The sequence below is a fragment of the Bubalus bubalis genome, chromosome 7 (genome assembly GCF_019923935.1).
Source record: "Bubalus bubalis isolate 160015118507 breed Murrah chromosome 7, NDDB_SH_1, whole genome shotgun sequence".
NCBI lineage: Eukaryota > Metazoa > Chordata > Mammalia > Artiodactyla > Bovidae > Bubalus > Bubalus bubalis.
Genome location: NC_059163.1, coordinates 94,930,557 through 95,066,736, shown reverse-complemented (window position 1 = coordinate 95,066,736; position 136,180 = coordinate 94,930,557). Strand labels below are relative to the sequence as shown.

At 39.1% G+C, this 136,180-nt stretch overlaps 1 protein-coding gene and 1 pseudogene across 2 annotated transcripts; one reads left to right on the top strand and one right to left on the bottom strand.

Moving 5' to 3' along the window:
• Positions 1 to 39,502: 39,502 nt before the first annotated feature.
• PPA2 (inorganic pyrophosphatase 2) lies at positions 39,503 to 135,702 on the bottom strand. 2 transcript variants are annotated; one of them, XM_006076383.4, is made up of 12 exons: positions 135,486 to 135,702; positions 117,151 to 117,215; positions 113,196 to 113,240; positions 107,882 to 107,935; positions 106,390 to 106,509; positions 97,450 to 97,536; positions 87,772 to 87,898; positions 71,208 to 71,335; positions 68,828 to 68,913; positions 56,489 to 56,558; positions 40,965 to 41,001; positions 39,503 to 39,708 (listed from the first exon to the last, which is right to left on the bottom strand). In XM_006076383.4, exons 1-12 carry the CDS (start codon positions 135,655 to 135,657, stop codon positions 39,680 to 39,682), a joined length of 1,020 nt encoding a protein of 339 aa, XP_006076445.1. In that variant the 5' UTR covers positions 135,658 to 135,702; the 3' UTR covers positions 39,503 to 39,679. The 2 variants fall into 2 exon arrangements, with proteins under 2 accessions (XP_006076445.1, XP_006076446.1); XM_006076384.4 differs by lacking the exon at positions 113,196 to 113,240.
• On the top strand, positions 72,413 to 72,688 carry LOC102411369 (annotated as a pseudogene).
• Positions 135,703 to 136,180: the final 478 nt, after the last annotated feature.

The following is a 136,180-nucleotide window of genomic DNA, read 5'->3' as shown; positions in this document are numbered from 1 at the left end:
TGACTGAAGCGACTTAGCATGCACGCATGCATTGGAGAAGGAAATGGCAGCCCACTCCAGTGTTCTTGCCTGGATAATACTGTGGACGGAGGAGTTTGGTGGGCTGCTGTCCATGGGGTTGCACAGAGTCGGACAAGACTGAAGCAACTCAGCAGCAGCAGCAGTGAGGAGTCTGTCACCAAACAGTCACGTTGGGAGTTGGGTTTCAACATAGGAATTTTGGGAGAGACAATTCCATCCATAATATCCCCCATAAAAGCTTTAATTCACACTACTAAACATAAACCTATATGATCATTTTATGGTTTACCTAATATTCCCTTTTATGGATGTACTATCATTTAAACAATCACATATTTATAGTTTCTAACTTTTATGAGCCTATTAAAAATGCTGCGATGAAAAGACAGGTATATGTCTGTGCATGTACATTTGCACTCTTTTCCAATAATCTCCCTGGGATGAATTCCAGGTAAGAGTCACTCTGTAGGAAATAAGGCTTAGAGAATTGGCAGTAAAGATGCTGCTGTTCTAGATGCTGCTATTGCTGTGAGTAATAATGTCTTTTTGTCTCTGACCTGGGCATCCGAGAACTGTGACAGCCTAGCTTGTTGGTTTTGCCAGTAAGGTAGAATCTCAGGTGCTCCCCAACTCGTGACACATTTCCTCCACTATTTAGGATAGTGTTCATTACCTTTTGCCAATTATCCACCTCAAACCTCATCAGGCTCAGAGGTTTTAAAACATAGAAACTTAAAAACTATTTGTAATTTTTATAGGTTTATTGATCTTTACTATGGCTTTTTTGGGGGGTAAATACCCATTTTCTATTACGTGTCTTTTTTTTGTATAAAATTGAAAGCATTACTTGTATATTAAGAATATTGGCATTTTCCTTTTTGCCCCTTTTCCAGCATTCAGCACGTCAAAATGAGGATGTGGTGGGTCATCTTTTGGTGCAAAATTCCAGATTTCTTTGGGTCTTCCAGTTGAAGCCATCCATGATCAACTGTGCTGACAACACAGAAGCCAAAAGTCTGTGTATCATCTCTGTGAAGGGGATCAAGGGACGACAGAATAGACTTCCTGCTGCTGGTGTGGGTGACATGGTGGTGGCCACAGTCAAGAAATGCAAACCAGAGCTCAGAAAGAAGGTACCTCCAGCAGTGGTAATTCGACAATGAAAATCATACTGCAGGAAAGATGGTGTGTTTCTTTATTTTGAAGATAATACAGATAAAAGCAAGATGGAAGGTTCTGCCATCATGGGGCCAGTTAAAGGAATGTGAAACAGGACTGCATCCAATGCTGACATCATTGCATGATTCTTTGGTGTATTTACAAAAAAAATAAAAATTATTTGCTCCCACCACCAAAAAAAAGAATGTTGACATTTTGTTAGGTTCAAAGATACTATTTTATAATATCTAAGTGTAAGTTGTATTTTTTTGTGAAGTCCAATCTAAAAATCTTTTTGCATTATGGGTTTTTGTCTTGGCTTCAAAATAAGTTTACATTAACTTGTGCCTTTGCAGAAAGTCAGGTGGACCACAGATTAGCAGGAAGAGTATGACACACACGCACATACACACACTTTCGGATTTCTTTACCCAATTTGCTAAAACGAGGTGGCTGCACAAAGCTCAGGCAAATGCTTCAAACCTCAATGTGGCTTCCTCTGCCCACATCCCAGAATGTTAGTGGCAGGGGGCATAGAGCCAAGTGACACTGTCCTGTACATGGTGGGGCTTCACCGTGCTATTCCACAAACCTTTTATACTTGGAACTTACATCCCTTTTTCATCATAGGAGTTACACAAACAATTCCTGGGCTTAATTCCATTTAGGAGACTGTTTATCAAACCAGCTCTCTTGCAAAAATATTTGTCTATACCTCTGTCCCTTTCAACCCCCACCCCCTTTTTCTTTTGCAGAATTAAGCTATTTATACACTTTTATCTCTTCAGAAAAATTTAGATTCATTTTTCAAACTCCCTCATCTCACTTTTTGCCCCTCATGCCACTAGTATTTTATCTATGATTGCATTAAATACACTATTCAGGGAGAAATGACATCTGAACATATTACACATGGCTATACATTGTCTTCAAAAATTTTCATTCCCCTTATATTTTTCCTTCATGTTATCTCATATTTTTTGGTAACTTTGATCTTTTTAATGTTGATTATTTTATTAGAGCAAGAAAAATAGATAAAAGGTACCCAAATTGGAAACAAGAAGTAAAATTGTCATTACTTGAAGATGACAAGATACTACGTATAGGAATACCTAAAGACTCCACCAAGAAACTGTTGGTGAAGTGAAGTGAAGTCGCTCAGTCGTGTCCAACTCTTTTCAACCCCACGGACTGTAGCCTGCCAGGCTCCTCTGTCCATGGGATTTTCCAGGCAATAGTACTGGAGTGGGTTGCCATTTCCTTCTCCAGGGGATCTTCTCGACCCAGGGATCAAACCCGGGTCTCCCACATTGTAGGCATTTACTTTCTTTACTGTCTTTCTTTACTGCCTGAGCCACCAGGGAAGTCCTCAAGAAGACTCCACCAAGAAACTGTTGGTACTAATATATAAATTCAATAAACTTGCAGAATACAAAAATTAATATATATGTAATATTAACATTGTTGTTAATATTAATTATTAGAATAATAATAATATTATCAATCCATATCAAAATTCCAATGGAATTTTTCACAGAAATAGAATAAATAACCGTTAAATGTGCATGAAACCACAAAAGACTCAAAGAGTCAAGGCAATCTTGAGAAAGAGGATAAAGCTGCAGGCATTACATTGCCTGATTTCAATGTATGTTACAAACTTAGAGTAATCGAAACTGTGGTATTGGCATACAGACAGACACGTAGATCAATAGAAAAGAATAGAAATCCCAGAAACAAACCCACATATATGGTCAATAAATTTACAACAAAGGAACTAAGAATAGACAATGGGGAAAGGCTGTGTATGTCACTTCACTTGTGCCCCAGTCTTCATGATCCTCTGGATTGTAGCCCACCAGGATCCTCTGTCCTTGGGTTTCTCAGGCAAAATACTGGAATGGGCTGCCATGCCCTCTTACACAGGATATTCCTGCCCCAGAGATTGAACCCAAGTCTCCTGCATCTCCTGCATTGCAGGTGGATTCTTTCCCTGCTGAGTCCCCGGGGAAGCCCCTTCTCAAAAAATGGTGCTAGGAAAACTGGACAGCCACAAGCAAAAGAATGAAACTGTACTACTAACTTACACCATATACAAAAATCAACTGAGAATGGGTTAAAACTTCAACATAAGACCTAAATCCACAAAACTCCTAGAAGAAAACATAGGCAATAAACCCCTGGACATCAGTCTTGTTTGTGGTTTTTGGCACCAAAGCTGTTTAAGGTAGCCAGATAAAATAAGAGATCAAAAACATTGTTATTAATTTAAGGAACAGGTAACTCTTTAAGTATTTTCCATACAGTATTTTAAACATACCAATACTAAAAAAATTTTTTTTTTCCTGAAATTCATGTGTAACTGGGCATCCTACATTTTTATTTGCTAAATTTGGCAAGGCTAGATGCACTGCATGGATCATGCCAAATAATATTGATAACAGCATTATTGTATTATTTCTGGTTTTACTAGGAATGATGCTATAGTGTTTCTCTAAGTACCCCAGGGGTACTGATCGTAATATCGTAAGTTCAACAGGGACAGAAATCACTTGTAAGTTTGTAAACTCAATCCCAACCCAGTGCTTCGCATATGTGTTTAATACATACTGACTGGATAAATGATATAGATAGATTTCGTTATGCTAGTTAGCCAAGTTTAATAAAGACAAAAGCATACAGCTTAGGTTTTTATTATTTTGTAAAACTATGTAGGGATGCTTCACTCAAGTTGCAAACTAGATGTGCATACATAAGCAGATGTGAAATAACACAAAAGAACTCAACAGCAATGAAGAGATTAGGTTCTAGAGTCATACCGTCTGGGTTCATACATCACCCCCAATTTTTACTGACTGCCTGATTCTGGGCAAGATTCCTCCTAGCCTTAGATAGCACATTGATAAATGAGAACAATGATAACATCTACCTGAGAGTTAATAAGGATAAACCTGGTAAAGTCATAGTAAATAATTAGCACAGTGCCTGGCATGGAGATTTTAATAAATGCTACCCACTAATAAAAGTTATTATAGCTACTCTCTTTGAACACTCAGCAAGGGCTAAGTACTCTCCTAAACATTTAAAAAGTTATTTTCAGTTTAAACAATAAAATAGCAGCCTTCCCCTTTGAATCCATTCTCTGAAGTAAGAAAAACAAAGGAAGTGATTTAAGTTTTTCAGATGTCTCTAAACCGGTAATAAGAGAAGACTTACATGACGGAAAACAATGATTCTCAAATTGTGTTCCTGGGACCAGCAGCACCAGTATTACCACATGTATTAGATTTCAATTGCCTCTGTTAACAAGCACCATAAATTTAATAATTAAAATAACACAAATGAGGGACTTTCCTGGTGGTCCAGTCAGGACTTCCCACTCCCCATGCAGGGGGGCCCCGGTTCCATCCCTGGTCAGGGAACTAGACCCCACATGCTGCAACTAAGGGTTTCATGCCAAATAAAGATCTAGCAGGCTGCAACTAAAAAAAAAGAAAAAAGGAAAAATTCCACATGCCACAACTAAGACCCAGTGCAGCCAAAGAAGTAAATAAATGTTTAAAAAATAAATAATACAAAGTATTATCTGTATGTCAGATACCTGGACCCGGCGTGGCTCAGCTGGTTCTCTGCTTGGAGTCTTCGTGAGGCCAGAATCAAGCTGTCATCAGGGCTGCACTTCTTCTAGAAGCTCTAAGGATGAATCCACTTTTAGATTTATTCAGGTTGTATGGAGAAGGAAATGGCAACCCACTCCAGTACTCTTGTCTCCGGGAATTCCAAGGACAGAGAACATGGCGGGCTACAGTCCATGGGATTGCAGAGTCGGACACGATTCTGCGACTAACTTTTCACTTTTCAATCAGTTCAGTTCCTTGTCGGACTAAGGCCCCTGTTTTCTTGAGCTGTCTGGGCTTTCTGTTTCTAGAAGCCAACATCGACCTTGCCTTATAGCCTCCTCCTCCATCTTTGAAACTAGCAAGGGCATGGTGAAGGTTTCTCTGCACGGGCCTCGCCTTCCACTTTTAAGAGCTCATGTGATTACACTGGACCCACTCAGAAACTACAGGACAACCTGCAGTCAGTTGATTAGTAACACCTGAATTCTCTCAGCAAAATCCCTTCACAGAGGTTCCTAGTCTGGAATTTGATTGAGTCATGAGAGTATGGGATTGAGTGAGACAGCTTTAGAATTCTTCTTTATACCTTGAAACTTTCTGAAATTCAAAAATTCTCTGGCCTCAGCCAATGGTTTGCTGAATCAGGAACTCAGAATGGGGCCCAGCAATCTGTGTTTTAACAAGTCTGTCTGCTGATTCTAATTCATGCACACCTACGTTCAAGAACAACCGTGACAAGTATTAGGGTTAAAGTACATGGTTTGATTTCAAAACTTAAAGCAAACCAGTTCTCAGTTTTAAAGTGAATCTCTAGAAGGAACTTATTTTAATAAATTTTTTATAATGTCAATACAGTGACTACATTAATTACATCAGCTATTACTGATTCCAGTTATTTTCAATGTTGATAAGGCAATTTATTTTAACTTCTTAAAGTTGAAATATAGTTGATTGACAATGTTGTGTTAAGTTTAGATGTATAGCAAAGTGATTCAGTTTTACATATATATGTGTCAACTTCATTTTTAATGGATACAAATGAAATTTTTATTTCCCTAAGCAAGTTTTTTGAATGTATCTTCATGAAAAAGAATCGAGTTTGAGAGGAAAAGTTCTCAATTACGGAGGATAATGTGGAATTTCGAACAACTGAGGAATTCCATACAGGAACTTGGAAACCCCTTCAACTTTGGATAGTCAGGGGGATCTAAGAAGTATGTTGCAGGCCTCATTCATCTCTTACTAATTATCTGCCTCCTTGATTTGCAATTTTTTCATTTCTTTTGACTTCTTCTGAAGTCTCAACTCTAACTCTCAAATGAAATGAGATTGGTGCAGGGAAGTGGGGTAGTAGGGAGAGGAGAGGAGAGAAGACAGGAGCTGGCTCCAGAAGATGAGTTTCTGAGTTTCTCAATGGGCCAAATTGTGTGTACCTAGGAGCAGTAGTGTGAGTCGCTCAGTCATGTCCGACTCTGTGACCCCACGGACTGCAGCCCACCAGGCTCCTCTGTCCGTGGGATTCTCCAGGCCAGAATATGGAGTGGATTGCCATTCACTTCTCCAGAGGATCTTCCTGACCCAGGGATCAAACCCGGGCCCCCTGCATTACAGGCACATTCTTTATCTTTTGAGCTACAGGGAAGAACTATGTGTGTAAATACAGTTGGAAAATATAGGTTGGAGGGGAATTATTTCCTCACTAAAATATGCTAAACAAACCCTTATATCTTATATAACTATATTATTAATAAATGCTCTAGCCTGTCATATAATACACGTTGGTTCAGTGGTTTAGTCATGTCTGACTCTTTGCAAGCCCATGGACTGGAGCATACCAGATTTTCCTGTCCTTCACTATCTCCTGGAGTTTGCTCAAACTCTGGTCCATTGAGTCGGTGATGCTATCTAACCATCTCATCCTCTGTCCCACTCCAGTACTCTTGCCTGGAAAATCCCATGGACCGAGGAGCCTGGTGGGCTGTGGTGCATGGGGTTGCTACCAGTCCGGCATGACTGAGCAACTTCACTTTCACTTTTCACTTTCCTGCATTGGAGAAGGAAATGGCAACCCACTCCAGTGTTCTTGCCTGGAGAATCCCAGGGACAGGGGAGCCTGGTGGGCTGCTGTCTATGGGGTCGCAGAGAGTTGGACATGACCAAAAGCTAGTGGAGGTGATGGAATTCCAGTTGAGCTATTTCTAATCCTGAAAGATGATGCTGTGAAAGTGCTGCACTCAATATGCCAGCAAATTTGGAAAACTCAGCAGTGGCCACAGGACTGGAAAAGGTCAGTTTCATTCCAGTCCCAAAGAAAGGCAATGCCAAAGAATGCTCAAACTACCGCACAATTGCACTCATCTCACACGCTAGTAAAGTAATGCTCAAAATTCTCCAAGCCAGTCTTCAGCAAGATGTGAACCATGAACTTCCTGATGTTCAAGCTGGTTTTAGAAAAGGCAGAGGAACCAGAGATCAAATTGCCAACATCCGCTGGATCATCAAAAAAGCAAGAGAGTTCCAGAAAAACATCTATTTCTGCTTTATTGACTATGCCAAAGCCTTTGATTGTGTGGAGCACAATAAACTGTGGAAAATTCTGAAAGAGATGGGAATACCAGACCACCTGACCTGCCTCTTGAGAAATCTGTATGCAGGTCAGGAAGCAACAGTTAGAACTGGACATGGAACAACAGACTGGTTCCAAATAGGAAAAGGAGTACGTCAAGGCTATATATTGTCACCCTGCTTATTTAACTTATATGCAGAGTACATCATGAGAAACGCTAGGCTGGAAGAAGCACAAGCTGGAATCAAGATTGCCAGGAGAAATATTAATAACCTCAGATATGCAGATGACACCACCCTTATGGCAGAAAGTGAAGAGGAACTCAAAAGCCTCTTGATGAAAGTGAAAGTGGAGAGTGAAAAAGTTGGCTTAAAGCTCAACATTCAGAAAACGAAGATCACGGCATCTGGTGCCATCACTTCATGGGAAATAGATGGAGAAACAGTGGAAACAGTGTCAGACTTTATTTTTTTGGGCTCCAAAATCACTGCAGATGGTGACTGTAGCCATGAAATTAAAAGACGCTTACTCCTTGGAAGGAAAGTTATGACCAACCTAGATAGCATATTCAAAAGCAGAGACATTACTTTGCCAGCAAAGGTCCATCTAGTCAAGGCTATGGTTTTTCCTGTGGTCATGTATGGATGTGAGAGTTGGACTGTGAAGAAGGCTGAATGCCAAAGAATTGATGCTTTTGAACTGTGGTGTTGGAGAAGACTCTTGAGAGTCCCTTGGACTGCAAGGAGATCCAAGCAGTCCATTCTGAAGGAGATCAGCCCTGGATTTCTTTGGAAGGACTGATACTAAACCTGAAACTCCAATACTTTGGCCACCTCATGTGAAGAGTTGACTCATTGGAAAAAACTCTGATGCTGGGAGGGGTTGGGGGCAGGAGGAGAAGGGGACGACAGAGGATGAGATGGCTGGATGGCATCACTGACTTGATGGATGTGAGTCTGAGTGAACTCCAGGAGTTGGTGATGGGCAGGGAGGCCTGGCGTGCTGCGATTCATGGGGTCGCAAAGAGTCGGACACAACTGAGCAACTGAACCGAACTGAAAGAGACTTAGCAGCAGCAGCAGCAGCAGCATCCTCTGTCACTCCCTTCTCCTCCTGCCCTCAATCTTTCCCAGCATCAGGGTTTTTCCCAGTGAGTTGACTCTTTGCATCAGGTGACCAATACTTGCTGTCCATGAAATTCCGGGGTGTGCAATCACAGTTACCTGCAAACACAGCTACCCACATGGCTCAGTGGTAAAGAATCTGTCTGTCAATGCAGGAGCCACAGGTTCAATCCCTGGATTTGGAAGACCCCTGGGGAATGAAATGGCAACCTACTCTGGTATTCTTGCCTGGGAAATCTCAAGGACAGAGGAGCCTGGCGAGCTATAGCCCATAGGGGTCACAAGAATCGGACACAACTTAGTGACTAAATAACAACAACAACAAATCACAGCTATATATTAAACTTGACAGACGAATCATTAGAGAATGTTTCCCTGAATTTCACTTTATACACTTTGAAAAACTCAACCAAAGTCTCAGGGGACTTAGGTCATATAATTGATTTCTTTTATCATATCACACACCATAGGATCCAGGTTCTGGATCAAATTCAAAAGTTATCACATTACTAGCCTTTTATGTCTACAAATGTCGTTGAACTAGTTTTTCACAATGGCTAGAGACTAGTTGAATTAATCTATCATAATTGCTAGAGTACTGGAGGTTTTTGTCCCCTTATATTCATATATTAGCTCCTAATGTCCAACTGATGGGTTTGGGAGGCAGGGCCTTTGGGATGTGATTAGGTCAGGAGGTTGGAGCCCTCTTGAATGGGATTAGTGCCCTTATAAAAGAGACATTATGCATACATTGGAGAAGGCAATGGCACCCCACTCCAGTACTTTTGCCTGGAAAATCCCATGGATGGAGAAGCCTGGTAGGCTGCAGTCCATGGGGTCGCTAGAGTCAGACACGACTGAGCAACTTCACTTTCACTTTTCACTTTCATACATTGGAGAAGGAAATGGCAACCCACTCCAGTGTTCTTGCCTGGAGAATCCCAGGAATGGGGGAGCCTGGTGGGCTGCCGTCTATGGGGTCTCACAGAGTCGGACACGACTGAAGCTACTTAGCAGCAGCAGCAGGATGCATACATTAAGAAGATAGTCATCTATAAACCAGGGATAAAGCTCTCAACAGTCACTGAATCTGTAGGCGCCTTGATCTTTGACTTCCCAAGACTCCAGAACTCGGAAATATATGTCTATTGTTCATAAGCCACCCAGCCTGTGGTATTCTGTTACAGCAGCCTGAATGGACTAAGACAATAATGTTTGTTTTGTTGTATTTTAAGTTTCTTAAATGCCTCAAACCACTCTCTACCACCAGCCTCAAAAGCTCAAGAAAGCATTCCTGTGAAACTCTCAGCAGAATCCACTCTAACTCAGGCATACATAGTGAGGACTATGGGAATGAGGGGCCAGATATACAATGAAAATTGTTGAAAGACATGATCGAGGAGTGGAGTCCATTCAACGTTTTAAAAAACATTCTCACTAAAGCAATCTCACAGCTAAACTTGCCATTTGAAGGGGGTGGGGGGGTGGTTTGCTTAAAATGATACAAAATGGTCTTTGGTGTTTTCCTCTCCCTTGTGCATTCCTGAGGCAGACACAGTTATAGTTCTATTTCAAGCTTAAAAAAAAAAAATAGGCAGATCAACCTCATCCCCTGGTAATAGACCTGGTTTATCACTCCCCCCACTCAGGCATTTACACAGGAGCATGGCCGTTAATGCAGCATGTCAGTAAATGGAGACTCTCAGAGTTAAGGGTTAATCAAAATAATTTAGGTTTTGGGGGTAGATGCTCGAGAATTTCCAGGGGGACTCCTGAGGCTCGATCCCGCCTTTGCGTATGCCGAGCCTCCTTCCTCATGACCTTTGTCATGGGCGGAGTGCCTCACGCTGGCTCCCGGACTTTCTGCTTTGTGCTTTCACCTACACCTCTGACTTTACGGGGGGCTGTCCCCCACTACCTCTCTCTGAAAAAAGAGTTAGCTCACAGCTCCAGTTAATAATTCCTGGGTGTGACAGTGTTTAACCTACAAACTCCTTTGGAAATCCTCTAGCCTGCCTAAATGGGTTTTTCCGGCCACATGTGATTGTTCAGAGCCTCCCAACTGTGAGAGGCAGGAGATGTTCTAAACTGCCTAAACACAGATTCCTTTGAGTAGTTAAAAGATTGATTAGAAAATGTATTGGTGAAGGGTTTTTCACTTGTTGGGCCAATGTTTGCTGCTAAGCCTCCATACTCCTACTGTGTCCTTGGCAGTGTATTGATTGATATAATGGGTGTATAGAAATGTAAAATGCAGCTTTGTTCAATGCTTTTTGGAAGGCTGGCGCCTGACTTTGGAATAATCACCTTTAGAGAAAGATAAGTTTCTTAAAATGTTAACAGGCCTCCGGGCCAGAAGATGATGTCTATCACCTGAACTTTTGCATATGATAAGTTTACAGGAAAAAAGCCTGGCTTGCTACATGACTCTACCCCTTCCCCCATTATCCTCTATGCATAACTTAAGGTATAAAAACTGCTTTGGAAAATAAAGTGCGGGCCTTGTTCACTGAAAAAAAAAAAAAATAATAATTTAGGTGATAGCAGTTGACTCCCGGGAGAATCGGAGTCCTCATCAGAAGCTGGCTGCATGTGAGAGGGAAAGAAGAAAAAAATCGTGAAAGCCGTGGCTCTCTCAGCAGAAACCTCCAGGTCTCAGCTGGCACACAGGCTCAATTACTGGCTTTTAGCTTAGTGGAAAGTCAAGCCTCCCCAAGCCCACTGGTGCTCCAGGCATTTTATTGGCTCATTAAATATAGGATTTTGCTTTTCAGCTCCAGCCAAATGTGATGCGCTGTCCACACAGAAAGTATGATGAGGACTGGAATAGCTGGCACGTGCTTCCTTTGCCCCTTCCCGGCGCGCCTCCCTTCCCACCGCCTCCTGAAGGCTTTATGACCATCGCAGGATTCATGTGGAAATAAGCAGTGAGAGGCTCTGCTCATAAAGACTCCCACCTCAATTCGCTTCTTAAAAGGTGCGTTTTCAGCGTGTGTGGGTGAGCTTATATCACTCAGACATATTTCCTACCCCAAAAGTAGATGACAAATGAGGAAAACAGACCCAGAGGACTTAAATATTACTGAAAAAGCTTCAATTAAACAAACTAAAAAGGCTTAGCATCAGAAATCATTCATGAACAAGAGAAAACACTGAGAAGCTGCTTGAGACAGGGGAAAGTAGAGGAGAGTTTTTGCCTCAATTGTTTATCCTAATGAAGGATGTGCGTGCATAGGGTTGGATTATTAGTTAAAATAAGTCAGTACAATGGAAGTGGGGGAGAGTGAAGAGAGATGTCCTGGAGTCCCTGGTTTCCATCCCAGCAGACCCTGGAGGCCCCCGCCTCTCATACTTCCAGATTTTTCTTTTCTCTTTTCAAAGTAAGCAGCTTAGAAAAACTGAAGAAATATATCTAAAAACAATCTGCAGCACCATTTGTCACACACATAAGCCTACTACATTATTTTTGAAATAGTAAGTATTAAAACAATAAACTGATACAGATGAAGTTTCGGTAAAACAGAACACATTATTAATATGGCACTGCTGTTATTTAAAGTGGTGAAACACTTAGCAGAGGAAACCATAGAGCAGCTGGTAATAGGCAATAACAACCAAAAATAAGTTTATACCTTCTGACTAAGTGCACAGAAGAAAAAGTCATATACTGGAATTTATGTAAAAAAGGAAATTAGTGAGCCCTGTTAGACCTCATGCTAAATAGTTATCCCTAACAGAGATGAATAAGAAATTGTCTTCAGTTACAAACTTCAACCCCTTCCTCTCTAGTAGCGGAAGACACATTTCCTGAGACACGTGCTGGGTATGGCAGTAACACACAGAGGAGGGAAAAGAAATGAAGGGGCCTCAATCCCATACACACTGGAAATCTGTGTCGGTTTCTGAGAGTGAGAGAGATAGTCCCAGTGATTCCAGGCAAAAGTGGTGGTGTAGGCAATGACCCCAAAGGATGAAGTAGCCTCATGTATTTGGAGAGCCAACAGCACCCCACTCCAGTACTCTCGCCTGGAAAATCCCATGGATGAGGAGCCTGGTGGGCTACAGTCCATGGGGTCGCTAAGAGTCGGACACGACTGAGCGACTTCACTTTCACTTTTCACTTTCATGCATTGGAGAAGGAAATGGCAACCCACTCCAGTGTTCTTGCCTGGAGGATCCCAGGGACAGGGCAGCCTGCTGGGCTGCCGTCTATGGGGTCGCACAGAGTCAGACACGACTGAAGCGACTTAGCAGCAGCAGCAAATGTAGCATGGTATTTCTGGAGGTAGATGGAGCAAGGCAAGAAGAGAGGCAGGGCTGTGGGGGGAACTTGTATACCAAAAAGGCTGCTGAGACTTCAGCCTGTCCTTGATGGAGGCTCACTGAAGGATTTGGAGAGGAATGACCGAGTTAGGTATGCATTTTACAAAGGTGATTCTGTTGCCAGTGTGGAAAATGAGATGGGTTGGGGTTGGAGGAGCAGCTAGATTGGAGGCAGTGAGACCAAATAGGAGACTACTGCAATAGCCCAGATGAGGAATCACCAAGGTTTGAACTAGGTGAGCACCAGAGGGGACAGGGAGAAGAAGACGAATTCAAAAGATCTGCTCCAGCAGGTCATTGCCATTCACAAGGGAATTATCCCTGCAAACTCCCAGTGAATGAATATGGTGGTGTCTATAGAAGTTCTTGACTTTCTCCCCACAAATTTGTTTCAAGTTTCCTGTGCTGTGCTCAACAAAACACCATAATGACTTCTAATTATTTTGTTAAATCTTTCTCTTCCATTGGAGTAGTTTTTGCACTCAAACTGGAATGTCCACAGCACTCCTTTCACTTCACTTCTGCACATTAGCTTTACAATACCTTACATTAAATTTTGCCTCAGGATATAATGAAATAACACTTGTAAAGCAGTTAGTACAGTATCTGGGACAGAGGAAGCATATAGAAAGTATTTAGCAACACAATGTAATTTAAGTCATGCAACTACTTTTTTTTCTTTCAGTTAATGGATATGAACCTCTACCTCAGGTCAGATGGATTTTAAATGAAATTTCAGGATGTGTACAAATATACAAAAATAAGGATTTTGATACAGAGGCATCAAATAGCTTATGTTAAAAACAATATAGTGTACTAGTAAATAAGGATGCCCAATTGTTAAGTGGAGACAGTTGAATATATAGCATGATTTATTTGCATAAGGAAATAGAAAAATTTTGTCTTAAGAAAATATTAAATTTTGCCACTCAAAGTATCTCCTTTTATTTTCAGGAAAAAAAAGGGATAAAAAAATTCAAAATTGTTTCAGGGAAAGTCCTCGTGCGTTATTTTCGGGATACCATGGTTTATATTGCCCTACAACATTTTTGGAGACTTTTGTTGGCAACACCACTTCTCATGCTGAGAGTGGTTGAGGATGATGTGAGGTGATTTCTCAGTTGCTGCTGAGGTGTTTTTAGGTCCCTGCTCTGTAAACACATGTGTCTGCCAAATGTCATTTAATGTCACTGTGGTTCATGCGAACTGCAGATTCTACACCTGCTCTACAAACAGAGGTTATCACCCACAGTGAAACAAAGTGAAAGGGTCACTTCCCTGAGGAGCTGCTTCGCCAGAGGAAAAGCAGCAGCGCAGAGTTGTTAACATGTAAGAGCCAAGTCTGAAACGTCCCTCAGTGAGACAGATGATATGAAGCAAGAATTCCTTGAGATGCAAATGAACATAAGTGAGAGCAGTACAGTTAAGGTCTTGTTACTGAAAGTACAGTTTTCTAATCAGCACCATCAGCCTCACCTTGGAGCCTCTAAGAGATACAGAATCTCAGTCCCTACCCCACAGCAACTGGATCAGAATCTGCATTTCAACAAGATCACCAGGTGATTTGTGCTCATTTCACATGTAAGCAAGGTCATGCTCAAAATCCTTCAAGCTAGGGTTCTACAGTGTATGAACCGAGGACTTTCAGATGTACTAGCTGGATTTAGAAAAGACATCCGTTGGATCATAGAAACAGCAAGGGAATTAAAAAAAAAAATCTACTTCTGCTCCATTAACTACACTAAAGCCTTTGACTGTGTGGATCACAACAAACTGTGGATAATTCTTAAAGAAATGGGAATACCAGAGCATTTTTCCTATCTCCTGAGAAACCTGTATGCGGGCCAAGAATCAACACTTAGAATCAGGCATGGGACAACTGACTGGTTCAAAATTGGGAAAGGAGTATGTCAAAGCTATACATTGTCACATTGCTAATTTAACCTATATGCAGAGTACATCATGTGAAATGTCAGGCTGGATGAATCACAAGCAGTAATCGATTGCTGGGAGAAATATCAACAACCTCAGATAAGCAGAAGATACTACTCTAATGGAAGAAAGTGAAGAGGAACTAGAGTCTCTTGAAGAGCATGAAAGAGGGGAGTGAAAAAGCTGGCTTAAAACTCAAAATTCAAAAAATGAAGGTTATGGCATCCAGTCCCATCACTTCATGGCAAATAGGTGGGGAAAAAGTGCAAACAGTGACAGGCTTTATTTTCTTGGGCTCCAAAATCACTGCAGAGAGTGACTGCAGCCATGAAATTAAGGTGCTTGCTCCTTGGAAGAAAAGCTATGACAAACCGACACAACCTATTAGAAAACACACACATCACTTTGCTGACAAAGGCCCATAGTCATAGTTATGGCTTTTCCAGTAGTCAGGTAGAGATGTGAGAGTTAGACCATAAAGAAGGCTGAGCACTGAATAACTGATGCTTTCAAATCGTGGTGCTGGAGAAGACTCTTGAGAGTCCTTTGGACTGCAAGGAGATCAAACCAGTCCGTCCTAAAGGAAATCAACCCTGAATATTCATTGGAAGGACTGATACTAAAGCGGAAGCTCCAATACTTTGGCCACCTGATGCAAAGAGCTGGCTAATTGGAAAAGACCATGACACTGGGAAAGACTGAGGACAGGAAGAGAAGGGGACAACAGAGGATGAGATGGTTGGATGGCATCACTGACTCAATGGATAAGTTTGCACAAACTCCAAGAGATAGTGAAGGACAGGGAAGCCTGGTATGCTGCAGTCCATGGGGTCACAAAGAGTCGGATATGACATAGTAACTGAGCAACAACAACCAGATGATTTGTGAGCACATTAGCACTTGAGGAAGCATGAGTTTAAATCAGTGGCTTATTTGGTCATCGTCATTAACATTTTTTTTTTCATGGAAAAAGATTTTATATATTCTTTTTTTTTTTTTTTAAGCTCACATTACTCCAGCATGACTATTCTATCCACTTGAACGTATACCTCTAATGCTGCTGTTTTTCTTATGGAAAATTCATTTGTATTTTTTTTAAATGGCCCACTTTTAGGAAACTAATCATCACTTCCATTGAAAGAAGAAAATATTATAAGGGATGGACTTTAAAAGGAACCCAAGAGGGCTGCAAACCACAAAGTCAAAGATTTACTGGGATGCAGAATTGACTTGACTAAGTGAAATTGGATATGGAGGCAAATGCAAGAGGAATTGTGAAGAGCAGCACCTTGATTTCTGGCTGAGGCAAGAGGATGGAGGCTGGAACCCATTCACCAATGAAATATGTAAGGTTTTGGAAGGAAAAACCATATGTTCAATTTTTGGACATGGTGAGGGTTTGTACATTTTCCAGATGGAGATGTAAAAAGGCTGCTGGATATAACAGGTCAGACTCAGCAAAGAACTTTGAGTTGATAAGAGGGTAGGGCCCTTATGATAGTCCCAGAGCAGTGTCCTACAGCATCAGGATTAAGGTCCGGTACCTTCACTTTATCTCTATCCAGTACCATCCATTTAATAACCAGGGTCCTTCCCCAACGTTCATGCAATCCAGGACATGTTAGGACTGATATGATGTATCCAGAACCATATCATCTCTACTCCCCAGCAGTGAAGGGATCGTCAAGTCCTTCTTAAGAAGGTTGTGAAAGTCCCTCAGTCATGTCTGACTCTTTTGACCCCATGGACTATATAGCCCATCAAGTTCCTCTGTCCATGGGATTCTCCAGGCAAGAATACTGGAGTGGGTTGCCATTCCCTTCTCCAGGGGATCTTCCTGACCCAGGGATCGAACCTGAGTCTCCCACCTTGCAGGCAGATTATTTCACTGTCTGAACCACCAGGGAAGCCCTCTTATGAAGGCTATCTGGGGGCAACTTTAGGAAATTTGCACCAAAGTGGATTGGATCCATTGAGGAAAAATGCAGGTTTCTTATGTGATCCTAAGCCAGGTGACGACTGGACTTCTTCCCCAAAGCCTTCAGCCTAAAACCAGAGGTAGCTATAGCCACTTCACAGATATGCGCAAGATGTGCATCTCATAGCTTGTGCACATCATGGTTTTTGAGACATTTCCTGATAACTGCACTGATGCCCTTCCTTCTGAAATAAATACTGACCTTAGACCAAAGCAGAATTTAGCCCTGAAAGGTAAAGTCTGAAAGCTGCAAGTAAGAAAAGAAGGTAATGTATTAGATAGTGCTTTCCTAAAGTATGGAATCGTTAAAAAATCTTCAGAGAAAAGTTAACTTTTTGTGTGTATTTACTTATAATTTTTGGTTTTTTAAAACCTGACAGTGTAGCAAGGAACAACATTGCTTTAAATTGGTACAATAAATTCGAATCATCTCAAAGAGGAACTATTCAGTGCATTTGGGTTTTTAAATTTTTCAAAAATTTCTCTAGTATACAATATCAAGTACAGAACTCAAGTTTATTGGGATAATTTTTCTTCTATAAATAGCACCACCTCTGGACAACAGGACTGCTGCAGGTGCAGAAGAAAAAGCACATTCATCCTCATTTCCTAATGTTTCTTTAATTAAAGGGGATATTTAAATTCTAAAAATAGACAACCTGATTTAAGCAGGAATGAAATAGCACATTTCGGGGAGGAGCTTGTGTTTCAGCTGAGCTTGGCTATCTGGGGGACTGACTGCTTCTTTCTGTGTGGAGGCTATTTTCCCAGAATCAGAGAAGAAGTTCCTGTGAAAGGTAAGTACCATTTCAGTGGTAAAGCAGGATCTTTCATTTGGGCCCAGTGTCTTGCCTCTGATGCTCTCTAATCTCATCAAAACCAACACAGGAGGAGAAAGCAATTTAACAACAAAAAAAAAAATTTAGTGGCCACATGTCTTTTACATAAACTCAGGGAAAGTATCCAAGTAACTTAATCATTTTGCTAGGTAGCTTTTCAAGTTACCATCCACTTTCAGTAAACATACATAGGAAACGCAAATGAGACCACAGAGATGGGAACGGGGATGTGACCATTCACTGGCTTGGAAGAACCTGATCACAATAAAATCAGCTGCCCAGGCAGCTTCTTCTCATATTGGCCACTTTGACCACAAAAGAAACTTCTCATGGATTTCACATAATTAATGATTCCGTGAGCTTCCTTCTTTAATGGCAGGCACGGCAAAATATGACTTCAAAGATTCGGTGGAAGAGATTTTATGGCCCTTGCCAATCAGCTGTGCTTACTTCAGACTCCATTTATAGAGCTGCTTGTCAGGAGCTGCTCTGTATCCTTCACATACAGTATTTCATTTGACCCTCATACTGTCCCTAGGAAGTCAAGTTTCATTTCTAGAGATGCCTATCATTTTCTCTTTACTCTCACCTGCTTATCATCATATTTCAGGGAGGGGTTGGCTTTCATATGACAAAATCCTGATCCACCACTCACAATGGACTTGACCAGAGCCAAACATTTGACAACAGGTAGACTGTGCCAATCAAATTCATGTTGTTAGGAATTCTCAGTTGGATATAGATAAACCAGGTTAGTCTCTGTTGAACATCAGAACCGATAAATGTCTGATGGAGAGGCCATGTTGGATCCATTTGCAAGTCTTTGGGGAGAATGAGAAATGAGGCAGATGGAGACTGCTTGGCCTTAGAAGAGACTGACTGACTCAGAAGTCACATTGGTGCCTGGCTGTATTTCAGTTCCTGGATTCACTTGCTTATGAGGTCTGCCACACTTCCTGTTCTTGGAGGTTCAAGAGACAGCCTGAATCCTTACAATCATTTCTCCTTTCTTCTTAAATTACCTTGAGCAAGTTTCATTCAATATAACACTATGGTCTCTAAGAGAGTATTATTCTCATTTTGTTGTGACTCAGAGAGTCTAAGCAAGACGTTGCTCAAGATCAAGCAGATAGTAAAAAGTGGAATTCAACCCCAAGTTTGAGCTTTCACCACAGATTAAATTTATATCTAAACATTTCAACATACATTGTGTATCGTTAAAGTTATCTGAATCTACTAAGCTAGAGCCTCTGTGATTTCAGGGGTTATTACCGTGTATTCTTAAGTTTAATATGCAAAAACAAATGCTCACTGGAGGCAGACAGGCATAGAGTTTCTGTACTTTCATCTCCAACGTTAAGTTGAGGGAAGTGAAACTTCCTGCTTTCTAGCTGAGTTGGCCGTCTCTCAAGGACTCTAATTCTAATTGCTTTTGCAGTACACATAGATCTCAGTAAGCTAGATGCATCTCCTCTCAAGAAAAAATTCTGTTTTCCTCTGGTCAATTTTCTATGCACAATTTATCATCACTAGACCATCCTTATTGTTTAGCTTCATGGACTGTTTCCCAGAAGAAATTGACATTTTTTTTTTTTTCTCTTAACTAGCCATGAACTCAGAGTGACTGGTGTAACTTCTGGACAGCCCAGCTTTAGAGCTGAGCTATAGGCCTTCCTTTATGGAGAATGAAAGCACACTTAAATGATCTTATTACCCTTTCTGAGCTCCTTTCCTGGGACGGGAGGCCTCCCTCTCTATCACCCCATATAACTACTTGGCTCACAAGAATCTGGACTCCGGCCACTCTGATTCAGTGATTATGTGCATGGGTTAGGCTAAGATGTTTTTATTGTTGTTCAAGGTGTTTTTATTGTTGTTCAAGCGAAAAACCATCACTTGCTACAAATCCGTTAATTTTCATTACTTTAAATTCATTACACTCCAAGTATTATAACGTCAACAAGAATTTTAAAAGAATCATCCAGATTCCCACCACTCTAATACATTACCGCCCTCAGTTTGTCTACATAAAAAATATACAAAGAAATGAGCTCTGTTTGGATACATGTATAGTTTTTACCTAGTTGTACTCAAACAGATGCTACTTTATATTGAGTTTCCCTTCAGCTAACTAGTCAGGAAGCACTTTTCTCCACTGCTAATTTTTTAAATTATCATTTGAGAGGCCACATCACCTATCAGTTCAGTTCAGTTCAGTCGCTCAGTCGTGTCCAACTCTTTGCGACCTCATGAATCGCAGCACGCCAGGCCTCCCTGCCCATCACCAACTCCCGGAGTTCACTCAGACTCACGTCCATCGAGTCGGTGATGCCATCCAGCCATCTCATCCTCTGTCGTCCCCTTCTCCTCCTGCCCCCAACCCCTCCCAGCACTAGAATCTTTTCCAATGAGTTAACTCTTCGCATGAGGTGGCCAAAGTACTGGAGTTTCAGCTTTAGCATCATTCCTTCCAAAGAAATCCCAGGGCTGATCTCCTTCAGAATGGACTGGTTGGATCTCCTTGCAGTCCAAGGGACTCTCAAGAGTCCTCTCCAACACCACAGTTCAAAAGCATCAATTCTTTGGCGCTCAGCCTTCTTCACAGTCCAACTCTCACATCCATACATGACCACAGGAAAAACCATAGCCTTGACTAGACAGATCTTTGTTGACAAAGTAATGTCTCTGCTTTTCAATATGCTATCTAGGTTGGTCATAACTTTCCTTCCAAGGAGTAAGTGTCTTTTAATTTCATGGCTGCAATCACCATCTGCAGTGATTTTGGAGCCCCAAAAAATAAAGTCTGACACTGTTTCCACTGTGTCCCCACCTATTTCCCATGAAGGAATGGGACCGGATGCCATGATCTTTGTTTTCTGAATGTTGAGGTTTAAGCCAACTTTTTCACTCTCCACTTTCACTTTCATCAAGAGGCTTTTGAGTTCCTCTTCACTTTCTGCCATAAGGGTGGTGTCATCTGCATATCTGAGGTTATTGATATTTTTCCCATCAATCTTGATTCCAGCTTGTGTTTCTTCCAGCCCAGCGTTTCTCATGATGTACTCTGCATAGAAGTTAAATAAGCAGGGTGACAATATACAGCCTTGACGTACTCCTTTTCCTATTTGGAACCAGTCTGTTGTTCCATGTCCAGTTCTAACTGTTGCTTCCTGACCTGCATACAGATTTCTCAAGAGGCAGGTCAGGTGGTCTGGTATTCCCATCTCTTTCAGGATTTTCCAAAGTTTATTGTGATCCACACAGTCAAAGGCTTTGGCATAGTCAATAAAGCAGAAATAGATGTTTTTCTGGAACTCTCTTGCTTTTTTGATGATCCAGCGGATGTTGGCAATTTGATCTCTGGTTCCTCTGCCTTTTCTAAAACCAGCTTGAACATCAGGAAGTTCACCTATGTCAGATGCTAAAAACTTTCAGTGCTTCCAGTTACTTCTTTAAACAATTCTCAATCTGGTAACTACTTAGCTTTTTAGGTGACAAGCTCATGGTTACATCCTTAGCACGAGTGTTGACAAGCACAGGCCATATGCAATCAAAAACCCAGATGATAACAGGAGGGCCAATGCCAGGATAGGATCAGCTTTTCATCTGCCTGGAAGTGGGTAAATACACAGCCATTACTTCTTTGGCAGAAGATTTTGGGAGTTTTTTTCATACCTAATTTAGGGACCCAAAGCAAGAGATAAAGAAGCTGGGGATGAAGGCAACGAGGTCGTTTGTCCTGAGAGTGATGCCAGTCAGTAGGAGACATGCAGTTCCGACAGTAACTCGTATCTTCCACAAGCACGTAAATGTTGTGTGCCTCTGTCTTCTGTGCAAATAGGTCCCAGATGTGTGACATGGAAGTCCAAGACTGCATTTTCTCCCTTCTGACCAGGGCTAAGACTCAAAGGCACCTGAGATACCTCTGGAACTATCAGTGGAGATCTTTGAATTTTTTTCCCTCTAGACCATCACTCAGTGATTCTACAAGGCTTGTGTGCCTTTTTGGCTAGTGGAAAAGGCAGTGATTTAGGCCTGTAGGAATGTAAATCTGGGCAAGCAAAAAGCTACTAATTATCCTAACACACACACACTTCAAAACAAATCAATTTCCTTGTCAAACACAAAGACATGGAACCACGCAGTAACACAAAAAGCAAAAGGAGTTAAAAGAGAGGTATTGTATGTTTCTCAGGTATTGTATGTGTTTATGCTGACCTTTGCTCAGCCTTACCTTTATAAAGGGGATTCACTCTTCTTTCTAAGTCAAGTTTCAATGTTTAAAAAAGTAGACTCTCTGCTACTATGTTACTCAGGTGCCAAAAGCTCTGATATATTCAATGGGCCTATTCTGGGTCTTTCTTGATTCTCAGAGAAGCCTGTCTCTGGTCACCATCGTTCTTCCAGATCACAAGTACTTCTCATCAGGAGCTGCTCTGTTTTGTGATGGTCTCCATTCTATTCCTCCTGAAGCTGCCTGAAATACCCTGTCTTCTCCTGCCTGTTATAGTGGCCACAATGATGTCACTCTCAGTAAGACTAAGACTAAGTAACTCAGCCATAATCAGTAACCTTGTTAAAGATCAGATCATTTTAAACCATAACCAACATAGAGGTAATGCAGTCAATCCATTTTCCCAACAATTCTAAATTAAATATGTATATATTCAACATGTGTGCTAGGGAAGCTTCTAAAGAAGGAAATAGTATCTGCTGAGTCTCAAAATAGTTTTAACCTAGAGGTTTCATTACAGGTAATCTGTTGAGAGGGCTTCCCTGGTGGCTCAGTGGTAAAGAACCTGCCTACCAACGCAGGAAACTCAGGTTCAATGCCTGGGTTGGGAAGATCCCCTGGAGGAGGAATGGCAACTCACTCCAGAATTCTTGTCTGGGAAATCCTGTGGCCAGAGGAGCCTGGCGGGCCACAGTCCACGGGGTCACAAAACAGTCAGACGTGACTTAGAGACAAAACAACAACAATAATCTGTCGAGAATGATAGACAGCTTTAAAGTTACCCACCCGTGGTAACTTGAAAAACTTGAATTTTAATTAAAAACCTTAATTAAAATGAAAAACTAAGGTGAACGGACTTTCCTCCTCTCTTATTCTCCTTGACCGCTCTGTGGCATTTGGCGTTTTTGTCCACCTACCCCTCCATCCCTACCCTGGCTCCGTGGCACCCACAACTATGTTAGCTTTGCTCTTGCCACTGCACCTTTACTGCTCCCTGCATGGTTTCTTCCTGTTTCCTTAGGGGGTTCATTCACTCCTAATACCTGCAATTATCATCTGCATGTGGCTTCTTAGGATTAGGTGGGCTGCCGTCTATGGGGTCCGCACAGAGTTGGACATGACTAAAGCAACTTAGCAGCAGCAGCAGCAAGTAATAGAAACCTAAACTGAATCAGTATAAAAGGGTAAAAGATATTGAAGGATCCCAGGCAAGAATGAAGCTGTGCCTTAGGAAGCCCTGAGAATAGGGACTCAAAAGATGTGACCTTTTCTTCTTTTGCCTATTTTGTTTTCTTTTTGTGTCTGTTTCATTTTCCTTTGTGCAAACCGAATTTACATCTCTTTCATCATGGAGACCACGGAGACTAGGCTCCAGTGTCTGGGTCTCAATTCCAAGTCTCTAAGAAAGGATCTGGATTGGCTCAGCTTAGGCTTGGGTCTTGAATGAATCAATTTTGACTGTGGGTCCAGTCAAGGGAAAGAGTAAGGTGCTCACCTAGGATTGACCACCTATGACTAAGTGGTCATTAGAACACAGCAGCTCTGGTCACCTCCAGACTTAACCTTTTACCTGGGAACAGAAAAATGAGTTCAATATTGTCACATGCTGCCACCTCAAATTCAACACTCATCCCTGACAGGGCTTCCCTGGTAGCTCAGTTGGTAAAGAATCCGCCTGCAATGCAGGAGACCACAGTTTAATTCCCAGGTCGTGAAGATCTGCTGAAAATGGGATAGGCTACCCACTCCCAGTATTCTTGGGCTTTCCTTGTGGCTCAGCTGGTAAAGAATCTGCCTGCAATGTGGGATACCTGGGTTTGATCCCTGGGTTGGAAAGATCCCCTGGAGAAGAGAACAGCTACCCACTCCAGTATTCTGGCCTGGAGAATTTCAGGCCTGAGAAACCCAAACTATCGGCACTTCCAGGATTATGTTCCTTGACAGCTGTAGGTTAAAATCTCTACAGTTCTCCATAGTTGGTGTTTTTTAGGCAGTTAAGTATATTAGTTTATGTTCCCTTTAAATCATGCATTCCTTTGTATCTCCTATGCTTTTCATGACTCCAATATAAAATAAAAATTGAAAAAAGCAAATACTAGAACTGAAAAAATTAATAAATGAATTTCAAAATGTAAAAATATAACATATCAGTTCATAAGATTAATGAGAATAGTAGGGGAAAGTCTCTTTATGATCTGAAATTAACTAATTAATCCCAAGTGAAATGCAAAGCAGGTTGCCAGATAGTCTATTAATTATCAATTGTAATAAAGTAATTATCTCTTTTTATGAAGCGTTCACAATTTTGGTGTTAATGACCATATTCTCGGTGACAGTAAAAAGCCAAAGTGGCACCCACCACCTGATGATAACCTTATTTCTTTGTATGTGAAGTTGTTGTACTCCTATTTTCACAAATTACAGAAAGAGAATTGTTTCTGTGAACTATTTTCTTGGGAACATAATTTTTAGACTGATCCTGTCATCGAAGATTTATGTCCTATGTAAAGTATTTGCCATATTTCAGTTTGTGAAGAAAATAAACAAAGACTCATTGTTTCACCCTTTTTTCTTCAAAAGGCATCACCCTAACCATACTCACAGATGGGCATGCATAGTCAAGTATAATCATGTTTGCCAGTTAGATCATTCCTCCTAGGGGAGAAACAAAGGTAGAAAGCCAAATGCCATCTGAGTATAAAATGTATCTCCTTTTCCAAAGAAATAAGCACTAATCTAACTCAAAATTACATTATAAAGTGGATAATTTTTCATGTACATGTAGGTATCAGCAAATAATCCTTTCTCACAGTCCTCCCAAAGTGTCCAACCATGAGGTCAACTCTCAACACTCATCATATGTCATGTTCCTTGTAATCAGTTGCAAAAAGCTTTCATGGGACAGACAGTTGCTTAGAGAGAGTGAATCTGTGCCACAGAGGATCTGGCCAACATCAAGTCCAGCTCTCACACCACCTGTTTTCTTTGGAATTCCGTCTCTGTTTTAAATCTTTCATTCAATGCACACTGGAAAAAAGCACTAAGGAGTGGCAAGCCTAATTTGTTGCACTTTTTGTTTTATACCATGGGAAAACAGCTACCCAAACAGATGTGAGCAAAAAGATGTATTTTTAATAGCATGGTTGGTTTGTGTTCCTCCCACTTGCTCAACATAGTAACACATCATGAAAAACTTAAGACTGATCCACACTTTCACTGTCTAATGCAAGCATTAAGGGGAGAACAGCCACAGATTTTCGTTCATCTTTCTCCTGTTCCCAGCACAGGATGCTGGGAGTCACAAGAGGGAAACACATCAAAGATGAACAAAAAGCATATTGTCAGATGCGCATACAAAAATTAGACATAATTTTGCCCCCCACCCATGTAAAGTTGCTATAAGTCAATCAGAAGTACTATTTTTCGATTTAAAATGTTAAGCCACGTTACAAGAAATATTATCAGACTGGGCAGTGGAAAAAAATCAAACTATGGTTTGAGAGTCTACCAAAAAGTTCAATTGCAAAAAAGAAATCTGCATATAAAGAATACTGTTTTGTATTATAAGCATAAACATTTTTAAGAGCTATTAATTGGGAAACAATTTACACTAAAGAAGTGCAAATTGATGTATACTGCCAATTACAAATTGCACTTGCCATCGACCTCTATAAGGATTAAATCGTGAGCGGCTGCAGCTGCTGACCTTCAACACCCCATGAAAGGAGTGCAGGATGGAGATCAAGAATGAGGCATTTGGAAGCAAGGCCATTTGCTGCAACACGGATGGACCTAGAGTGTCATACTGAGTGAAATAAGCCAGATGAAGAAGGAGAAATATCATATGACATCCCTTATATGTGGAATCTAAAAAGAAATGCTACAAATGAATGTACAAAACAGAGACTCACAGACTTAGAAAACAAACTCATGGTTGCTGGGGGGAAGGGATAGTTCAGGACTTTGGGAAGGTCATGTACACACTGCTATATTTAAAATGGATGACCAGCAAAAACCTATTGTATATAGCACAGGGAACTCTGCTCAATGTTATGTGCCAGCCTGGATGGGAGAGGGGCTTGGGGAAGAATGGAAACATGTATATGTATGGCTGAGTTCCTTCACTGTTCACCTGAAACTATCACATTGTTAATTGGCTATACCCCAATACAAAATGTATTTGCTATTAAAAATAATAATAAAATTAAAATAAAAAACGAATGAGACCTTCTGTGCTCTGGGGAGAAAAAATGGCAGAATAGGTCTTCAGATAGGTATTTTCAGGAGATGATTTCTTTTTTCTTTTAGCTTTCAACTCAAACAGCAACCAGGTTTTATTTTTTATATTTTTTGAATTTTTTTTTTGAAAAAATTTTTTTTTTTTGAACGTTTTATTTTGTGTTGGGGTATAGCCAATGAACAATGTTGGGATAGTTTCAGGTGAATAGCGAAGGGACTGAGCCAGACACATACGTGTATCCCTTCTCTCCCAAACCCCTCTCCCATCCAGACTGGCACGTAACACTGAGCAGAGTTCCATATGCTATACAATAGATCTCTGTTGGTTATCCATTTTAAATCTAGCAGTATGTACGTGTTCACCCCAAACTTCCTAACTACCCCTTCTCACCCTGTCCCAGTCCCCCAACTCCGGCAACCATAGTTCACTTTCTAACTCTGTTGAGCCCAGGAGGAGATTTCTTGAGCCGAACCCTTGTATCCCCTCATATCCAGAAAAACACTGAAAGCATCAGTTGTGACATTTGCTCCTTGTGATTACCAGCAAAGCTCTAATGTGTGCCCGACTGCACGTACCCGCCTCCACTAAGAGCATATATAATGCTGACCTTCCCCATCCCTCTGGAGGAGTTTCTCAGAGATATTTGAGATGCTGTCTCTGGGATACAGTCCTCATTTGGCGTCCAGTAAAACTTAACTCACAACTCTCTCATTGTGCTTTTTTTTTTTTCAGTTGACAATATTTTCATTTCCATAGTCACACATTATTTTTCAATGCATACCACAGGAAAGGGTCAACAATTACCTTTCAACTCTAAAGTCTGCAAAGTACACAGAAAAGCATGACAAAAACCAGAAGCAAAACTACAACAGGCGCGGCTTCAGAAGATCTAGTTTCAGGTCCGTCTTCTCTTCTCCATGGCCGGGTGGCTTTAGCAAGTAACCTCTCTGGGCCCACCTTGTCTCAACTCACAGGCAAGACTTTTTCCAGTTCAAAATATTCTGTATTCTAAATCCTTCATCAGATTCATAAAAGCAACCTACAGTCTATAGCTATTGTGCTTTCGGCACATTTCTGAATTACAGAAAATCTGTTCATAAGCAGTTAGGTATATTCTACAGATAATATTAACACTACTGTAAATTGCATTTATCAGACTTGTTTTGAGGGGCAGAAGAATCGAGGTTGGGATGGATGTTGGTAAAAATCAAATTATGGTTTGAAAGCCTACCAAGAACTTCTAAAGTATTCATGAATAAATTGAATTTTAAATTGTTTTCAAAAATGAAAGAAAGGGAGAAATCAGAGGAGGGAAATCTGATATTGTGGGAAAAGTAGGAACAGCTAACTTTTCTGTGAGAAAATAGTCCCTGAAATACAGTAGTTTAGAGTTAAATGGAGTTTTAAGTTTGTTTTTTTTTAATAAGAAGTTATCCACTGAAGTATTTATATTAGATTCACTGAACTATTTATATTAGATCCGCATTCCTTTTTCTCATTTCTCTCTGCATATTAATCTTATTTGCTCTACCACTCTTTCAAGATTATTCAGGTTTTCCATCACGGTGCTTCTTATGGTATTCTTATGGTATTCCTAATCTGAAAATAAAAATACATTACGTCTGCTTTTAAGCTCGGAAAGTCAAGTTTCAAATATGAAAATTATTATCAATAATTAAACCAAAACTCATGTAAGAAGCCACTCTGGGACAAGAATTTTGGCCTTTGAGCCCTGAGCCTATTTTTATTTTGATGTATTTCATGTTTATTTTTGCCTCATACTCCATTAAAAAAAAAAAAAAAAGGCAGCAGTAAACATGTGATGATCAGCCTTTGCATTTTCACAATTAAGGTACTGTTTTTATGTAAGTTGAACTTTTTTCCCTGGGGCATTAGAGAAATCTCATGTAAGAACTCTCAAGATGCCTTAAATACTAATAATAGATAAGATCATGCCCAGAAAATCTTACTTTCTCTATATCATTTAGATTCACTTGGGAACATGAAGATGAATAATGCCAATCATTGTTTCAGAAAGCACAAAATATTCTAGGCTGTGGTAAAAAGTATATGGAATGCATAAAAAGTGAATTTTTTTTTTTTAAACACTAGAGAGATGTTTACTGTTTTCACTTGAGGGCTCTATAGCAAGCAAACAAAAAACCCCCAATAAAATAGAAGGATTTTCGAGAAAAATATTACTGATGAATAGAATTTTAGGAAGCAAGAATTATTCGGCTTGAAGAAAAAAATAAAATTTAATACTTAAGTTTATGCCTTAAGATTTATGAGGAGTTTTCTGAGTATAGTTGATCAGGTTCATACACATTAAAAATAAAGTTCAATTAAAAGCACTGGTATGTAGGGGGGCAGGAGGGATAAACTGGGAGACTGGGATTGACATATACACATTACTATATATAAAATAGATAGCTAATAAGGACCTACTGTATACCACAAGCAACTTAAGACTCTGTAATGGTCTATGTGGGAAAATCTAAAAAGGAGTGGATATATGCATAGCTGATTCATTACACTGTACAAAAGAAACTAACACAACATTGTAAATCAAATATACTCCAATATAAAGTAACAACAACAACAACAAAAGCACTGGTATGTAGGCTGCTGCTGCTGCTGCTGCTGCTGAGTCGCTTCAGTCGTGTCCGACTCTGTGCGACCCCATAGACGGCAGCCCACCAGGCTCCCCCGTCCCTGGGATTCTCCAGGCAAGAACACTGGAGTAGATATGTTAAATTTCCTCTTTAAGAGATCCCTAAAAGGAACAGATTCTTACATGTCAAAAATCCTACCTGGCTTTGGAATAGAGCCGAAAGACACCCTCAAAATGCTTTCTATGCAATAATAGGACACCGAGTTCAGATGATTTCCAGGAACCTCTAAACTTCAGTTAATGTAATAAGTAAAAGACAAAAAAAAAAAAGAGAGAGAGAGACAGAGTATCTGTCTTCCTCACAGGATGCTTTATCAGTTTAATACAACCAACATGAATTGTTAATGTATGAAAAAAATGCTGAAATTGTCATGACACAGTCTCCGCTCTTGGTGAGTATAATGCAGCAATAGAGGCAGTACGAGTGATTCTAATATTAATATAAGCCAGACTGACTGAACTCCTGTAATGGAGGAATGAATCAATACTGCTATACTCTTCTTCCTGAGGAGAAAATGATTGATTGCAATGGCAAGGGTGGGAAAGGTTTCACAGGAAAAGCAACATCTGAGCTGAACTTGGAGGATAAGAAAGAGCTCAAGAAAGGAGATATAGGGGAAAGGGCATTAGTCTTGGTGTTAACATCCTGGGTTCTGCTCCACATTTGCCCGCACCATTCACTCGCCTAGAGGCATATCCGGCACAGGAAGGGCCCTGAACATGGGCCTTTGTCCGCCTTGTTGTTGGCTTAGACAGGGAAGAACAGCAAAGGCTACTTACAGATTTTATGTGGGCTGAGCTGTTTTGGCCTACTTGTTCACAGCAATGAGACCAACCCATGAGATTCTGGCCTGAATCCTAGTCTTCATGTTCTACTCCCCAAGTGGGGAGAACCCATGCTTTAGGATAGTAATCCCCGACCTTGCCAACTGCCAAATTCTTCTGGTGGAGGGCCACAGATGGACACCTGCCATCCAGTTTTAGCTGTTTTAATTGGGTAAACTCATTGTTTGTCCTTCTTCCAATGTTTCTTTTAAAACTGTACTGGTTGTACTATTTTATCTGTTTTTCATTTAAGGTATTAACTTTAAAAAATTTAACTTTCCATTTTTACTCTCCATTCCTTCCCTCATTTTTTACTTTTAACAGAGAACAAAAAGCAGTAATAAGGGAGCATAATAAGGATAGTCCTACAGCTAGTTCTGCCTCAAACCAGGAAAATTAGTACAACTAACCCATGCATTCCACATTAGCTCAGGATAAATATTTTCAGGGCCCAGGTTTAGATTTCTGAATGGGAGTAAATCTATTTACACACGAATCCAGGCTTCAGGATCCAAATTTTGCATCTGAAAATATGGATATCATACAAATTGTTAAAAACATTAAGATCCAGTAAATAAACAGGCAAAGTAAAAAAAGACAACATTCACAAAAGACACTATGGTAAAATGTAGGAAAAAAGTAATTAACTACTATATATATATATATATATATATATATATATATATATATATATGACTATGCCAAAGGCTCTGACTCTGTGGATCACAATAAACTGTGGAAAATTCTGAAAGAGATGGGAATACCAAACCACCTGATCTGCCTCTTGAGAAACCTATATGCAGGTCAGGAAGCAACAGTTACAACTGGACATGGAACAACAGACTGGTTCCAAAGAGGAAAAGGAGTACGTCAAGGCTGTATATTGTCACCCTGCTTATTTAACTTCTATGCAGAGTACATCATGAGAAACGCTGGGCTGGAAGAAGCACAAGCTGGAACCAAGATTGCTGGGAGAAATATCAATAACCTCAGATATGCAGATGACACCACCCTTATGCCAGAAAGTGAAGAGGAACTAAAAAGCCTCTTGATGAAAGTGAAAGTGGAGAGTGAAAAAGTTGGCTTAAAGCTCAACATTTAGAAAACGAAGATCATGGCATCTGGTCCCATCACTTTATGGCAAATAGATGGGGAAACAGTGGAAACAGTGTCAGACTTTATTTTCTGGGGCTCCAAAATCATTGCAGATGGTGACTGCAGCCATGAAATTAAAAGATGCTTACTCCTTGGAAGGAAAGTTATGACCAACCTAGACAGCATATTCAAAAGCAGAGACATTACTTTGCCAGCAAAGGTCCAGCTAGTCAAGGCTATGGTTTTTCCAGTGGTCATGTATGGATGTGAGAGTTGGACTGTGAAGAAGGCTGAGCGCCAAAGAATCGATGCTTTTGAACTGTGGTGTTGGAGAAGACTCTTGAGAGTCCCTTGGACTGCAAGGAGATCCAACCAGTCCATTCTGAAGGAGATCAGCCCTGGGATTTCTTTGGAAGGACTGATGCTAAAGCTGAAACTCCAGTACTTTGGCCACCTCATGCGAAGAGCTGATTAATTGGAAAAGACCCTGATGCTGGGAGGGATGGGGGCAGGAGGAGAAGGGGATGGCAGAGGATGAGATGGCTGGATGGCATCACCGACTCGATGCACATGAGTTCAAGTAAACTCCGGGAGTAGGTGATGGACAGGGAGGCCTGGTGTGCTGCAATTCATGGGGTTGCAAAGAGTCAGACACAACTGAGCAACTGAACTGAACTGAAATACATATATTTATATAAAACTATCATAGCAGCAACAACAACAATATATCCTATCCTAGAAAGGATAGTAAAGAAGAAACTAAAAATCTCAAATACAGCTGCTGGCAATGTAAGTGGAAAAACTTTCATGAGAATATATTTTTGCAAAAAATGTTTCTTATTCTATGATGCCATCTAATAGAATTTATACTAAGAAAATGAGCTCAAAGAAGGAAAACCTGGCAATTGACTGGACTACTGTAGAAATCTCATAAGGGGTCTTCCTGTTTTCATCCTTGTGCTACATGAACCCCCGACCCTCTCCACCATCCAGCACAATCTATTTTCAACTTAGCAGTGGCAGCGACCCAGTCCTCCGCTCAGGACTCTCCTGTGGCTCCTCATTCATAACCAGAGGCCAAGTCTTGTGTTGGCTGACAGGCCATGCAAGGCCCTCCCTTCTGCCTTTTCTGTTACTCTGCTCTCACTCTCCCCTCCAGCCACACAGCCTGCTTGCTGTCCCTCCAAGTTGGTCACACTCCTACCTTAGGGCTTTTGTCCTGAGGGTCTCCTTTGCCTCAGTTCTGTTCCTGCAGAGACCCACATGGGCCGATTTTGCTTCTCAACCCTTTTCCTGGCTGTCATCTTCCTAAGATGCCTGTCTTTGACTTCCTCAGTTCAAAACTCTAATTCACATTCCTAGCCCTGAATAAATGGCAACCCACTCCAGTACTCTTGCCTGGAGAATCCCATGGACAGAGGAGCCTGGTAGACTACAGTCCATGGGGTTGCTAAGAGTTGGACACGACTGAGCGACTTCACTTTCACTTTTCACTTTCATGCAATGGAGAAGGAAATGGCAACCACTCCCGTATTCTTGCCTGGAGAATCCCAGGGACAGAGGAGCCTGTTGGGCTGCCATCTATGGGGTCTCACAGAGTCAGATATGACTGACACGACTTAGCAGCAGCAGCAGCCCTGAATAAAAGCTGGATTTCTGATTCTCCCTTCCCTCATTCTCTTCTATATACTATAGAATTACTTACAATATTTATGCTCTTTCTTTCCCACACAAAATACAAGATCCACAAGGGCAGAGATTTTTGTCAGTTTTGCACTGATATATCCTAAAAACTTGGGCTAGTACATGGCCCTTACACATAGAGAGTCAATAAATAACTGTTGAATGAGTGAAGTTTAAAATAGCAAAAAGGAGGAAGCATGCCTGAAAACAGAGGGTTGGCTAATCAAAATCACAGTAATGGGATGCCTTCTGGATGGATGTCATCAAATCCCTGAATCTTTCTGCATTGATTGGACCCATTCAAACCAGGTACTTTAAAAAGACGACAGAGCCCTTTCTGTGTCAGGGATTCTGAATAGAGAAGAGGAAGCACTGGCGGCTTCCCTCGCGGGCTATGAGGACACCTGGAGAGTCTCGGTGCTCAGGAAAAGGACAGCTGCGCTGTTGGACCTGACAAGAGAGAGCTCAATATTTTTTGACTGAAGGAAAGAACAGCTTATGCCTTCTGTCCGGGCTGCACTGGGCTCCTGGCTCCTTTTAAGGTGGGGAATAACCTGAGAAGTGGAGTTTGTTTCCCACAAATAGGGCAAATGTCAGCTCAGTCACAGAAACCCTGGCCCCTGACTGACAAGGACTCCCATGTTTCACGGAGCTCTCCTGTCTCCTGCTCCCACCACTGTCTTCTCTCCTCCCATCAGAGCAGAGCCACCTCTTTGCTGACTCCTACAGGTTGTAGCATTAGAAAGCCCCTTCACTCTCACTGTGTCTTAGGAAGCCAGAAGCCAGGTGTGGGGCTGTGGGCCAATTATTATGGACTCTAGTAACTTTCAATTCAGTTCAGTCGCTCAGTTGTGTCCGACTCTTTGCAACCTCATGAATCGCAGCACGCCAGGCCTCCCTGTCCATCACCAACTCCCAGAGTTCACTCAGACTCATGTCCATCGAGTCAGTGATGCCATCCAGCCATCTCATCCTCTGTCGTCCCCTTCTCCTCCTGCCCCCAATCCCTCACAGCATCAGTCTTTTCCAATGAGTCAACTCTTCGCATGAGGTGGCCAAAGTACTGGAGTTTCAGCTTTAGCATCAGTCCTTCCAAAGAAATCCCAGGGCTGATCTCCTTCACAATGGACTGGTTGGATCTCCTTGCAGTCCAAGGGACTCTCAAGAGTCTTCTCCAACACCACACTTCAAAAGCATCAATTCTTTGGTGCTCAGCTTTCTTCACAGTCCAACTCTCACATCCATACATGACCACAGGAAAAACCATAGCCTTGACTAGACGGACCTTTGTTGGCAAAGTAATGTCCCTGCTTTTCAATATGCTATCTAAGTTGGTCATAACTTTTCTTCCAAGGAGTAAGTGTCTTTTAATTTCATGGCTGCAGTCACCATCTGCAGTGATTTTGGAGCCCCCCCAAATAAAGTCTGACACTGTTTCCACTGTTTCCCATGAAGTGATGGGACCAGATGCCATGATCTTCGTTTTCTGAATGTTGAGCTTTAAGCCAACTTTTTCACTCTCCACTTTCACTTTCATCAAGAGGCTTTTGAGTTCCTCTTCACTTTCTGCCATAAGGGTGGTGTCATCTGCATATCTGAGGTTATTGATATTTCTCCCAGCAATTTTGATTCCAGCTTGTGCTTCCTCCAGCCCAGCGTTTCTCATGATGTACTCTGCATAGAAGTTAAATAAGCAGGGTGACAATATACAGCTTTGACGTACTCCTTTTCCTATTTGGAACCAGTCTGTTGTTCCATGTCCAGTTCTAACTGTTGCTTCCTAACCTGCATACAGGTTTCTCAAGAGGCAGGTCAGGTGGTTTGGTATTCCCATCTCTTTCAGAATTTTCCACAGTTGATTGTGATCCACACAGTCAAAGGCTTTGGCATGGTCAATAAAGCAGAAATAGATATTTTTCTGGAACTCTCTTGCTTTTTCGAACATCCAGATGTTGGCAATTGGATCTGTGGTTCCTCTGTCTTTTGTAAAACCAGCTTGAGCATCTGGAAGTTCACAGTTCACATATTGCTGAAGCCTGGCTTGGAGAATTTTGAGCATTACTTTACTAGCGTGTGAGATGAGTGCAATTGTGCGGTAGTTTGAGCATTCTTTGGCATTGCCTTTCTTTGGGATTGGAATGAAAACTGATCTTTTCCAGTCCTGTGGCCACTGCTGAGTTTCCCAAATTTGCTGGCATATTGAGGGCAGAACTTTCACAGCATCATCTTTCAGGATTAGAAATAGCTCAACTGGAATTCCATCACCTCCACTAGCTTTATTCATAGTGATGCTTTGTAAGGCCCACTTGACTTCACATTCCAGGATGTCTGGCTCTAGGTGAGTGATCACACCATTGTGATTATCTTGGTTGTGAAGATCTTTTTGTACAGTTCTTCTGTTTATTCCTGCCATCTCTTCTTAATATCTACTGCTTCTGTTAGGTCCATACCATTTCTGTCCTTTATCGAGCCCATCTTTGTATGAAATGTTCCCTTGGTATCTCTAATTTTCTTGAAGAGATCTCTAGTCTTTCCCATCCTGTTGTTTTCCTCTATTTCTTTGCATTGGTCGCTGAGGAAGGCTTTCTTACCTCTTCTTGCTATTCTTTGGAACTCTGCATTCAGATGCTTATATCTTTCCTCTTCTCCTTTGCTTTTCGCTTCTCTTCTTTTCACGGCTATTTGTAAGGCCTCCTCAGACAGCCATTTTGCTTTTTTGCATTTCTTTTCCATGGGGATGGTCTTGATCCCGGTCTCCTGTACCATGTCACGAACCTCCGTCCATAGTTCATCAGGCACTCTATCTATCAGATCTAGTCCCTTAAATCTATTTCTCACTTCTACTGTATAATCATAAGGGATTTGATTTAGGTCATACATGACTGGTCTAGGGGTTTTCCCTATTTTCTTCAATTTAAGTCTGAATTTGGCAATAAGGAACTAGTAACTTTGGTAACTTATAAATCAGAAGTGATTCTCATCAGGTCTAGATATTTCTGATTTGAAATGGAAAATATTTTCATATATTTAATACTAATATTAAACATTACTATATTTAGTATTTAATACTAAACTTCATATAACTTTTATTCCCTTTCATTTTTTTCCTAACAGGAGGTTGTGATAATATTATACATGAGTCCACTATGAAGGCAGACACCTAGTTTTCTTTCTGCTCTTTTTTAGGGTTAAGATAACCTCAAACAGAACATTAATATGAAGAAATTCCCAGTATGATCTATCCCTGTATCATCTAAACCAATGGGCTTAAAATTTTAGAAGACTGATGGGAGTAGGGAAAACAAGGTTATGGCCTCACCCCCAGAAATTCTGATTTAACAGATTTTAGGGAAAGTCAGAAATCTGTACTTTAAGAAGTATTCTAAGTGATTCCAGAGCAAGTGTTTCACAGACCCCAGTGGCAAACACCAATATACACCTTGGACAGAATATAGTAAGGAGGCTGAAAAGAGCATACCTGACCCAAGAATTTAAAGATGTGATCCACCGTATAATAAGATGGCAACAATAAGTCATAAAAATAAGTCAGCAGTCACAAAAGACATCTTTACCTATGACAAGGCAGTGATTTATTCCCAGAAGCAAATCATCAAATGCTGCTATTGGTGAGCAAACACAGTGCTAAAAATGCATGTCGTCCTTGATGGAGAACTGGAGTCTACGAAATTCAGTGAGTTTCCTCTGCAGAATAATGGAGCAATACTAAATGTATCATATATAAAATGATTCAGTCTGTAAGTGAAAAAAAGCTCATAAAAAGTTTCAGATATTTGCAATAATAGGTAGTTTGAGAAAAACAAATCTTGGACAGTTCATCCCTTTTTTTCATATCCATGGAGCTGGCTGTGGGTGTTACCTAAAATCCCATCCATGGGTCACTTTGGGTTTCCTAATTTGTTTTAGGCACTTTTAAAAATGAATCATTCTTTTTCTACCCCTTCATATCCCCGCAGGAGTTTTCCTTTATAATTATATAGTGTAAAATCTATTCAGGTTACAGTTAGTTCCTTGAGAATGGGCTGGCAAAAACCAGATATGCCTGGAAGATACTCTCAAACAGCATGAAGCAGATTTCACTGAAATGTGATTGTCACTGTATTAACAATGACTATGTGGCAATGTAGATTCTTATAAGAAAAGATAAAATTCAAAATGATGCATTTAAGATTATAACTGCATAAAACCCTACACTATGAAGCAACTGTGACTGACCGTGCTGTGGTGAGCACGACTCACTGAGCGGGTAGCATCCAAGCACCACTGAGCACCAGGAGAAAGGGGGCCGAACGCACGGTGTGGGTTACTCTCCAAGACGCCCACCAGACATGGATTCTTCTCCAGCTCTTAGGAGATTAATATGCTACATGGTACAAGCCAATCATCTATTCTCTGATAATTCAGCTTATTCATTAGCACAGACCCTCTTCACAATTGAAAATTTGTATTTAACTTATAGTTCGCTCTCTGTATATGTGGTTCCTCTGTATCTGCAGTTCACACCCAATGGATTAAACCAAGTATCAGAGCAGATCATGTAGTATTTACTACTTAAAAAGGGTGCATAAAACTGGATCCACACAATTCAAACTCATGCTGTTCAAGGGACTGTATCAATGGTTATACCCTGTATCTCTCTGTATGTATTATTATTTCCTTAACTTAAATCAAGTTGTTATAATATACAAAATTAAAAACAATAGATTCTCGCTTTACATTCTTTGATGTCCATCAGAGGTTTACACATTTCCAAAGACATCTCAAGTGAACTATTTCACTTGGGCTCATCACTTAAACTCATCTATAAAACAGGCATGCTCTGGGTTTTGCCCATATCACAAGGTGGCTGTAGGTAGGAAGCAACATGCACAGCAGGATGGAAAAGCCATAGCATTCAGAGCCATGCATGAATTCTACTTCTGGCTCTGAAACTTACTAGCTGTGCAACCTCGGTCAAGTCATTGAACTTCTCGGAGCCACAATGTGAAGTGGGCTGTCTCTACCTTATAGGGCATATGCATGCACAACATACAGCAGATGCTCAAGAAAAGCTACCTATTATCATAGTGGTGCCATGTAAACCATAAAACATATTATGTAAATGCAATGTGTTCATAGTGATAGTAGAAAGAAAGAGCAGAAAAATATAAAAACAGAACTGGCAATAGAAGCACAGTACTGGGAGTGTGAAAAGTACAAGATGTGCTTGGAGAGGGGTAACATGACTTAGCTGAAAGATAGCGCTCCGGAGTTTTATTCTCAAGAATGCAAAAGGCCACTAAAGGCATTTTGAGAAAAGTCTAACATTAAGGCAGTATCTATGCTTTAGGAAAATACTTTTTGGGAATGTGGAAAATGATATGGAGGAAGAAAAGCCAGGGGCAGGACAACAACTTGGTTAGGAGACAAGAGGGCATGAAATTGGGCTGGAACAAGGGGAATGAGGCAGGGCACTGGGTCTGGAGGTGAAGAGCTAGATGGCTGATATAACGGTCCAAGTGAAATGAAGGGGTAATGGGTATGTTAAGGGTATAAAGTAATAAAGAGGATAAAGAAACATTTAGATGGTCTTCTTGAGTAAAGAAAGGAGAAAAGTGAAAGTGTGAGGGTGTTAGCTGCTCAGCTGTGTTCGACTCTCTATGACTCCATGCACTGTAGCCATTGGACTCCTCTGTCCATGGAATTCTCCAGGAAAGAATACTGAAGTGGGTTGCCATTCCCTTTTCCAGTGGGTCTTCCCAAACCAGGGATCAAACTCAGGTCTCCTGCACTGCAGGCAGATTCTTTAGATTCTTCACCGTCTGAGCCACCAGGGAAGCCCATTCAATATGGTTTCAAGGGCCTGCATGGGTGACTAGGAGAATGTTAATTCAAGAACAAGGGAGGATGAGTTTAGTTTCGTTCAAGAGGAATCAAAGGCATTTAAAGAGATGCCCAATAGACCCCAGGAGAAAGACCTGAGTTTCTTATGTAGACTTGGGAGTCATCACCATAGAGATGAGAAGTAAATCTGATAGGACTCAATGAGAATCAAAGTTTAGAATTTACAAAGTAATTATAGGAAAGAGTCTTAATAAATGTAAACACATTTACACAGGACTAAGAGGACAGTGGTTGGCTAAATAAGTCTCTACCAGCAGTGGACTCTGAGAACCATTGTATCTACAAAAATCTTATTAGTTTACTACATTTATCCTTTTTACATTAACCCTTATAAATAAAAGCTAATAAAACCATTGGGTTCCTTCATGCATATAAATTAGGATTGGCCAAAACTCAGGGCTTCTCTGTTTATAATAGCTGGGACATGGAAGCAACATAGATGTCTATCAGCAGACGAATGGATAAGGACATTGTGGTACATATATGCTGCTACTGCTAAGTCGCTTCAGTTGTGTCCGACTCTGTGCGACCCCATAGAAGGCGGCCCACCAGGCTACCCCGTCCCTGGGATTCTCCAGGCAAGAACACTGGAGTGGGTTGCCATTTCCTTCTCCAATGCATGAAAGGGAAAAGTGAAAGTGAAGTCACTCAGTCCTGTCCGACTCTTCGCGACCCCATGGTCTGCAGCCCACCAGGCTCCTCTGTCCATGGGATTTTCCAGGCAAGAGTACTGGAGTGGGGTGCCATTGCCTTCTGGAATATTACTGAGCTATAAAAAAGAAGGCATCTTAGTCAGTTCTAATGAGGTGGATGAAACTACAGCCTATTTTTTACAGAGTGAAGTAAGTCAGAAAGAGAAACACCAATATGGAATTTAGAAAGATGGTAACGATGACCCTATATGCAAGACAGCAAAAGAGACACAGATGTAAAGAACAGACTTTTGGACGATGTGGGAGAAGACAAAGGCGGGATGATATGAGAGAATAGCATTGAAACATGTATATTACCATATGTAAAACAGATGACCAGTGCAAGTTTGATGCATGAAGCAGGGCACTCAAAGCTGGTGCACTGGGACAACCCAGTGGGAGAGGGGTTCAGGAAGGGGGGACACCTGTACACCCGAGGCTGATTCACATTGATATATGGCAAAACCACCACAGTATTGTAAAGTAATTAGCCTCCAATTAAAATAAACTAATTTAAAAAAACCTCAGTGCCTCTAAACTTCTGCTATGAAATTCAACAAAATCTTTTCATATCAATAAATATTCAAAGGCGACTAATTCAAAAATGTCAATGTTTATTTACACATTGCATATTGCAAAAAGCTTGAAGAAAAAAAAAGAAGTTTCAACAGGAAGTTAATTAGCAAATTCTGCCTGTTTCTAGCACTTGGGAGAGGTTGAATCTTGGCGTTCTTAGAGACTGGAATCCTGATGGCAGGTCTTCAGATGTTCTAATCACTTGCCAAGGAAGTGCCATACTTGATCTGTATTTAAAATGGGGAAGCAGGGTGTGAGGGAAGGGGTGAAGAGGGAGAGAGAAGGGAAGAAAGGAGAAGACAAATTAAATTTAGACTTTTCAGAAGTATTCAGACAGATAAAAACAATCAGAACTTAGGGTGACACAGTTCTATACTTAAAGTCACTCATCTTTAAACTCTTGTTCTAAGTTCTCTCATTTGGCTCAGGTCTGATATTCTAGAGACTCCCACTTTATTTCATACATCTTGCTGGGTTCTTTAGTCTTTACTGATTAATACTGAGGTTAAGTATCCTAACTACAGCATGAAAGGTCTAGGCAAACCCTGTACTGTAAAATGTGACTGCCTGTCAAATAGCCCAAATGGGATAGTATTGCAAAGAAACAATGTTACTTTCCCCTATAAGGAATAGAGCTTGCCTCCCCATGAAATTATTATCTATAGATTTGCTCCTTTCTAGACATCTTAGAACTTGGACCCACAGTAAATAGTTCTAATTTTTCTTCCAAACTTGCAAGTTGAGTATTCTAATATTTTATATTAAAACAAAAAGACAAAAAACCTTGCAATATTTTAAAAGACAGATGATACATACATATTTTGAAATTTTTACTACGGAACATTTTTATTTCTTTCTCACAACAGCTTTGAATAATGGTAATTTAAAAATTCTATTTTTAATTCTACTTTAAATTTTGATTTTAACATCTTCAGTTAAAATGAGTGGGGACTTCCCTGGTGGTGCAGTGGTTAAGTATTCGCCTTCCCAGTGCAGGCGACACAGGTTCTATCCCTGGTCGGGACCAGGGGAGCTAAGATCCCACATGCCACAGGGCAACCAAGCCCACACGCTGCCCACGCACCACAGCAAAAATCCTGCATGCCGCAACTAAGCCCCGATGCAGCCAAATAAATAAACAGTAAGAATATAAAATGAGTGATTTATTAAAATAATGATAGATAATAAATAAAATTTCACCAATGCAGACATTAAAAGTCTTAAAATTTATCCGAACTAGCTGGAAACTTGGTACTTCACCAACAAAGTCACTGCACAAACTACTTTCCAGACTAAAAGTAATAAATGTGCATTGTCTGAAATTAGAAAATAACTGATTTCATCTGAAAGTTTTAATGGCTATTTTAAAATGTACTTTACTTAGTTTATATCATTTTTAATCTATTGTATTTTTTTGGGTCTCCACTACTGTAAACAAATAAATTTACATATCTAGCTCCTTGAGAACCAACATATATCATACCTTCTTCATTACTTCCTTTATTCAATGAAAATGACACCTGAAAGACAAGAACAGAGTCTCTGTTATAACAAATATTTAGATGTGCAAGTTATACTCAGAATGTTTTTTTAAAAAAAAAAACAACATAAAATTATAGAAAAAAGTTTACACACAATGGTTCTCTAACCTAAAAAAAGTGAATACTCCTCTTTACCTTTTTATTATTATTGCCCATTCTTTTAAATAAACAAACCATAGGCTTAAGAGTCAAATAAGATAAAAAGCATTCTTAAAAATATTTTCTCTCATTAACCCATGGGGACTACTGAGAATATGAAGAGACATTTTCTTTCAGTTGCTTCCTTGGCTGGGGCTTTAGAATAAAAATCCGACACACACGTTCATAGACATGCATGCACAGGTACAAAGAAGCACACACACTATTTAGCTGTCTCCTAGAGTATTTAAATTAATTTTTCTACTTTGATGACCGTGCCAAGATTCTTAGAATATATATAATCTGTGGTAGACAAGATTGAAAGAAAAGTTTTTCTGAGATATAAGATTTTTTCCTAATTATGAATATATTTTTAAAGGTTTTTTCCTCAAACTTTATTGGGAGATCTATTACTCACAGAAAAGAATGCAGAAAGCTGCAAAATATTAGAATAAAATCTGTGTAACCATCACCCGAGTCAAGAAATGGAACATGCCAGGCACTTCCCCAATCATAGGCTCTTCTCCCTGAGGAATAACCACCACTCTGATTTTATAACACACTTTTCAGATTTCAAATTTAATCATCAAGTTCTAATTCTCTCAATCTGCTCAGCCTCGGGGGGAAAGAGGCTGATATATGAGGTCAGTGGCAAATGTACCAAAGGAATCATGTACCACACACCTGAGTATTCAACCTAAAAAGCATTACAGAAAAGAAATGAACAAACTATTCTAACTAAAACATTTATCATTACATTTAAAAAATAATTCTAATAACTTTTTATTTATTTACTCTTAAAATAAATTTCTTGGTTGGTAGAATATATTCAAAATGTATAAAGCCCCATTTTGTAAAAGAAAATGAACCATAACACTCAGAGACAATAACGATGAAAGTCTGGGAATAAAGTTTTTTCACATTTTTCTATAATAATATTAATATATGCCAAAAGAGAGACCAACATTAAATTGATTCTTAAACATAACACTTACAGAAAATGGAAGAACAAAAAAAAACGCACAGAGCTACAGTGTAAAGTGACCTAATCCCAACCCTCACTCCCAGGAGTCACCATCACATTTTCCTTGTAATTAATAAAGGGAGGATTTTCAGTTACTTCCTTCTCCTAATTTCTCTATCGGAGATGAATGTGGGCACCCTCTACTCACTGAAGATAAATTCTCCAGGAAAATGAATTGCTTTATGAGTGAGTGACTGAAAGGTGCTTAGTCGTGTCCAGCTCTTTGCGACCCCATGGACTATACAGTCCATGGAATTCTCCAGGCCAGAACACGGGATTGGGTAGCTTTTCCCTTCTCCAGGGTACCTTCCCAACCCAGGGATTGAACCCAGGTCTCCCGCATTGCAGGCAGATTCTTTACCAACTGAGCCACAATATACACCCATTCTAAACATGCGATCTCCTCTCCTTTCCTGCTCCAAAAATATTTCTCACGAATAATCATTTCTTTAATTTCTCTCAAACAAATCTAGTGTTTTCATTACCGAAATATTACTCTTTTAATCAACCAAAGAAGGCTTACTCTGGCCTCTGTCCCTATTCATGTATAAACTTTATGTTAAATTAATATAACTTTAATACAACTGCTTTTTACTCCTTCAGATAATCCCACTGGATCCCTGTGAAAGCATTTTCACCTGTAGGTTACATTTGTTCAAATTAATAAACAAACATGATACACTCAACCAACATAAAATCTTGCTTTACCACATGATATGAGAATTGATATTCTTTTACTTTATTATAAGGATTTAAAATTAAAGAGAAAAAAGTTTCTGATTTTTCATTCAAGTGCAGTAGGGTTTCAGTTGAATTACATTATCTTGGGTATTCTCTCCAGGCATTATGTTTCCATGGTTCATAAAGCAATTACTCTATATTCATGTTTTTCTTCTTACAGTTTTATTGAGATATAACTGACATGCAGCATCGTGTAAGTTTAAGGAGTACAGCATAATGATTTAATTTACATCATGAAATGATTACCACAATGTGTTTAGTGAACATCCATCATTATCATATAGATACAAAATTAATTTTTTCTCAGGATTTACTTTTGTTAAATATTTTTTTATACAGACCATTTTTACAGTCTTTATTGAATTTATTACAATATTGCTTCTATTTTATGGTTTTGTTCCCTTTGGCCATGAGGCATGTGGGATCTTAGCCCCTCAACCAGGGATCAAACCCATACGCCCTGCAATGGAAGAAGTCCTAACCACTGAACTCCCAGGGGAGTTCCAGGAGTTACCCTCTTAACAACTTTCACACATAGCATATAGCACTACTAACTATATTTATCATGCTCTACATTACATCTCTAGTACTTCTAACTGGAGGTTTGTACCTTTTGCTGCCTTCATTTAATTCTTCCTCCTCTCACTTTCCACCTCTGGCAACCACAAATCTGGTCTCTTTTTCTATGAGTGTATGAATGACCTACCACACTATGTTACTTCCTGGCACACAATATAGTGATTTGGTATTTCTATACATTACAAAGTAGTCACCATGATTAATCTAGTTACCATTTTTTATCACACAAAGATATTACAATGATACTGACCATATTCCCCTTGCTGTACACTTCATCCCATGAGTCACCTATTTGGTAACTGGAAGTATATTCACTTTGTTTTCACAATTTCTTTTCTGATTTATGAGTCAATAAAACATGACCAGTTCTTAGTTATCCATAAACATAATGTAAGAGTATTTTAAGTTTGTCTAAGTTTAATAAACGTTCTCTTCCTTTCATGAACATATACAATTGGCTAAAATTCTATTTTACTTTCACCTTTCTTTGAGTGGTAATGCAGTGAAGCTTTTAAGCAAAAAAGGAAAACGAAGGAGGAGATATAAGGTGACTAGAATCAGATCTGGATTTATCAAGAAAACGCCTTATTTAAAGTTTTTTTAATAGTGAATTGCCACAAAGATGCTTATTTTCAGAATCACAAATTAGAGAGATCTGTATGGCATGAATATTGTAGTGTGACCTCATTAGAAAAATCACACCCACAGAAAGTCTCCCCTCTAAAGGGAAACACAGTCCTCTTTGACAGAGATGTAAAGTGAGTGCCCACAGAGGGACGGTCTCCTGCAGTGGCAGTCCAAGCAGTCCAGATAAGAGAACCTCCCAGTCAGACTGACTTCAGAACTTAGTTCTGAGTTGGCTTGATTTCAACAACCAGACTCCAAGGATGGTATCTTGTTCTGAGATGTGCAAGGAAACTGTGGCTGCCGTCCTCAGTAGCTCTAAGCAGAGATGAAGGGCATGCCCAAAGGAAATCATCTGAGAAGCATGCAGCTAAAAGTCCTATCCAACAACTCTAATGAACTGCAACATCATTCTGCTGGTTATTACTTCTCATATTTGAAACTATTTAACAATATTCACTCACTGGTAATTTCCTATTAGGGCACAGAACCCCAAAATACACACTTCTAAACTACCTGGTCTATCGATCATCTTTGTTGTGGACCTCTAGAAAAACCTAAATATGGCTTTGATGTGAATTTTTTTTTAAAAAAGACTCAGACTCACATGAGACACTGTTGATGATGGATTTATAAAGTCCTTCATCTGGATTCATCTTTGATTTAGTATGTAAATACAAACATGCAATTTATAAGACTGCTGGTAAACTTTAGTGATGAGCGACAGCTAGAGTATATATTGATGGCGTTAAATGCCACTGGAACTCCTTCTAAGGCCCTGGTCTCCTGAATGCACTGCTCTTTACAATTCAGCTAAGAAGTCTTGACATCAAATATAAAATGACCATCCAAAATTTCACACAGCACTGTGGACGTACTGATTTACTGAATAAATAAGATCTACCCAAGGTAGTCAGAATAATACTTTTAATTAAACTTGAAATTTCCCCTCACTTTTTTCCTTCAAGGCTCCTCTCCATGCCTCCATGCACCATCAGCATTGTCATCTAGCTTGCTGTGCTCCAGATTTGCACTCCGGAGACTGCTTGCAGTGGAAGTCTGGTCAGGCGAAGGTGAAAACAAGTCAGACTGAGACAGCCAAGACTTCACTGGGAGGCGTTCTATTCTCCCAGTTTTAGACGTCTTTCCCCTTTTGGGAAGTTTTCCATCACTGCTGTGATCTAAAGGTCCACAGTGTCACAGGACTGGGTCCCTGCAGCTAAGCAGGAGTGTGGTTACTTATTCTCCTTGGTCTGAATTGCAGCTTCTAACAGCTTTAAATCTCTGCGGCTACCGGGCTGTGCAGGGTCTGAGGCTAGGCTAGGATTCCACCGCAATGGGTCTGGTTCTCTCTCTCAGTCCTATGTGCACTGAGATTGTGTGCAGAATCTCACAAAGTTCAAACTTTGTTTTGTTTTTTTTTTCTTCCAATAAAATGACTATAACCAGCACATACTCAGTTCTTACCACATAACCTAATTCAAACTTCTCCCAACTTTGCATGCTGCCCAGAGGGTGTCCATTTCCAGAGAGAGCAAAATACAAGGAAAGTACTTGAACAGAAAGAAATGTGTGGGAGAATTTTAGGGCAAGAAATTCCCAGACAGGATAAATGGTTAAGTACTACACTGAGTTATTATGTTGTGGACACTAACTCACTCTTTCTCCTAATCTTTTCTGCTAAGTCTCTGAAAAAGGACTACTTTTCATACAATAATGTAAACTAGGTTGACTCACTGCTCATGCATTAATGGAACGGGATACCTCATGAAGAGCTCTCTTCATCACTGGAAGTAGTCAAGAGGCTGGAATACTCAAAAAAATATTCAAGAAGGGGCTTCTCTCTGTGGTCAAATTAGTTCAACAATACTATTAATACAATAGGGACAATAAACCCCAATATTTAATTAATACTTTCTAGCTGCTCTCCATTTTACCTGGACTACCTAATTCAGTTCTCCACAATAGCCCTCAGTACAAGGAAAATACTATTATTAGTTCCTTATTTTATAAATTAGGAAACCAAGGCATAAATAATTTAAGCAATTTGCTTCCAACTGTGAATAAGAGTTGGGATTTGGATGCAGACAGTCTGATTTCAGAAAACAATTTTTTTTTTCCTTGAAGTTTTGCTGAACCAAAACTGACATGGGATAAACTGCACACATTTATAGTGTACGGTTTGATAAGTTTTGATATGTACACACACACACATACTCATGAAACCATTAACACTATTAAGATAATAATCATAGTCACTATCAATCCCAAGTTCCTTCCATCCCTGTAAGTGATTGTAATCCCTCCAACCAATCACCTGTTCTGTGTCAGTATAGTGTCTGCATATTCTAAAATTATAAATGGTATAATACATGTATATCTGCCTTTTTCTATTCCATATAATTTTTCTTTAATTCAGCCATGTCATAGCATGTATCAATAATTCATTTCTTTTTATGGCTGAGTATTTCCTCATACAAATATACCACAATTTATTTCTATTGATAGAAATATGGTTTGTTTCCAATTTTTGTCTATTACAAATAAAGCCACCATAAATAAGTCTCTGTATGAACAAAGGCTTCCATTTCTATTGGGGAAATATCTAATTAAGAGTTAAGTGGCTAGATCATATGGTAGGTATATGTTTAACTTTCTAAGAAAATGCCAAACTGTTTCCCAAAGTAGTTTTACCATTTTGCATTCCAACAAGCAGGGTGTGGGAGCTCCAGTTTGGTTTTCAATTTGCAGATACACATCCTCCTAATGACTGGTAAAGTTGAGCATCATCTCCTGTTTTCAGCATACCTTCTTTGGCAAAGTAGCCATTCGTATGTTTTGCAGTTTTTGTGGTGCGAGGGTGATGTTTTGTTTTCTTATTATTCAATTATGAGGATTCTTTAAGTTCTAGATACAAGTCCCTTTATCAGGCATACAATTTTCAAACATTTTCTTGCAGCACATAGCTTATTTTCATTCTCCTAAGAGTGTCATTTACAGAAAAAAAATTAATTTTGATGAAGTTCAACTCAACATTTAAACAAAACAGATTGTACTTGGAGTGCAAGGAGATCCAACCAGTCCATTCTAAAGGAAATCAACCCTGAATATTCACTGGAAGGACTGATGCTGAAGCTGAAACTTCAACACTTTGGCCACCTCATGCAAAGAACTGACTCATTTGAAAAGACCCTGACGCTGGGAAAGACTGAGGGCAGGAGAAGGGCACGACAGAGGGTGAAATAGGTGGACGGCATCACCGACTCAATGGACATGGGTTGGGGTGGACTCTGGGAGTTGGTGATGGACAGGGAGGCCTGGTGTGCTGCGATTCATGGGGTTGCAAAGAGTCGGACACAACTGAGCAACTGAACTGAACTGAACTGAACTGAACTGAAGTTAGTGTTATATCTAAGAAATCTTGCCTAACTAACCCAAGGTCAAAATTGGTTTAGTTTTCCATTTTAAATTTTGTCCTAGGATACACTTTAGAGAATTATAATACATAGTTCAAGGTATGGATTAAAGTGTTTTTTTCCCCCATATGGAATAATCAACTGTTCACGAACTATTTGTTGAAAAGATTATTACTTCAAAAACCAGTTGTCTACATATATGTAGGTCTATCTGTGGATTTGTTTTCACTGATCTCTTCTCTAGTTTTACACCATTACTACACTCTTTTCATTACTGTAGTTGTGTAAAATGACTGTAAGTCAGGTAGAATTAGTATTCTAACCTTGTTCTCCACAAAGTTATTGAGTCTAATTCTAGGTCCTTAGTATTTACATACATGGGTTTGCTGATTTCTACAAAAAAAGTGTAATGAAATCTGATTGATACTGCATTAAACCTGCAGATCAATTAGAGAATTGACATCATAACAATATTGAGTCTTCCAAATCATGAACATGAAATATTTTCCCATTTATTTAGTTCTACATCTATGGGCTATATGTGATAGTTTTCAGGGTTCAGGATCTTCACATATTTTTTTTTTCCAGATTTATTCTGAAGTGTTTCACATTTTTGAAGCCATTATAAATAATGTATTTATTTTTAGTTTCTAATTTTTGTTGCTAATACATAAAAACACAACTGTTTACTGTATACTGAGCCTGTATCCTGCAACCTTGCTAAAACCACTTATTATAATAGCTTTTAGGTTCATTTTATTGAATATTCAATATAGACATTCATGCATCTCCCTTTACAACCTGTATGCCTTTCCTTCTTTTTAATGCCTTACTGTACTGGCTAGAACCTTTGGTAAACGCTGAATAAAAGTAGTAGGAGTCAAGGCCCAGAGTTGTGTTTATAGAAAGATATTTTAAGTGCAGATTTAATTTGTTTGTACCTACCTCTTCTTCCGTGAACTTTGGTATTTTATGTATTTCAAGGAATCTGTCCAGTTTCATCCAAATTCTGAAATTAACTGATGCAAAGTTTTTCACAATATTTCTCTATCGTTCTATTATCTCCCAAATCAGTAGTGATGTCACTTGTCTCATTCCTGACATTAAAGATTTGTCTTCTCTTTTCTTTCCTGATCATTCTGGCTAAAGTTTTATCAATTTTGTCTTCACAAAGAATAAAGTTTTGGTTTCATTAATTTTATTTTTTTTTTCTGGGTATTCAAATACTGTTAATTATGAAATACTACAAAAACACAGAAAAGGTAAAGACCATTGTAACAAATATCTATTCTCTGGAATTTTTTTTTTAGAGTTAACATTTGGTTATTTCAGAAACTTTATAACTGAAGTCTCTTTCTCCCTATTCATCAAAAATAAAAACCTTATTTATTTTTATTCCTTCTCAGAAGTAACTTCTAACCACTAGGAGAAACACTGGCTGAAATCAGTGTTTATTGTTCTTATTTATGTTTCAAAAATGTGAAAAACATGTCTGTTTATATTCACTAAAAATCTATGGTGGCTACTTGGAGCGTTTTAAAATTTATTTCAACAATACACACAATGTTGCAAACATTTTTTTCACCCAACCCTGCACTTTCAGATTTTATCCATGTACAGTTATATAGTTTTAATTCACATATTTTACCTATGGTATAGTATTCCACTGTATAAGTATACTACAGTTTGTCTACCCAGTTTTCTATTGACAGGCATTTGTTCAGTTTCCAACTTGCCCATGTCTGATTATAAAAAGACAGGTATTAGTGTCTCTATAGATTGTATATCTAGAAAGGTAACTTCAGAGTAGTGGGTTATAAGCACCTTCAACCATACTAGAAATTACTTAACTGCTTTTCAAGGTAGTTATACTAATTTATACTCCCGCAAGCACATCAACTAGTAAGAGAGGTCTCCTTTCCACATGTTTAAAAACACTTAATAAATGCTGGCCAATCTGATAACCATGAAATTGCACTGTGTCTCAAGTTTGATTTCACTGATCACTGCAGAAATACAGCAAATTTTCACATGTTTTCTGGTAACATAAATACCCTCTCTCGTGAGTTGCCCATTTATACTGCTTGCCCATTTTCCCCCCTACTGGGTTATTTTCCTCCTGTTGATTTGAATAAACTGTTAATCCTTTTATCACTTCATGCAAAGATCTCCCAATCAGTGGCATATCTTTAAACTTATTCTGTGGTATCTTTAATTGTTTACAGATTAAAAAACTTTGGTTAAATTTATCAGTCTTCTTTAGGTTATCCCTGGCCCTTTAATATTCCATATAAACTTTAGGATTATCTTACCAAGTTCAATGAAAATCCTATTGGAATTCTTATAAAAACAGATTGACTTCTTTAATTAACATGGGAGATACTGCCATTTTCATAACTAAGTATTCTCTTGAACTGCTGATAAGTCTATTTGGGTTGTCTGTTTGTTCTTGATTTAACATAGTTATTTATATTTTAAACAAGACTGGCAATTCATCTATGTTTAGAAAGGTATAGAGTATTCCTTTCTGATCACCTATAAACCTCCTATGTCTGTAATGTCTTCATTTTAATTTTGGATATTGTTATTTATGTCTTCTTTCTTTCACGGTCCTTCCTGTAATGGCGGTTTAGTCGCTAAGTTGTGTTCGCCTCTTGTGACTCAGTGGCCTGTAGCCCCCCAGGCTCCTCTGTCCATGAGATTCTCCAGGTAAGAATACTGAAGTGGGTTGCCATCTCCTTCTCCAGGGGCTCTTCCCCACCCAGGGATTGAACCCGGGTCTCCTGCACTGCAGGCGGACTCCTGACCGACTAAGCCACCAGGGAATTAAGTTTGTCCATGTTGTCAGCTCTATATGAAGAAAACCCAGCTGCTGTTTTAACAGATCCTTTCCATATCTCCTTGTTTTCTATTTCATTAAATATTTGCTCTACCCTATATAATTTTCTTTCCTATAATGTGAAAAGACAGGAAAAAAACAGAAATTGTTGAGTTGAACATTTAGCCTCTCAACTTTCTTTCTTCATTTCTGCTCTATATTTAATTCCTCTCAAAAACTGTTTTTGCAGCATTATGCAAGTTTTGACACAGAGTGATTTCATTATTCATTTTAAGTATTTTATAATTTGTTATAATTCACTTTTTTGGCATGACATATAGTAGTGTTTTTAGTTTCCAAACAACAAGGATTTGGGATTTTTTCTTTTAATATTTTTTAACTGATTGGTAACTTTGTTATACTACTGACAGAGAACGTGTTTGCATTACCTCAACTCCTTGGCATTTTTTTTCCAGCTCTCTTTGTGGCTAATGTATACTTAATTTCTGGAAGTGTCCACATGTACTAAAAAAACAATGTATTCTTTAATTCTATATGTCTATTAGACAAAGCTTATAAATACTGTTCCTATCTTCTCAACATATTTCCCAAATACTTTAAATATAGTAAAGGACCCTAAAAGTAGCATCTTAGTTCCCAGTCATCAAATCAACTGTCATTCAATATTAATATTAGATCTGAAAGGAAAACTGCATGTGTATGCACAAATGCACACTCATGTGTGCACACGCATACACAAAGACACATTCTTTCTTCCCTATAAAGGCTCTGAACCTTGTTCCCTGAAATAAAGCTCCAATTTCTAGTCACATAGTATTTAAAAATTGGGAAAGAGTTCTACACTTTTAGCTATTAAAAAAAAATGACACTATCCCCAAAAAATATAATTGGGTGGTTCAGTTGGTAGCCAGTGGTCACACACAGGAACCTGGACACACAGAGTAACAATCTGTCTCTGTGGATCCTGAGTGTGTTCAGGTCTAGGTAAAAAACCTTGTTTTGGACACAGCCATGCCTTGCATGACTGTATATAATTCAAGCATCTATATTTATAAACAAAATTCACTAACCTTCCTGACTACTTCAACTCTCCTTATCGTCCTCAGATCAACTATCTTCCTTAAGATCTCTAATTTAAGTATGACAAATTACTTCTGTAGGCATTTTCTGTTTTGTTTCTAAGATGCTTCCAAATTAGAGTCATCAGGTTGTCGGCCTTTATTTTTCTAGGTTATGGTAACACTATTTTTCCTACTTGATCTGTACATATTTTTGGGTGACTACTTAATGATTTTGGGGGGGTCTCAATGCTACTGCACTTAACTGTGTTTTGATCGATACATGTTCAAAAGTATATGCTTTCTGTAACGGTTCTATTAATCACTCAAAAGCTTAGTCCGTTTCTTTTCTTTTGGTGCTTTAAGAGTATCTGATCATCAAAGCAATTACTTTATCCTAAAATCTCACCTAATCAATAGACATGACTGAGCACAAATACAGATACCTCTAGAAAGTGAAAACTTACTGCTACCTGGCTTCGTTTTAACCATTACTTCAGACTCATTTAACATCTTCACATCTATCTTAAGATAATATTACCTAAGTTGATTAGCTTGTAAGAATGAGTTCGCTTATTCTAAGCCCACTAATAAACCTTGGGGTTATAGTTTGTTTCCACATAGGCCCAGGATTGATGTGGTGTGAATATGATCAAATTTGATGGATGACTGTGATGTCTTAATTTATTCTGAGCAAGCAAAGGACAAACAAAAGTCGACATTACTTTGAAGTCAGTGCAACATTCAGTATATAGCAATAGAGAGATATGGGAATCTATACCTAAGCAATGCTGATTCAAACATCTCAGTGTGGTTTTGAAGATATAAAGTGAAAGTCGCTCAGTCATGTCTGACTCTTTACGACCCCATGGACTACACAGTCCATGGAATTCTCCAGGCCAGAATACAGGAGTGGGTAGCCGTTCCCTTCTCCAGGGGATCTTCCCAACCCAGGGATCGAACTCTGATCTCCTGCATTGAAGGCCAATTCTTTACCAGCTGAGCTGGATTCTTTACCAGCTGAGCCACCATGGAAGCCCAAGAATACTGGAGTGGGTACCTTATCCCTTTTCCAGGGATCTTTCCAACCCAGGAATCAAACTGGGGTCTCCTGCATTGCAGGCGGATTCTTTACCAGCTGAGATACCAGGGAAGAAATAAAATGCCAAGTCAAAATGCTCTGACTATAAAAAATTTCATTATTACAAGCTGATAAAATCCTCTTGACTAAGTGTTACCTAATCTGAGCTCCAAAATCACTAATGAGGCTGCTAAAAGAGCACTTCTTTGACTTACAAATTTTTAGTGGTGAAATCCCATATACAGTAATTTCCACTAGAGCTGATGAAGGACTGCTTTCTCTGCATTTTTATTTTCTACTACAGCTTTCTCAGTGAAAAATCAGCATAGCACCTTCTTCATCATTATGAAACAGAGCAAAGCTACCAAACCATATAATTAAATCCGGATGTTAATGTTTCTGAATTCTAATCTTATCCCCCATATCTAACTACCTAGATCATATCCATGTTCTCCAATTATTTTAAGAGAACTTTTCCTACTAAAATGTTAGGAATTTTTTTTTTTTAAGATGTAAGACAGAAACTTTCATCTTGAAGCTAACTTTAAAACAAAAGTCTGTTATACCTATCATTTATAAATTCAAAACTAAAAAGGAATAGTCTTTTTTTTTTTTTTTTTTTTTGGCTGCATGTGGGATCTAGTTTCCTGACCAGGGATCGAACTCCGGTCTCCTGCGTTGGGAGTGTGGAGTTTTAGCCACTGGACCACCAGTGAAGTCCCATAAAGTGGAATGGTCTTAATCTGAGATTAATGGGAGACTACATGAATATTCCAATCCCAAAGAAAGGCAATGCCAAAGAATGCTCAAACTACCGCACAATTGCACTCATCTCACACGCTAGTAAAGTAACGCTCAAAATTCTCCAAGCCAGGCTTCAGCAATACATGAACTATGAACTTCCTGATGTTCAAGCGGGTTTTAGAAAAGGCAGAGGAACCAGAGATCATATTGCCAACATCCGCTGGATCATCGAAAAAGCAAGAAAGTTCCAGAAAAACATCTATTTCTGTCTTATTGACTATGCCAAAGCCTTTGACTGTGTGGAGCACAATAAACTGTGGAAAATTCTGAAAGAGATGGGAATACCAGACCACCTGACCTGCCTCTTGAGAAATCTGTATGCAGGTCAGGAAGCAACAGTTAGAACTGGACATGGAACAACAGACTGGTTCCAAATAGGAAAAGGAGTACGTCAAGGCTGTATATTGTCACCCTGCTTATTTAACTTATATGCAGAGTACATCATGAGAAACGCTGGGCTGGAGAAAGCACAGATTGCCGGGAGAGATATCAATAACCTCAGATATGCAGATGACACCACCCTTACGGGAGAAAGTGAAGAGGAACTAAAACGCCTCTTGATGAAAGTGAAAGTGGAGAGTGAAAAAGTTGGCTTAAAGCTCAACATTCAGAAAACAAAGATCATGGCATCCGGTCCCATCACTTCATGGGAAATAGATGGGGAAACAGTGGAAACAGTGTCAGACTTTATTTTTTGGGGCTCCAAAATCACTGCAGATGGTGACTGCAGCCATGAAATTAAAAGACGCTTACTCCTTGGAAGGAAAGTTATGACCAACCTAGATAGCATATTGAAAAGCAGAGACATTACTTTGCCAGCAAAGGTCCATCTAGTCAAGGCTATGGTTTTTCCAGTGGTCATGTATGGATGTAAGAGTTGGACTGTGAAGAAGGTTGAGCGCCGAAGAATTGATGCTTTTGAACTGTGGTGTTGGAGAAGACTCTTGAGAGTCCCTTGGACTGCAAGGAGATCCAATCATTCCATTGTGAAGGAGATCAGCCCTGGGATTTCTTTGGAAGGAATGATGCTAAAGCTGAAACTCCAGTACTTTGGCCACCTCATGCGAAGAGTTGACTCATTGGAAAAGACTCTGATGCTGGGAGGGATTGGGGGCAGGAGGAGAAGGGGACGACAGAGGATGAGATGGCTGGATGGCATCACCGACTCGATGGACGTGAGTCTGAGTGAACTCTGGGAGTTGGTGATGGACAGGGAGGCCTGGCGTAATGCGATTCATGGGGTCGCAAAGAGTCGGACACGACTGAGCGACTGAACTGAATTGAACACGAATAAAGATAAAAAGTTATTAACTTGTTTTCCTCTATTTTTTTCTTAAAGAATAATAAATGAGAACTAAGTTCAGAATGTAATCGACACAGGTACAAAACTGAAAACTTGGAGAAAATAAACTGACATCATAGTGTGCATGATTATCAGGGCTCCCCTGTACCTTCCTTGCCTCCCTGGAGCCCATTCTTGCCAACATAGCCAGAGTGATCTTGTTAAAATCTAAGTCAGATCATATTACATCATGCTGCTGCTGCGTCATTTTACTCGTGTCCGATTCTGTGCGACCCCATAGATGGCAGCCCACCAGGCTCTGCCGTTCCTGAGATTCTGCAGGCAAGAACACTGGAGTGGGTTGCCACTTCCTTCTCCAATGCATGAAAGTGAAAAGTGAAAGTGAAGTCGCTCAGTCGTGTCAGACTCTTAGTGACCCCATGGACTGCAGCCCACCAGGCTCCTCCATCCATGGGATTTTCCAGGCAAGAGTACTGGAGTGGGGTGCCATTGCCTTCTCTGATCATTACATCATACCTTTGCTTAAAACCTTTCAATGGTTCCATCTTATTCAGAATAAGAAATGAATTTCTTAAAATAATCTTTACAGGGTGTTTTTCACAAGGTCTTTCATAATAATTTGCCTCCATTTTCACCCCAGATCCAAACATTTTTGATCTCAGCTCCTCCTTTCTTCCTTAGACTCCCCTACTCCACCAAGTCACTGTCATTTCTTGGGTATTTTTTGAACACATCAAGCACCTACTTGCCTCATGGCCTTCGGTCTGCAGTGTGGAATGCTCTTTGTTCAGACAGTCACATGGCATAGTCCTTTACCATCTACAAATCTAGATTCAGGTCAGTTCTCGGTTCATGCGGCTATCCCCCACTGCTTCCCAGTCGTTACAGTGCCCGCCCCACCCCCGACTCCAGGCACTGTATTCCCTCTTCCCTAGCTCATTTTTCATCACTGCATTTATCACATTCAGAAACACTTTATATTTCACTTGAGTATTTATTATCCATCACTGCAACTAGACTGTTAGCTATACGAGGACAGGTTTTTGTATCTTCTCTGTAATACTGCATCTCCAGTACCTAGAATCTAACCACATAGCAGGCAATAATTAAACAGCTGATTAATTAGTGAAAAACAATTCAAAGCAGCCATTGTGAGTAAACATTTTTGTTGGTCCTGAAGTAAAGAGCTAAACTCACTAGTCTTCTATCTGATAATTAGTTTAAGGAAAAAACCCCAGAAACCTTTAATTTATAGATGGGATTTCTAGCCTAAGATCACTCCTGAACACGCTTTACACAGCAATATTACTTGATTATCTGAATTTGAATTTTCTTATTTAGTGATCTCCAAGTCAAGTATTACTTTACTAATAAATTCAGTTGCCTCAGGCAGCATTATCACTAAGACCTGTAAAAATCTGAAGATATTCTCCTTAGAGAAGGAAAGTTGGTGAGGTAACCAAACTAAATGGGAAAAAAAAAAGGAAAAGAAACTTTTTTTTTTTCCTTGAGACAAAATGCACCCATGCCAGCAGCCAGTCACAATTTAGACACTGAGTGGATAACTTGTGAGGACAGGTTAGTGCAGAGGAGCGCTAATGGATTTAAACAATAATAAACTGGTGAAAAATAGTATCATATGAAATTAGTTACATGGTTAATGTACTTCAGAAAACAGAACAACAGTAACAAGTTTGAAATCTAAATTCCTTGGATACAAAATAATTTTAATGTTAGTTTTTAATGTTATCCTCCCCAAAAGATATGATACATTTCACTGATAGATTTTTCAGAATTTCTGTTAGACTTCCCCATGACATTCACTAGAATAAAGGATGCTTTGGACATCTGTTGCTTACCGATTCAACTAATGATCTTGCTTCCTCTTGAGAGCAATGGAAAGGGCTATCACATACCTGCACATTTGTGCTGCAGAGGAAAAGAGAATATTAACTGTTAGACAGGATAAAAAAGGAGCAATTACCAAAAATAAAACCAACTCTCAAACACTTTATATTTAAGTGTATGATCCCAGCCAATAGTTAGAGTCTCCAGATCTCACTTGATAACACACACACTCTCTCTCTCTCTTGCCCCTCTAATCCCACCTCAAAAGGAGACAAGGGATCTTCTAATGTAGAATGCTACAGCACTGTAGGAATGTGATTAAGACACCCTAAAAAAGAACCTGCATGAATATAAATTAGGACAAATGAGAGTCTTGTACATTCCTTCAGGCAAAGTTAGAGTGTTCCACAGCATTGCACTCTTCAGAACTTGAAAAAAAAATCAAACGAGACAGCAAAAGAGACACTGATGTATAGAATAGTCTTATGGACTCTGTGGGACAGGGAGAGGGTGGGAAGATTTGGGAGAATGGCATTGAAACATGTAAAATATCATGTATGAAACGAGTTGCCAGTCCAGGTTCGATGCACGATACTGGATGCTTGGGGCCGGTGCACTGGGACGACCCAGAGGGATGGAATGGGGAGGGAGGAGGGAGGAGGGTTCAGGATGGGGAACACATGTATACCTGTGGCGGATTCATTTTGATATTTGGCAAAACTAATACAATTATGTAAAGTTTAAAAATAAAATAAAATTAAAAAAAAAATCAAACGATAGTATACAAATGTAAATACTCCTCTGCTATATGTAAAAGGCATTCCACTACCCTTCACCGTTACTGAAGAAAAGAGAAACAAATTTGACCCACAGATCGAGGATCATAAGGAAGAATTTTCCTTTAAGTGAGGTGGTAAACACTGTAGAGGCTCAGACAGGTATGAAAGGCTGAGCTCAGAGTGGTGAGAGGAAGCCACATGACACCAAGACTGAGCTTCTGTGCAGGTACGGAAGCGCAGCAAGTCACGGACAGCAGCTCCTCTCACCATCAGAGAAGGTTCTGTGAGGCCAGAGCCTTCAAACACAGTGCGGACCAGCCTACTCTCTCCACAAGTATGCCGCCCACCACGTCTTTCTTACTTCCCAGATGAAAGCATAGGCATTACTCCCCTCAAACTTCTTAAGTCTGATTTTTTAAAAAATTTCATCAAAGAAATCAGATTAAAGTGGATCCAGAAAAAGGTAGTAGAGAAGGGAGTTAAAACCAAATTAATTTTTTGAAAATTGAAGAAATAAATGATTAGCAGATCCCTAAGGGAGATAATTAATAGATGAAACACACACACACATGCATACACATACTCACATACACATGCTCCCCAAGTGGATCTTAGGGATACACATTATCAAATTTATTTTGGCGATGGCTTTGTGAAATATTCTGGGACATATATGATAAAAAGATCTGTCTAGCTATTTATCTTTTAAACTACATCTGTCTATAATCAGATACTGGGTACACAGTGATTATGAAAGTGGTCATTTTGCTTTGTACTCAGACTCAGTGTGGAATTTGTTTTCATTCCTTGCATGAATGTTGATGTTTGATGAAAGCTGGCATTATCATCTTTAAGACTAAACTACTCTCTTCTCCATAGCCCTTGTTTAAGTAAGCTAAAAACTGAAAAAGGTAAGGTCTTATAAGTGAGATGTTTCTCTAAAGAAAATCTAAATTTAAAAGGAACGAGGCAAAAAAACAAGACACTGCAAAGTCTTAAGTGCTACTCCTCTGAAGAAAGCATGGTGTATAATAAACATGCTATACATAATGTCTTACGTATATACATATGGCACCCAGTCCTATTCACTTCATGTCAAACAGATGGGTAAAATGTGGAAACAGTGTCATTTTCTTGGGCTCCAAAATCAATGCAGACAGTGACTGCAGCCACAAAATTAAAAGATGCTTACTCCTTGGAAGAATAGCTGTGACAAACCTAGACAGTATATTAAAAAGCAGAGATATCACTTTGCCGACAAAGGTCTGTCTAGTCAAAGCTCTGGTTTTTCTGGTAGTCATGTACAGGTGTGAGAGCTGGACCATAAAGAAGGCTGATCACCAAAGAATTGATGCTTTTGAACTGTTGTACTGGGGAAGACTCTTGAGAGTTCCTTTGACAGCAAGGAGATCAAATCATCAGTCAATTCTAAAGGAAATCAATAATGAATATTCATTGGAAAAACTGATGCTGAAGCTCCAGTACTTTGGCCACCTGATCTGAAGAGCTGATTCATGGGAAAAGACCCTGATGCTGGGAAAGACTGAGGGCAAGAGGAGAAGGAGGTGACAGAGGATGAGATGGTTGGATGGCATCACTGACTCGATGGACATGAGTCTGAGCAAATTTAGGGAGACAGTGAAGGACAGAGAAGCCTGGCATGATGCAGTTCATGGGGTCACAAAGAGTCGGGCACAACTTAGCAACTGAACAACAACACAAGGTCTTTAACATTATAACTACACCAAAGGGAAACATTCAGTGGGGATTCTGGGAAAACGATGATGAGAGAAAAGGGATTTTTCTGTAAAAATGGCTGTCAGATAAAATACAGAAAATCCAGTTAAGTCTGAAATTAAGATAAACAGCAAATTATTTTTTGTATAAATATGTCCCAAGAATTGCATGAGACATTTAAAGTCTGAAATTTTGATTTGAGTGGGTATCCTATATTTTTATCTGTTAAATCTGATAACCTATTTCTACAGTAAACTTCTACTCCCACAACAAAGCAAAGCCATCAACGGAAACGTTAGGCAAGAAAAAATATTCAAGCCAGTACTGTAAATTTTAAAAACTGAGTAAGTTAAAAAATATCCCCAATAAAATATCTCGACAAGTAACCAGCAAAACCTAGGAAAGTCAATAGGCTTTGCCATTTTTCACCCTGGAAAAATTATTAGCATGGCTGTTTTAGGCATGAAATGGAAGGTATATACAAATGGACTTAGGAGACTCTTGCATAATATATAACATACAAAAGAGGAGAGATAAGAAGTAACAAAGCCCCTTGTTACTATTGCTGCAATAGTAACCACAACAACAATAATAATAGCATTTTATTGCTACAAATAGTGCCACCTTCCTCACGAACATCCTTCTAGTTAATGAAGAATATAACCTGGGCTGCAATATGCTTTCCTCAGGATTTACTTTGGATGTTTGAAGGTATGATAAAAGGCAAGTTATAAAGAAATATTTTTATTTCCTCTGAACTGGCCATTATGTAAAAATTTACACTGATTCATATTTGTTGATTGATTCAAAAAATTATTCTTATACCAACACATTTAGGACATTTTTTAATGCTGGGGACACAATACTGAACCATGGAACCTCCCTGGACGTTAAAATATTCAGGGTTCTTTCTAGCTATGTCTATGCCCCACGGCAGGAAAAGCAGTAGAATCCCTTCAAGGAAAGATGACTAAAGTGATGGTGCTTACTATAAATGAGATTAAAAATAAAGACTCAGGGGGACTCCTTGGCAGCCCAGTGGTTAAGACTACAGGCTTCCTATGCAAGGGCCACAGGTTTGATTGCTGGCTGAGAAACTAAGATCCCACATGCTATGCAGTGCAGCCAAAAATCAGCATCATCATCACAAGGAAGAATGTGCCGCTTTCCTTTTAATAGTAAGACATTCAATATTTTGCTCTAAATTTATAATCATTGTATAGCCTTTGCTGTCTACATCATTTGCTGACCAAAACAAGCAGACATACTAGCCCAAAAGATCAACAACATCAAAATTTCTGTGCACAACAAACCAAATTTCACTTACAAATAATAAAAAAATATTAACAGATACATAATAAGGAAAATTAGTGATTAAATAAAAAGAAACAGAAAGAGAAAATGACCTGCAAATAATAAAAAATATCTAAAAGATGAAATTTACAGGACCAACAATATGGAATTTTAGTAAAGAGAAAATTATTTTCTTCAAGACAATCAAATCAGACAAAGGCCCACACTCATCCCCAAGGACAGGGTCCAAGATTCAGATTGGTCAAGGTTTTTCCTTCTAAAGCAAAACAGTCAAGGACAAAGGAGAGAGAAGATTTAAAGAGATACGAATGACGATGATGATTTGGGACCATAACCTCCAGAGTTCATTGAAGAAAACTAGCATTGATGTAAAGCTACATAAAGCTAAAAGAACTGGAGTTATATATGGACTAAATATATCTTTCTCTGGAAAGGTAGAAACAGCTTCAAGACTTAAATAATTTGGAACAATATATATACATATATATGAAAAAACATATATACATATATTGAAAACATCATATAAATATTTATATAATTTTTTTCATTCAGTAAGCATGTTCAAACTACCTACTATGTGCCAAGTCCTATTACTTGGGCTAAAATACAAACTCAATTTAGACCATAAAAAAAGTAATAAAACACTCCAAGTTCTACCTAGATGTGTGGAAAGCGGCGATATGAGAACACAGTGAGGGTACAGTTAATCATGCACATAACAAATGAAACCACTTTGCAGAAGTAACATCTCAACTGTTTTTTTTTGACGACTGAGCAGGCATTCATGGAGGAAAGACAATGAAAGAGGAGGAAAAGAACATGAGGCTGGAAAAGTCAGTTTAGACACACTGTTTAAATACAGAGAAGAGTTGGATTAGATCCTATAATTGAAGAGAGTCACAGGAAGATTTTAAGCATAAAAATGACAATCACATCTGTATTTTTCAAAGGTAAATCTAATGGTATGTCTTGTAAAGATGATGTTAAACAGAGTAGCTACAATATAAAACAATTATGAGTAAAGAATTAAAGCAGTTTTATAATTAGAAGGGCAGCTGAGAATCAGTCAAAACTTGAAAAATCTGGATTAGAATAATGATCAGTGACATAAAACAAACTGGTGAAATGAAGAGTTCAGTCCTGATTTCTTAAGAATAAGGTAGATATATAAATCGTGATTAAAGAGAATCTGAGAAGAGTTGAAGAGTAATAAAACCAAATGACAAAAAAACTATGTTTTTCCTCCAGAGAATTTCAAGTTGCTTTCAGTAAAAACAGCAATAACTTAATAATTATCCCTGCTAAAAAAAACTATGCAGCTTCCAGAGTAAACAGTAAGCAGTGGGGAAAAAGAATAAAAAGAACAACAATAAAACTTATTCAGAAAAAGAGAATTAAGTAATTTAGTAAATGCAGGGCTCCTAGAAACAGAAGAGTTACTACTGGACTTAAAACACAACATATATTTTTTTACTTTAAAATATTATCCAACAATCACTCCAACATGTATTTACTGAGTGGCTATTACATGCCAGGCATGTAGAATATAAATATGAATATTTATGAAGAATATAAAGAAGAATATGGCATCTTTATTCATTCATCTACATTTGAGGAAATTATACTCCAGAGGAGACAAATTCATAAACCAAGCAGTTAATGAGTAAATGCAGTGATAAGACTACACAGCAGGGCAAGGAATAGCACTTTAGCTAGGTATAATGGCACCTTAGTGAGCACAAGGCTAGGATGAGGGAAAGTTTCCTAGAGAAAGCAAAGTCAAAACAAAGTCTTAACAGATGAGTAAGCCAGCCAGTTTAAGAAGTGAGAAGAAAATCATGGCAAAGGAGACAAAATGAGAAATGCCCCAGAGATGAATAAAGCACAGTGTTGTGAGGAGTGACAGGTGGTTCTAAGTTACTGGAACATGAAATAAAAGGCAAGAAGTGATGGGAAATGAGGCTGTGTGGCAAGAGGGACCAATTGTTTGTTTTTTGAAAAATTTAGGTTTATAGTTTTTAAGCAAATGGCTCATCAGAAGCCAGAGAGCTAAAACATACTGATACTTGGATCCTTCTCCTCAAAGATCCTAATTCATCAGATTTAAAGAAGAGGACAACAAACTTGAGCTTTCTGATGGTTTCCCTAGGTAACTGTGCTGTACTATATACACTGTTTGAGAGAACTACTGTGATAAACACTGCCTTCAGTTCAGACTTAAACCTATTTACATGGAGAGAACAGGTAAAAAAGGAAGGTGGGAAGGTTTGGTAATAGAAGGCAATGGAAACCCACTCCAGTCCTCTTGCCTGGAAAATCCCATGGGTGGAGGAGCCTGGTGGGCTGCAGTCCATGGGGTCGTGAAGAGTTGGAGACGACTGAGCAAGTTCACTTTCACTTTTCACTTTAATGCATTGGAGAAGGAAATGGCAACCCACTCCAGTGTTCTTGCCTGGAGAATCCCAGGGACAGGGGAGCCTGGTGGGCTGCCATCTATGGGGTCGCACAGAGTCGGACACAACTGAAGTGACTTAGCAGCAGCAGCAGCAACACAGTACACTGTAAGGAACTGAGTTCAGTTCAGTCGCTCAGTTGTGTCTGACTCTGCGACTCCATGAACCGCGGCACGCCAGGCCTCCCTGTCCATCACCAACTCCTGGAGTCCACACAAACCCATGTCCGTTGAGTTGGTGATGCCATCCAGCCATCTCATCCTCTGTCGTACCCTTCTCCTGCCCTCAATCTTTCCCAGCATCAGGGTCTTTTCAAATGAGTCAGGTCTTCACATCAGGTGGCCAAAGTATTTGAGTTTCAGCTTTAACATCAGTCCTTCCAATGAACACCCAGGACTGATCTCCTTTAGGAAGGACTGGTTGGATCTCCTTGCAGTCCAAGGGGCTCTCAAGAGTCTTCTCCAACAACACAGTTCAAAAGCATCAATTCTTCGGCACTCAGCTTTCTTCACAGTCCAACTCTCACATCCATACATGATCCCTGGAAAAACCATCGCCTTGACTAGATGGACCTTTGTTGGCAAAGTAATGTCTCTGTTTTTTAATATGCTGTCTAGGTTGGTCATAACTTTCCTTCCAAGGAGTAAGCGTCTTTTGATTTCATGGCTGCAATTACAATTTTGGAGCCCAGAAAAATAAAGTCAGCCACTGTTTCCCCATCTGTTTCCCATGAAGTGATGGGACCAGATGCCATGATCTTTGTTTTCTGATGTTGAACTTTAAGCCAACTTTTTCACTCTCCTCTTTCACTTTCATCAAGAGTCTCTTTAGTTCTTCTTCACTTTCTGCCATAAGGGTGGTGTCATCTGCATATCTGAGGTTATGGATATTTCTCCCGGCAATCTTGATTCCAGTTTCTGCTTCCTCCAGCCCAGCGTTTCTCATGATGTACTCTGCATATAAGTTAAATAAGCAGGGTGACAATATACAGCCTTGACGTACTCCTTTTCCTATTTGGAACCAGTCTGTTGTTCCATGCCCAGTTCTAACTGTTGCTTCCTGACCTGCATATAGGTTTCTCAAGAGGCAGGTCAGGTGGTCTAGTAGTCCCATCTCTTTCAGAATTTTCCACAGTTTATTGTGATCCACACAGTCAAAGGCTTTGGCACAGTCAATAAAGCAGAAATAGATGTTTTTCTGGAACTCTCTTCCTTTTTCCATGATCCAGCGGATGTTGGCAATTTGATCTCTGGTTCCTCTGCCTTTTCTAAAACCAGCTTGAGCATCTGGAAGTTCACGGTTCACATATTGCTGAAGCCTGACTTAGAGAATTTTAAGCATCACTTTACTAGCATGTGAGATGAGTACAACTGTGCAGTAGTTTGAGCTTTCTTTGGCATTGCCTTTCTTTGGGATTGGAATGAAAACTGACCTTTTCCAGTCCTGTGGCCACTGCTGAGTTTTCCAAATTTGTTGACATATTCAGGGCAGCATTTTCACACAGCATCATCTTTCAGGATTTGAAATAGCTCAACTGGAATTCTATCACCTCCACTAGCTTTGTTCATAGTGATGCTTTCTAAGGCCCATTTGACTTCACATTCCAGGATGTCTGGCTCTAGGTGAGTGATCACACCATCATGTTTATCTGGGTCATGAAGATCTTTTTTGTATAGTTCTTCTGTGTATTCTTGCCACCTCTTCGTAATATCTAATGATTCTGTTAGGGCCCGACCATTTCTGTCCTTTATTGAGCCCATCTTTGCATGAAATGTTCCCTTGGTATTTCTAAGTTTCTTGAAGAGATCTCTGGTCTTTCCCATTCTATTGTTTTCCTCTATTTCTTTGCATTAATCACTGAGGAAGCCTTTCTTATCTCTCCTTGTTATTCTTTCAGTTCAGTTTAGTTCAGTCGCTCAGTCATGTCCGATTCTTTGCGACCCCATGAATTGCAGCACGCCAGGCCTCCCTGTCCATCACCAACTCCCGGAGTTCACTCAAACTCATGTTCATCGAGTCGGTGATGCCATCCAGCCATCTTATCTTCTGTCGTCCCCTTCTCCTCCTGCCCCCAATCCTTCCCAGAATCAGAACTTTTCCAATGAGTCAACTCTTCACATGAGGTGGCCAAAGTATTGGAGTTTCAGCTTTAGCATCAGTCCTTCCAGTGATCACCCAGGACTGATTTCCTTTAGGAAGGACTGGTTGGATCTTCTTGAAGTCCAAGAGACTCTCAAGAGTCTTCTCCAACACCACAGTTCAAAAGCATCAATTCTTCAGTGCTCAGCTTTCTTCACAGTCCAACTCTCACATCCATACATGACCACTGGAAAAACCACAGCCTTGACTAGATGGACTTTTGTTGGCAAAGTAATGTCTCTGCTTCTTAATATGCTATCTAGGTTGGTCATAACTTTCCTTCCAAGGCTATTCTTTGGAAGTCTGCATTCAAATGAGTATATCTTTCCTTTTCTCCTTTGCTTTTCGCTTCCCTTCTAGAAAGAAGCAATTCATAGGTAAAGACAAAGAAAAGAAAAACTTAAATATAAATATATTTTACAAATCAGGTAGTGACAAAAAATTTAAAAAATATGGACAAAAATGAGTTAAAATTCTGAAGATTTTGACATTAAATTATCTAGATGCATAAAATTTGCATTCAGTACTTATAACAATTTTTAGCTGAAAAAATTAATTTTGCTGTATTCTTTGAAAACAGAGAAAGGATATAGCTATTAAGAGAATATGTTTAACGTCTGGATTAAATTCATCACATAGAGACCATCAACAGGTCATAATCTCTACGTGACCTCATTTTCCTCATATGTAAAATGGGTACAAAAATTATATGTGTCTTACAGAATTCTGGTGAATATTAATTAGATGATACATATAGAGCTCACATAACCTGAAAAATAGCATACAGTTCAATAAATGTCAATTCTTAATGTAATCCATATCATTACTTAGGAGGCTACAATAAAATTCCTTCGGAGCATATAAATAAAGTTACTCTCATAGTAAAGACAATTAGAATCAGCATAGAAGGAAGTGATATCAATGATATCAAGCTATAGGAAAACTAATCAGAGATGCTCTCTAAATGTGCAGCTCAAAAAATCTGGGAACCATATAAACCCCATCAAAGACTGCAAAAGGTTTTCAGAAAGTACCATTAGGAAGGAAATAAAAGCAAACAGCAGGCAAATACCTCTTTGAACAATCAGAAACCCCTCTTTTTAGAAAGTGTGTGTGTGTGTGTGTGTGCGCACACACGCGCGTTTGAACAATCAGAAACCCCTCTTTTTAGAGGATGTGTGTGTGTGTGTGTGTGTGTGTGTATGTCTCTGTGCTCAGTAATATTCGACTCTTAGCAAACCCACAGACTGTAGGCCACCAGGCTCCTCTGTCCATGGGATTCTCCAAACAAGAATACTGGAGTGGATTGCCATTTCCTCCTTCAGGGGATCTTCCCAACCCAGGGATTAAACTCATGTCTCTTGTGTCCCCTGCATTGGCAGGCAGATTCTTTACCACAAGCGCCACCTGGGAGCCCATCAGATTAATAAATGACTTAGGATATCTGCCCAGAAAGAAGAATTCAGCCTATTAGTTACTAGGATAGCAATGGCTAGATGACATTTAATTTATACCCAGTTTTCTTATTAATAAACTGCAATATTTATGTTAGAAACAATTAACTTTTAAAACTATGCTGAAAAAAAAAGAGTGTTCTACAAAAGAAAAATGGAAGAAGATGAAGTCCACAGTGTCATGCTAGCCTGCAAGAGAAACTGAATCTGATGACATAGAAGCAGCCTAAATATCCATCATCAGAGGAATGGGTAAAGATATGGTACATATATACAATGGAATATTACTCAGCCACAGAAAAAATGAAATAATGCCTTTGTCATATTATGGATGGACCAGTAGAGACTGTCATACTGAGTGGAGTGTCAGACAAGAAAAAATATCATATGATATTCCTTATATATGGAATTTAAAAAATGATAGAATTAAACTTATTTACAAAACACATTGTAAACTTATTTACAAAATGATAGAATTAAACTTATTCACAGATGTAGAAAAAAAACTTCTGGTTACCAGCAGGGAAAGAAGGAGTTGAGGGGAGGGAGGTATAAACTGGGAGACTGGTATTGACATAGACACATTACTATATATAAAATAGATAACTAATTAAGGACCTATTGTAAAACATATAGAACTCTTCTCAATACTCTGTAATGACCTATAAGGGAAAAGAATCTAAAAAAGGAAGGATACATACATACAATTGATATATCCTGATATAGAGCAGAAACTAATGTAATATTGTAAATCATCTATAATTAAAATTTTTTAAGAAGAGAGCAATAGAATCTGAAGCTATAATGCCCAAGCATTTACAAGGTAAGCCTCTGAACTTGAATTAAACATTGCCTGAGACTGACTAATTCTTTATCCCATATTACTTTGGTCTAATGATTTCTTTCTTTTTTTTTTAATGATTTCCCTCTTGATTCCCAGACTTTGGGCTCCAAGAGCACAAGGAGTAGATTCACTGTACTCCAGCACAGTACCTGGCAGGAGCCCCTCAATCAGTACTTACTGAAAGAATAAATGGCTTCCCATTTTCTGATTCAAAGAGGACAATGAACTTGGGTAGGATTCTGCTTGCCAGAAAGACTGTATTTTTGCTTGTTAGTTAGGCTTACCAAGAGTCAGTTGTTTTCATGTTCAAATCTTTTATGTCAGTTGCCTTTGTTATTTTAACTTCATGATTTAAGCTATATGATACTCACAGATGAAGGGAATGTGGAAACAGAATTATTTCTATGGACACCAAGTGGGCTCTAAAACTACTGAGGCTGCAAACACTGTCAAGGCTCTGCTGTTGGTGGTCAGTCACTAAGTCGTGTCCAACTCTTTGTGACCCCATGGACTGTAGCCCACCAGGCTCCTCTGTCCATGGGATTTTTCCGGGCAAGAATACTAGAGTGGGTTGTCATTTCCTTCTCCAGGGGATCTTCTTGACACAGAGACTGAACTCGCATCTTGTGCATTGCCAGGCGGTTCTTTACCACTGAGCTACTATAAAAACTTGGGTGTTAAATTAGGTGTGGGTAATACAACCCAGCTATAAGGGCTTCCCTCATAGCTCAGTCAGTAAAGAATCTGCCTGAAATGTAGGAGACCTGGATTCAATTCCTGGGTTGGGAAGATCCCCTGGAGGAGGAAATGGCAATCCACTCCAGTATTCTTGTCTGGAAAATCCCATGGATAGAGGAGCCTGGTGGGCTAAAGTCCATGGGGTCGCAAGAGTCAAACACAACTTAGCAACTAAACCATCACCAAGACAAGTGTAAAAGGTTAGATAAAAAGAATCCTAAAAATTTACAAAGGTTTTTAAGTATAAGGAGTATAAAGATTGCAGGATCTGATCTTTATTCTCCATTATATAGTCTATTATATTATTCTATTATATAGTCTACATGGAATCCCTACAGAAAAAGTCTTAGCCTTATATCCACAGATTGATAAATAAACATATATTTAAATGTTTTAAAGTAAAATAAAATGTTTGAATTATACATCTTATGTTTGTTTGATTCCCCTTAATAATTATCTGGTAACCCAGATCATGTTGGATAAGAGGCTTTTTTTTACTCTTACCAAGAAATGATGTGGTACATACAACATAAATTAAATAATCATATGTCTGCATGTTGAAAAATCACTGTTTTTTGCTCCACCTTTGCATATATCACAATTCATTGTGAGTAAATGCTTGTTTACTTGACAATATTCCCTACTAAACTATAAATCCCTTGAGAAAAGTGATCATGTCAATTTCTAATTTTATAGTGCCCAGTACTTGGCAATGCTTTCCAAATAGGTGCTCTTTAAACACTTTTTAAATGAAAAAAAAAAAAAAAAAAAATTTTTTTTGCAATTCTGTTTAAAAGAAACAAACAAACAAAAGATCTGAGTAGTATCATATGGCTCTTTGGTACCAATTAATAATAAAAATTAACACTACATAGAAAAGACAAATTCTTACCAATTTATAGCCCCACCATCACACTTGTCCATAAGCAAGGCTTTCCAGCATTCGTGAGTAGATTTAATGACTTCAAGAGCAAAAGCCTGTTAAAAACCAAAAACAGACATAGCAATCACATCACTATACTATTAATAACTTGGAACTAGTCATAGAATGACAGTTAATTACTAAGAACATGAGCTCTGAAGTCAGGCAAACCTAAATGTAAGTTCTCACATCCTTATTTACCAGCTGTGTGACTTTGTGCAGATTATTCAATCTCATTGTTTTAATTTATTCTTCTTTAAGATGGAATGTAATGAAAATCAACTAAATCAGGAGCTGGTGCACTTGGGCCTTTGGGTCAAATCCAGCCTGCCACATGCTTTTGTAAATACAGTTTTACTGAGCACAGCCATGTCCATCCATGCATTTGTGCACAGCCCCTGACTGCACTGGAAGAGCCGAGTAGTTGTGACAGAGAACACATCTGCTGTTACAGAAAAAGAAAAAGTTGCCAACCCCTGATTTAAATCATAGTGTTGCTGAAAGAATAAATAAGACTTGCATGTAAACTGATTAGCCTACTATCTGGATTGTACATAAGCACAAACTTAATAATTTAATCATCAACAATGCTGCAAGTAGTTTAATTGAATAATCATTTTAGGCTATCCACTATCTGAAGGTAATAAACCTCAACATTTTAAAAATCTTTTTCTTAGCATGAATTCATATAGTGTATAAAAATGAAACTCAACAATAGACACATATCTAGTAAGACCATTTAAGGAAAACTTGCTTTATTTTTTCAAAGAAGAACATTTTTATTTTTTCCCCCAAAATGTTGCTAAATTTCCTTAAGCAGAGTCCTTACGTATTAACTAAGTCATACTGGCTCCTCTCTTTTTCAGTGACAACTAAACACATTATGATATGAAGAAAATGATGCAAATGTACTTCTGACAAGAAAACTCCCTCAGGTCTGCTGTTGCCTGAGATGAAGGAGACGGCTTAATGCTTGGTGAGGTGGTGCAGGAGAGACTCCTAAGGTATGTGACAAAAAGTCAATTTATTATTTGGAAAATACATGAAAGATTTTTAACTATATTATTCAGATAATTTTGATTATTAAAACAGATTCCAGTACTTGCTTTAAGCAGTCAGCATAAAAAAAAAAAAATCTAGATTACAGCCTAGAGCCATCTTTCAACCATGTTGAAGAGATATAATTCAATTTTCCTGGGTTAGGCTCAATATATTAAACAGAAGTGATAAAAAGCAATGAATAAAATGATTATTTTCTGAAGGGATGCATAAATGACCCAGTCTTCATTCAGAAAAAAATTAATGTTTGTTGAAATCAAACCCCCCAAATTCTCAAACTACCTCATTCTTTTATAAATTCATGGAATGACTTGGCAGTCCAACCCCAAGGCAATAAGGGGCCACAAAGGTACACATAGGTTTGAAATGTGTATTGTTTCAAACATAAAATACAACACACATTTTAGAGGAAAAAGAAAAAAATTATTTATTTTATAAATTTTTAGTATTTTATTTTTATGTGAGAGATCACAGCCTAGTAGTTTTATATCCATATTTAATAAATCCTAGACAAAGCCCTCAAGATCTTAAGGATTAATATACCTTTTAAAAATACTGCGTTCAGCAATAAGCTCTTGTATAACAAAATACTTACTGTGTAATTTTGAAGTTTTGATGACCATGGCTTACTTTACTTACAAAACACACTGTATTTATTAGTACCCACTTAAAGGCTGGTTTAAAATGTGAAACTTATATAGTGGCAATATGTTTAAAAGTAGTAAAAATAAATAAATAAAAGAAGTAGTCTACTGGTTTTAGACTTTAATTCAGGTCCATTTTCTCCATTTGTGTCATATTAGAGCTACTTTTTGGTAACTTTTTAGTTTTCTAATATAAAAGCCCTCTGACAGTAAGACAATTCAAATACCTTCTTAACTGTTAAGTAGCTGAATTCAGTCATGATAGAATGAACACTTAGGAGGGAAGCCCCTCTGGATTTGCATTAATGGTAAGTAACTCCCTCCTCTTCATAACAGTAAAATGAAAGATTTTTCTTCATTTACAATTTACAGAGTTAGACTGATCATGGAAATCTTTTATTTTCTGAGATGAAGGAGATATTGATAGATAAATGGATGGATACAGGTATTTATCAGTCTTACTGATTTACTTAGAGCTCCTAAAACTTTTTAAAAAATAAAAATAATGTCCTTAAACCTGAAAGTCAGTAAACAGTCCTTTTATTATCATACTATCCACAAATATTCACATAAGAAATCCCCCAAAGTGAAAGAAATGTGGTACAAGTATCACAGGCACATTTTAAAATAAAGATGATCAACTTCACCTTGTTCTTGAATTCTCCATTAAAAGCAAACTGGTTTTCTGGTTTTCCCTCTGGTATCTTATAAAATCTAAACCAATTAAGGGTAGCTTCTAAGTAACCAGGTTTGTACTTCTTAACATCCTCAATATCTGCAAGTGAAGAAACAAAAATACTTTTCATTAAAAATAGAAATCCACTCCTTTAAGTGGTAGAGCATTGGACTGAGGGAGTTAGTCCAATTCTGCTGCTCACACCAACATGTATCATATCACCTCTGAACTTCCATTTTTTTATATGTAAACTGCTACACCTTTATCGTACAAACATTTCTTGAGCACCTTCAGATACCATGTTAGGTATAGGGGATAAGTTGGTGAAGGCAACAAAGATCTTTTTCTCAAGGAGATCAAAGTTTTAATTAAAAACAAAACCAAAAATGCACAGGCAGATAAACAGCAAATTGCATTAAAGTGAGATATACTTAGGACAGCTGTCATTCTGAAGACAATGCAGGGTTTAGAGTAGGAAGAGTTACAACATCAGGATCTGTATTCCATATGTACTAACCTAAAGCACACTGAAGGTAGACTGGGGAGGGCATGCCCATAATAGAAAACACGGCAGCTGCATGAGAGGGTTGCATGGACTCCTGCATCAAATATTTAGGAAGTTTCTCATTATACATCAGACACTGTTGTAAGCCACAAAACAGAACAGTAATCAGAAACAAGTCCCTGCCCACAAGAGTACACAGAAGTAAGAGATAAGACACAAATACAAAATTTAAGGGGTAAAAAGTCTGATGAAGAAAAATAAATCAGAGTAAGAAAGACAGAGAATGTGTTCAGGGCAATTTTAAATAGAATGATACATGAATGGTTCAGAGTTTTTTCATTTCAAATTAATAATGGTTTATAGGGTTTATCTTCAAGTTCTAATACCATGTGAACACCTTAACCATTCCATTTTGAGGACATTCATTTAAATATTAATATAATTGGAAATATTACTGCATTAGTAATAGACTCTCCTCCCGCAAAAGAGGCCCCCAAGAAATGTATCATTTCCAAAGGTATCAGTTCAAAAAGCCTGAGAGGCATAAGCCCTCTCCCTCCTCCAGTGCTGCCGCCTCCTTCTGTGGTTCCTAGGGCTGCTTGTGTGCTTGTTCTGTGCGGACCTGGTACCTCTCTTGTGAGGTGGGGCTGAGGATGCTCCCAGTGCTTGCCATGGCAGACGAAAAACCCCAAGCATGAGTCAAGACTGAGAACAACAATCATATTAATTTGAAATTGGTGGGGCAGGTTGGTTCTGTGGTGCAGTTTAAAATTAAGAGGCATACACCACTTAGTAAACTAATGAAAGCCTATTGTGAACAACAGGGTTTGTCAAGGAGACAGATCAGATCCCAATTTGATGGGCATCCAATCAAGGAGACAGACACACCTGCACAGTTGGAAGATGCAGATACCATATTTCAGCAGCAGACAGGAGGTGTCAACTAAAAAGGGAACTTTAAATTTTACTCCTGGTAGCTCAGCTGGTAAAGAATCCACCTGCAATGCAAGAGACCCCAGTTCCATTCCTGGGTCAGGAAGATCCTCTAGAGAAGGGACAGACTACCCACTCCAGTATTCATGGGCTTCCCTGGTGGTTCAGCTGGTAAAGAATTCTGCCTGCAGTGCGGGAGACCTGGGTTCGATCCCTGGGTTGGGAATATCTCCTGGAGAAGGGAAAGGCAACCCACTCCAGTATTCTGGCCTGGAGAATTCCATGGACTGTGTAGTCCATGGGTTCACAAAGAGTCAGACAGGACTGAGCAAGTGACTTTCATTTTCACACTTCACTTCACAATTCTGTTCCTCCAGATCAAGAAGACATTTTCAACTAGAAAACTATAATTTGGTTCCACCACATTCTTACTACTACAATATAGTTTCTCTATTCTTTCATTTTCCCCTTTCCCATTCCTTTATTGTACATGAAGCAACTGGTGTATGTGCACAACAAGCATATTGCATTGAATGGCCAATGGTATGTTTTGATTGACATCAAATGTAGATGGGATGGGGGAAAAACCAATTCTTTGAAAATACCCCTTTTTCTCCATTAGTGGCATGCTCATCAGCTCTTATCTTTATATTCCACTAATTTATTTTGCTCTGTTTAACAAAAAAAGAACAGCATAAAAATTCTTGCATATCTTAGGAAAAAAAGTATGAGAAATATCTAGATAAAACTGGAAGTCTTTACCTCCAGTAGACTGTGGCTTAACAGAAATTTAGCATAGTCCTTTATTCACAGTATGTTATGGCAAATGACACACTAATAGCACTTGAAAAATTAGAAAGCTATAAATAAACCAGGAGATGACACCATGCATAGGGATAATTTAACGATCACTCAGTTTCAGATCTGCTCATCCAAGCCTTGTGGGAATCCCCACTCACTAGGCATGACGGGAAAAGGTATGGGTTGAACAGACAGAAATTATCCTTTTCCTTTTTATGCTTGTCTGTGCCTTTATGTAAAAATTGAGCAAGAGTGACATGTCTCTAAAGGCCAGGTGTTTCACATAAGTGAAATAAGTGTAGTAAGGCAGAAACCATAGGAATGGCAGAGACTATGGCAAATGACTGAGTATGCTGCCTAAAGGCACTCAAATTTAAAATTTTAAAATTTGCCAATGGGCCACATTATCTAAAATAATAATTCTGGAGCAAACTGCAGAAATGCTACAACTAACTAAGAGGAAAAAGACTCCCTTGAAACTGAACACAGACTACACCAGCTCTATTAATCAGAATGAGTACATATTAATTGACAGAAGATGTTTAAAACAGTGAATTCCAAAGGTTAAGATCACATTGTTTCAGTGCTGTACACTGTATACTAGGTCACAGAGCTCTTTGTTTTGGCCCCAAGAGCATATTCAATAGATTTCACCTAATCAAATTCTGATTTTTTACCCTTTATCTTACAAAGAAGTTCCTGCCAAAGTGAGTTTGTATTGACCATTTTCCTACATTCTATCTCTATTTTTGCAAAAAAAACAAAAAAAAATCTCTGTAAATTAACTGAACTCCTCCAAATCACTGTTTTCTTACTGGCAGGAAAAAAATATCTTTTAGTCTATGGAAGGTGAGCAACCAGAAATGCACTTTAATCAATGTCCAAAATGAATAATTTTCTATTACTTATTCTTGTCTGGAGAATCCCATGGACAAAGGAGCCTGGTGGGCTACAGTCCATGGGGTCGCAAAGAGCCAGACATGACTGAGCGACTAACACACACAAATCTGATTTATGGTATCATTATACCTTGCCCAATCTGCCACTTTTTGTCCTACTGCATAAACCTTTTTTTTAATAACTGCTTTTTAACACACTGACTTCAAACAAGAAAGGAAAAGCTAAGTTACTCAGTATGCACCTCAGTTTGCAAGGTTTTCCCTTCAGAAGTTATAAAGGGGATCTGTTAAGAAATGACATCAATAACAAAAAACCTGAACATTTAATAATGCCAATGAGAAGTATAATTCTCCAAATATAAGTCAAACTTTTCCATTCTCAATTAATTATACCCTGGAGCAAAAACAGCTGCATTTTCAAAAAAAACCAAAACATTTAAAATAAGTAATTTAAACATTTTAAAACCTCAATAGCAAATGCCTCCAGCCAAGACTGTACATATAATACTAAGTCAGTTCAATGAATTACTCTTCCAAAAATATGAAAAATTCCACCTAAGTCCATAAACTGATTTACAGTTCTTTAAAGATTTTTATATAAATAACCTCATTTGTTCCTCATAAAACTCCTGAGACTTGTGAAGAGTAAGTAAATTTGCATCAAATGTAAGAAACTACAGCTAAGAAAATGTAAAATTTGGGTAAAATGTTTTCAACTCATTCATGGTAGAACTAGTATTATACAAATACAAGTCTTCTAATTCCATGAATCCTAGCTTTTCTTCTATAATGCACATTAATAATATGTCACAGGTTTATTTATATTATTTTTAAGTATAGATATATTTTTATTTTGGTTTTATTATGGTAAAATATCCATAACATAAAATTTACCATTTTTAAGTGTTTGTTTCAGTGGCAACAGCCATCACTATTAGCCATCTTCAGAAATTTTTAAAATATATGTTCATTGTAAGAACAGAAGCAATTCTCTAGTGGTCATCTACTTCCACTCTTGGAATTAATTTTATATGAAAGGTTCTACTATAAATAATTTTATAATTTATTTTCAAGATGAACTAATCCAAAAATAAAAGAACACTCTAGAAGTGTTCCTTCATATAATCAAGCTAAGCTTATTTCGGTTCTCTTTTTAACTACAAATCAAACTCTTTTAATTGAGATCTACTCAATCAATTCCCTGGACGATTAACAAAGACTCTCTACTTCTGCAGCATATTCTGCCTGATGTTGACAGTAGTCTGTCTGCTGAGTCTAGCAGACAACCCTAGAATGAAGCCTGCACTTTGCTCCCACGAGTTAAATTTTAGCTTTGCCAAGCATCAGGTATATTTATTTCCAAATATTTATGCCAACGGTGTCTAGTGTTATAATTATGAAATTTAATAAAATGTTATATAAGTCAGTGACTTTATCAGTACAAAAATGAGATTTTGTTTCTATAAAATTACTGTGAATGTTTTTGAAGGAAATCAATAAAAGAGACTGTTAAAAACATCTGCTGTCAAAGTAGGCCTGGGTAAGTTAAAGATGAGACAAAGACGTAAAAATCTACAATTATGTGTCAGTCACTCTGCAAATGAGGTGGGGAGAGGATTTTAGATATGAGAGGTCAAGGACAGCTTATAACAAAAAGTATTTTAGTAAATTCTTAGATAAAGTGTGGGAGTGACTCGTTCAAACATCCAGAAAAGGAGTCCTGGGAGGAAGACTAGGTACCAATATTCTGAGGTATGAGCGTGCACTGAATGCTTGAGGAAGACGGTAAGAAAGCCCTGATTTAGAGCAGAGTTAAGAGTGTTAAGAGATGAGATTAAAGAAGCAGTAACGTAGGACTCCAGGGGTCACACTACAGACCTGACTTTGGGATGAGACACCATACAGGATTCTGGGCAGAGGAGTATGTGTTTTCAGGAAGAATTCTAATTGTCTTTTACGGAAAAGATTGTGCAGAAGAAGGGGAAGCAGGAAATCCAACATGAGGCTACTGACTGTACATGCAGGTGAAATATGATGAGGGAGGGCTTTGATAATTGTAACTGTAGGAAGGTGATGATAAGTGGTCAGTTTTGGATTAATTTTAGAAAGCAGAACTGAGATGAATCACCAGTGAAAGAAAAAACAAAAAATAACAGAACCCAGTAAAAATCAGAAGTGAAGTGAAGTGAAGTCGCTCAGTCGTGTTCAACTCTTTGCAACCCTATGGACAGTACACTACCAGGCTCCACCGTCCATGGGATTTTCCAGGCAAGAATACTGGAGTGGGCTGCCACTTTCTTCTCCAGGGGATCTTCCCAACCCAGGGATCAAACCCGGGTCCCCTGCATTGCAGACAGACACTTTACCATCTGAGCCACCAGGGAAGCCCCCAAAATCAGACTTACATAATATTTAAAGAATCAAAGAGCTAAAATGGACTAGTCTGTAATATTAAGTAGCAATTCAAATTATAATACAGCTAAAAGCAGTCACCTAAATAGGTATTACCCTGTTTTCAAAAATTTTCATAATAGGTGTCTTAAGTTCTGACAAATAGTGTACAGCCATGATTTACGCTATAAACGAGCTGTTTCCCAATTTGAAAGTTTAATTAACAAATATTATATGGAATCTCCCTAATGGAATTTTTATATTAAAACTAAAAATATATGATTAAACCACCCTAACAGCAGAAAATGAAGAAGAACTAAAAAGACTCTTGATGAAAGCGAAAGTGGAGAGTGACAAAGTTGGCTTAAAGCTCAACATTCAGAAAACTAAGATCATGGCATCCGGTCCCATCACTTCATGGGAAATAGATGGGGAAACAGTGGAAACACTGTCAGACTTTATTTTTTTGGGCTCCAAAATCACTGCAGATGGTGACTGCAGCCATGTAATTGAAAGACGCTTACTCCTTGGAAGAAAGTTATGACCAACTTAGATAGCATATTCAAAAGCAGAGACATTACTTTGCCAACAAAGGTCCGTCTAGTCAAGGCTATGGTTTTTCCTGTGGTCATGTATGGATGTGAGAGTTGGACTGTGAAGAAGGCTGAGCGCCGAAGAATTGATGCTTTTGAACTGTGGTGTTGGAGAAGACTCTTGAGAGTCCCTTGGACTGCAAGGAGATCCAACCAGTCCATTGTGAAGGAGATCAGCCCTGGGATTTCTTTGGAAGGAATGATGCTAAAGCTGAAACTCCAGTACTTTGGCCACCTCATGCGAAGAGTTGACTCACTGGAAAAGACTCTGATCCTAGGAGGGATTGGGGGCAGGAGGAGAAGTGGATGACAGAGGATGAGATCGCTGGATGGCATCACCGACTCGATGGACATGAGTTTGAGTGAACTCCGGGAGTTGGTGATGGACAGGGAGGCCTGGTGTGCTGCGATTCATGGGGTTGCAAAGAGTTAGACATGACTGAGTGACTGAACTGAACTGAATTAAATTAGCCCATTTAAGTTCACTGATCCTAAAAAGTCGATGTTCATTCACTCTTGCCATCTCCTGTATGACCACCTCCAATTTACCTTGATTCACGACCTAGCACTTCAGATTCCTATACAAATTGTTCTTTATAGCATCAGACTTGACTTTCACCAATAGACACATCCACAACTGGGTATGGTTTCCACTTTGGCTCAGGCTCTTCATTCTTTCTGGAGTGATTTCTCTGCTATTCTCCAGTAGCATATTGGATACCTGCTGACCTGGGGGTTCATCTTTCAGTGTCCTATCTTTTTGCCTTTTCATACTGTTCATGGGGTTCTCAAGGCAAGAAGCTGAAGTAGTTTGCCATTCTCTTCTCCACTTAGGGGCTTCCCTTGTGGCTCAGCTGGTAAAGAATCCATGTGCAATATGGGAGACCTGGGTTCGATCCCTGGGTTGGGAAGATCCCCTGGAGAAGGGAAAGGCTACCCACTCCAGTATTCTGGCCCAGAGAATTCCATGGACTGTATAGTCCATGGGGTCGCAAAGAGTCAGACATGACTGAGCGACTTTCACTTTTTCCACTTAGGCATAGACATGAATAATATAAATAAGCACTAAAAATAACATATTCATAAAATTCTTCTATAAACATACTATTTTTCCTTATGGTAAAGACCAGTCCTCAAATGAATTTGTAACTAACTTCTTACTTAATTCGGAGAAGGCAATGGCAACCCACTCCAGTACTCTTGCCTGGAAAATCCCATGGATGGAGCAGCCTGGTAGGCTGCAGTTCATGGGGTCGCTAAGAGTCAGACACAACTGAGCAACTTCACTTTCACTTTTCACTTTCCTGCGTTGGAGAAGGAAATGGCAACCCACTCCAGTGTTGTTGCCTGGAGAATCCCAGGGACAGGCGAGCCTAGTGGGTTGCCATCTATGGGGTCACACAGAGTCGGACATGACTGAAGTGACTTAACAGCAGCAGCAACTTTCTAAAGCATTTTGCTTTACAAAAAATAGAAACATCTGACAAAGATCAGGCAAAGAATTCGTGTTTCAACAAATTCACTCAAGTTAACCCACAGAAAGATAAACTATAAAAAAGGAAAACTCAAAATACTTAAAAACAAAAAAGCACCCTGCTGACTCAATATGGAACAAAAATACCTGTCAGGTAAAAGCAGGATAATCATATGATTTATTGTATGTATTGGAATATCTGCTAGAGTTAATCAAGAGAAAAAGCAGTCAATCCTGAGAGAACCAATACAAACAAGGATTTTAAAGTAGTTATTATGAATATACTCCAGGACTTTCAGGAATATATGAAAGTTCACAATGCACGAACATGTGGAAATCTCAGATGAGGAATAAAAACTATGAAACTTTCAAAAAAAAGAAGACAAATGACAGATAGTCGCAAATAAAAAATGATGAATTTCATAGCAGAACTTGGATATGTCAGAAAAATCAGGCAAGTAGCAGACAGAACAATGGAAATTATGCAGTCTGGAGAACAGTAAGCAAGAAAGACCGAAAAGACATGAAGAGAGTTTCAGCAACCTGTGAAACAAAGAGTGGCCTAAATATAATAGATACAAAAATTAACTCAAAATCAATTAAAGATCTGAAACCATAAACTTCTTAGAATAAAACCTAGGCTGCAACCTCACTGACATCAGCCTTAATAATATTTTTGTGGATCTGACCCCAAAGGCAAGGAAAACAAAAGCAGAAATAAACAAATGGGACTACATCAACCTTAACAGCTTTTTTGAGCAGCAAAGGAAACCATCATTAAAATGAAAAGGTAACCTACCTTTGAATGGGAGAAGATATTTGCTAGTTGTATATCTGATGATGGACTAACATCCAAAATATATCAAGAACTCATTACAATAACAATACAACAAAAAACCCCAATTCAAAAATGGGCAGAAGATCTAAACAGACATTTTTCCAAAGACATACAGATGGTCAACAGGCATGTGAAAAGATGGTCAACATCACTATCAGGGAAGTGCAGATCAAAGCTACAATGAGATACCACCTCACAGATGCTATAATGGCTATTCTCAAAATGACAAGGAATAACAAATGTTGGGGAGAATGTAGAGAAAAGGGAGCCATTGTAAACTGCTGGGAGGATTGTAAACTGGTGCAGTCACTATGGAAAACTGTATGGAGACTTCTGAAAAATATGGAGGCCAGGGACACGTGTGGGGAGACGAATATCATCAAATTTGGTTAGGTGATTTCATCTCCTAATTGAACATATATCAGAACCGTCATCAATTATTCTAGTTCCAAGACTGGATTATCTAGCCAGCAATGAAGGATAGATGAACAGAACAGTTTTCAACTAGAAAGAATCCATAAAATCACTCAGGGAGATTTATGAAACTATATATCACGCACACCTCTAACTTCCCACCCACATCCCCATATGGAGAACTAACTGTACCTTCATGAAAAAGATAAAAGAAAATGAAAATGCTGTTTCTCTAGCATTATTTTCACAAATGACAACATGAAGTGAGGAAAGCATTATAATCAGATGAGGATTTTTGTTTCTATTTTTAGACAAAAGCCAGTAACTCAAATGTAATGCCATATCTCCTTACATTTCTTAAAAAAAATAAAGATAATAGATAATGCGCTTATGTTTGAAGTTCTGCCCAAAGAGAGTAAAAACGAAAGGAGTTTCTGATTGTATGAGATGCCACCAAAGGAAGTGACATAAGCACACAAAGCCCTTGTTCCAGTACTGCCGATGCTGCTTTCACAGGCCTAAACATGTGCATGACCGGCCTCTAAACAAAGTCCACAGGAAGCAGAACATATGTTTCTAATGACATTTTATAAACATTCATAAGAAATAATAATTGCCTCCTGTAATACTCACTGTATTTTCCACATCAAAAACAGAGGTTCCAGCTCAGAGAACAGTTTTATTATACTTACTCAGGATCTCTCAAAGTTTCTCATGTTTTCCACACTGGTCTACATATCTTATCAATGTCTGTACTAAAAATATATACTAACATCATGAAAAAATGGAAATTAATACACTTCAAAATAAGTTAAAACCAATCACAGCATTTCTACATAAAAGACTACCTGTACTGTATCAAGAAACTCTCTTGGAAAAGACTTGGTAGATTTCTTTCCCAAAATATAAATATTCATTGTCATTTCATGAGAAATTTTACATGACCAACAAAATGAAAACCATCCGAGTGCCTTGTATGTAGTAATCCAAATGTTTCTCTAACCTAATTTTAATTGGAAGCACATAATCCAGTGGCTAAAAGCTTAGACTTTGGGTCAGCCAGCCCTTCACTGAAGTTTCAGCTCCACCACTTAAAGCGTCCCTAAAGTACCTAAAAACGTGCCAATGTCCCCAAGAAATCTATCTCATGATCCTATAAGTGTTTCATTAAGCACTAACTCTGAAGATTATTGACGTCTTACAACAGGCTAAGAATAATGGATTGAAATATTCCTAAAACAACCGAAATTTAGAGAAGAAAAACTCTAGGGACCATTTACTGATTAGAGGATCAACCCCACAATGTTAGAGATGAAGAATGCGTCAGGAGGTTATGTGACCTTTCTAAGGTCTGATAACTAATACACACAAGGCAAGGTTTTAGAATTAAGGTCTCCTCTACTCCTCACATCATAGGACTATAACTGAAGCCTGAAAAAACACTGGGAGAGGTCAAGGTTCAAAAAAAAAGGCTAAAGATTCCCAGTAATTTAATTCTATTCTTAATTACAGTACATTTTACTCAATTTGTTCCTATTCCTCAACCACTTCCTCCCACACTCCATCCCTACCCACCCAGGCCCTATTAAGCAATACCTATTAATGAAATCAAAAGAATGAAGATCAAAAGAGCCATCTTTTTTACTAGGACTTCTAATCATAATTATCCCACTGATGCTTCAATTATTTAAGAGCAAGTGGTCAGCACTCCCAGAACACCAAGGCCACAGATACTTTTCTGAGGGGCGATGTGATGCAGTGGTGAAGAGCATGGGCTCGGGAGTGCAACTGGATTCCAGTGGCTCCCATAAGCCTTTAGAGAAGTCACCAACTGACCCCTGCCCCCAACAACCAATTTCTCAGTTTCCTAATTTGAGAAAAAAAAAAAAAAAAGAGAGAGAGAGGACACCAGCACATCTTGACTGAACTTAGGCAAACATTGAGCAGATATTGCAAAAGGAGCATTCAGCATAGTTACTAGACATACAGTAATTGTTCCAGAAATGTTAGCGCTCTGAGGATGACAGTGGTGACATGCCAGCCCCTGTCTGCACCAAGCACGTGTGCAGGAAAGCAAACGCAACTCCATCCTTTCAGGTTACAGAGGTTAACATGAATATTTTCCCCTAAGATTACTATGTTGTGCCCTATTTTTCCCCTAAATGGCAAGATTAGCTTGTTTTTCAGGAATTAAGCAAATCAAATATCAGTTAATTTGGCTTATTTTTAAAATAATAATTGAAGGGGCACTAGAAGTATTTAGTTAACACATGAAAATTTAAGTCAAATAGATTTGGCCTTGAAAGAAAATGAGCTTCCCTGGTGGCTCAGAAGGTAAAGAATCTGCCTGCAATGCAGGAGACCCATTCAATCCCTGGGTTGGGAAGATCCCCGGGAGAAGGAAATGGCAACCCACTCCAGTGTTCTCGCCTGCAGAAGTCCATGGACGGAGGAGCCTGGCGGGCTACAGTTCATGGGATCGCAAAGACTTGGACACGACTGAGTGATTAACACTTTCTTTCTTTGAAAGAAAAGAAAAGAAACTACACAATTTGACTTTCAAATTTCTTTAAATGTAAGATGAAATTATACAAATATGAAATAAAGACAAATTCTGATGATTTCAGGACAAGTGTAATGCTGGCCTTTGAAAAAGTCCCAACTGCCTCTTTTAAATAATTCCCTTACTACTCATATGATTTATTCATCCCAGAATGTATCTACATCAATATAATTGTGCTGCTTATCAATTTTTGAAAACTTTAACATCACTGCACAGGCAGGATTTATTACAGGACAATAGATAGCAGTTTTCATTTAATACCAAAGAAAATAAATTTTTATTACTCTGCAAGTTGACATAGCTTCCAGGCTTAAAACATCTCCTCATGACATTACTTTACCTGACATGAGGTCCTTAGGCATCGTTGGCAGTTCTGAAGAGGCTCAAACATCTGTTTGGTGAGTATCTGAAGCTTGACATTATAGGAACTGCTTGCTTTAACCAAAGAAATGACATATGCCCTAGGATTGCAATTTCAATCTTCTTAAAAAGCTCTGAACTTGGTTATTTCATAACCAAGAACTATTATCCCTAACAGCCAAGGCATTCTCTACTAACAACTTAGCTGCCCTACATAAGGAGTCTTATTAACTCTTACAAATTAAGGTACCATTAGGAGCATTAGGGGCTGGAACCTAATTACAGGGCATTAAACAGTCTTGGTGCTCATCAAGTGTTAATGACCCAGTCAAAGTGCCCAATTTTCTACCAAACAGTATAAGGAATTTGTTTTCAAATGTTATTTAGACTTTTTTTAGATTTTCAAAGTGGCTACTCCAATTCTGAAGGAGGTCAGCCCTGGGATTTCTTTGGAAGGAATGATGCTAAAGCTGAAACTCTAGTACTTTGGCCACCTCATGCAAAGAGTTGACTCATTGGAAAAGACTCTGATGCTGGGAGGGATTGGGGGCAGGAGGAGAAGGGGACGACAGAGGATGAGGTGGTTGGATGGCATCACTGACTCAGTGGACATAATTTTGAGTGAACTCCAGGAGTTGGTGATGGACAGGGAGGCCTGGCGTGCTGTGATTCATGGGGTCGCAAAGAGTCGGACACGACTGAGCGACTGAACTGAACTGAACTCCAATTTCAGGAGGCAAAACTTGAAGATTTAAATATTAATGTTAAAATGAAAAATATAGCTAGCAACCAGTTTCTAATTGAAATGTGCTTTCTTATGCAACGACACTTTTAGTTCAGTCAAGTCAAAGTTTAAAAACCTATACACATTAAAACAGGATATTACAGTCTACTGAAGTCTGTACATGTTCATTAGGATCAAAGAAGTTATTACCTAACAAATAAAACAACACCAGAACTTCCTTGCAAAAAACATAAATGTGCTCAGATTAATATGGAAAAAAAAGAGAGAGATAAAGTGTACTGTCTATAAATTGTCTTTGTTTTCAAATAAGAAAAAATAGGTACTAACCATGTAAAAAACAGCTTCTTTTCTTAAGGTAGTAGAAATGAATAGCAGGGACTTATTTTTAAGTGTCTAAGTAACAATTAAAATATATAGGAAATATTAAAAAAATTTCTCTACACATTTCTTCAGAAAACTACTGATTTTTAAAAAAATTTCCAGACAGTTACCCTTCCTTACATGGTTTTAACCCTTCTTCATATTGAATAGAAATGCCAAGTATAGATGACGATGTTTAAAACTGTTAAAAAATCATACTCCTTTGTGATAGAAATTTCAACTCATTTACAGTAACTTATACTTAAGTTTACTGCATTAGATAATTTAAGAGTATTTAAGTATAAGTTAACCAACAAAACAAAATAAACTATTTCTGACATGTATAGACTCTGACATGTATGAGCTCAATTTTCCCAGGCATCTTCTATAAAAATTTTTGGAAAGGTACACCAGTCAAAAAATGCAAATAAAAAAGAGAATATGAAAGAATCTAAGAAAGAATAGGACCAATAGCCCAGAAAGGCAATGAAAAGAAAGCCCATGGCGACAGCTATGCAGCAGGCTTAAGAAAACAGCCTGTCCAAGGCCAGTCGTCAATAAACAGTGATAACGAAGGGAATGACACTCATATAACACTGTGAATGCCATTTAGTAGTTTTCAACTATCAGATTTAAGAGACAAAACATGATAAACAGCTATGCTGAAAGAACAGAACCTACACATTATAAATGCTGACGCTATAGAACTCATAGTATAGCTGAGGGAAGCTGGGAGGCAAGGGGCAGAGAAGGAAAGAAGGGTAGAAACCTCAATGTCCTGGTTTTACACTGGGCAGCCACAAGTTACTGTTCAAAATTAATGAAGCAATAAATATAGTTTGAAGTGTAATACCTACAGCTATTAAGTAACAGAAGAAGAAATGTGGTAACAAAATTGAGAAATGTATAAGATGTTAAATTTCTAATCTTTCAAAGCAGCAAATTGAAAGAAAAGAATCAGAGGTATGAGGCACATCGATTACAGAAGAGAAGCTACCAATCGAGAACTAAAACATATGGGGAAGGAGATACCAGAAGTAAGACTGGGGGTAGGGGTGGGAAAGGGAACATTACTTTTCATTTTATGTATCTTTTTTATACTTCTGAGCTTTTATTTCTAAATATATGACTATTTTTATAATTAAAAAAAAAAGTCATCCAAAATCATGTGTTTGTGATTTTAGAAGGAAAGGGACACATAATAAAATGTTTAAAAGTTACCTGGTTTAAGATTAAATACTGTTGATTTATTTTCAAAGATTTACAGTCGATAGAAAATAACATCAAACTTTTAATATCTATTCGCTAGTATTTAGTTAATCATATGAATCCAAACATACATTCTTATGGTGCTACATTAAAACCATGAGTTGTTACAAGAGACATTTCCCCTAATCTCAAAATCATGAAGTTGATTCCTTTATTTCTGAGGTCCCCTCACCCTTGCCAAGGTTCTATTTTTCACCTGTAACATTATATAAAATAAGCCATGTACTTACAACACTTAAACTTTTCCTGAATTATAAGTTATATATCTTTAGAAGATGAATTATTGTGATACAAGATAGAGCTATTAAATATTGTGATCAAGTCATATAATCTGATTTTGTAAAAATTTCTTCACGAATTGAGGAAGCTTTCAACCCCTGTGTTAGCGAGCATCTCTCAGTTCTCATCCCCTCCAATTCTCCTCTTTAGAGCTGCTAATGAAAACACAGACAACACAGCAGGCTAAGTAGTGAAGAAAAAAGTAAGGTTAGGAATGATCTCTGTCCATTAATATTTGCATTCTAACCTTTAGGAAACTCTAGGAGTAACATACTTATCCTATGTAATTTGGTTTCAAAACTGCTAGTTACAATACTGTAAAAATTACACAAACATGAACTGCTCAGTATAGTATGGTAGATGGATAGCAGACTTTATAATCACACAAAAATGAGTTCAAATCATGGTTCTACTACTTAGTAAAAGTGCAAACTTGGGTAAATTATTTAAATCCTTTGAGAGTCTTCTAAATTAAGAATAACAACCAGTGTTTGCCTATGATAGGGAATTTAGGATGTTAAATAACATCTCCAACAGTATTGGGTAAAGACTAGTTTCCTTAGACTTTCAGCCTCTCCAGTTTAAAGGGACATTCGTCAGCACATTTTGTGACTTTAGTGTGCCACATCACAAGCTGAATGATTTGTTTTTGCTGGCTGTTTCATCATTATATTATCAGGTCTCATTAGAGGAGAAGCTAATGTATTAAAAAAACTCTTAAGCTGGTTATTTACTCTTGTTGCATATATATATATATATATATATATATATATGAGAAATACGATAATAAAGAAACTCAGGATAAAATAATTAGATAAGAAATATATATGGTTTAATATGGGCTCAGTCTCATATTTTAATTGTACTTTTCATGTTTTAGTTTTGGCCCTGAGGTTATATGTACTTTACCCTATCAGACCCCTTCCTTTCTCAATTGCAAGCAAGAATGGCATAAAATTTCTCTTGCTCCATGTTCAAGAAAAGATTTTAAATGCAGATAAATTAGGAGAAAAAAATGTGTTAATGAGTTTCAGTCAATTCAGAAATGGTATACTTTCCAGTTTAGATAAGAATTGAGGCCTAGAAAAAAACAGGATCCTGAATAAGGATGAAACCAAAAGGAGAAAAGTTAGAAAAACAGGGGGGAAAATTGGTGAAAGAACAATAATAGTGGCCATATATTCAACACTTGATGTGACAGCCAGATTCTTTAGGTAAATCATCTTTTATACTGTGAACAACCTCACAAGTAGGTATAATTACTTCCACTGATAGATGAGCAAACTGAAATTCAGAAAGATTAAATGATTTATCTAAAGTCACTTGGGTAGGAAGTAGCACAGCCAGAATGAAAACTGAAGTCTGTCTGACTCCAAGGAAAGTCAACTCTTCACCACACAAACTATTCTGGGAATTTAAATTTCCAGGACATCAAAATTTTGCTAGAGGGCAGTTATCTTTCCCTTCAATTGTACAAGAGAAAACAAAAACTAGGTATAAGAACAGTTTATGTCCTTGATGGCTTCCCTAGTCACTTCCCTGGTGACTCAGATGGTAAAGAATCTGCCTGCAATGTGGTAGAGCACGGTTCAATCCCTGTGTTGGGAAGATCCCCTGGGAAGGAAATGGCAACCCATTCCAAGATGCTTGCTTGGAGAATTCCATGGACAGAGGAGTCTGCTGAGCCATAGTTCACGGGGTAATAGACATGACTGAGTGACTAACACAACCAACATGTCCTTGATGAACACCCCCCCCCCCACTTTATTTTCTCCTGTTATTCAAATGAATAAAATAGGGATTTAAGAAAGGAGGAAGGGTGAGAGGGACAGAGGTGAGGGGGAAGGAAAGCCATCCAATGTACTTTCTTAGTGTGAACTATCATCTGTTTGCATCCTTTTCTTTCTCCTGTTCCTCCCAGCAGTATGACACAACTCAGACACAATCATACTGAACTGCCCTTCATAGTTCATGGAGAGAGAATTAGAAAAAAACATATAAATTTAACTCCCAAATACATACATTATGCTTTACACAAGCCCCTTTTAAATTCTAAGAATCCCAATGACACACTGATCTACTTCTGTTTCTGGAGAGTTTTACAGACTTACCATGAAATTTTGAGGCTTCAGGATCATTAACATTGATAGCAATTAATTTCCAATCTGTTTCACCCTGATCAATAAGAGCCAAAACTCCAAGGATCTTCACATGAACAACTTCTCCACGAGAAAGAACCTTTAAAGAGAAAAGAAATTCAGAATCTGCAAGGCTTTGGAGAAGTTTACTCATATATTATAAAAATTCATATGAAAAATTAAAAGCACTACAGATTGAAACTTAATAAAGCTTTAATAATTAAAATCATTATAAACTCAATCATAAAGCTTTTTATGATATACTTTTTAGAATAGATATCTTAATCCCTTTTTAGAAACTAAAATTATGTATAGATCTTAAAATTTAATGTAGCAGGCCCAGAAACTCATACTAAGCAGGAAATAAAGCCACGTACATCATGTTATAGTATAAATCTGGCTTATGCGGCTTGGGGGTAAAAAGAGACATGAGAATTCTTTGAAACTGCTTAACAGTACCTTTTCTGCAAGCTATATTTATCAGTTACTAATGAAAAGTAAATTTTTACCATATCTGAATGCAGCCTTAAGATAATGAATGACAATCAAAGAATTATGAATATGTTAAAGATACAGACAAAGCAGATTTCACAAAATGTGTTAAAAGATTTTAAGAGAAATCAAGAAATAGCATGATGTTGAAGCAGATGTTCCTTGTGCTAAAGAAAGTTATTTCAGTGGTTCCTTTAAGTTGCCAACACCAAGTTTATATGCATGCATTCCTTCTATAGCCTTTTATTTTTAAAGGTTTATTTGGCTATAGAATTTCACTGTAAACTGAAATCTGAACACATGCTTCAGAATAATTCCTTCAAGACTTAAAATGCAGCTTTACAACTGGAAATCAAGGTATGCAAATAAAAGTCACTGTTGTGTCTTGAAATTATTTGAGAGAAAAAAGCAGATCTTAAACCATAAAGTCAAATACATCTTTTCCCAAACATTTGCAAAATGAATCTAAAATCTTAATATAACCTGCATGAAGCTGAATCAGTTTATCCAACAGATTAAGTGAAGTGAAGTGAAGTCACTCAGTCGTGTCTGACTCTTTGCGACCCCATGGACTGTAGCCTATCAGGCTCTTCCGTCCATGGGATTTTCCAGGCAAGAGTGCTGGAGTGGATTGCCATTTCCTTCTCCACCAACAGATTAATGTGACTGTATAAACGAAACCGAAATACCACTTTTAGGAGAACATACACAACTATATTGACCAGATTCTCACATGTTTAGGCTCTATTAAGTACGCAAGCACTATATTAGACACTGTATACAAAAAGAAAGTGCCTCCTTTCTTAAAGGTTTGCAATTGTTTTGGGGAGACTTACATACCTCGTGCCAGGAGGTCCTTTATAAAACAAAAATGTTCAGTTATCACATAACCATCAAGGAAAGGTAACTACACTGGCTAACTCAGTGATAAACTAGAGCACTGGTTCTCAACCAGAGGCAATTTTGCTCTCTAGAGGACATTTGGCAATGTCTGGGACACATTTGGTTGTCACAACTTGGTGGGTATTATTAGCATCTAGTGACAAGAGGCCAGGGATGCTGCTCAGGATAGTCTCCTGTAACAGAAACATCCACCCAAACTGTCAACAGTGCCACAGCTGAGTAGACTCTGGGGCAGGGGTGCCTATCAGAATTACTGGAAACCAGAAAATTCTGCAAGAGACAGGCATACCAGACCACCTGACCTGCCTCTTGAGAAACCTGTATGCAGGTCAGGAAGCAACAGTTAGAACTGGACATGGAACACCAGACTGGTTCCAAATAGGAAAAGGAGTACGTCAAGGCTGTATATTGTCACCCTGCTTGTTTAACTTATATGCAGAGCACATCATGAGAAACGCTGGGCTGGAGGAAGCACAAGCTGGAATCAAGATTGCTGGGAGAAATATCCATAACCTCAGATATGCAGATGACACCACCCTTATGACAGAAAGTGAAGAACTAAAGAGCCTCTTATGAAAGTAAAAGAGGAGAGTGAAAAAGTTGGCTTAAAGCTCAACATTCAGAAAACTAAGATCATGGATTCCAGTCCCATCACTTCATGGCAGATAGATGGGGAAACAGTGGAAACAGTGGCTGACTTTATTTTTCTGGGCTCCAAAATCACTTCAGATGGTGACTGCAGCAATGAACTTAAAAGACATTTACTCCTTGGAAGGAAAGTTATGACCAGCCTAGACAGCATATTAAAAAGCAGAGACTTTGTTACTTTGTCAACAAAGGTCCATCTAGTCAAGGTTATGGTTTTTCCAGTGGTCATGTATGGATGTGAGAGTTGGACTGTGAACAAGGCTGAGCACCGAAGAATTGATGCTTTTGAACTGTGGTGTTGGAGAAGACTCCTGAGAGTCCATTGGACTGCAAGGAGATCCAACCAGTCCATCCTAAAGGAGACCAGTCCTGGGTGTTCATTGGAAGGACTGATGCTAAAGCTGAAACTCCAATACTTTGGCCACCTCATGTGAAGAGTTGACTCATTGGAGAAGACCCTGATGCTGGGAGGGACTGGGGGCAGGAGGAGAAGGGGACGACAGGATGAGATGGCTGGATGGCATCACCAACTCGATGGACATGGATTTGGGTGGACACCAGGAGTTGGTGATGGACAGGGAGGCCTGGAGTGCCACAGTTCATGGGGTGGCAAAGAGTCAGACACAACTGAGCGACTGAACTGAACTGAACTGATATAGTTTTTAAAGGCACATTCTAAATTGTTTTATATTTATCCATAAAAATCAATTTACTTTGAAATTTCATATAATATAACTTTGAGACTTTTATGGTTACAAGGACAAGCAGGAAGCATGTCTGGGCATTATCAAGTTTCATCAGAATGATAAATGCCCTTTGATCTCACAAGCAACAGAAGGGGAGTAGACAAAACACTGTCTTGCTATACATAACACATTTAAAATCTGAAAAGAAAATTCTCTCTATCAAAACAAAAACTCAGGATAAGATGCTTAGCAACAAATGGTAAAATTCTAATGAAGATCCCACAATTCAATTCAACAAATTTTGAAGAACACATAACATTAGACATCAAATGAATAATAATTCTCAAAGAACTTATCCTTAAAAATGTCTGTATCTGTGATTCTAAGTCTATTATCAACTTCCAGGACTCTGCTCCTTTCCCTTTACCCATTTACAAATACGGTGTGAAAAGAGGCTTTCTTTCTATGCTGTTCCTCACAGGTGCTTTAAGGACTAGCCAGGCACAACCAGGCACAAGATAAAGGAGCACAGCCTCAACACCAGGTCCTCCCCAATGGCTCAGAGGGTAAAGCATCTGGCTGCAGTGCAGAGACCTGGGTTCGATTCCTGGATCAGGAAGATCCCCTGGAGAAGGGAATGGCAAACCACTTCTGTATTCTTGCCTGGAGAATCCCATGGACAGAGAAGCCTGGTGGGCTACAGTCCATGAGGTTGCAAAGACTTGGACATGACTGAAGCCACTTAGCAGGGACACGGTCTCAACCAAGGTCCACTGTTTAGATGGTGATTAAATAATTCATGTTTACTAAATATTATTTCACGTCTCATTAACTAAAGGAATAAATTGCTTTGGATATAAGATGAGACCTATTTTCTCAGTTCCATTATAAAACTCTCCATCTACTCTGCAAGGAAATTAATGTACACAGCAGATACTGTTACTAATTCCTTGGAAATCATACAGTTGACCTTGTTTCAAAATGAATTTACATTCTGCAACAGGAATACAGGTATGCCTCAAAATTTTACACAGGACTAGACTAGGGTGATCATAGACTGTTCTAGCCATTATACAAAAATATTTCAAAAGGTAGGATTTTTAAGTCACAAGTATGCGGGAGTGAATTCTTGCTCCACCATTCTTAGAGGTGTTGAGGTCAATTACTTCACACAAGCCACACAGTACTTCAGGACTTGGTTTCTCAACAGTAAAGTGGAGATCATATCGCATATTCTTTGATGTAAAGAAAAAGAGCAAAGGAAACAAAAGACACATGAACTACAACATAAGAGGTCTTCTGCTGCTGTTGCTGCTAAGTCACTTCAGTCATGTCCGACTCTGTGCGACCCCATAGACGGCAGCCCACCAGGCTCCCCCACCCCTGGGATTCTCCAGGCAAGAACACTGGAGTGGGTTGCCATTTCCTTCTCCAATGCAGGAAAGTGAAAAGTAAAAGTGAAGTCGCTCAGTCATGTCCGACTCTTTGCGACCCCGTGGACTGCAGCCTACCAGGCTCCTCCGTCCATGGGATTTTCCAGGCAAGAGTGCTGGAGTGGGATGCCACTGCCTTCTCCTAAGAGGTCTTCTACAGATGTTAATTTTCTCTCTGGGCTCTACACATATCTGCTCACACCTGTCAACTGCTAACTCCTGGGAACCTGCAATCAGCAGAATATGACAGTGACCCACAGTGAAACGTCTATGTGGATTTATATGAAGAATGAGGTAAAACTTCAACTGGACCCAATCAATATGAAAAACCACGGAAAGTAAAACTGCTTAAAACCTGTTATCTTGTGTATTAGGTATATACTGCAGTGTAACAAATAATTATAAATCTAAAGCCTTAAATAGTGTAAATTTATTATCTCACAGTTTCCATATATCATGAGTCCAGGTACAACATTGCTATATTCTCTGGTTATATGCATATGTATATGCATAAACACATATAGTATATACTATATATTATATAGTATATAATACTATATATATTATATATAATAATATATACATTGGACTACAAGGAGAACAAACCAGTCAATTCTAAAGGAAATCAACCCTGAATATTCATTGGAAGGACTGATGCTGAAGCTGAAGCTCCAATACTTTGGCCACTGGATACAAAGAGCTGACTCACTGGAAAGACCCTGATGTTGGAAAAGATGGAAGGCAAAAGGAGAAGGGGGCCACAGAGGATGACAAGGTTAGATAGCATCACCAACTCAATAAACATGAACTTGAGCAAACTCCAGGAGATACTGAAGGACAGGGAAGCCTGGAATGCGGCCATCTAATGGGGTTGCAAAGAAGCAGACACAACTTAGTGACTGAACAACAACAGTCAGCATATTTTTCAGTAGTAAGGAACTAAACACCTACTATGTACCAAGCATTCTATGTAAAACACAGAGGCATGCTTTCAAGATTAATTATGTAAACTTTAAAAAAAAACTTACATTTAAGGCCTTTAATTTTATTTTAGATATTTAATGACTTTGACAAGTTTATTTAAAAGCCTGTACATCAAGTTTTTTTAGATCCCTTTGTTTAGTCAATAACGAATTAGAGATAATAAATCAATTTATCAGGTATATAGATTTTCATGATTTTCAGTTACCAATCTCATTAATTATAGGTTCACTGTCAAATTTTTACATCAGTGAAAATAAGATATTTTCATTTAATCTTTTCACCCACTAAATATCTGCATAGGAATTTAAATTAACAACCTGCATCTTATATGAGCCAAGTGGCCCCAAGGATTATACCTGCAGAGTAAGTTTTCTAGGAAACCCCCTACACTGTTGGTAGGAATGTAAATCGGTGTAGCCACTATGGAGGTTTCGCAAAAAACTGAAAATAGAATTGCCATATAATCCAGCAATCCCAATCCTGGGCATATATCCAGACAGAACTATAATTCAAAAAAAAATACATGCACCCCTATATTCATAGCAGCATTATTCACAACAGCCAGACATAGAGAACCTAAACGTCCACTGATGGATGAATGGATAAAGAAGATGTGGCACATATATACAATGGAATATTACTTAGCCATAAAAGAGTGAAATAATGCCATCTGCAATAACATGGATGGACATAGAGATGATCATACTAAATAAAGTTAAGTCAGGAAGAGAAAGACAAATACCACACAATTTCTCCTATGTGTGCACACGTGCTAAGTCACCTCAGTTATGTCAAGCTCTTTGCAATCCCATTGACTATAGCCCACCGGTCTTCTCTGTCCATAGGATTCTCCAGGCGAGAATACTAGAGGAGGCTGTCATGCTCTCCTCCAGGGGATCTTCCCTACCCAGGGATCAAAGCCGAGTCTCCTGCAGAGGAATTCTGGGATCAACAGATGCAAATTATTATATATCCTATAAATGAAGAAACAACAAGGTGACACTATATAGCACAGGGAACTATATTCAATATCTTGTGACAAACCATAGAGGAAAAAATATGAAAAAGAATGTGTGTGTGTGTGTGTGTGTGTGTATACACACATATATATAAAACTGAATCACTCTGTTCCAAGAGGAAATTAACACAATACTGTAAATCAACTACATCTCAATAAAATAAATTTTCAACAAAAGAAGAGTTTTCTACTACATAACCTTTCTATCAATGTAATGTTACTTAATTTAGCGACCATTCTTATCACAAAAGAAGACACAGGGAAATGACCAAAGTAATATAACAGAGCATCTATTATAAGATAGAAGAGAGGAGGTACTCGTTAAAATAGTTATATTCTTCCTTCTAATCTATGCATTTTATATATCCTTTACTATCCCTCTGGAGAGAAAATGTCCAAAAAATTTTCTCAACTATAGCTTAATCTGAACTAAAGCAAACAATCTGGCCATTTTTCTGCTGGAGAGACAGAGGAATTCTAGAGTCACACACACACGAACTCTAGTGCCTGTCTGTCCTTATCTGGGTATAAAACTAGAAATCAAGATTGGATACAGATCTCTCCTGCAGGAAAGGAGAAAGGGACGGGGGAAGGAAGAGAAGAGGGAGGGAGAGGGTGGACAGAAGAGTATAAGGAAGAAAAAAAGTGGAAAAACAGAAGAATAAAAAGCGAAAGAGGGCACAGAAAATCTAAGAAGCGGATGAAGAGGACGAAACAGGAGTAAGAAAGGAGAATAAAGAAGAAGAGGACAAAGAAGAAAGAAGAGAGTAACAAAGCATCACGGCACATAAACAAGCAACGAAGAATCAGAGGAAACTATTTACTAAAACAACAGTCTGGACGCCTAAAAGTGCTAATATGAATTTCCAGAGATAACTGATTTGATCTTGGCTAGAAGAATACAACTCAAGCAGTGACCACACTTGGCATGTCTTCCATTAGGCACATGCTCTTTGCCAGACACTGAATTAAACACCGCAATGGTGGGTCTTCTCTTCTGAGAGCTCACAGCCATCTGAGAGGAGACAATGAGGCAAACAACACAGACAGTTAGTACCAAGGAACCACAGACCAAAGAGCTAGTATGTTAGTCTACGGCGGGTAACGGGAGACTTCCGAGAAGTGATACTAGAGCTGAGATCCAAAGGATGAGCAGAAGGATGTGCAGCGAAAAGAAGGGGGAAGTAAGATAAAGTGAAGGAAGAAGAGTGTTCCACTCTGCAGAGGGAACAGTTTGTACGAAGGCCTGTATTGAGTGAGGGCAGACACGTTATGGGAATTGAAAGGGTAGTACAGCTACAGGGCAGCGTGCAAACAAGGAGCGGCGGGAGAGAAAGTCAGAAAGCAGGGACAAGGCCTAAACAAGGACACAGCAGGAGAACAGTCTGCTATGAATCATGGTAGGGAAAATAAGACGCAGCAAGGAAACTGGGCCGTGGCAGGAATAATTCAAGTGCAATATAATTGAGGATTAGACAAAGCTAGCTCCAGTGATAATGCAAAAGAGATTTAAAGCCCGTTTAGGTCACAGAGTCAGTACCTCAAGACTAATGAGATGAAGAGAAGCAAAGGGTGATCTGTAAGATTTCTCAGTTTCTGTCTCAAGAATCTGAAGGCGAGGAGGGAAGGAAGACAGGTGTCCTTCACTGAGAGGAGTAAGGTGGAGAGGAGGAAATGAGGAATTCAGTTTGGGACACAAGTGTGAGATGCCTGGGAGACAGTCAAGTGTAAATGCAGGTAGCTGAGAATGTGGGTCTGAGTTGGAGATAGTAATTTGAGAGCAAAACCACAAACGGTTGGGACTGGATCACCAAGGGAGTCCTCACATGAGAAAAAGAGCTGAACAACGGTGCAACTCTCAAGCTAAGCAATGCTTAAGGAGCAGGCAGAAGAAAAGCAGCCTACAAAAGAAACCAAGGAGGAATTAGAGGATATCCAAGTCACTCTGATACAACTGATGTCAAGCAAAGAGACTGATAGAAGAAGGAAGATGAGGTTAAAGGCATAAAATTCCAAGGTAAATTCAAGTTATACAAAACATATGAAATGGGCAGGTTGGATTTGGTTAAAAGAAAGCTACCGATGATCTTTGTAAGAGCGGTTTCATTGAAATAATGGGGGGATGAAAACAATTTTAAACTGACTGAAGATTAAGTGGGAAGGAGGAGATAGAGATGAGTGTTTCCTCTTTTTACAAGTCTTCTTATGAAAGGGAATATGGAAGGAAGTCAATAAAGAAAAGTGAAAGTGAAAGTCGCTTAGTTGTGTCCGACTCTTTGTGACCCCATGGACTATATAGTCCCTGGAATTCTCCAGGCTAGAATACTGGAGTGGGTAGCCTTTCCCTTCTCCAGGGGATCTTCCCAACCCAGGGATTGAACCCAGGTCTCCCACATTGCAGGCGGATTCTTTACCAGCTGAGCTATCAGGGAAGCCCCTAATAAAGAAAGGGCAGTTGTAAATACAGGACAGAGAAGAGTCAAGAAAACAGTGTCATTCAAACGGCAGGAAGGGACAGGATTGAGAGCCCAGGGAAGTCCTGGTCTCAGTAACAGAAGGAAGGGAAGGAGGAGTATTTGCAGACACATCTGTTTGAGAGCCTAAGGGGAAAGTAAAGGGATGCTTATCTGCAGGTTTCCAGGAGCTCTACAAAATTAAAGACAACATGCTCTGCTGAGAGTGAGAACCAAGTACAAGGAGTTTAACAGAGAACAATAAATACTGGCGAGAAAGGCAGCAGAAAACAGGAGAAAGAATGTGAGCGAAGACACACAGAATTCTGCGGGTAGTAGTAACCTATGAGAGTGGAAGTTTTGCTTGTCCCCAGTAGCCTGGAAGCAGGCACACAAAAAAAGTACCAGCTAGTTCTCATCAGTGTTGAACATCCTGCCTGGATAATGGGCAAGGACAACGAAGCAGGACTCAGCAAACTCATTCTGTAAGAGGACAGACAGCAAATACTTGAGACTTCGCGGACTGTAGCATCTCTTCCAACCTCCTCAACTGCAGTGGTGGTGCGAAAGCAGCGCAGACAACATGTAAATGAAAGGCCGGAGCTGTGCTCTTTATAAAAACTGGTGGTAAGCTGGATTTGACTAGCCATGGGCTAGGGTTTACCAACACATAGTTTAAGAGAAGGAAGTAAAGATACAAAAAAGGACTGGTGGCTCAGATGGTAAAGCATCTCCCTGCAATGTGGGAGACCCGGGTTCAATCCCTGGGTTGGGAAGATCCCCTGGAGAAGGAAATGGCAATCCACTCCAATATTCTTGCCTGGAAAATTCCATGGACTGAGGAGCCTGGTAGGCTACAGTCCATCGGGTCACAAAGAGTCGGACATGACTGAGCGACTTCACTTCATTTATGAGAGGGATAAACAGGCAAGAACTTTGACGAGTTGAAGAACTGGTGCCTTCTGAAAAGAACTGAAATTTTACGGCAAGACTAAAGTAGAACACATGTTAGAACAACACTCTATGAAACAAACCTTTGAGCCTATTTCGCAAACATCAATAGGATCATTATCTCCACAGCAGTCTGTGCTCTTATCTTTTCGATGGGGATCTTCCCAAGTCTAAAAAACAGAAGTAGGGGTGGAATATAGGTTAATACTCTCTACAATCTCTCCACATCATCATGAAGTTTTACAGATAAGTCATAATACAAGGAAAAACTTCTCAGAAATTAAATAGACTCAATGCCAACATGGCAGTACATTCTTAAGCATCATAATAATTAAAACAGTTTTATACTATTTCCTCCCATCTGTCTCTCATTTGTCTGTATAATCACATATGAAAGTGGGTGGTATTTCCAAACACACTCTTCTTGCAAGTTTAGTCATTGTCTAAATTCATGCTCACTTTTATTTGGAGCTTCAGTTCCAATGTTCCTGCTGTCTATGCCTTTGTTTCTACAAAATGTCTGAATTGCTGCCTCCATTTTTGCTTTCTTTGACATGGTAACAGCACTGGGTCTTGCTTTCCAGGTTTGAAAATAAACTTCCTATACTTTAAATGACTTCTAATAGAACAAACCCAGTTTTTCCTTCATAAACTAAAGAACAAGAGAGTATCTGTCAAAGAAAAGAAAATTTCATTTTTGTCTCATTTCATTCCATTTAAAAGATGCTCCACCTTTTCATCAAATCTCAAGAATTTGACAAAAGCATGAAAAGATGTCAACTCTTTAGTTTTCTGAAGAGATTACACCTTGTTGCCTACAAACTATATACATGGGCATTTTTATAAATGAACAGCATAACAGAAATTTATTATCAAGTTTAAAGATCCCTTATACACCATCCTTCCTCAAAACCTTCATAATTAGCTGATTCTGAATAGAACTGTATAAGTTCCCTTAAATTAATCCTCTCAGATTTATAAGATACGCAGAGAACATCATCTCAAGAATCTTATCTAGAATTTCAGATTATCTAAGCTTGGCTCCTCTAATTTTACATAGATAATTAAAAAGGAATGCTACTTAGAGCTAAACCCTATCAGTTCAGTTCAGTTCAGTCACTCAGTCCTGTTGGACTCTTTTCGACCCCATGAATCGCAGCACACCAGGCCTCCCTGTCCATCACCAACTCCAGGAGTCTACTCAAACTCATGTCCATCAAGTCAGTGATGCCATCTAGCCATCTCATCCTCTGTCGTCCCCTTCTCCTCCTGTCCCTATGGATAAACTGTAATGTTTTCTTTCTGATTCTAATTATAGCATATTCAGGAATAAGCTTACTTACCATACCAAAAAAAAAAAAAAAGCCACAGTAAATCTAACTACATTAAGTCTAATTACATTCACAGTAAGTCTAACTACATTTCATTACCCTCAAATACTAGCATAATTAATATAAGAATAGTAAACACCATTGTTAACCTTACATATTGGTTACAGGTGAAAGCTAACCTAAGTGATACATACACACATAAACATACATGTATCCCAGGAAGAATGTGCCACCTATTAACCCCATTGAACAGATAAGTGAACTGAAGCACAGAGTTTAAACTTGTTCACACTCAGATTCTAAATGGAGGCAACAGGATGAGAACTCTTGGTATTAATCATTATGTTCCTGCTGCTGCTGCTGCTGCTAAGTCACTTCAGTCGTGTCCGACTCTGTGCAACCCCATAGACGGAAGCCCCCCAGGCTCCCCTGTCCCTGGGATTCTCCAGGCAAGAACACTGGAGTGGGTTGCCATTTCCTTCTCCAATGCATGAAAGTGAAAATTGAAAGTGAAGTTGCTTAGTCATGTCCAACTCTTAGTGAGCCCATGGACTGCAGCCCACCAGGCTCCACCATCCATGGGATTTTCCAGGCAAGAGTACTGGAGTGGGGTGCCACTGCCTTCTTCAAATCATTATGTTACAAAGCCTAAATTTTAGTATGGTAACTGAATTGCAATTATTTTCAGATATAACTTTATTCATGATTCTCTTCCTTTAAATTCCCTCTCTTACTCTCAGAATCTCTTAAGTGTATTTTCCTACTGTTGCCCTTACTGCTTTTTATTTTCTATTACCAGGCATCCATTCAATGAGTTAATATTTATTGATAATCTACTCTGGGCCAGGAGTTAGGAACATAAATTAACAAGACATACTCAATACCCTAAAGAACACCATATTAAAAAGTAGTGTAGCATCTCTCACAAATGCTACAAAATTAATCTTACTGTGCTGGAGAAACCATGAAGGAAGTAAAGTCAAAGTGGAATTAGAAAACCCAGAGGCAGAATCAGAAAATATCTGGGAGGTTCCTCCTTTCTAAGGCAGGAATCCTTTCCTGAACCTTCCTTAACCTCATTCTCATTCGCAGAAGGGAGCAAATGTGATAAGCTAGAAGTCACTCGGAGAAGGCAATGGCAATGGTGGGCTTCTGTCTATGGGGTCACACAGAGTCGGACATGACTGAAGCGACTTAGCAGCAGCAGCAGCCTGAAGGACAATACATAGATTCTTGTCCTATTTTAGCCACAAACTACCTAGGCCAAAACACTCAGACCTCAGTATCCTCACCTATAAAAAGAAGGTCTTCAATAAGACAGTTGCTAGATACATCCTATCTCTGAATTCTATGATTGTTAGTGGTCATTCATAATCTGCATAAATACTACCAGTAACCAGGAAGCTCACAAATTAATGAAATAACTTAACCCACTGCGGTCAGAGTTAATTTTTCTACAAAAGTCCTTCTTCGTATTGACACAAAAACTGTCTTCTTTCTCTTCAGAAACTCCAATTGCATTTTTTATCTATCAATTTAGTTCTTTCTATTGAGGAAATAAATACATACAGGCAAAATTCTTAACCTATAACAACGATGTCAATTTTAGGGCCAGTTCTTCATGATCTCCTTCACCAGAAAAAATACCATACTGGTTCTTTCTATTTCTAGTTCCGCATTTAGTGCTCTATATCTTCAGGGCTTGGTTTTTTACCACAAAAAGAGAGTCATACTAAATGATTTCTAACTTAACTTGAAAATACAGTATAATTTCAAGCAATCACTAGAAGAAATCTTGACAAATTTAAAACTTAAATCATACCCTCTAGTGGAGTTTTAAGTGTCTAGGCTTAAAACTAGGCAGAGAAACAACTTGAAAAGCAGTCAAGCTAGCAAAGAAATATCCAGAAGATGAAATCCCTATTCTTAATATTTGTTTCACAAAACTGACAAGGGCTAGCATCCAGACTTTAGAAATAATTTTTTACAACTAAGTATGAAAAAGCAAAACAATAAAAATGGGTCAAAGTCAGGAACAGGTAATTCTAAGAGGAAACATGAATGACTTATAAATACATGAAAAGATAACCAATCTGATCAGAGAAATACGAATATATATGGAATTTAGAAAGATGGTAACAATAACCCTATGTACGAGACAGCAAAAGAGACACCGATGTATAGAACAGTCTTATGGACTCTGTGGGAGAGGGAGAGGGTGGGAAGATTTGGGAGAATGGCATTGAAACATGTAAAATATCATGTATGAAATGAGTTGCCAGTCCAGGTTCGATGCACGATACTGGATGCTTGGGGCTGGTGCACTGGGACGACCCAGAGGGATGGAATGGGGAGGGAGGAGGGAGGAGGGTTCAGGATGGGGAACACATGTAAACCTGTGGCGGATTCATTTTGATATTTGGCAAATCTAATACAGTTATGTAAAGTTTAAAAATAAAATAAAAAAAAAAAAAAAAAAAAAAAAAAAAACCAAAATGAGGCGCTATTTCAAAAACTTTAAAAATCTGATAACATTAAATGCTCATAATTATGTAAGAAGCCTGAAATGCTACTACTGGTAGGAGTGCATATTGTTACAACTTCTTTTGTAAACAATTTGGGAATATCTAGTAAAATAAACAGGTATGTAACTCAGAACTTAGCTATCTGACTTATAGGCATATACCTAGTAGTATATATGTATACATATTATGTACACAGAAAAATTTTAGCACAGATTCATGAAAAGCTTAAAAAAAGTTTAAAAATCTCTCAGGAGTACAAATAATGTTAAACTAATACAAAGCATAGCTATAAAGCTATGAAAAAAAAACTCAATATACACAGATTACTGATCTAACCTAAAACAAATCTACTCTTCCTCATGCAGATATCTGAGATCATTACTTTACAATCTTATAAATATTAACCAATACATCAGTAATCACCATGCTCTGGTCCTTCAGTCTCTCCAAAATATCACTGAATGGTACAGAACTGAGTATACAGACTTCTTGAGTACTACTTCCTGATCAATCAGAACTCCCATCTCCAAATCAAGTAAGATGTGCTCAGCCTCTACCGGTACTTCACCAGCTTCAATTTGGAGCAAAAGCTATTCCACTAGTAGCAGCTAACATCAGTGGCAACAGTGTCATCACTGAGATAATACCACCAAACACTCATTGAGGGCTTAACCTTGTTTTTGGTCATCTCATTCGAAGTCCACAATAGCCTTGTGGGGTAGATGGCAGGGTGACACAGATGAACAAATAGGCCTGGTTACATTTAGTCACTGGTTCCAGGTTATAAAGCTAAGAAGTAGTACTAAATGCAACTTGGGGTCAATGAACCAAATTATAATGAAGTTCAAAATGATAACACAATGATATACCAGTTAAGACTGAAGAAATTTTGAAGTTAGTGATTCTAGTCCTTTGACATTATTCAGATGAGTCTTCTAAGTATTTACACAGAAAGTTACAACACTTGAATAATATGTGGGAAATATGAACAATTAGGGGAAGACAAAGAAAGATGATTTTTGCCCAGTCCAAACTCAAACTTTGAGGAAGTCATCATCGCCAGTGCAGGAGAAGTTATCAGTAGGGTTACACAGTCTAGGCAGATGAAAGTCTGCAACCACGAGAGCGCACTGGTGACTACATGGGAGAGGCTTCTGCTTAAACAGTATTCTGCTGCTTCAGTGTTCTTCCAAGCACGGTTGGCTTGGTAACTGCTCTGAACAAATTCCCCACTGTTAAAAGATGTATCACAAGAGAACAGCAAAATCCAACCACCCACACATGCCTACGAACCGTATGCAACACACACCGTGCATTCATGGATTCACTTATCCCCCAATATTTACTGATCGCCTAAGTCGGTGCCAGACACTAACCAGGGCAGTTGAAAGACAACAGCAAACAAAACAAACAGAATCCCTGCCCTCATGAGACTACATTCTAACTAGAACACATTTACAATAAACTTAACAAGTAAATTATATACTGGAGAAGGAAATGGCAACCCACTCCAGTATTCTTGCCTGGAGAACCCCATGGACAGAGGAGCCTGGCAGGTTACATACAGTCCGTGAGGTCTCAAGAGTAGGACATGACTTAGCGACTAAACCACCACAAATTATATAGCGTGTCAGAAGTTGACAGGTGTAATGGAAAAGGGAAAAAAAAAAAGTATGGAAGAACGATGGGAGTACATGGGGTTAAAACAGTAAAGGATGTTAGAGGCAGACATCATGAAGGAGGCAACTGATGAGCAAACACTGAAGGAAGGAGGGCATTGTGTACATTGGGAAAACATCCCGAGCCGGGGACACAGTGAGTGTGAAAGCGTGAGGCAGGAGTATGCCTAGAGCCTCAGAGGAATCATGAGGAGGTCAGTGTTGGGGTTAGGGAGCAGGAGGAGGGGCAGAAGGAGAGGCTGGACATGAGATCAAAAACATAAATGCGCCAGGGGCTGGCTTTCAATTTAACAGGCTCACTCTGTCTTAACGTTGACAAGGATGCAAAAAAAATATTGGGTACATTTGTTGTTATTTAGTCACTAAGTTGTGTATGACTCTTTTGTGACAGCCTACCAGGCTCCTCTGTCCATGAAATTTCCATGAAATTTCAGAAAGAATACTACAGTGGGTTTCCATTTCCTTCTCCAGGGGCTCTTTGCCACCCAGGGATCAAACCCGCATCTCCTGCCTTGGCAGGTGAGTTCTTCACTGCTCAGACAGTTGGGTACATTACCTTGTCCATAAACAACTGGCTTAATTTCAACTTTATATAAACATGAATCAATATAGTTATTTTTGCTTGGTGTTTAACTTCTGTGCAATCTATGGTACATTTTTCTGCTGAAGACTCTCTCACACACACACCACCACCGCCACCACCACCATCAGTTTAGGTTTAAAAAGAGTAAAGATCTCTGGTTAAAAATGGCAGAGAGAATATAGGTCTATTTCCTCTTCCTCACTTCCATCCTATCCACAGTGGCCTCCTTTCTGAGACACACGAGCCCTCCCTCCACCTCTAGACTTTTATACCTCATGTTTCTTGATGAGCTCCTCTAAATGGCCTGGGATGGCACTCACTTTCTAAGATGCCACCCTCTCACTTTCTCCTGGTCTCCTGTTAGAAAATAGCTCCGCGCTGAGGTCTTCCTCCCAACTGCAACGATTCCCACACACCCTAGACCCATTTCCTATTTGATTATTCTCCAACACACTTACCACCATCTGACATACTATACGTTCTTACTTTTTTTTTTTTTTGTCTGTCTCTTAGAATAAAAGTTCCATACGAATTTTTGTCACTGATATCACTGCTCTACCTCCAGTACTTAGAACATGGTCTGGCAAACATCAGGTACTCAAAAAACGGGTCCTGAAGAAATGAACAGCTCTGTGAAGGAAGAGCTGGTGTGAAAATGACAAGGGAAACTCGAGACACTGAAGATGCTGCTGTCGTGGGAGGGAAGTGAGGACAAAGGCTGCAGAATAAGGCTGGCTAAGTAGGGCCAGACCATGAAAGAGTTGAGGAGCTATGTTAGGAATGTTTCATTTTATCCTTTCAGCAATAGGAAGGCATTAAAAGGTTCTCATATGGACAAAAATGGTATTTTTGGATACTAGGTGGAGTATGAAATTTCAGTAGGCAGTGGTGAATGCAGAGGACATTAAGAACCAAGATTAAGAGTCTAATTCCTGCTCTAGCTGAAGAACTATTGCACCTCACAGACTAATATAATAGCATGTAAGAGCACCTTGAACATTCAAACACATCCAGCAGAATACAAAAATACGTCATAACTTTAAATAGATGAACTATAAAAGATGAGTTAATTAGAATCTATTATGCTCCACTGTAGGCACTAATTTAGTTGTTGATCATCCCACCTCCAGGAGACTATAAATGCTTTAAAAAAAAAAACACACAAAACCAGATAATAGTAAAAGTACCAGTGGTAACAACAATGTGATCACTGTCCATTAGGCATTATTCTAACATGAACATGCAATAACTCATTTAACCTCAACAGGACCACATGCAGTATCTTATCATCTCTCTGTTACAGATGAAGAAAGTGAGGTCCAGAAAAACAAAAGATCTTGCCCAAGTCACATTACTAGTAGGTGGCAAGCTGGCTCTAAAATCAACATTCTTAGTCACTTATGCTGCACTAATCTTATATTTATATCTCATTTTTCTGTGTCTACCCAACACCTAAATACAGTCTAGCACATAAATCCTTAATAAATGTTTAATGAAATAAACAAATAGATGAACTTTAGTTTATCCTCTGCTTACTCTACTTTTCCCCTGAAGAAGGAAATGGCAACCCACTCCAGTATTCTTTCCTGGGGAATCCCATGGACAGAGGAGCCTGGAGGGCTACAGTCTGTGGGGCTGCAAAGAGTTGGACACGACTGATCAATTAAATAACAACTACTCTACTTTTCAAAGGTCTATTTTTGTCTTCCTTTAATTCAGTGGCTTGTTAGGCCCTCTCCTCATCTCTCCATCTTCTGCAGACAGTATCCCCTAAGCTTAACAAAAAGGTTCTCACCCTTTCACTGCCAGGTCAAACAGAATGTCTACTTAGGCACCTGGGAAGTCAGAAATCCTGTGGTCTTAGTTTCAACAAACATCCTCATTCTTAGCACACCATTTTAGGAGCGCCTGTTTTAACCAAGAATGTATCCATGTGGGTGGTCTAACTGCCATCAAAGGCAGTCTGACTCTTTAGAAAACAATTTTCTTTTTTCTTTTCCTGCAACTGTTTATTCTACAAGGGCAGCTGGTTTGTTTGTTTTTTTTTTTTTTTTTTTTTGAGTTAGTTAAAACAAGAACCCCTTTTCTCAGATATTTCCCAAATAGCATCTTGGAATTTCACACAAAATATTAAAATTAATAAACAAAATATAAAAATATCCAGATAGACAGATGCTCTAAAGGTTTTTATAAACATAAAGGCAGATGCTTCTCTACGTCTCCAAACCTAGACTTCTGATTCTGCATATTCTGAGTGTTACTCACTAAATTATCTGGAAGGAGTTACCACTTCCTAGGAATGAGGAAACATAAGAAAAAAAAACAAAAAAGGAGAAAAAAGGAAGAAAAGCAAATAGCAAGTGTTACTCTCTAATCGGAATGCTGCTTTACCATCACTTAGCCATTGTTTTCATTGCTTCCTACTGAAAAGTCATAAATTCTTAACAGTATATAATTAAGTTGCCTTATTCAATTCACAATGAGTTCTGAAAGAGGTAACAATTTAATAGGTTCATCTGTTAAAGTTTAAAAAATAAAATTCATGCTGTCATGTATGAAGGTATATACAAGCATAACTTGTCATATCCAAAAAAATGACTGCAAATAAAGGAGATAAAATATTTTCCACTGACTCTTAATATTAATAGCCAAGCTCAGAAAAAGAAATGTGTTCAAAATGCCAAATATGAGTATTCTAAATACCTAACTCTGAGAATCTGAGTACAGACATATATACAGTTTGAAAAAAAATTTATTGATACAATAAAATTCCACATTAAAAAAATTTTAAATTTACAAATCTCTCACTGACATGTCCTCAATTTAAATTTAAGTAGTTCACAGGATTTACAAGGCAATTTTTTCAGAAGACAGAGAAGTTTTACCATTATAACAAAAATGTTACCTGAGGGAGGGCACCATAATTCCATATATAACCCTTGTGAGGAAAGATATTTGCCACATAGCGAAGCTTGCCATCCTTTACATCTTGTTTAATGGGATTCAGTGGTTCCTTCGTGGCAATCTAAGCAGGTTGTGGGAGAAAAGGGGTGTGGGACATAAAATGGTTAATCCTATATTCAAACAGGATTTTTAAATCTGCCATTATCAGACTAAATATTCGTATTCCAACTTATTGATCAAAGATAACTTTAAAAATAAGCTGGTTCTTATTTCTAATTTACTGTTTTGTATTAAACTGGAAAGGAAACGTCAGATAATATATTTTGGCACTCTATTACTTATGAACTCATTATTTTTAACACAAATAATAAATATTATTGAAATGGCAAGAAGCTAAGGATTAATCAACTTGCTTTTTGTTACTACTTGGGTTTTCTACCATCAATCTTATAATAAAGATTTTTCACTAAGTGATTTCATTTCAAAGTTACCTTTCAATCAAACATATTCAAATTGCCATGCCAAAAAAAAAACTATCCTACAAAAGTAAACAAAAAATAACTGAAGCCATGTTTGAATGAATAAACACTGCTTAAATTAGGTAAGATCTCATAGGTTCTTGATCCTACACCCAAGTGAGGTAGAGAGTAGCCAAGAACAATAAAACTTGTACCAAAAGCAAGAAGAGCAAAAGAAGAATCTAATTACTTTTTCCTATTAAAATATTAACCAAAAAACCTACTATTTTATATTTAGAGAAATAATTCTCCAAATATAGAATCTGCAAAACATATACTGATAAAACTATCTTAACTTAAACATGTAAAATAATACCTACCTTCACATCCAAAGTTGCAGAAAACTTAGATAACTAAACAAAGTACCATAAATTAAATTTCACTCAGAAATAGGGACCTTACTTAATTGAAGATGAAACAATAAAATTCTGAAAAGCAAAAGGGAAGTTCTTGATAGGTTCACACCTATCAAGAAAAATCAAGAAAAATTATTAATTTTAAAAACCAACCAGGGGAATACCAGATGCTCTTAGAAAGTACTCAGAAATCAAGAGTTGGCCAGAAAAACACTTTAACTCCTCAGAGAATTAAGTCCTTAGGAACCAAAATTGTCTGCCCCAAATATGCTGCAATTGTGTCTATGAACAAAATACATCTCAGAACCTATTTAAGAAAACCTTTAAAGTATTTGCTATTTTCAAAGACACAGGAGTCAAGGAAAATTAAATAAATATGTGTATAACAAAATAGAGAGGCAAAAAAGAATATATTCTCTTTAAAGTGTAAATTCAGCTTGGAATAATATTTTCTTTTTTGAAAATAGATTCAAAGTAAGTTTACAAGAATATTTTCCATTGTCCATTATAAAGAAACTTGTCAACCATCCCAAATTCAAAATATTATGACAAACAACTTAAAACAAAATTTTATATCATTAGTAATTATTCCATTTGATGCTAATAGGATATTTCATACCTCCATTTTAGCATTTGTCCACCGAGGTACTTCCACAACCATGTTAAACACATTCTGCAATATAAAAAAACAACAAAGCAAACATTTTTTTTAATGTTGTCATCTTTTATTTTTTCACTTATCTCCTGCATGAGAATGTTTTATTTTTTTCCTACAAAAAATGTAAAAAGTCTGCATCATATGTCTGCCTATGCCTTAAATTCCTACTAAAAAATTAGAGAAGTTGGTTAAAATATAACAGAATTTAAGCCTGCTTATGTTACTTGACCACTACTGCACGGTGTTAGAAGTTGCTACATTTCTGGAAATACCTTTTCAAGGTAGAGACAGAATCAGAATGGAGCCAAGAAACGTGTTTCAATTTCTTTCCAACTAAAACAAAAGTTGAGCGCTGAGTGTCTCACTTTTCCAGTCTGCAAAGTTTAAGTGTGATAATCTCTGTCCTCATCCCACACAAAGTTGTGAAGACCAATTATGTGCTTTAAATGAAAATACACAGACAATTAAGAAGTAAAATATTTTGAAAATCATAAAAAAATATTTAAATCCAAGTTATTTCTACCATAATGTAAAATTGAGGCCATCAGTATAGGTAGTTATAAAGCTTACAAAGAGTTAACAAAGCTTAGCTTACATTATCTAGTGATCTCGGATTCCCTAAAGTTACAAAAGAACCACTGCTTCTTTTTACCATTTCTGAACTTGTAGCCTACTTAACAAAGGAAACTCTAGATCAGTGGTGACTAAAAATAATTTTCTACAGTAATGGCCTTACAAAGAAAAAGCCTTAGGGATTCCCTGATGGTTCAGTGGTAAAGAATTTGCCTGCCAATGCAGGAGACATGGATTTGATCCCTAGGCTGGGAAGATCTCATATACCAAGGAGCAAATAAGCCCATGCACCACAACTACTGAGCCTGTGCTCTGGAGCCCAGGAACCGCAGCTACTGAAGCCCATGCTCCCTAAAGCCTGTGCTCCACAACAAAAGGAGCCACCACAATGAGAAGCCTGAGCCCCTCAGCTAGAGAGGAGCCCCTCAGCTAGAGAGGAGCCCCTGCTCACTGCAGCTAGAGAGGGCCCAAGCAACAGAAGACATAGCGCAGCCAAAAATAAACACAATTATTTTATAAAAAGAGAGAGAAAAGGTCTATGCTTAAAGTTGGCTTGCTTCCCATTCTGATATCAGTAACTAACAACTTATCAAAGCAACGGTTTAAAACAGTCTTCATCCAAGTGTGGTCATGGACCAGGGCTAAGCTGCAAGTTGACTGTTACCAGTTCCTTTAGAAACATTTATAACAATTTGACCAAGTAATTTTTATGACTGTCAGACCTATTAATAAGTATTTGGAACTTGAATTAAGTTTTTCTAATAGTTCATTTTGATTGTAATTTTTTAAAGTATCAATATCAGTTCACAAAAGATTAGAAATAAACCAAAAAACTATCTTTTACCACAGATCATTTGAGCAGCAGTGATTAAATATAGTTATTCTCAACTATGCCACACAGTAAAATCACCTGGAGAGCTGGAATTGATTTTTTTTTTTTTTAAGAGATTTCTAGAGCCCCCATCTCCTACATATTTGAATTCAGTGGTTCTGTGGTGAAGCCAGGGCATTGCTTATTTCTAAAAGCTCTCTAAGCAATTTTAATATGCAGCCAGAGTTGAGAATCTCTGGTTTAAAGCACTGCTAAACAATATCTGGGGTTTTCTTAGTGAAACAGGAATGCTGTTAACTCAAAGAATGCCATTTACACAATTAAAAATAAATCAAGCCAAAGAAATAATGATGGTTTTCTCTAGATGAGACTGAAGTTTACCACGACAAAACTGCACACTCATAATGAGATAAAGAACAAAGTTGAGAATGCACTCTCAACAACTGCTCCTGAGAAATATGCCTCATATCTATCTTAGCAGCCTTATATACAGGCCTGCCGTTATGTTTCATTTTCTATGCTCTTTCATGAGGTACCCCAGCACCTGTTTAAATATGTCTGAAGTAGCTGTTAAAAAGAAAAACCCAAGTAAATGGCAGATGTTCACATAATTTATTCATCCCTGAAAGTCTGGCTATAAGAGAAGAAATGCATGCAGATGAATACTCTGAGGTGACAGAGAAGACAAAGCTAGTGCCAATCCTTTTACAGAATGACACCTACCAAAACCCCTCACAGAGACTTGAATTGCCAAGAGAACAATGGATCAGGTTTGAATTTCAAGCCTGCAAGCTACACTCTTCCTCATCATTTGCTCCTGATCACTAGGAGTGTACTTCCAGTCTGCTTTTTTTCTCTCGGGCTAAAATGCACATGACCTGTAATTTTTTAAAGCCAATGTCAGTCTGTTTATTCTAAGATTAATGTTAATTACAAACCAAAAGTGGCCTGCTGAAATTTATTAGAAAATCACAAAGACACAAGGGGACATGTTTTAAATTCGGAATGTTGAGTTAGGGACATTTACCTCTTTCTTCAGTTCTTTTTTCTATTTTTTTCCCTCCTATTTTTATTACAGGGGAAAAAAAAGGATGAAAAAGCAGTCAGTAGATTTTATGTGTGTGTGTGCTCAGTGCTGTGTGACTCTCTGCAACTCCATGGACTGCCCGCCAGGCTCCTCTATCCATGGGAATCCCCAGGCAAGAATACTGGAGTGGGTTGCCATTTCCTCTTCCAGGGGATCTTCTCGACCCAGGAATGGAACCCTTGTCTCCTGCATTGGCAGGCAGATTCTCTAACACTGCATTATCTATATTCTTGGGGTGTAAAAAGAAAGGAAATAACCCTTCTATCCTTGTTCTAACCCTTAAAATATCAAATAAACTTAGATTTGACATTAAAGTAAAGGCAACAAATGCAAAAATAAACAAGTGGGAACATACTCAATTAAAAAGCTCTGCACAGCAAAGGTAACAATTAACAAAATGAAAAGGCAACCTATGGAATGGAAGAAAACAGTTGCAAGTCATATATCTGTTAAAGGGTTAATAAGCAAAATATATAAAGAAATCACGTAACTTAATAGTGAAAAACCAATCCATCAAAAAAAAAAAAAAAATGGGCACAGGTCTTAAATACTTTTCCAAAGAAGACAAACAGATGGCCAACATTACTAATCATCAAGGGAAAGAAAGCAAATCGAACTCACAATAAGATACCAGGTCATGCCCATTAGAATGATTACCATGAAAAAAGATAAGAAATAACAGTACTGGCGAGGATGTAGAGAAAAGGGACCCTTGTGCGCTGTTGGTAGAAATGTGAACTGGTGCAGTCACAGTGGAACACAGTCTGGAGGTTCCTCAAAAAACTGAACATAGAACTACCACATAACCCAGCAATCCCACTTTTGTGTATATATATCCAAAAAAAAAGGAAAACAGGATACCGAGGAGATACTTATACTCCTAAGCCCGTTATAGCATTACTCACAATAGCCAAGACCCAGAAACAACCTCAGTGCCTGTCAACAAATGAACAAGTACATTTTTTATATATACAAGGGAATAGTATCCAAGCATGAGAAAGGACAACATCTTGCTCTTGGTGACAGGATGGGTGAACCTGGAAGGTATTATGCTCAGTGAAAGAAGTCAGACAGAAAAAGACACATACTGCATGGCACCACTTACAGGTAGAATCTGAAAAGTTTTAAAAAGCCAAATTCATAGAAAGAGAGTAGGAAAGTAGTTGCCACGGCCTGAGGGGTGGGGGAAATAGAAAAGAATTAAAAAAAAAAAAATCTCAAATCAAAAATCAGGTAGTCACCAACACACAAACTATGTTCTAAAAATTATAAAGTTTAAGTTGGTTTCCCTGGTGGCTCAGATGGTAAAGAATCTGCCTGCAATGCGGGAGACCTGGGTCCGATCTGGGAAGATCCCTTGGAGGAGGGCATGGCAACCCATTCCAGTATTCCTGCCTGGAGAATCCCATGGACAGAGGAGCCTGGCGGGCTATAGTCCATGGGGTCATATAGATTCCGACACAATTGACTGACTAAGCACTACTACTATATATACACAGTAAACATTTCTGCCACTGAAACAACTGTTTACAGGTTAACACTCACAGTCTCTTAAGAACCCATAAAGACTTGAGCCCCTGAATGTCTATTTATCCATTATGAAGAGCAATGACTCTCAAACTTCAGAGTGTACAGGATGCCCTGGAACACTGGTTTTGGGCTTTCCAGGTGGCACACTGGTGAAGAATCCACTAGCCAATGCAGGAGATGCAAGAGACAAAGGTTCGATTTCTGTCTGAAAGAGTCCCTGGAGAAAGAAATGGCAACCCACTCCAGTATTTTTGCCTCAGAAATCCCATGGACAGAGGAGCCTAGAGGGCTATAGTCCAGGGGTCACAAAGAGTCGGACACAACTGAGTGACTGAGCACAGAACACTTAAATGTGAAGACTACCCAGTCCGCATGAATTTAGTAGATATGGAATGGACCAGGAATCTGAAATATTAACAAGTGCCCTAAGCAGTTCCAATGCAGATGGTTTAGGACCATTCTGAAAAACATCAGTTTAGTAAAATACAAGATGTGGGGCACAAAAAGCTGATAGGAATTAAACAGCCCCACAGCTATGCTTGGAAGTAGATTCAAAGGCTGGGATCAAAAGTTTCAGCCAGATGAGACTAGAGGGCAATAAGATTAAGAAGGGAAAATAAGGCTAAGAGGCAGGAAATGTTTCCTGGAATCAGCAAGATAAAAAGGCATCAACAGAAAGAAATCGGAAGACAGATATCAGTCAAATGTTCTGGTCCTAAGTCAAGAACAATTAAAAGCTTGACAGTCATATATTTGAAAGATGGACTTAGAATGTATTTATTTTAGCATATAGTTGGAATATAGCATATATTCCTGGATCCTAGAATAGTCAGATTCATAAACAGAAAGTAGCACAGTGGTTACCAGGGGCTACGTGGACATGGAGTGGAGAGCTATTGCTTAATGGGTCCAGAGTTTCAGTTTGAAAAAATGAAAAAGTTCTGGAGATGGATAGCGGTGATGATTGTATAACATGGTAAAGAATTTAATGTCGCTGAACTGTACACTTAAAAAGTGTACAATAAATAAAACAGTAAATGTCATGTTACATATATTTTACCATAAGGGAATAAAGTAAAATGGTAATATTGTCCCTAGCTGCCTTAAAGAGAGACTAGAATAAAAACATCAGGATGCATTCATAAGTTCTGCGAGGGAAAATAATTCAGCATCACTTTACAAATGCAGACTACCATCAGGGTCTTTAAAAGACAATATAAGTGATACACAGAAATAAAAACCTTTAGATATACCTCATATTCATCATTTCGTGCTCTTTTTGTAGGAATGCCATTTTCCTATAAAAGAAAAGATGGTTATTAGAGAAATGCAATTCAAAAATACAATGAGGTACCATCTCACACTGGTCAGAATGGCCATCATAATAAAGCCTACAAATAATAAATGCTGGAGAGGGTGTGGAGAAAAGGGATCCCTCTGACACTACTGGTGGGAATGGAAACTGGTGCAGCTATTTTGGTGAACAACACGGAGAGTCCTTGAAAGAGCCACCAATGATCCAGCAATCCCATTCCTGGGCATATATTCTGGAAAGACAAAAACTCTAATTTGAAAAGATACTTGGACCCCAATGCTCATAGCAGCACTATTTATAATAGCCAAGACATGGAAGCAATCTATATTCACTGACGGATGAATGGATAAAGAAGATGTTTTATATACATATAATGGAATATTACTCAGTCATAAAAAAGAACGAAATAATGTCATTTGCAGCAACATGGATAGAAATAGAGATTAACATGCTAAGTGAAGTATGATAGACAAAGACAAATATCATAAACTATCATTTATATGTGAAATCTTAAAAAATGATACAGAAGAACTTATTTATAAAAACAGAAATATTAATAGACTCACATAGAAAACAAACATGATTAACAAAGGGGAAGGCAGGGAGGGATGACTTGGGAATTGGGGATTAACAGATACACACTACTGGATATAAAATAGATAAACAGCAAGGACCTACTTGCTGTATAGCACACGGAACTATATTCAATATCTTGTAATAGCCTATAATGGTAAAGAACCTGAAAAGAATATGTGTGTGTATGTGTGTGTGTGTGTGTGTGTGTATATATATATATATATATATATATATAAAATATAAAACTGAATCACTTTGCTATATACCTGAACCACTGTAAATGAACTACACTTCAATTTTTAAAAGATGCTATTTTTGACTCTAATATTTCATGAACAAATACAGCTGTATTGACCGTACAGCAATAAAAATATGCCTATCGTATAAACATTCCACCAGAGGTTTCCAGAAACCTGATTCAAAAGAGAATCCACCAAATGCCCAGTGCAGTTTTCCTCAGCATTTACACCCCCAGCGCATGAGCATCAAAAACTCATGCAGTTTTCAGCGCTTCATAAAACAAATTATTAGAAAAGCCAAATCTCTTTCAAGTATATTTTCCTAGTTTTTACAAAATAAGCAAAGGCTCAGTTCAGTCTTTAAGGAAAGACTGGCAGTTTCCAGTAATCATGCTTAAAACAGTCATTTCATTGTTGAAATGAAACTCCAGGGAGTGTGACTAACAAACCATGGAAGTACTCGGCTGCCCCTCCTGCCTGTGATTTCCACCAAGGTGTGATTACCAAGTCTCCATCAAGCACTTGTAAATTAAAAGAGCATTATTCGGCGGGTTGGGAAGAAAAATTACACCATTCACAAATGCTCACACATTATATGTAGCTTTTACACACCGAAACAGCTAACGAAGGAAACAAACAGAAAAACAATTATTCCAAGTCAGCCCTGATACACCATTTCTTTTCCTAAAATACCACCACCCAAAGTATAAGGTGCAAGAGTTCTCTAATCATTATGTCTGGGAACAAGGGAAGCCTATTTACACAGCCACTGTGTATACCTATCTCCACAGGCCCAGAATTCATTCGCACAACCTGTTTCACTTTGTTCTGCTGTTATCAGTTTTTCATAAGCCCAAATCTCATGTTCCCCCAAACCCATCCTCCTAAGGCAGAGTATTATTACTCAGCGGGATGTAGGAAGCCCATTCTTTGTTCCACTTACACCCCGACCTACTACACAATTCCTCCATATAATACTGCTATCACTGCTACTGCTATGAGGTGTAGAGACTGTCACAGTGCACCGCTCCCCGCTAAGCAGCACCAGTAGTCACTCTTCACTACTCTCCTCTGGTTTTCTAGCACCTTACAGTATTTGATTGTCTTGTTTATTTCCAGGTTGTTAGTCTCCTCTGGCTGAGAAGGAACTACATTCACCTTATTCACCACTGCAACTCTAGTGCTCGAAATACTGTGACTCATAGTAACCATGCAATAACTGTTTACTGAATGAATACATTAATTAACAAATAATAGAGGAATGCACCCTCTTTAAGCCAAAATCAAAGAGAGTGGTTGGGAGATGTGAGATACCTAGGTTGGACAGCTCATTGGCCATGACATGGACACACACACACACTCAGAGACACACACAGTACTCTAGAGTTCTTTATGCTCTCTCGCCGGTTTCTTTCTCTCTCCAGATTACATGACTCCTTGTCCTGTAGCTGAATATTACTCAGAAGTAGTGAGCTAGAAGGATTACACAAGAGCAGCTAAGATACAGACTTTGTAGAGGATGCTGCTGAACGTCCTCTTCCTTGGATGTCTCTGGGATAATTATTTATGGAAAATTTTATAGATGTTATAGGAAATGATTATAGTTTTAAATGTGTTTGCAAATAATAGTTTAGAATAAAATACCTTTCCTTTTGCTTACTGGATCAAGTCACCATTGCCTACTGTCTTCTTGACTTCACACCTTCTATTATTTAAAATAAAACCCAAAGAAACATTAAAAAAAAAAATGACAGTCTGTGGAGTTACAGTCCTACGTTCAAGTCTCATCTCCACTACAGACCAGGTTTGTGACCATGGGCAAGGCACTTCACCTCATTAGCAAAATAAAAACGGTAACAGTAGCCCTGGACATACTGAAACAATGCAAGTCAAGCTCTGAGCACAGTGCCTGGCTAAGCACGAGGGGCACTCGGTAACTCTCGGCTCTCATTGCCCCCCGTTATCATCGTTATGGAGAGTCCAACCCCGTGAAGACCCGGGAGGCGGCATACATCCTATTCCCATGTTCCATAACCTGACTGTGACACGTGGCAGTCGGCCCCTGAGGTACCACTGGGAAGGTCAAACCAGACTTGCAGCTGCAGCAGCTTCCCACTTTTTCCCTGGCCTCTGCTCCACACCGATCCCACCACGGTTCTGGAAAACCCAACCCCACTAACCAGCCCCACGGAATCTCATCCTGGAATGTAGTTCTGGTCACTGAAAAATGTGGTAATGAAATAAGCCACTTAACTACTCGGATCTTACTGAAAGAACTGCCAAGGTTGAGGTGACTACTAACATCCATTACCAATGATGCCATCTCGCCAACTAGTCAGGAGAGCCCCAGGAATGCTCCAATATTCTGAGTCCCTCTTAGTTCCATCTTCAGCAGATTGCCCTCCAACCTGACTTACGTCCCTTCTACCCTCCCACCTCTCAAGTAATTTTAGGTTCTAAAAGAATAGCTATTCAAAGACTACCATTTTTCCAACTGTATCTTTCTAGCATCGATCTGGTAGAGTAGTTAAAGAGCATGAACTCTGTGGTCAGAAATGCTAAATCAAATCCTTGTTCTGCCACTCACCAGCTATGTGACCTTAGACAAAGTGTCCAAGTCAAGGACGCTTCAGCTCCAGTGTCCTTGGAGATGATAATAGCAATTTATAAGGATTAAATAAAATGGCATATGTTGACATGGTGGCTAGCAAACAGCAGATAATCCACAAATGTTACTATCTTATTATGACTAATACCACTACTATTCTTATTAAAAATAAGCCTCTTGTTAACCTTCCAAATTCTTAACCTTAAATTTTTATTTGCTACCAAATTCTAAGCCTCATAGACTACTAACACTTCTTTCTTCCCAAGTCCTCCCGGAAGAAACCCATTCTTTTCCAAATTCTAATTCATGAAGAAGGCTTATAATCCTGTTACAAAGATAACTGATGCTAATTCTCCTCTGCCCTTCTCTACCGCCAACCAAAACATTTCTTTTTGAAATGCTTCCAAAAAGCATCTTATGGTGATACTAGAAGTAGATATTTTCATGCCCCAAACAAGTTAAAACAATACCTCTTCAGAGTCCACCTTCAGAGGAATATCATGAAAGGGGGAAATGTAGTGACCAGCTACATTCTCTGCAAAGGAAAATAAACAAAAACACAGAATTAAAGCAGTGAACGAGCTTCTTCTTTAGAACAACTATACTCTTACCCACTTTTAAATTTTGAACAAGCTGATAATGTTTTTTCAAAATTAACTTTAACTCCCAATTTAAGGTTTAAATCAACTTTTAAAACTTGCTCCAGTCTGATGACCAAAGAGAAAAATGATAGCCCTCTCTTATCTTTGGGGGATGCCTTCCAAGACCCCAGTGGGTGCCTGAAAATGTTGACACTACCAGACCCCACATAGGTTTTGTTTTGTTTTTCTATACACACCTACATATGATAAAGTTTAATTTATAAATTAGGCACAGTAAGACAATATCCAAATTGCCAGCATCACAACGCTTTGAAGCCATTATTAAGTAAAATAAGGGTTACCTGAACACAAGCTCTGTCTGGGCAGTTGGTCTGACAACCAAGACATCTATCTACTAAGGATGGACAAAGGAATGACTCAGGCCCAGGAGAGGGACAGAACAGGACAGCACCAGACTTCACCATGCTACTCAGAACACAGTGGCACGTCATTTAACACTTAATCGTGAAAAGCAAAACCACAAATAAGGGGGACTGCTGTACACACCAAATCAACTATATCTGGGCTGCTGAAACCATTCACTTACCCCTGTGGCTTAAATATCCAAAGTAAAAAGTCTAAATTAGACTAAAACTCCAAATATGAAAAAATCTTACTTTTGAAAAGAGGTTCATGAATAGGTGAACTGGGTTAAAACTGATGTCAATTTTCCCAAGAAAAACCTAACAACATAATTCCTCATTTCCACCTACAACCCACATGAAACAAAAGATTAAAAGTCCTACCAAAATAAAAGAAACAAGTCATTTGTTCCACTCAGTGATAAGGATGCTAATATTAAGGTAAGCTTAAAACAAAAACAAATTTCAATAAGTGAAACTATTTTATCCTCATTGCATACTGAAATATATATTTAAAATAACTTTAAAAGTATATATTATTTAAATAAAATATGAATGCATACTTTTATTGGAATGTGTGTTTCCAAAAGCTGGGCTTAATATAGCCATAGAAAATTTTCACTTTGTAATTTCCAAAGTCAAGGTACGTACTACTTCTGGCCTGCTACTTCTTTGGTATAATTTTCAAATTTAGACTTTAAAAATATTTTAATAAATAAAGTGAGGACTGGCTAACACTCCAGTAGCAACAAGTATACAGAACACCCAAATCTTGGTTTCTAAGTACCATTCTCCAGTGAGAAGAACTAGGATTTCTTGAAGAAGGGGCTTATTCTACGCCCGGGGCAAAGAAAATACAAGATGAGCTTGGAATATCCTGGAGTACCAGAAAGTTACCAAGTGCTCAAAAAAACAAAAAGTTACGGGTATGTCAATGGAGAAGGAAATGGCAACCCGCTCCAGTATTCTTGTCTGGAGAATTCCATGGACAAAGGAGCCTGGCAGGCTACAGTCCATGGGGCTGCAAAGAGTCAGACATGACTGAGCGACGATCACTCACTCACAGGCACGTCAAAGGGGAAAGGAGTCAACCTGAAAGAGCTCCCAAAGGCCAAAGCTGGAGTAAGTTGAGCAACAAAATAAATAACAGTTACAGGCAAACCTTGGAGACACTGCGGGCTTGGTTCCAGACCACTGTTAGTAAGGCGAATATCGCAATGAGGAAAGTCAGGCAAATTTTTGGTTTCCTAATGTACATAAAAGTTATGTTTACACTACATTCAGTCTATTAAGTGTGCAATAGCATTATATCTAAAAAAGCAATTTATACATTTAAAAAATACTTTATTGCAAAAAAAAAAAAAAAAAGCTAACCATCATCTGAGTCTTCAATGAATCGTACTGCTAACGTCAAAGATCATCAATCACATATCACCATAGCGAATATTATAATAATGAAAGTTTTAAATATTTCGAGAACTATCAAAACGTGACACAGAGACACCAAGTAGTAAATGCTTCTGTGAAACTGCCACGGACAGCCTTGCATGACACAGTGCTGCCACAAAACTATGTGTAAAACGTTCAGTATCTTCAAAGTACAACAAAGCGAGGTATGCCTGTAATGCATTAGAATCCAAAGTATACAATAAATATGCATGATCCATAGTAATACAAATAAATGATTGTATAAATAAATACAAATGACAGAAGAGACAAATCTTCCTTCAGAAAAATCCTAAACAATATATATAGATGTCTCCCCCCACAAAAAAATAAAGCTTACCCTATTCCCCAAGTGTGGACTAGACTTAGTGACTTGCTTCCAAAGAACAGAGTGTGGAAGGGAAAAAACATTTCCATGGAGAAACCTGATGATCAGTATCCTTAACCAAGTGATCAAGGTTAATATCACCAGTGGACAAGTCGTGTTCATAGCATGGATCCCCTGATACACCGGGATAAAGGTACTTCACATCTGCCATGTTCTTCCCCCAAACCCATAACTCCAGTCTCATCATCAACAAGATATTGGACACACCCAAACTGAGGGACATTCTACAAAATACCTAACCAATACTCTTCAGAAGTCTCAAGGTCATCAAGAAACAAACTCATGAAAGGAATGACTGAAAAGGTGTCAGCAACATCCTCTGGATAATGGAAAAAGCAAGAGAGTTCCAGAAAAACATCTATTTCTGCTTTATTGACTATGCCAAAGCCTTTGACTGTGTGGATCACAACAAACTGTGGAAAATTCTTCAAGAGATGGGAATACCAGACCATCTGACCTGCCTCTTGAGAAACCTGTATGCAGGTCAGGAAGCAACAGTTAGAACTGGACATGGAACAACAGACTGGTTCCAAATAGGAAAAGGAGTACGTCAAGGCTGTATATTGTCACCCTGCTTATTTAACTTCTATGCAGAGTACATCATGAGAAACGCTGGACTGGAAGAAACACAAGCTGGAATCAAGATTGCCGGGAGAAGTATCAATAACCTCAGATATGTAGATGACACTACCCTTATGGCAGAAAGTGAAGAGGAACTCAAAAGTCTCTTGATGAAAGTGAAAGTGGAGAGTGAAAAAGTTGGCTTAAAGCTCAACATTCAGAAAACTAAGATCATGGCATCCGGTCCCATCACTTCATGGGAAATAGATGGGGAAACAGTGGAAACAGTGTCAGACTTTATTTTGGGGGCTCCAAAATCACTGCAGATGGTGATTGCAGCCATGAAATTAAAAGACGCTTACTCCTTGAAAGGAAAGTTAGGACCAACCTAGATAGCATATTCAAAAGCAGAGACATTACTTTGCCAACAAAGGTCCATCTAGTCAAGGCTATGGTTTTTCCTGTGGTTATGTATGGATGTGAGAGTTGGACTGTGAAGAAAGCTGAGCGCCGAAGAATTGATGCTTTTGAACTGTGGTGTTGGAGAAGACTCTTGAGAGTCCCTTGGACTGCAAGGAGATCCAACCAGTCCATTCTGAAGGAGATCAGCCCTGGGATTTCTTTGGAAGGAATGATGCTAAAGCTGAAACTCCAGTACTTTGGTCACCTCATGTGAAAAGTTGACTCATTGGAAAAGACTCTGATGCTGGGAGGGATTGGGGGCAGGAGGAGAAGGGGACGACAGAGGATGAGATGGCTGGATGGCATCACTGACTCGATGGACATGGGTCTGGGTGAACTCCGGGAGCTGGTGATGGACAGGGAGGCCTGGCGTGCTGCGATTCATGGGGTCGCAAAGAGTCAGACACGACTGAGCGAATGAACTGACTGAAGGAAATATAATGTCTAAGAGGAAATGTGGTACCCTAAACTGGATCTTGGGACAGAAAAATGATATTATGGAAAAATCAGTGACACCCAAATAAAATGTGGAATTAGTTAATAATATGTATCAATGTTGGTTTCTTAGCTTTGACAAATGCACAGTGGTAATGAAAGATGTTAATGTTAGGGAACATGGTAAGATATATACTGAAATTCTGTACAATTGCTGCAACCTTGTCCAATCTAAAATTATTCCAAAATAAAGTTTATTTAAACAAATGAACACAAACAATGGCTTCTGTCCAATAAAATTAGAAATATACAACTTAACAATGGCCCACACTCCACCAAAATTTCATTTCCTCATCTCATGCTGTGTGGGTTTTCCTTACCACTTATCACTAAAGTTCCTGAAGAAAGAAGACCTTTTGTTGTTGTGTTTCTGTTTGTTCTATTAGGCTGTCTACTGGATCCTCAGAACCCAGAAAAGTTCCCAGCACTTAGTAGGCATTCAGTTAATATGTGCTGAGCAAATATCTCTATTACTATTTCATTTTTCTGTACAAGCTTCTAATATAATTTACCCTCTCCCACCCTAGCAACAAAGTGACTTATGTATGACCCAATGCACAAACTATGATAAAGATAAGAAAAAGCACACAAGTGGCAAAGGATATAAAACTCTCCCTGAACTGAACTGAAGATCTATAAAGCTCTTTTCCATCAGTTAAAAAGGATGCACCTTAAAAAAAAACTTCTCTTTCACATACCACTTCAAATTTCAAATTCTCTGCCTGATTTTAAAGACATCTATGAGCAACACAAAGAACAGGAAACAATACCTATGGCTGATTCATGTTGAGGTTTGACAGAAAACAACAACATTCTATAAAGCAATTATCCTTCGATAAAAAAATTTTTTTAAAAAGAACAGAAAACAAAATTATCAGTTTGCTGCAAGATTATTTACTTTTCTATAAATAACAAAGTTACTTAAATGGGTCACAGTTACATATTTTCTATTAAAATAAAACATAGTGGTGGAGAATTGAACACAGTACAGCAACTTTGGAAAATAGTTTGACAGTTTCTTATAAACGTATGATCCAGAAATAAAGAAAAATGAAAACTTATGCTCAAACAAAAACTTCTCAGTGTATGTTTATAGTGGCTTTACTCAATAACCACAAAAACTGGACACAATTCAAATATCCAACTGGTAAACAGATAAACAAACTATTAAACCCACACAATGGCATTTTACTCAATAGTCCAGCAGCAGCAGCAGCCATTAGTCCATAATAAAAAATGAACTACTGATACACAAAAGAAAATGAAAAAAATCTATAATGCAATTATGCTAAGTGAAAGAAGCTAGATTCAAACAACTCCACTAAGATAACATTCTGGAAAAGGCAAAACTATAGGGATTAAAAACCAGACCAGAGGTTGCCAGAGGTTGAGCGGAGAGGGTGGAGTTGACTTAAAAGAGGAGCCGGGAGAAAATCTGGGGGAGTGACAGACTGTTCTGCACCATCATTGTGCTGGTGTTTAAAAGAGTCTGTATTTCTACTAAAGCTCAGAACTGTTCACACAAAAAAGAAGGCAGTTTAGAAAACTATAGTACATTTTAAGGTATAAATAGGAGCACTTACTGCAAATAACAATCACCCATCTGCGGTTCTTTTCTCTACTAAGTCATAAAGATAAGGTAGAATTCTGAACAAAAGAAAGATTAGCACATTACTATGTTGCTACATTTGCAACCTATCACTGATGGAAATTAACAACCACCACAGCTCTAAGAATTCAGGAAGTCCTACAAACCAAGAAAGTTTGTTATTAAACTTAATGAAGTACAGGAAACTTGAAAGAACAGCTGGGCTACCTGGAATTAAGACTAAATGATACCTCTAGCACACTGACTCGGTGTGAAGTTTCCCTAAAGCTCTTGTTAACTGGGGACAAGTCTCAACAAATACTAAGAAGAGAAGTATGTGCTACTCAAGTATGAGGGCAAACAGGACTAGACTGTGATCATTAAAAGCTAAAGATCTGTGAGAAGTGTTCTTTGACATCTATCACTTCAAACTGGGGTCTAAATATATTCAAACACTAAGGCAGTGCCAATACATACATTAAAATAATTTTCTAATTGCCATTCTGGAAGCCAAAAAGAATATACAGGTAAATGAATGGTTTGACTCAGATAACCAAACCTACTAGAAGCCATTTGGGTCATGAAATAGTTTAAATAAAAACATAATAATAAAGAAAAAAAAGAAAAACGTCTGGGAAAATAAAATAGGGCCTTAGATCTCTGATAATTATAATGCTTTGATGGGCATAATACTAATAACTTTGTACAGGAGCAATGAATACAGAGGGCAAGAGTCTGCCTTGTAGTTGCTGAGTTTGATAAAGTCACTCGATTTCTCTGACACTTTTCTCAATTTCCTGTAATTAAATAATATACAATTTAGTATGCAAAAGGCAATGTATTAGATGTCATAATACAAAAGTGCTAAAATGTGAGCAATGCCTATAGCTAAGTTAGTGCGCACTACACACTATCAGGATCAGCATCATCCTACAAACTGAGAGACAAAGAAGTCCTCTTGGCACAATCAAAGAGCTAATCACTGACCTAACGTACAAAGAAAGGATAAGAATCCATCAGAAGTGTTCTAAAGCCAGTACTATAAGTATATTAGGCTTCACTTAACGCATTCAGTTCAGTTCAGTCGCTCAGTCGTATCCAACTCTTGTGACGCCATGGACTGCAGAACGCCAGGCTTCCCTGTCCATCACCAACTCCCGAAGTCTACTCAAACTCATGTCCATCGAGTCAGTGATGCCATCCAATCATCTCATCCTCTGTCGTCCCTTTCTCCTCCCGCCTTCAATCTTTCAATCATCAGGGTCCTTTCAAACAAGTCAGTTCTTCACATCAGGTGGCCAAAGTATTGGAGTTTCAGCTTCAGCATCAGCCCTTCCAATGAACATTGAGGACTGATTTCCTTTAGGATAGACTGGTTGGATCTCCTTGCAGTCCAAGGGACTCCAAGAGTCTTCTCCAACACCAAATTCAAAGGCATCAATTCTTCTGCACTCAGCTTTCTTTAAAGTCCAACTCTCACATCCATACATGACTACTGGAAAAACCATAGCTTTGACTAGATGGACCTTTGTTGGCAAACTAATGTCTCTGCTTTTTAATATGCTGTCTAGGTTGGTCATCGCTTTTCTTCCAAGGAGCAAGCATCTTTCATGGCTGCAGTCACCATCTGCAGTGACTCTGGAGCCCAAGAAAATAAAGTCTCTCACTGTTTCCATTGTTTCCCCATCTATTTGCCATGAAGTGATGCAACTGGATCCCATGACCTTAGTTTTCTGAATGTTGAGTTCTAAGCAACATTAAATGCATTAAGATTCTTAAACACATTAAGATTCTCTAAAGGTGGGTTTAAAGATAGGTTCTGGTATCCCCTGCTTTTCAAAAGTTTGGTTTAAGCCACTTCACTTTTATAAAAGACCTATATTAGTGCCTGTTTTTGCTAACAATAACAACAGCAACAAAAAAATCCAAAGAGGATTTTTAACTTTTACAAAAAAAAAAAAAAAAGAAATGAAAGCAGCATTCAGTGTGTTTTCAGCAGCTGTTAATGGCGGCATCAAGCAGCCCTGAGCAGTGCGTGTGGCCAGGCAAGCTCCTTTCCTGGGAACTACACTCAGCATCTCAGCAGCAAGTTGCCAGAGCTCTGAACGACGTCCATGAGCACCTGTGCTTTCTCTCCATTTATCTTGTGCATTTGTTAGCAAGAGGTCTCCTAAGGTATGGCTTCTTTAAAACATTTCAGCTGATGGATAATTTCATAGGACCACTCCACTTCTAGATAGAGAAACCTGTGCTTTCTATCCTGCTGCTGCTGCTGCTGCTAAGTCGCTTCAGTTGTGTCTGACTCTGTGCGACCCCATAGATGGCAGCCCACCAGGCTCCCCCGTCCCTGGGATCCTCCAGGCAAGAACACTGGAGTGGGTTGCCATTTCCTTCTCCAATGCATGCATGCGGGCTAAGTCATTTCAGTTGTGTCCGACTCCTAGAGACCCCATGGACTGCAGCCTACCAGGCTCCTCTGTCCATGGGATTTTCCAGGCAAGAGTACTGGAGTGGGTTGCCATTGCCTTCTCTCTGATCCGGTCTAAAATGAATGGGGTAATCCTTATTATACCTCTGAGCCATGGACAGACTTGGTACACGCAGCAAGCACTGTGGCAGCGCATGCCACCTTTTAAAGACAGAACTGCAGCACACATCAGAAACAGCCCTTTCTTAGAGGCTCAGAATAAAGTAGTGATAATCTTAGGTTAGAACTTCATTATCTGCAGCTCAGACTGGTTGTTCTTTAGAATTATAACCAAATTGTTGCCAATTTACTTTTTCAAATACTGTAATATATTCATATAGTTTTTAATTTACAATATTAGAATATTATCTACTGATTTCGGCTCTGAAAGGTAAGTTTAGTTCATCTGACTGCAACCTAATCCCTTTAAATTCTCTGTTGGCCAATACTTTACAGCTTTACTCCTTGCTTCATCAAAACATAAACAGCATTTCTTGACTCAACTTACAAGGCTTTTTCTCTTTCTTCATTCTTTTTCCTTATTTTTTATCTTCTGCACTTACATTTTTTCACTTCAAAGCTGATAAAATGTTCTATAATCCTATTGAGTTTTCCATGCTTTTCCTGTTAGTGTATTTCCTAAAGATCAGAAAAGCCTCGATTGCTTATTAAGCAGATCTCATACCTAGTTAATCAGAATCATAAGGAGAGAAATCTGGGTATTTATATTATTAGTAAGCATATGAGTCAGGCAAGTTTAAGAAGCATTGCTAGATGTTGATTTTTGGCCAAGTAGAATCTTACAGATAATTTCCGTTTCTGTTCAACTTCTATTTTGAGTTGTGTTTCTAATTTTCTTCCTTAGTCAGTCATAATCATATCTATCAATTATTCAAATGTCTCACAGCTTCCACAGAAACTATGGAATTCTCTAACCAAATAGCTCCCTTTGGAAATCATACTTTCTGTTGCAATCTGGATTGGATGCTTTCTTGGCATCTTGAGACTCTGCTTTGTTGGTTTCCAACTTAGATCTGTTTTCTGGATTCCATGCTTTCAGCTTTGTTTGTTTTACCTGTTTTGCAAGAGCATATTCCTAACTTGTGTAGTGTAAGAAAGGAGGCACGGGAGGTAAGTCTCCAAAGTCCTTAAATGCCTGAAGTGTCTTGACTCAGCCTACACCCTGGATTAATGATTGCCAGGGTAAATTCTAGAAGGAAAACGATCTCAGAATTTTGGAAGCGTTACTCCAGTCTGAGCTTTCAGGGCTGCTCGTAGTCAGATACCAGTTTGTTCTTGGTCCTCTGCAGGTGGCCTGTTCTCCCCGCTTCCCCTCCTCCCAACCCCAGGGACTTTCAGGGTCTTCTTTATAAAAGCCTCTGTTTTCTGAGTTTTCACAGCAGAGTCAGGGACTCAGAGCACTTGGGTACTTAAATTCTTAGATCTCTTTCACTATTCCTTTGAAAATTCTTCATTTTGTCTGTTGTTTCCTTCTGGAACTCATAGTATCCAAATGTTAAAACTTCCTAGAGTAAATCTCTATGTTTCTTCTACCTTTTTTTATTCCCCCCCCACCCCCTACCCCTACCCCCCACCCCCCACCCCCCCCCACCCCCACCCCCGCTGTCTCTTTGACATTTTGTTTTACTTTCTGGTAGATTTCTTTACCTTATGTTCTAACTTCTCTGTATCAGCTTTCTAGGACTGCCCTAACAAATTATTACACACTTGGTGGCTTAAAATAACAGAACACCAATTTACCCACTTCCCCTTCTATCAACTTTTGTGTCTTAATCAGATTTTAATCTCCAAAAGCTCTTGTTCTTTGACTGCCTTTTCTTCATAGCCTCCTCTTCCTTCTTAATGGGTACAATCACTTGCTGAAATCTCAGTGGATACCTGTGTGACTCTGAAAAATTCTGGTTCTCTTTTCTTTTTTCCCATTTAGTTTTTAAGGTTTTCTTAAAATCATTCATTCAGTAAATACTTATTGAACACATACAGTATACTAAGCACTGTTTTAGGTACTAGATATACAAAGTCCTTGCTTTTGTGGAATTTATATTCTGCTCAGGGGTTGGTGCATAGAAGCAATGAATATGCTTTTAACTTGATCAGGTATTGGGCAAGAAAAGAATGGCGGAAGGAGATAATATTTTATATGGAAATGCCAGGGAAGCGGAATGAAGCGAGGAAGAGGGTCAAGCAGACATCTAGGGAGGCACACTGCATGAGGAGCAAGCACAGAGGTGCTGAAGCAAGAAAACACAGGGCATCTGGAGACACCCAGAGGCCAGGATGGCTGGAGCACGATGATCTGAAGGAAGAGAGGTAAGCAAAGACTTCAGTGACGAAGCCCAGGATCAGCTCACACAGGACCTTGCAACAGTAAGAGAAGAACCTGGCATGATCAGACTTATATGTCATGACTTCTGGTGGAAAGCAGGCTTCAGGAGACAGTGGTGGAGCAGGGTGAAGAACCAGGAGGCCCCTGCAATCGGTCAAGTGAAAGATGCTGGTGATGTGGATACAGGAGCACAGGTGGCAGCGGAGATGAGTAACTGTCTTCTGGATACATTTCAAAAGCTGGACTGAAGGGAGAGACTAGTAGCTAGATATAGGGTAAGAGTGGCCACAACAATGGTTCCTAAGTTACTGGTCATAGGTGTGAAGGCCGAAATAGTTGGGTAGGGGTGGGGGACAGGGAGTTCTGTTTTCTACACATTAACTTCAGGTTAACTTCTGGGACATCTCAGTGGAAATACACAGTACATTTACCGCATGTGTAAATCTTGAGCTCAAGAAGAGACTAGGGCTAACATTACAAATCTGGGAGGAGGGATATCTCGATAGATGGGATCATCTACAGCAAAAGCAGCAACAGAAACTCTGGCCCACAGCCCAAATCCAGCACAAGGGCTGTCCCTACTTTTATAAACAGCCTTTGGGGAACATAGCCATACCCATACCTTTACTCGCTGGTTGCTTTTGCCCCACAACACAGAGTTAAGTAGTTTGTGAGGGACCACCGGTCTTGCTAAAACCTAAACTATTTACTATTGGGCTCTTTTCAGAAAGGGCTTGCCAACCCCTGCCCTAGAGAGAGAAAAGATAGATATATGTGCAAAGTACTGAGTCCCGGGCCATTTCAAAGGTCAGAGTTCAGATCAGAGAATCCAGCAAAGGAAACTGCTGATGGAGAAGCTATCAAAAGAAGATAAAAGACAGTGTTGTCCCAGGAGAGGAAAAAAAAAATTTCAAGGCAGGAAGAGGGTTAGACTGTGAAAATACTGTTGAGAATTCACCTGGGAGGAGAATTTTCAGTTGATCATTAATTTGCCACATGAAGGTCACCTTTCGACAAAGCAGTTTGGTAGATAACAGTAGCAGTGAGGAAAACCTGTCTGAAGGTGACCCCTGACAAGCTGGTCTATAGTTACGAATAAAAGACTAGGAAAAGCCGATGTGTGTGGGAGAGGCTTGGCCAAGGGCCGGCTTCCTGTGAGGACGTGCGCTTAAGAAGCCGGCTGTGACAATGGCACATCCCCGAGTCGGAGAGACAGCAACGCCATCAGGCTGTCCCACCGGCCTCCAGGCACGTCCTTCAACTTCTGCGGAAGGAATCAGGCCATGGCCTGAGCCCCAGGCCTGCATTGTAAACATCCATGCGCCTGCCAGCCCATAATACAACTTACACGGCTCCTCCTGTTTCAAGCTCCACATCTCTCTCTCTCTCTCACGTGTCTCCCATATGTCAACATGTCCCAGACCCTGAGGTTCTGCAAAGCAGCTCAGCTTCCTCTGAAACTACAGACCCTCAGCACACAGACTTAAGTTGGGACTTCCTCTGTGCCTCTTCACCAATAACCACACCTCCATCTGCTTTTCTTCCTTTATAAATATTCTGAAATCACCAGCTTTAATGGCTCCTTCTTATTTGTTGTTTCAGGGTTATCTTTTTTTATCCACCTACTATCACTTTTGGATATTTATGAGGAGAGAGAAAAACAATGGGAGTCACCCCCACCACCTTGTTGGGGTATTTCACTTTGTCAAAAATCAGACTACATACCTACTAGGCATTAGCTAACAAATTCTATCAGGCCCATCAACGTATATTCAGTTCAGTTGCTCAGTCGTGTCCGACTCTTTACGACCCATGAATCGCAGCACGCCAGGCCTCCCTGTCCATCACCAACTCCGGGAGTTCACTCAGACTCACGTCCATCGAGTCAGTGATGCCATCCAGCCATCTCATCCTCTGTCGTCCCCTTCTCCTCCTTCCCCCAATCCCTCCCAGCATCAGAGTCTTTTACAATGAGTCAGCTCTTCGCATGAGGTGGCCAAAGTACTGGAGTTTCAGCTTTAGCATCATTCCTTCCAAAGAAATCCCAGGGCTGATCTCCTTCAGAATGGACTGGTTGGATCTCCTTGCAGTCCAAGGGACTCTCGAGAGTCTTTTCCAACACCACAGTTCAAAAGCATCAATTCTTCGGCGCTCAGCTTTCTTCACAGTCCAACTCTCACATCCATACATGACCACTGGAAATATATTAGATGTTGCCAAACAATGTCAAAATTTTACCTTCAACTGGACTGAAATGAGATTTCATTCAGTCACTTTGTAAGTTATCTACATGTTTTTCTCTTAGAATAGCAAGTTGTTTCAGAATGAAAGTTCACTTAAATCAGCAAGTGAGAAAATCAAATGGACTGCAAAACCTGTATCTAATTATATGTATCATATACATCAAATAGCTACATGTAGGCCAAGTACCAACATACTATCACATATGATTACTAAAACCATTTATGGACATGCTTACTGGAAGCTGTGGCAATGACAAAACCAAATAAATACAATTAATGTTTCTATATCCACACAATAACCATTATGTTATATTACATTAATTCAAGTTCTATGATATAGGCAAAATTTTAAAAAAAAAAAGGTTATAAGAACTCATATATTTAAGGCTCAAAACACACCTTTTGTGTAGTACTCATTGTAAATTTTATTAAGTCCAGATGTGTGGTACATTCAATGGCAGATTGCTCCTACTATTCAAATGATGTATGTTAAGAAAACATATAATAATTTCAACATAAACATATGCTTATTATAAATGATAAAACAAATTCATTGTTTAAAACCTGTATGATTCATTCTCATGCTAAATAAAAGCAACTGGAATTATCTATGGCGTTATTTCTCTAAGTGAACCAGTCACCTTGCTTGCTTGCTAAGTCGCTTCAGTCATGTCTGACTCTGTGTGACCCCATAGATGGCAGCCCACCAGGCTCCCTGTCCCTGGGATTCTCCAGGCAAGAACACTGGAGTGGGTTGCCATTTCCTTCTCCAATGCTGCTGCCAAGTCACTTCAGTCGTGTCCGACTCTGTGCGACCCCACAGACGGCAGCCCACCAGGCTCCCCCGTCCCTGGGATTCTCCAGGCAAGAACACTGGAGTGGGTTGCCATTTCCTTTTCCAATGCATGAAAGTGAAAAGTGAAAGTGAAGTCGCTCAGTCTATCCGACCCTCAGCGACCCCATGGACTGCAGCCCACCAGGCTCCCCCATCCATGGGATTTTCCAGGCAAGACTACTGGAGTGGGGTGCCATCGCCTTCTCCGGAACCAGTCACCTACCCCACAGTAACAAAAATCCAAATTATGAAAAGCTTAGTTTCTCCTCATCCTTTCAGAAAACTTAAAAAATTTTAAATAATGAATTATAAGTTATGAACAAAAGAAACACATAGAGACTACCAAATAAATACTGGCATACAATGTTATGTCTCTAGTCCTATATGAACAAGTCTTACTTCATTATGATTTCACAACTAATTCAAAAGATTGCAGGTCATCAGTACCCATTAAAACTCCTGAGACTTGGAATTAATAAATTGGGACACAAAGTATCCAATTCTATCCATATCCCACTGTTCTCGTCCTTTATAAAATCTAACAAGAATTTTGGTCTAGTGTCTTAAAGTCAAAAGGGAAAAAGGAATAATACATATTTTTAAACATTAACCATGTACCAAGCAGGAGACACTAATAATCTTTACATATATGGTATCGTTTAGCTGCCACAGCAATTCTATAAAATCATCAGTGTTATTCCCATTTTACAGATGGAGAAATTGAGCTAAAGGAAGCAATTCTATAAAATCATCAGTGCCATTCCCATTTTACAGATGGAGAAATTGAGCTAAAGGAAATCAAGTGATGCCAAGCCTACAACCTATTTTTTTTTCCATTTAAAAAAATTTTTAATTAGAGGATAATTACTTTACAACATTGTGATGGTTTCTGCCATAAATCAACATGAACTGGCCATAGGTATACATACTTCCCCTCCTCCTTGAACCTCCCTCCTGTCTCCCTCCCCATCCCGCCCCTCTACAACCCAAGTCTTTTGACTATTAATCTAGAACTCAATGCTTCCCAAATAGAATTCTATGAAACTCCAGAGTTACTAAAATGTCAACAAATGTTCTGAGAAACAGGGGCTTTGGGATTCAAAAGTTTGGAACAAGTTACGTTACATAAAAATTTCCAAGAACTTTAATATGCACACGGTGACTCCCCAAGGTAATAAAATGGGAAGTGGTTTGCTAATTTAATAAACCATGAAGCTCTTCCTTTAAAGAAAATCTAATAATACACCATGGGATGCTTGTGCTCAACTAAGCAGTTTGGAAAATGACTGATTCCGATCTCCTCTTTCCGTGGCTCAATAAAATGATGTAGTGAGAGGTTCAATTAGTCACACAAGTCCCCACAAAAAGTAAATTACAGGGCCAAGAGGCCTCATGATTACCACCAGGATGCTCTTCCCCATCACCTTGTCTCACTTCAATACTATTCCTACAAGGTTTAACACCAATTAAAAGGGAAAAACCAAGTACTGCATCTATCATTTATTCTAATTCTTCTGAATGGTGGTAAAGAGAACCATTTACAGAAATGAAATTCAAAAAAGCCTACCTCCCAACTTCACTAGTATTACAGAGGCTTGGGAAATATTTGGAAATGTGGGAAATTATTTCACTGCTAAACAATACTAAACAACATTTTTCAAAAAAAGTGGTATACTGATGCTCTTCTTTGAAGGGAGAGAACTGCACCATATTACTGCTCACGGATACTGCCAGAGTACAAATATCCAATTTATTTATCTTTATAAAGAGTAAATTGCTCACTGTTTCCCACATACCCCCTAACACTGAAGGGGCTTCATTTCACATTGTCCTACCCCTTCCAGCAAACTATAAACTGTCCTGGGTCAAGGACGCCATCTGGCGTTTAATTGAGGAATTGTTCAACCCAACAATCTCGATGGCTATCTCACTGCCTGGCCTCTCCTCTGAACTACTTCCTTCCAATTTTTGCCCATCAACCTTAGTAAAATCATTTTTCTTCTTTTCTGTCAATTATTTCAACTGAATGAGATATAAATATAATATTTTATATTTATATAAAATATATTTTGTGGCATTCCAGCTATAGAAAAGTCATGAGTCTGAAACACGAAGCAACTAAAAAAACCACACCACAGCAAGAGGTCAACAGAGCCTCAGAAATGCCTAACAGATAACGTTAGGAGTATCTCTTAGTCATCCCCTCCAGAGAATACTGGCACTAAGGAGGGCCTTGAAGAGCACTGGTAGGTCAACTGCTTTCTTTCACAGCTACAGACACTGGCCATGTAAGAGATGACGCCACGGCCTGCCAACAGCACGCAGCGAGTCATTGTAGAGCCAGAATCAAGGCCTAGGACTCTCCATTCCAAAGTCCGTGCTCAGCAGGCTACACCGCATGCTCCAGGATCCTCAAGGTTGTTTTTTCCTCAGCCAACATTCAAATAAAATATTTTTTAGTGTTTTTATATTTTCCTTAACTAATTATATCAATATTATGAACCTCTCGGGCCCATAACTAAAATTTTCTCAGTGCCACATCTAACAGGTCCAGCACACACTTCATAATTTATTACTCTATTTATAACAAATCTAAAATACTTTCACCATTTTAGGAGTTAGACAGCTTCTATCTACCTTGAAATCTGCCAATCTGTTAACACTGTTACCATGGAAAGCTATTCCTCAAACCATCGTGTTGTAACGTTTTACAACAATCCATCAGAAATTTGGGTCTTCCTGTTAATGGTTCCTCTCTACTTCATTGCTGCTGCTGCTAAGTTGCTTCAGTCGTGTCTAACTCTGTGTGACCCCAGAGATGGCAGCCCACCAGGCTCCCCCGTCCCTGGGATTCTCCAGGCAAGAACACTGGAGTGGGGTGCCAGTTCCTTCTCCAGTGCGTGACAGTGAAAAGTGAAAGTGAGGTCACTCAGTTGTGTCCGACTCTATGCGACCCCATGGACTGCAGCCTACCAGGCTCCTCCGCCCATGGGATTTTCCAGGTGAGAGTACTGGAGTGGGGTGCCATTGCCTTCTCCGCTCTACTTCATTAGCCTTGACCAAATAAGGATGGGAAAGAATATGGAGAAAAGTTTAAAGAAAACTGGAATTTTAGTATCAGCTGTGCCTGTGTGCTCAGTTGCTCAATCGTGACCGACTCCTTGCGATTCCATAGACTGTAGTTCACCAGGCTCCTCTGTCCATGGGATTCTCCAAGTAAGAACACTGGAGTGGGTTGCCATTTCCTGCTCCAGGGCATCTTCCAACCCAAAGACAGTAACCACAAAACTATGCAAATTGAGTCTTCTCTCCTATAAAATATGCCTCCACCCTAGGCTCAAGTCAGAGAAGGCGATGGCACCCCACTCCAGTACTCTTGCCTGGAAAATCCCATGGATGGAGGAGCCTGGTAGGCTGCAGTCCACAGGGTTGCTAAGAGTCGGACACGACTGAGCGACTTCACTTTCACTTTTCACTTTCCTGCATTGGAGAAGGACATGGCAACCCACTCCAGTGTTCTTGCCTGGAGAATCCCAGGGACAGGGGAGCCTGGTGGGCTGCCGTCTATGGGGTCGCACAAGTTGGACACGACTGATGTGACTTAGCAGCCACCCTAGGCTCAAGTAGGAAACGTGTAAACATTTTGTAAATTACAGGTATCAAAAATGATCACAAGTATTAACAACATAATTTATATTCTAGACGCTGTGACTAATCTCTTTGCATACACTATGCCATGTAATTCTTACAGCCCTATTTTACATATGAGAAAAACCAAGGCTCAGCAAGTTTGGAAACTCCTCCAGGATCACAGAGTTAAGAGTTAAAGAATCCAGATTCGAGCTGAGACTCAAAGTCTCTAGAGTTGGCATTCCTAATTGGTGGGCAGTAAGGCAAGGCCTCGGAGAAGGCAATGGCACCCCACTCCAGTCCTCTTGCCCGGAAAATCCCGTGGACGGAGGAGCCCGGTGGGCCGCAGTCCACGGGGTCGCACAGAGTCGGACACGACTGAGCGACTTCACTTTCACTTTTCACTTTCATGCATTGCAGAAGGAACCGGCACCCCACTCCAGTGTTCTTGCCTGGAGAATCCCAGGGACAGAGGAGCCTGGTGGGCTGCCGTCTCTGGGGTGGCACAGAGTCGGACACGACTGAAGCGACTTAGCAGCAGCAGCAGCAGCAGCAGCAAGGCAAAGCCGACTTTAGGGGGGGGAAAAAAAAGGTACTATTCCCCTTGGGGCTTTCAGATCAGTGAGGGATGACAGCAACTCAACCAACCTCGCTGCTTCACATCCTAGCTAACCTGCACAGTGAAACACACAGGTGCAAAAAAAAAAAAAATGAGACTAAGGGAGACCTGGGTCTTTCCCATTTTAGCTGGTCCTAAGTCGCTTCGCCCTCCGGATTTGCTCAATTTGGGGAGGAGAAGGGGTTACTTTGGAACCAACTTGGTCCTTGATCGTGGATCACATTCAAGGTGCAAACTCACGAGTATAAATTCAGGCTGCTGAGCCTTCATCAGAGCCCCGCCCCATAAAAGAAGAACAGCTGGACCAAGCATCTCCGAGGTCCCGCCTGCCTCTCCAATCGCCAGCGGCCCTAGCCTGAGAAGCTTTGTTACGCCCACCCGGAGGGCGGGCTGACCCGGGAACTCCGTTCACCACAGTTGAATCCGGAACGCTGGGCGGGGGCCGGGCTAACGGCTGCGGGCCGGGCAGGTGACGCCGGTCCCCGCTCAGGGTGACCCGGCGCGGCCCCGCCTGTCGCCCTGCGTCTCTGCGCTCCGTGACTGGGACCTGGCGGCTCCCTTCGCAGGCAGCTCCCGCAGCTCGGCGCGGGCCCCCGCGTGCGGGAACGTGGCCTGGACCGCGCGGCGACCGCGCTGTGCCCGCCGGACGCAGGGATGGAGGCCACGCTCCCATCCCCAACCTCCCGTGCGACGCGCGGCGGGCCTCCCGCGAGCTACTTACTGAAAAAGAGGCGGTAATCGGGAGAGTGGGGCTGGCCGCGCTCCTCAGTGCGGTACAGGGCCATGGTCCGAAGCGGCCCGGGCCCTGCGCTGGCTCCCCGCAGCAGGCGGGCGGCGGCGGCGCCCACGGGCCAGGCCCAGCTGGTGCGCAGCAGTGGCAGCAGCGCGCGCATGGCGTAGACACTGGTCCGGCTTCGCGCGGGTGGTGCCGGGGGACCCGCCCGGCCGCGCGCCGGCGCCCCCTACCGCCCGGAGTGGGCACTCCCAGGCGGAGGTTTGGAACCCCGCCCCCGCCACGCTGGCGTTGGAGACTGCTCCTAGAAATTAGAACGCCTGGCAAATTGGCAGGATTGCACAAGGGTACCCGCAGCGAGACCGAGGTTCAAGACCCACCACCCTTGAGGAGCTCACTGCCACTTATTAATGTATACATGCATTCACTCGTTACTCACTCATCCAGACAGCATTTACTATCGTATTTATCATGCGTGTGTGCTAAGTCACTTCAGTCGTGTCCAACTCTTTGCGACCCCATGGACTGTAGCCCGCCAGGCTACTCTGTCCATGGGATTTTCCAGGCAAGGATATTGGAGTGGGTTCCCGTTTCCTTCTCCAGGGGATCTTCCCGACAAGGATCGAACCTGTGTCTCTCATACCTCCTACGGCAGGCAGGTTCTTTACCACTAGTGGCCACCC

Excerpts from the sequence above, each read along its gene's own strand:
- PPA2 (XM_006076383.4), bottom strand. The coding sequence starts at position 135,657 with ATGCGCGCGCTGCTGCCACTGCTGCGCACCAGCTGGGCCTGGCCCGTG. Across the intron at positions 117,216-135,485 it reads CGATTACCGCCTCTTTTTCA|AGAATGTAGCTGGTCACTAC; the intron begins GTAAGTAGCTCG and ends TTTCCTTTGCAG. Across the intron at positions 39,709-40,964 it reads TAAAGGAAGTAATGAAGAAG|ATCAAGTATGGCACTTCCTT; the intron begins GTATGATATATG and ends TTTTAAATACAG.